The sequence below is a fragment of the Sceloporus occidentalis genome, unplaced genomic scaffold, assembly GCF_023333645.1.
Source record: "Sceloporus occidentalis isolate IW3139 unplaced genomic scaffold, rSceOcc1.0.p SCAF_10, whole genome shotgun sequence".
NCBI lineage: Eukaryota > Metazoa > Chordata > Lepidosauria > Squamata > Phrynosomatidae > Sceloporus > Sceloporus occidentalis.
The window spans coordinates 20,317,391-20,448,833 of record NW_028316990.1 but is presented as its reverse complement, the minus strand read 5'-3'; the positions used below and the strand labels follow the sequence as shown (position 1 = coordinate 20,448,833).

The 131,443-nt window shown below is 44.6% G+C and overlaps 8 protein-coding genes across 16 annotated transcripts in view; 3 read left to right on the top strand and 5 right to left on the bottom strand.

Moving 5' to 3' along the window:
* Positions 1 to 14,854: 14,854 nt before the first annotated feature.
* On the bottom strand, positions 14,855 to 28,789 carry CFDP1 (chromatin remodeling protein CFDP1). The gene is made up of 7 exons (XM_089539604.1): positions 28,683 to 28,789; positions 28,091 to 28,211; positions 27,072 to 27,303; positions 26,105 to 26,211; positions 24,666 to 24,761; positions 16,834 to 16,992; positions 14,855 to 15,581 (listed from the first exon to the last, which is right to left on the bottom strand). The coding sequence occupies exons 1-7, from the start codon at positions 28,735 to 28,737 to the stop codon at positions 15,491 to 15,493; spliced, it is 861 nt and encodes a 286-aa protein (XP_089395730.1). The 5' UTR covers positions 28,738 to 28,789; the 3' UTR covers positions 14,855 to 15,490.
* Positions 28,790 to 29,053: 264 nt separating this feature from the next.
* Positions 29,054 to 34,070, top strand: LOC149306077 (transmembrane protein 170A-like). The gene is made up of 3 exons (XM_089539606.1): positions 29,054 to 29,376; positions 30,166 to 30,336; positions 31,060 to 34,070. Exons 1-3 carry the CDS (start codon positions 29,220 to 29,222, stop codon positions 31,188 to 31,190), a joined length of 459 nt encoding a protein of 152 aa, XP_089395732.1. The 5' UTR covers positions 29,054 to 29,219; the 3' UTR covers positions 31,191 to 34,070.
* A 621-nt stretch (positions 34,071 to 34,691) lies between these two features.
* On the bottom strand, positions 34,692 to 42,572 carry LOC149306076 (uncharacterized). Of its 2 annotated transcripts, XM_089540181.1 has the most exons (7): positions 41,341 to 42,572; positions 40,502 to 40,553; positions 40,270 to 40,350; positions 37,088 to 37,275; positions 36,482 to 36,640; positions 35,716 to 35,826; positions 34,692 to 35,047 (listed from the first exon to the last, which is right to left on the bottom strand). In XM_089540181.1, the coding sequence occupies exons 1-7, from the start codon at positions 41,485 to 41,487 to the stop codon at positions 34,934 to 34,936; spliced, it is 852 nt and encodes a 283-aa protein (XP_089396307.1). In that variant the 5' UTR covers positions 41,488 to 42,572; the 3' UTR covers positions 34,692 to 34,933. The 2 variants fall into 2 exon arrangements, with proteins under 2 accessions (XP_089396307.1, XP_089396308.1); XM_089540182.1 differs by lacking the exon at positions 40,270 to 40,350 and having other exon boundaries at positions 41,341 to 42,569.
* Positions 42,573 to 43,113: 541 nt separating this feature from the next.
* CIAPIN1 (cytokine induced apoptosis inhibitor 1) lies at positions 43,114 to 50,938 on the bottom strand. 2 transcript variants are annotated; one of them, XM_089540179.1, is made up of 9 exons: positions 50,761 to 50,938; positions 48,716 to 48,885; positions 47,658 to 47,810; positions 47,357 to 47,433; positions 46,854 to 47,022; positions 46,234 to 46,307; positions 45,885 to 46,000; positions 45,421 to 45,490; positions 43,114 to 45,016 (listed from the first exon to the last, which is right to left on the bottom strand). In XM_089540179.1, exons 2-9 carry the CDS (start codon positions 48,870 to 48,872, stop codon positions 44,906 to 44,908), a joined length of 927 nt encoding a protein of 308 aa, XP_089396305.1. In that variant the 5' UTR covers positions 48,873 to 48,885; positions 50,761 to 50,938; the 3' UTR covers positions 43,114 to 44,905. The 2 variants fall into 2 exon arrangements, with proteins under 2 accessions (XP_089396305.1, XP_089396306.1); XM_089540180.1 differs by lacking the exon at positions 50,761 to 50,938 and adding an exon at positions 50,584 to 50,679.
* Positions 50,939 to 51,096: 158 nt separating this feature from the next.
* On the top strand, positions 51,097 to 59,487 carry LOC149306074 (ubiquinone biosynthesis protein COQ9, mitochondrial-like). The gene is made up of 9 exons (XM_089540178.1): positions 51,097 to 51,217; positions 52,288 to 52,450; positions 53,120 to 53,255; positions 54,216 to 54,358; positions 54,584 to 54,668; positions 55,064 to 55,168; positions 57,577 to 57,732; positions 58,090 to 58,143; positions 58,740 to 59,487. The coding sequence occupies exons 1-9, from the start codon at positions 51,151 to 51,153 to the stop codon at positions 58,773 to 58,775; spliced, it is 945 nt and encodes a 314-aa protein (XP_089396304.1). The 5' UTR covers positions 51,097 to 51,150; the 3' UTR covers positions 58,776 to 59,487.
* A 688-nt stretch (positions 59,488 to 60,175) lies between these two features.
* Positions 60,176 to 91,074, bottom strand: LOC149306073 (docking protein 4). Of its 6 annotated transcripts, none has more exons than XM_089540174.1 (9): positions 90,963 to 91,074; positions 82,790 to 83,074; positions 70,614 to 70,721; positions 69,595 to 69,709; positions 68,520 to 68,639; positions 67,496 to 67,685; positions 65,790 to 65,931; positions 64,888 to 65,011; positions 60,176 to 64,441 (listed from the first exon to the last, which is right to left on the bottom strand). In XM_089540174.1, exons 2-9 carry the CDS (start codon positions 82,853 to 82,855, stop codon positions 64,314 to 64,316), a joined length of 993 nt encoding a protein of 330 aa, XP_089396300.1. In that variant the 5' UTR covers positions 82,856 to 83,074; positions 90,963 to 91,074; the 3' UTR covers positions 60,176 to 64,313. The 6 variants fall into 6 exon arrangements, with proteins under 6 accessions (XP_089396300.1, XP_089396299.1, XP_089396301.1 ...); XM_089540173.1 differs by having other exon boundaries at positions 90,973 to 91,074; XM_089540175.1 differs by lacking the exon at positions 90,963 to 91,074 and adding an exon at positions 89,019 to 89,032.
* A 6,697-nt stretch (positions 91,075 to 97,771) lies between these two features.
* Positions 97,772 to 119,662, bottom strand: CCDC102A (coiled-coil domain containing 102A). 2 transcript variants are annotated; one of them, XM_089540132.1, is made up of 9 exons: positions 119,553 to 119,662; positions 108,082 to 109,010; positions 107,448 to 107,665; positions 106,903 to 107,011; positions 105,698 to 105,814; positions 105,183 to 105,392; positions 103,607 to 103,777; positions 102,748 to 102,851; positions 97,772 to 98,916 (listed from the first exon to the last, which is right to left on the bottom strand). In XM_089540132.1, the coding sequence occupies exons 2-9, from the start codon at positions 108,679 to 108,681 to the stop codon at positions 98,790 to 98,792; spliced, it is 1,656 nt and encodes a 551-aa protein (XP_089396258.1). In that variant the 5' UTR covers positions 108,682 to 109,010; positions 119,553 to 119,662; the 3' UTR covers positions 97,772 to 98,789. The 2 variants fall into 2 exon arrangements, with proteins under 2 accessions (XP_089396258.1, XP_089396259.1); XM_089540133.1 differs by lacking the exon at positions 102,748 to 102,851.
* Positions 119,663 to 128,132: 8,470 nt separating this feature from the next.
* Positions 128,133 to 131,443, top strand: part of LOC149306071 (adhesion G protein-coupled receptor G1-like) — a 25,906-nt gene continuing 22,595 nt past the window's right edge. Inside the window, exon 1 of the mRNA XM_089540253.1 lies at positions 128,133 to 128,216. The gene's annotated coding sequence lies outside the window, so the exon portion shown is untranslated. The remainder of the gene's footprint in view (positions 128,217 to 131,443) is intronic.

Genomic DNA, 131,443 nt, shown 5'->3' with positions numbered 1-131,443 from the left:
AATAATGCCCTCACTAATTCCCACTCAGGAAGTCAAACCAGCTTGTTCAAACAGCAGCCCTATTGGGCCTCATGCTCCTTTGCATCATTTCTCCTTGTCTTTCTCTCCTGCATGAATAACAGTAGATTAATAAACCCTGTAACCCTGGGCATGTTTGCTCTGGGACATGATGCTTAGGCCACAGAGTCCTATTTGAGCCACCTTCTCCTCCACTACTATCCTGAAACTGTTATAACCCTTGTCGACCCTCTATTTGCTATGTCTTTCTACCTGAACCACTAGCGAGGGCTCACCCAGATAAGGTTGTTATCAGGTAGAGAACAATCAAACCAAGAAAGGGACACCAGTCCTTGCCCAGCTTCTACTCAGGCCTCTGCCCACTGTGGATCCCTTGCATTCATGCGCCTCTTTGCCCTGTGGACATGCAGCAAACTCTCCCACTGCCTTTCAAGCCTTGCTTTCTGAGTGCCTCTTCAAAGAGCACAATGCCTTCTTCTCAGTGGAGCTCAGTCTCCCTCTGTCTCTGGCACACAGAGGCCTCCTGGTTTTCTGGAGCTCCTGCCTTGTGAAGGAGGACAGAAGAAATGCCAGCAAAGACCTAGGCCCTAACAAGGGTCCTTTTGTCGCCCAAACCCATTGCACAGAAAGCTCCCACGCAGAGCAAATCCCGCAGTACCAGGAGCAGGGCTTGGAGACGACAGGAGCTGATGGTCTGGCCAAGCCTAGTTATGGGGAACACACAATCCCCTTGTTGCAACAGCTTCGCTGGCTGATGCTCCCTTTCCAGGCCAAATTTTGATGTACAAAGCCCTATGTGGCTCGGGTTCAGGTTATTTGAAGAGCTGTGTTCTCCCTTACGGACGCCCTTGCTTTGAGATCTCCTTGGAAGACCCTTTTCTCTGTCCCATCACCTTCACAGATACACCTGGTAGGAACAGGTAGGGGCTTTCTCAGTGGTTTCTCCTAGCTCCAGAACTCTCTTCCCAGAGAAGCTAGAAAATAGGTGCCCTTTCTTATTTTCCTTTTGATAGATAAGCAAAGACTTTCCCCACCTTTCCCCCCAAGGTTTTCCCAGCAAGAGGGGGTTTGCCTTTGCCTTCCTCTGAGGCTGAGAGAGTGTGACTAGCCCAAGGTGACCCAGTGAGTTTCCATGACTGAGCAGGGATTTGAAACCTAATTTCCAGTTCCATAATCCAATACTCAGGGCACTACTCTGGCGCTGAATTATTTCGGAACAAATTGTTCAATTCTACCTATTTGGCATGTAGCATCCTGGCACCAGATCTAAGAACCTCGCTAACATATGCTAAATTTCCAAATACTGAAGAAATGAGCAGGTGCAAGACAGTATGTATATAGGACAATTATATATATATATATATATATATATATAGAGAGAGAGAGAGAGAGAGAGAGAGAGAGAGAGTGTTGCATAGTCCCTACTTCCAATAGTGAGACGTAGTGGGGCAATGCAGCTTACCAGATGTGGTTTTCTATGGAAAAAGAGGCCATTGGAGAAATGAGGTGTTTTGCAACATGTATTTTTGCGCAACTTTTTGTGCTTGAGCACCACCAGAACAAAGTGCCTTTTTCTTGGGCCATCAGGAAATTTACCTTTTGAAATGTTAGCAGGGATTCTTTGCAGTTTGCTATTGTTGTGTGCCTTCAAGTTGTTTCCAACTTATGGAGATCCTAAGGCAAACCTATCATGGCAGGATTTGTTCAGAGGGGTTTTGCCATGACCTGGGGCTGAGAGAGTGTGACTTGCCTGAGGTCACCCAGCAGGTTTCATAGTTCAGCGGGGATCTGAATCTTGGTCTCCAAAGTCACTGTTCGACATTCAGATTGCTACACCATGCTGGCTTTGCTTTGTCACAAAAATTAGCCATTTTTTAAGAAACAGAAATGGACTTCCAGCTTCTTTCTTTCTTTCTTTCTTTCTTTCTTTCCTTCCTTCCTTCTTTCCTTCTTTCCTTCTTTCATTTCCTTTTCTTTCTTTCTGTTTTGGAAGTCCACATTGCTACTGGTCTTCTGGACCTCCAGATGTTGGAGCTGCTTCTGGACTCCGGAGCATCCTCTCCCCTGTTTTAATAGCAGCCTGATCAGAAGCAACCAGACCCTGACAAAAGTTTAGCTCCTCCACGCCACAAAAACTTTCCTCAACTTTCTATTGGAGAATGGATCCCCATCCAGCTGGCAAAGCTACACTCGGTGGGCTCTTTCCCCAAATCCCACTCCATGCACTGGGTTCAAAAGTCTCCCTCCTTGAGGAAAACTGTACCCAGAGATGGTCTGCACTGGAGGTGGCGGGTCGAGGATGGGAAAGGCAAAGTGTTCCTCCTTCCCGGCTTCCTTTCCCTCTACAAAATTGGGTGTGGATTCCTCTTTGGGGCCAACCAGACCTTGCCATGCACTCCATTTCTCCTCTGCTGCTCTAATAGAGAACAGCTGTTGGTTGGTCTCTGATTTTTGTTTCCATTTGTAAGGCCCAAAATGGAACAGCCGGACGGCCGAGGCACAAGCACAGCACTGCGGTTTCCTGACAGCTGCAGCTCCTGCTTTTGCAGGGAGTGGAAAGGCAGCTGCTTTGGCCAATTTCCCTTCAACTTGGGTGGGGAAAAGTGTGACCCTTGGGCACCTGGGGGCCCAGGCCATTTCTTCAGCCCCCGACAATCCTCCCCAAACCCTCCAGACACCCCATCCCCCAGATATTCCCATCAACGAAAGCTGTGAACTGGCCCCTGTGTGGAAGGACACAGGGAGAATTATTTTGTGCAATGTGTTATATATGTGTGCATCTACGCTGCAGAAATAATGCAGATTGACACTGCTTTAGCTGCCATGGCGCCATCCTACAAAATCCTGCACTTTGTGGTTCTGTGAGGCACCAGCACTCTTTGGTGAGTGCCTTTTGTGAGACAACAGAACTAAAGTTATCTTGTCCAACCCACTGTATTTACCATCGCTATGTACAGATCACTATGCAGGATTTTGTAGGATGGAGCCATGGCAGTTAAAGCAGTGTCAATCTGCATTATTTCTACAGTATAGCTGCACCCCAAGATGCCCTTTTTTCTGGCCCAGGTTTCTGTTGTTATATGCTATCAAAGGTTCAATTTATGGTGACCCTACAAATGAGAGGCCTCCACAAGACCCTATTGTTAACAGCTCTGCTCAGGTTTGCAAACTCAAGGCAAGCATAGCTTCTTTCATAGACTCTATCAACCTGTAATACCGTTTTCCTCTTTTCCTAAAACCTTCCACTTTACTAAGCATCATTGTCCAGTGAACCATATCATATCATGATATATACAAAGAACGACAACTTGGATAACCTAAGCAGTAATTTGTGTAAGATGTACTTTACACAAAATGCCCCTCTCTGTGCAAAACAAGTGCCTTTCTTCTCTTTCTGAAACCATACACACACTGCAAGCAAGCAAGCAAGAACAGGCTAATGGATGACAAAAATGCAAACCTGTCCATCCATGCATTACCATTACTTGTCTTTAAAAAATTAGCCAGCAATTTTTGCATTTTCCAATACTGCACAATTTGCACAAATGCACAAAAAGCAGCTTGCAGAACCGGATAAATTTCCCTGGAGACCTCCACCGACAACAAAGTCCACCATCTAATGGCAGCTCAGGGTAAGAAGACCCCCCAGTTTTCTTGAGTATTTGACAAAGCTGAACTAATTCAGGATTTACATTTCCATATTCAGATTGCTTCCAAGAGCATGAAAGTTTTGTAATGATGTATTGCTTGAAGTTGCTTTTATTGGAAGCTGCTCTGAGATCTTTGGATAAAGGGCTCTCGCCTTTTATCCGAAGATCTCAAGAGCGGCTTCCAATAAATATTGTACAGTATATAAATTATTTTGTACATATTGTATACAATACATATATTGTATATATTGTATACAGAGTTGTATATATTGTATACGGAGCAGCTTGCAATAAACATTTATATAAAATATAGATATTTACGTCAACGAATAAATAAATGTCGGTGGGTATATTAAAATTAGATTCGTTTCCTTCTGCAACCTGTGCCTCTGCCCCTCTCCATGCAAAGCAAACCTTAAAAGTGTTGCAAAAGCTCAGCAGAACAAGATGGGGAATATATGACTAGGCAGTCGCATTCCTGCGAAGGATTTAAGGCTTACGGAGGATAACAAACAGAACATGAGTCAGAAGCGTGACAATGTGGCACCCACAGCCAAGGCCATTTTAGGCTGTCCTGACCGAAGAGTACATGTCCAGGATTCAGGGAAATCGCATTGCTTTGCCACTAGGCATTTGTCAGACTCATTCCCGTTCTAAAGAACGTCGAAGGGAAATGACTGAGCGGTCAGGAAGCCGGGGTTTTCTAATGAAACGCAGCAGGGATGGGAGAAAGTGTGGCCCTCAAGCCATGTGTGGCCAGAGTCACCGGACTTTCCCTCTTTTCCAGGACAGGTCCCACATTTCGACCTTCTGTCCAGGAGAAATGCCAAAATGTCTTCCATTGTGAGCATGACTAAGAAGCATGAATTTATACTGATATGAATTTATATTGATATGTCTTTAGCTCAAGGTGACCAGGCATCCTTCTTTTCCAGGGCACAACCTTTGTTAGGAATGCCAAAATGTCATCCGTTTTGAGCATGACTAAAAAGCATGAGTTTATATTGATATGAATGTTTTAAGCCCAGAGTGACCAGACATCCTCCTTTTCCAGGACATGACCTACATTTCAACCTTCTGTCCAGGAGGAATTCCAAAATGTCTTCCATTTTGAGCATGACTAAGAAGCGCCGCGAAAGGTAGGACAATCAAGAAAAAGGTAGGGCATTGCCGAATAAAAGCTGGACACGCTCATATACATGTAAATTCATGCTTCTTAGTCAAGCCACAGAATGGCCTCTTGTCCAGACGCAGCCATCTGTTCACTTTTCCTTTTCCTTCCCACTCGTCAAAATGGAAGACATTTTGGAATTCCTCTTGGACAGAAGGATGAAATGTAGGGCATGTCCTGGAAAAGGAGGACGTCTGGTCAGCCGGTGGATGGTTAAATCAGTGGATGACAAATCCGTGGATACAGAGGGCCAACTGTGCTTTGGTTTCAGCAAAGGAATGGGTTGCTCTGCTGGGGGCTGATGCTAGTCCTCCAAGCCGCTTCCTAAAACCACTGATTAAATGCAAAGATTTTAAAAGGTGGGTGGAGAACCAGCGACCTTCATGGCTCTCTGTCCAGCCATCTGCCCCAAGTGAAAAGATTGCTCTGCTTCTTTGAGAGGATGCTATGGAATTGGGAAAGGGGCAGGTCACCGAAAGCCGCAACACTGACGGAATGGCCTCCTGTCCAGACCCAGCCATCTGTTCGCTTTTCCCTTTCCTTCCCACCCATCATGGCAACCACCAGCAATATCTGAGGACAGCCAGGGGATAGTGGCCTGAACCATCTGTTGCCCACAAATCACTGCAAACAGAGGATGCTGTACTATGCCAAGTGGCTTCTTGGAGGGACGCCACATGGGCAGACATTGGGTGCCAAGGCAAAGGATGCTAGCAAATGCCACTGGAGCCAGATTTTGCTTGATCTCAAGGTGCAGCATCTTCATGATGCCGGACTACTGTGTCTGAATGGAGTCTCAACAGATTCCCTGCCCTTGAAATTTTGCAAAAAATATTTACCTATATAGTATGCTAGAGTTGGAGGTGTCCCCCAGAGATCACCAAGTCCCACTCTCTGGTCATCTTCTCTTCACTAGGCTGAACATACCCCCAATTCCCTCAACCTTTCCTTATAGGTTTTGTTCTCCATTATATCTCTTATCATCCCTTTTGCCCTTCGCTGGACTACTCCAACTTGTCCTGTTGTTTCATGCCTTCAAGTCATTTCCAACTTATGGCAACCTTAATGCAAACCTATCATGGTTTTTTTGGGGGGCAGGATTTGTTCAGAGTAGGTTTGCCATTGCCTTCCTCTGAGGCTGAGAGAGTGTGACTTGCCCCAAGGTCCTCCAATAGGTTTCATGGCCAAACTGGGAATCAAATCCTGGTGTCTAGAGTCATACATACAATTACTTGTTGCTCCCATCAAGAATTAAATTAGCAAATAATGTCACTCCTGTTGGCCACCCAAGTTCTGCTTTGGTTTCTGCAATTGCACTGGAACTGCTCAGAAATGTCCCAGGTTGCATCCCTCCACTACAAGGGACATAAACTTGCCTTGGGAGAGGAGGAATGAAACTGACCCTGAATTTATCACCTGATGCTTTTAATGCTATGTTTACACATCACAGACACATGGAATATAAACATCCTGGAATATCTTCTTGTGTTGTATAAGTATTTTTGCAGGCTCTTAAAAGGGTCTGCTAATGTCAAGTCTGAGGTATAGGATTTGTTGTTGTTAACTGCCTTTAGGTAAATCACGGCTCATGGCAACCCTGTGGATGGGACACATCCAAGACCCTCTGTCCTCCACTGTCCTCCACTTAATTCCTGCAACCCCATCAAACCCATAGTGACCTCTTTAAGGACGATGGACTCTATCATCCATCTGACATGTGGCCTTCCTCTCTTTCTACATCCCTCCATCTTTCCTAGCATCACTGTCTTTTCCAAGGAGTCCTTCCTTCTCATGATGTGTCCGAAGTACAACATCCTCAGTTTGGTCATCTTGACTTCTAGGGATAGTTCTGACTTGATCTGCTCCAGGACCCATTTGCTTGTCCTTTTGGCTGCTGTCCATGGCATCCTCAGCACTCTTCTCCAATGAATTGATTTTCTTCCTATCATTTTTCCTAACTGTCCAGCTTTCACATCCATCCATGGCAATAGCTTGTATGATCCTAATCTTTGTGCTCAGTTGTATATCTTTGCATTCTAGAATCTTTCCTAGTTCGTTGCATTTGTACAGAATGCAAACCTACAAAGTTGCCGGTGGTCCTAGTGCTATTCCTTTCTCCATTTTTGCATGGAATCAAATCTATATGGCGGAAATGTGGGCAGCCCCCTTTGCCTCTTTGCTGCATGCTCTCTATAGGTGTGGACAGTTTCGGGGAACGACGCTCTTGCCTATATAGGTTGCCCTGGCAACTGTTGCCATAGAAGGCGTCCCATGGCGAAGTTGACAACCGCAAGGATGAGTCCACCATTGTCTTTGGAGAGGGCCTTTGTCTCCTTCGGGGAGCGGTTTTATGAGGCTGAGTGCGCCTTAGCCGACCCAGAGATGCCAGAGCAAGGCCTGCAATGAGTGCTTTTTTCCATCTTAAAAGGGCTTTTTCTGCAGGAGGCAAATTGGTTGAAAGGCAAATTTTAGCCTAAACATCTTGGAAAAAGCTGCACCTGTTGAAATGTATTTATTTAGTGAAAGTAGGTTTGGACTCAGAAGAAAGATGAGTGAAGATAGGAGGAAGGAACATCAATCTAAGATATGTGGATGACACCATAATGCTAATGGAAAACATCAGAAGGAAAGAGAAAGGAGAAAGTGCAAACAGTGGGCTTACTGTTCTTCAGCATCCTTATATCTTATCTTTACGCTTTAGGATCTCATCCATATAATCTTGTTGCATCGGTGGCTTGGTTCCATTTTGACAATCCTCGAATCTGGTTTGATTGGAGCTTGAGTTGAATCCAGCCTTTAGATTAAGAATTTTAATATATAGCTTTTCCTTCCCAGTCCTAGCCTTCTTCTTGACTGCAGTCTCCATTCTGAACCACGTTGGATCCAAGATATGATAACTCTTTGACTATGTCAATTTTCGCGTCTTCTAGGAGGAATTCTTGCAAATCTTCCAGAGTCATTATTTTTGCTTTCTTAATGTTCAATATATATGCAATACTTCAGTGCTGGTGATGGGATAGCGTCTTCCTCAAGACCTGAGTCAATTTAAGGGACCCCAAGATGAAACTGTACCCACATCGGAAGGAGTGTTTTCCTGATGTGCCTTAAATGACCGAGCCGAAAGAGAGGACCACAACGGGGCATGCAACCTGGAAAGAGAAAAATTTGAGTATCTCCATCAGGAATATTGAAATTGGCCTCTCATTAAGAGGTTGAAAAGATTATGAGCTTAGAAGGAATTTGGAACCAGGCAACCTAACAAAACCCCGTGTGAAATCCAGCACTTGGCAGATATTTTGGATTCTTGGGAACAACAGCCTTCGCTTTTTGTTATCGTTGTTATAGTCGCCATTATTAAATCAAGGTCCTAGCTCTCTTTGTTGAGTGTATATATATTTGGAAGTATGCTGGCTAGCCACATCCAGATTGGTTTGAAACCCAATTTCCGCTGCTTTCCCCTCTGCATTTTCTCTCTGGCTCTGGCACAAGGGATGGACTGCTTCGGGGCTCTGGAGCTGCCCAGATGGGCAAAGGTGTTTCCTCTTTGCAGCCTTGCTGGGATCAGCAGAAAAAGAAGACTAGCCTGGGAAGAAAACACCTGGAGCAGAAAGGCTAGACAAACCAAAGATGGAAGCTGTCCTAAGCTGAAAGATGCCCAGGTGGCAGAGTTCAAGCAACAAGGCACCGCTGTGCCATCCAATGGGCCGCCTGAGCTGTCCTTGCTTTCCTAATGTTATGCCAGCTTCCTGAACACTCTGTGCCCAAGGCCAGGAAAGGAATGCCTCAGATAAAGCAGCCTCCTAGCAGATAGTCTGTGCAAAAACGCAGATCTGGAAACTTTGCCATATGCTCACTTTTCCAAGCAGTTAAAGACTGGAGAAGACAGACAAGATGGGTGGTTTGGCTAGCACCAAGGCCACTTGGGAGCCCCATGAGGGTCCCAATGTTTTTTCCGTTGCCGCTAGGAAACCTCAAGGTCTTTTAGCTGCCAAAATGGGAACGCAAGCGCTCTCTCTGTAGGAAGGCACCCCTTGGAGGAGCAAGAAGGCCTGGTGCTTTCCTCTTTATCAGCAGAATTGCAGAATTGAACCACCTGCTTGTTTAGTTCCAGCAGTGGCACTGATGCCAGCTGCTTTCTTGGAAGAGATTTCCAAACCTAAAAGCACTTCAGAGACGAGCGGCCTGCTTGGGGCAGACCCTCCTCCCCATAAAGATGCTTCTGCAATAAAAAATAAATAAAATAAATAAAAAAGGAACATTTTGGGACCGTACAAACAGCCCATGGATTGCACCTTCTCCACCCCTACCATGTATTTGCTCATATTCCCCCTCTCCAAATTTTAGTTTGAAGCCACAGCACCATGGTGCTCATTGCTATCCCTTCTGTATATTCAGGTACTAACACTCTTGTCCATAGAGAGAACATTGTCTTCCACATAAGTGCATCCTTCCTGACCCCGTTTTCTCTGAAAGGCTCTGTAAGCCAGGCTTAACAAAGGCCTCCAGGTCTAAGCCATAGAAAGGTAAAGGTGTGTGGGGCTGTGCATGCACACATGTGATTTTCTCTCTTCTGTGGGTCTTCATGCACTACATCATGTCCACAAGTCAAACCTTCCCTTTGATGGCTGGCTGAGACCTGCATCTGTTGTCATGGCAACCCTCCTGCCACCAGAGCATCCTCCTCTTTTGGGACTGAGCACTTCCAGAAGAGCCACATTGCTCTTTCCACAATGAGGAGGAAGAGAGTAGAGTAGAAGAAGCCGTTCTGGGACAGCTGGAGGCCAAGAGGCGCCACGTTCATCTGAATCCTCCTTCCAGCCCTTGCTTTGGAATCAATTAGCCAGACAGCTGGAGCCCTCCCTCCCTTCTGCCCCAAGGAGATGCTTTACTGGGTGACTACTCTGCGGTTGATGCATTCATAGCCCGGCGCTGAAGGTGCCTTCCCTTGGCAAGGCGCCTCACCCAACAGGACACAGAAAACGCAACATGGATTTGTCGTTTTACAAGGTCTTTAGCCTTCTCTGACAAAGAGTGCTGGTGCCTCACAAAACTAAAGATCCCAGGATTCTGTAGGATGGAGCCATGGCAGTTAAAGTGGTGCCAAATTGCATTATTTCTACAGTGGAGATGCATTATTTCTGCAGTCTACTCTGACTTGTGTGGATGCATTATTTCTACAATCTGCTCTGATTTGTGGCAACTTTGACCTAATGTTTTCTTGGCAAGATTTATATTCAGAGGAGATTTATCACTGTTTTCTTCTTAAATGCAAAGTCTTGGTCCAGTACTCAGACTGCTACACCAGTTAGTAATAAACGCTTAGGATCGATGGCAACAGTTAGTCTGTGGCTGACATCTTATTCTGCCCTCTTTCACTGAAATGACAGATTCTGGGTGAATGCAAGGCAGTGCCAGGGATGAGTGCATCTTTGTGACCTGATTAATGCTTCCTTGTGTGCGCTATGCGATGTGCCCCCAAAAGCCACACACGGTGCCATGGATGGTACATGCTGTCCTTGGTGTCTGTACTTCTCCCAGACTCTTGGCTACTCGGAGGAGGCAACAGTGATGGCCATTGTGAACGGAAGAAGGACATCTTTATGGCCCCATTTGCTCTGAAAGGCTCTGTTTCTCAAGCTCAGGGCCAAATCTCTTAAAGAGTATACAACAAAGTGTCTCAGAGCCAAGATGGTGGTGATGGTGGGATATCCGTAGAGTGGTGCATCCATTCCAGGCTTTAGTCTAATGTTTATTTTATAAAGCTATTTCTAAAATATGTTCACCGCTTTGGATAGTGGAGTGGATATTTGTTTACTGTCACAGACCAATAAAAGAGGACACCATTTACAAAATTTAAGATTAAAACTGTGTAAAACTATGCACAGTGGTTTCCAATCTCCCAACCCTCAGAATCACCTGTTCTCTCCAAAATCCCTCTCTTTAGGCAACAAACCAGAATGTTTCATCTAGTGTGCTGTGATGCCCTGTTGCAGTATATGAGTAAACCTAAGCCAGACCCATTGAGCAGTTGCCAGCCCCAGATTTATTGCAACAGCTGTCAAAACCCCATTGCTTGCCTGCAGGGAATGGCCAGCTCTGAAGGTATTCAGAAGGACTTTGAAATCCATTCCACGAAGCTACAAAAAGCCGAAAGCTTTCGGGATTGATTTGGGATCAGTCCTTCCAGCCACTTTAGGACACTTTGGGGGTTGGGGGAGACCAGCTTTGCTTTTGAGGATGAGGTTTGAATGCCTCCCAAAACAGCCCCCTTAGCTTTGATTTTCAGACTTCATCTGAAGCCTATAAAAGAAAGTCTAGCAGGTGCAAAATCCAGCAGCATTTTTGCAGACCACACCATTCCAGTTTAATCACCACACCAGAAAAACATTAATGGTGACACATTTCCCTCTGTGCGTCCCATTTCTCAGAGATGACATCATGGACAGGAGCACTTTCTCCTTCAAAATGTACGTGGCAGATAAGGTTTTGAAGCATTTCTGGACCGGACATGCACATTTTGGTAAAATGTGGCTGGCATGCGTCCGTATGCATTTGTAACTGTTTGCTATTCATGTTTACAATCGTGGCACTGCAGCTTGAGTCTCCCTTATCTGAAATGCTTGGGACCAGAAGTGTTTTGGAATCTGGGTTTTGGAAAACCTGTAAATTGCATATAAAGTGGGTCCTTGGTATTCGCTGGCATTTGGTTCCAGGACTGTGGGTAGCAAAATCTGTGGATGCTCAAGTCCCACTAATACAATGACTTAGTAAAATGGTTCTCCTATATAAAATGGAAAAATCAAGGTTTGCTTTTTGAAATTTAAAAATCTGCAGATACACAGTACATAATGCATAATGTGATATCTGTATTACAATTCCCTTTGACTTTTAAGTCTGAACATTTTCGGTCGCATTTGTCTCACAACCTTGTTCTGCGCTCTCCTCTTTTGGCCTTCATTGCTTGGCACTTTGTTATGAGACTTTCACGCTGGAGTCGCTTTAGGGAAGTTTGCTCTTGACACAAGCTGCTTCTCCCTTGTCTAGTGAACCAATTATTTTATCAAAGGAGGAAACTAGGCTGGCCTGGCATGATTAGCTCCTAATAAAAGCACGCTGGCAGCCTTTAATCATTTAATTTCCCTCTGGGCACCCGGCAATTAATTGTTTTCGTGTTCGTCCTACAATCTCCCCGGATAAAGGAGCCCAGTTAACATGACCGTAATTTCCTTGAGCCACATTCTTCTTTCCCTATTTTTTAGAAGGAGAAGAGCTCTGGGTGCTTTTTGAATTCCTCCAGTCTCTGGGATTCAAACTTTTAAGTTATACAAACTAAGTGGCACTTTGGGGACAAGTCCCAAAGTTCTTCCATTCCTGATCCCCATTAAATAGAGGTTAAAATATGTCTCTCTCTGTGTAGCTTCCATGTCAGGGGGATGAAGATCCTGCACTGAGTTTTAAACCAAACTTTAAAGGAGTTTTCCAAGGGGCTGAACACATTTGGGAGACATGTTTTGGCATATTGGGTAGCTTTTTAACATTCTGATGAAAACCCAGGACATGGAAACTTGAGGCACAAGGCTATGAAAATGGAATTTTATTAGGATAAATGTGTCACAAGGCATCATATCCATTCCACTGTTGCACTGTGTTGCGCTCGTTCCTGTTGCGCACCTTTTCATTGACAGGCAAAACCATCAATGCGTTTTTTAATTCTGCAGCTCTTCCATTGCAGCAGCCAGCTTCAGAAGGTGGCAGGTCACTAAGATTGCTCATTCCCCAAAGGTTTGGCAATGTGGATGACTGATAATGTCACTATGGATACTATGGATATGTTGTTAACTGCCTTCAAGTCATCCCCGACTCATGGCAACCCTATGGATGAGACATCTCCAAGATCCCATGTCGTCTACTGCTCTGCAAATTCATTCCTGTGATACACTTTAATAGTTTATCCATCTAGCATGTTTAAATGGCTTTTGCTTGTGTGCCTCCCTGAGGTCCTCTGATACATTCATATATTTTAATTCATAAAAGAAACCAGTCCTTCCCAACTTTCCCATTATGGCTGGGGATAATGGGAGCCCTATAGCAGCACATCTGCAGAGCACCTGGTTGGGATGGCAAAGAGTCTGTGCTAGAGATATCACTATTTGGGAAACTGCATGAAATCTGCCTCTCTGGGAAGGAAACCCAGTGCAATGCGGCCAAGTCCTGCAGTATTTACGTTGCCAACGCGTCAAGCAAATTTTCCAGATTCTGACATTCCTGAAGCAAGCCGAGAAAGAGAGAAAATCAAGACTAAAGTGAAGAAGGGCCTCCCCGCTTACACTGATTTAATTGCTCCAATTAATCAACAACAGCTTTGGTTCTCAATAGTAAAATGTGCCTCCAGATTAATAAAACAGGCACAAAATGGGCACAAAACACTTAAGTGAGGTTGGCCCCCCGTTATGCAAGAAAGGAAATAGAAAGAAAATGGAAAGAAGGGGTTTCATGCCGGGCAGCGGTTCCTTTTTCAGGGTGAAGCTGATACTCTTTGCCTCTGCCAATAAAAAGCCAACAGCAACTGAAGCTGGCATCGCTCAGGTGAAATCAATGGCATGGCTACCTGAATTACTCTTGAGTTCCAGTATAAAAGTGCATCATCAACAACATCATTAGAAAATTCTCTTCCTGTCCCCGACATTAGAAATTAATGCTTTCCATTCGTATTTACCTTTGTAATCCAACACTCAAACCACTACAATACGCTGGCTCCTTACTTTATAGGTCTTTAACAATGAATTTTAAATTAGGTTACATTAATTTATGCTGGATGATTTTAATGTGTCTCTGTTTATGTGTTTTAGCAGTGTTTAAGCCATTTTATGTGTTTTTATTGATGTTGTACCATTTGTTATATGTTGCGCTTGCCAAGGTTCGAGGCGGGCAAGAAATAATAATAATAATAATTATTATTATTATTATTAAGAGATAGTAGAGATCTTTAAACAGAGGTTGAAGGGCTATTACTCAAGAGTACTTTAGCATGATCTTTGCAGTTTTTTCTAACTCCATGGTTCTCTTTCGTGAACTACAGCTGTAATATAACTTAATTATGCTTCTATAATTGCAAAGTTAGTTCACTGATATCTAGCTGTTCATAAAGAGAGACTTTCAAACTGTAGCCTGCCCCATTGCAAGGGCTGCTAATGTACAATGCGCAAGGCAGATGTGACGTGGCAGCTCCTGCCGATTGGAAACATATCCTGGGTTTGCTTGGAAGAGGCTTTGGCAAGTCAAGAAGGCCAGCTCAAACACAATGATGGGGTGGAAGGAGGCCCTGCTCTCACTTTCAGAGCTGGGAGAATTTAACATATCTATTTATAAATTTCCTCAGACGCTTTTCTGCAATGTGTTCACGATGAGGCAAAATGGTCCAAGTCGTAAAAATAAATGAATCCAATAAGGCAAGTGTTAAACAAAGGGCCGGCAGTTACTGAGAATCCTGAACAGACAAGGATCTTTGTAGTTCAGGACTGAGTCTCCAAAAATTTCTCTGTGCAGAAAATCACATTTCTGCATAGAAAAGCCATTCTCTCTACACAAACTGCGCTCCCTGCAAATGGTCCTTGAGGGATGTGCAAGTTTTGAGGATTTTTTGTGCAGGAGAAAAATGCTAAAATATTTCTTTCTTGCCTATGAGATTGATATATATGAAGACTGACATCCCTGCAGCATGCACACAGAGACATATAAATAATTTCCCAGTGAGAACAGCAAGTCTGCTGTATCCTTCCAAGGACCCTGAGTGCATCTCTGTTGGAAATTATATAAAGAAAATGCTCTGAAAGGTACTTTGAGGACTCTGGTAAGACAGATCCAAGCTTTTGAGATGTGTCTTCTTGCCATGTGAGATGAGTCAGGGTTGTGAGGATGTATTCTATCTCAAGGGAGCAGCTACTTTTAGCTTAGGGAAGAGGGACAATCTGGTCTGGGGTCTGCCTATTTTGTGACGACCAACACACCAACAAAATGGATTTCAACACTTTATTAAAAGAGGAGGGAAAGGGTTGGGGGGAGCTGGCCTCCTGCACATGCATGCTCCTGCTTTTCTCGACGGTCCTGCAGAGAGCATGATGCGAGTAACTTAGGACGACTCAGGAAAAGCTCACATTGAGGACTTGAGTGGACTTTAGAGTGAGAAACTTGTGCCAAAAGCAAGCTGGCTGGTTTAACACTTTGCCTACCATTGTCTTGATTGCAATGCAGGGTCCTTAAGAAAATCTTTCCCCTGGAGAAGGAGGTCAGGCGATGAGCCCAAAACTGTTGGGGTCCCAGGACTGATGGCCAATGGAACCAGTGCCCAGTTGGTGGGTGCAAGCAAGCAAGGGCGCTAATTCCACGACGCGCCATCCGACTCATTCATCCTAACTACCGTGGGCACGGAGAACTGGAAAACAGCCCTGTCTGCCCCATCTTGGGCAAGTACCCAGGTGTATATGGGTTGATGTGCACACACTGCTGCCCCTCGGCAGGTAAACCTATCTGCCACCGTGATTCACCTATTGACTTTTATGGTGAAAATGAAAATCCATACAAGTCACAGAGTTACTGTCTTCTGGCGACAGCCAGATGGGAGGTGTGATTAAGGTCAGGCTCCACAGCAGCTTCAGGGTTTCATGTTGCTCAGGCGGATATCCCGTTCGATCTCAAACTGCCGGTGGTCAACCCTTTCCAGAAAAGCTTTCCTCTCCAAGTACCTGCAGGAGAAAGGAGGCAGGACATCACTTGCAAGCAGAGCCAGCTGGGAATCAAAGTTTGGAACCAGTAGGAGAAATCTTAAAAAGGTATGCCATCCACTTTTGCTTTGGGGTCCCTCTGCTTAGCTATCAGGTACCTTTCACTAAGGGACCTTGTTGTCCTAAGGGGCCAGCAAATCCTCACCCACCCACATGCAAATCCTTCTATACAGGTGAAGACTGGGATGGGAAGCAGCATCAGGTGGAGCCCAATCCTCCTCCAGACCTTTTCAACATAACCCAAATTGCTCAGCTAATTATGACCTATAAATAATTTTGAAATAATGAAGCCAGATGCATTTTTAATGGACCCTTGCACTGCCTCTTCATTGTGCCCTTGGTGGGGTGCCATGCAACACCCACAAGGCCTTCAATAACCATCCTGTGCTCCCTTGACCCACTAACATCCCAAGAGCTCTCACAAGGTCTGCCCTACTTGATGCCAGACTCACAGTGCCAAAACCTAAGAGAGCATTTCTCATGGGTCTCATCCTACATATAATGCCACAATGAGATACAGCTATACAACCCATGGGGGTGCAGTTCCATCCTCCGCCAACCTTCATTTGCAAAAGGAGGCCAGGCCAGAACAAAATACAGTCCTGGTCCCAGAAATTAGCTGTCTAACTCACAGTTTGTGCACACAAACTGGTCCCTGGGACTTGCAGTGCCAGAAAGTGGCTGTCTGCTTCACGCCATTAGAAAAGATTGAGAAGCCACAATTTCTGGCCTCTCCTGGACCTTTGAGTACCAACCCTGAAATAAAAATCCCTAAAATGATAAATGGTGCCCTCTCCAAAGTCTCTGTAAAAAGGAATGATTTCCTCTCTAAATATAATGTCATGCACCCAGGCTTTTTTTTTTTGCCAAAAAGTTTCTGTTTTCCCTCAAAATAGGAAGTGATCCTCTGACTGAGAATGTGTGACTTGCCCAAGTCACTTAGTGGGTTTCTATGGCCGAGCTGGGATTTGAATCCTGGTCTCTAGAGAACTGACCATCCACGTTGCTTCTAGAAAAGGATGTTTTAGGTAAAATAAATGGAGAGGGAAGAGGGATGGAGGGCATTGGAGAAGGTCTATGGGACTTGGGAGGGCCACAGTGGGAGTCTGTGACCTGTGGGCCAAACATCCCCATCCGGGTTTTACTGACAAGACTTCAGAAAAGGTGAGAAGCACCAAATGCAAGGTCCCCTGGGAGCGGTCCTGCCTCTTACCCTTCTTTTCCTCGGTTATGGATGGCCAGTTCTTCAGAGATGCCTTCCTGTTCTTTGAAGCTTTCCCAGTCCAGCTTGGATTTCTCCAGCGTGCTCATCTTCTGCTTCTTTGCGCCGATCTTCCCCAGGAGGTTGTTAAGGCCGCTGGGCCGCTTCACCCTGCCAGAAAAGAATGCACATTTCAAGGATGGTAAGTTGACAGGCCTCCCCTGGGAAATAATCCTTCTTCAGATTCTGTCATCTATGAAGGACTCTGTCCACAGCTGAAATTTTCACAGGTTAGGCCAAGCCCTCCTAGTCACAACAACTGCTACAAGATAGCAGTTAAGAGAATGAGCTGCGATCCAACTACCAGCGCAACATGTGAGTTTGCGGAAAGATATTCCGACTGATGCCCCAACATGGTAACGAACGACATGCAAATAATTCTTACAGAACTCTTTTCTTTGCTAAGCTGGAAGCACATTCATGTTACTATATTGTTTGATTGTTAAATACTGCTAGTGGTTTTGATAAAACCTTAATAAAAATAAATTAAGAGAATTAGAGAATGATCTGTGAACCATGAACCTATATGTGTTGTGTAACTTTCCTTTCATCTCTGAAAAATATAGAGTGGGAGGGATATAAATATTTTAATAAAAACAAGCAAATAAATAATAAAAAACAAAATGCAAAGTTTCAATTGCCCCAGTTCTAGCATCATGTTGCTGATGTGCTAGTTTTGAGCTCCAAGGAGGAGAGTCTTAAGAAAAAGATGAAATACTTGGCTTTTGAGAGGTCTGAAAGCCAAGTCTCTCCAGTCACCAAGTGCCGTTCCTTGGCTCTCACCAAAACAGAACTGCCCAGTGCTTGCCAAACGTCGCTGGGCTTTTTCATGCCAATTCCTCTGGCACCAGTGGTCTTACAATGAAGCAGAACCCTGGGAAAGAACCATCAGCGCTGCCATTTGCACAGTGGGAAATCTCGCCCCTTAAGCGATAACAGATGGGAGGCTGAAAATCAATCATGAAAGATGAGGAAATGCAGATGCAAAGTTGCAGGACCCACCAGCAGCAAAGCCTCCGGCTCGGCCATTTATTTGCATTCCTGGAATAACTTCTTCTCTGCCAATCCTGGGCCGTTCTGAGACGCTGGGAAGGAAATGACTTGCATTCTAGGGCAGGTTGGGGAAGGCGGGAGAGAGGCCAGTTTATACCCAAAGTTCAGGATCCTTCAGTGGAAAACAATGACTCACCAAGAGAAACTTTCCAGCCCTTTCCTTTTCCAAGCTTCAGCCCTTAAATCAGGATTTCCAGGTGTTCAAACCCTCTCCCTTTATTCCTTGGCCGTTTGTGAATCTAGTACGAAGCTTGGAAAACAATCCAGAGCCACGTCTTGTGTTCAAATGACCAGATGTCTGACATTTTTAGAAGGTCTCCTTTTAACTCCAAAGCAACCCAGGCTAGTAGTTCTTGGCGCGCTTTCAATTCCCAACTTTTTCTAGCCTATGAAATAAGTCAGGCTAAGAACCAGTCCAAAACTTGTCAAAACATGTGTCTTCGACTATCGCTTCATCAGCGCATTTGAGGAAGCAGACTGATATCAACGAAAGCTCATGATAAAATATAAATCTGCTGGTCTTAAAAAGTCACGTGGCAAAGCATGTGGCAAGATAGGGATGATATTATGCCCTGCCTTTCCCCCAAAACTGGGACTCAAGGTGGCTTACCAACAAAGATGAATACATTAGTTTAAAACACACAAGGCCAGATCTCCCAGAACTGTATCCTATTCTAAATACTCCCCCCAAATGGCATAAAGAACCAGGGCAAAGTCTCAGGAGCAAAGACAGGATGGTTTTTGACAGAATGAGCCCCTTTTCCGTATAAGCAGCAAGGAAACGTCACTGTTGAAGCATTTGCTCTCTTCCATTTATGTTTAATGCACCCACGTATGCTTTCACAATTGTGGAGTCTCTTTCTGAGTACATGAAATAGGAAGTGACCCAGACTCACAGTGTAAACTCTTTTCGTTCTTTCCAATAAGTCACTAAAGTGATTTAAGGCACTAGCCAGGAGACAGCTATGTAAAGCATGCTTCAGTGGTGTGCTTGGCTGTTCTAGACCAGTGGAGAATATCATCAGGGCTTCTTGGAATCAAGAAAGCAACAGAGCACCAGTGGCCAAATGTTCTGAAAATTAGTATTTCAAGGGAGTAAGGGATACCTTCGCCTTGGCACTCTGCTCTCTGTTCCTATCCCAGGGGTTTCTTAGCAAGATCTTTTCAGAGGGGGTTTGCCTTCCTCTGAGGCTGAGAAAGTGTGACCTGTGGGTTTTCATGGTCAAGTGGGGATTCAAACCCTGGTCTCCCACTGTCCTAGCCCAACACTCAAACATGCATAAGATGGCTGTAGCCCTCGACTATGGGAAGCCAGTGGTAAATTTCAGCGATAAGACAGTTCAAAATTAAATATCTGTGTGTGTGTGTGTTTCAGTGCTTGCACACTCTTGCCTGCTGTCTCTCCGACAATCTGGACTTTCCTTCATCAGCCTCCTTCCTGATGATGGACCAGCTTTGCTCACCTCCCAGGGTCCCTCTTCAAAACACCTTGTCTGTCCCCATCCATTAGTTTCAAAGAAGCAGCTGCTCTGCCTTTACCATAAAATAGAAAACTGACAATTCAACAAAAGTGACAGTTTGGCTTGCCCTACTTAGCACAGCGAATAAGAAGACCCAGAAATCTAATATGCAATTCTTGTTACTGCCATGAATTTACTGGCTGGTCTTAGGAAAACTGCACATTTCCCCTCAAGTATGAACCCCACTGTAATGTGGGAATAATACTGACTTACCTTATAAGGTTGTTATAAGGCAGAGGTGGGAATTGTGTGACTTTCTAAAGCTGCTTATTTATATGTATTTAATTACCCCCCCCCCTTAGACCAAATGGGACTCAAGGCGGCTCATGAATTCAAACAAGGTACAGAAATTAAAGACAGTCCATGTGGTATGGTGGTTTGAGTGTAGGGCTATGACTCTGGAGACCAGAGTCTGATTCTCTACTTGTCCATGAAAATATGATGGGTGACCTTAGGCAAGTCATGGTCCCAGAAAACCCAATGATGGATTTGCCTTAAGGTTACCGTAGGCCAGAAGCAACTTGAAGGCACACAACAACTACATGAATTGAAAGTCTAATAATAATAAAAAGTTTAAAAAACAAAGTATTAAGACTCAAGCAGACTTATCAAGGGCAATGTGGTCTTTCAGAGTCTGCTCAACTGCACCTCCCATAGTCCTAGCAACCATAGCCAGTGGTGAGGAACACTGGGAGCTACATTCCAACAACATCCAGAGGACTACACCAGCCACATTCCTGCTATAAGGATTGCTCAACTAGGAATGAGAAGGCAGTAACCCACTGGTAAAAGCCCATCCAAAATGATCAAGGGACAGGAGACAGTCTGCTGTGAGGATGGTTTTAATATCTGGGGCTGTTAAATTCATGAAGAAACCAAGTTAGCATGATACAGAAATAGAAAATTGCCCATGATGTGGAGAAGGTAGACAGGGAGATGCTTGCCCCCGCCGCCCCAAATAATGCTAAAATGAGGTCAGAACAGATAAAAGGGAATGCTGCTTCACATAGCGAACAATTACACTCTGGAATTTACTGCCACAAGGTATCTCAATGTCTGCTGACTTCAGATATCAAGAGATCCAAAATGAGATTGAATACCTTTGTGGCTACCAGTCAGAATGGTTATACAGTTATCCCTCTGTATCCATGGATTTTTTATCCACAGCATCAAGCATCTACATCTTGGGAAATATTTTTAAAATATACGATTTCCAAAAAAGCAAACCTTGATTTGGCCATTTTATATAAGTCCCCAGCCAGGGATGCCTTGATGGGAAAATGGCCTGATCTTCCCACCCATGATTTCAGGATTCTGGGGAAAAAATGCTAAGCCTCGAGTGGGACTTGTGTTGATCCCTTTCCACAGAAACCAAGGGAGTCAGCACAGCATCCCAGAAAGAGCTCCCTAGATTTTGCCAAATGGAAAATGCACCTTATCTGGAAAAATGAGTTTAGTAAATGTCAAGGGGTCCCAAGAAGCCCTTTCTCAGGGATCCATGGTGAGCACAGTGACCATTTCCAGCTTCTCCCTTGCCATCCTCTCCCAGACAGCTGCTGCTTGAGGCACTTGGCTTTTACAATTGGAGTGAGAAACGTAACACTCAATGCTTGGTTTTTTCCCTGAAAGATCTGGGAGGCTGGAGGAGAACGCTGCTTTGTTGTGTCTAGTGAAGCGCTCCAGCTTGGACTTGAACTGGCAGGTTTACTGGCTCCAACTCTTGGCATTGCCAGCGTTGGCCTTTCAAATGCTCTGCTTGGGCACAGCCAGAACCGGCAAATTTCCCAAATATCTTTTTCATGGATCTCTTCACAGCTTCAGGGCAAAGCGCCTGAAGCTGCAGGAGCTGCATTTGGTTCCAAGGCACATTTTTGGAGTTTGCCTTTTGGACAGGGAAGCCCTTTGCAGCTGTGCTCCACAAAATACAGAGCAGCTTAATGAAGGACAGATGCCCCCTGCTTTCTCCCCGAGGCTTGGACAAACCAGACATCTCCTGCAAATTGTGATGCCTTGGCTAGGATTTGGTGAGGCATCAGGGTCACAAAGCAGATTTTGGAATATTTGTATCTACTCAGTGAGATACCTTGGGAGATGGGACCCAAGCCTAAACATGAAATTCATTTATGTTTTGTATACACCCGACACACATAGCCTGAAGGTAGTTTTATACATAATATTATTAATAATTTTGTGCATGAAACAAAGTTTGTGTACAATGAACTATTAGAAAGCAAAGGTGTCACTATCTCAGCCACCTATGTGGATTATTATGGAGTATTTTGGAATTCTGGATAAGGAATACTCAACCTTTATCCTTCCTAAACTGTAGGACCCATTTTAGGTAATGCTTAATCAAAACTGAACAGCGCACCCCACTATTACTCTCCTAAATCTAAACAACTATATACCCGAAATGCACCAATCTAGGTTTCATTTAGCAGCAACTCAGACTGCTGGCAGGCAGTTTTTGAGAAGTGCTGCCTTTTCCATAAGGAAGAGATTTTGACACTAGATGTAGCTTCCTGAGAAATGATACTCGTATCTTGTTAAGAGCCTGAGGGCAACACACTAAATAATTCATTTGAAAACTAATTCTATGCAACCGATCATATAACCTGGCTGCGTTATTGTAGGGCTGATCCAGCGTGCTGTCAGACACGCAGAGCCATGAGCCAGCTCTTGCCTGACAAAAGAGTTTGCAAATGGTTGTTAAATCGGTAAACGGCATGACATCACCTGGGCAGCAATTGCTTCCATGCTTTTGCAGCCTAGAGTGGTCCAGCACCCTCTGGCGTCCAGCATTAGCAACACAAACTATTCACACAACATCCACAGCATCTATGTCTTGACAAAGTAGGGATGCAAAGACTATTTGAAATAAAACATTTGAAAAACATGTTGCATCCCTAAGAAAGAATTGCATCCCTAAGGGAAAAAGATTCCACAGACTGAAGGTCCATCATTCTGACCATATCTACAAAAGACAGCATCTGATGATTGCAAATGAGTGCAAAATCAAATCTGGAGTCAGAGAAAAGCCTGGAAGAGGATACTGTACTGTCACAATCCTGCTGAGGTGACTTGGTTGGCTTATGAATTCTGATTAATTCACATTTTAGCAAGATTCTTGAATGTTCTGGATAGACCACAATGTTTACTGAAGTTAGAAGTCAACAGTGTGATGCGGCAGCTAAAAAGGCCAATGCAATTTTAGGCTGCATCAATAAAAGTATAGTGTCTAGATCAAGAGAAGTAATAGTGCCACTGTATTCTGCTTTGGTCAGGCCCCACCTAGAATATTGTGTCCAGTTCTGGGCGCCACAATTCAGAAAGGACATTGAGAAACTGGAGCGTGTCCAAAGGAGGGCGACAAAAATGGTGAAGGGTCTGGAAACCATGTCCTATGAGGAACGACTTAGGGAGCTGGGGATGTTTAGCCTGGAGAAGAGAAGGTTAAGAGGTGATATGATAGCCCTGTTTAAATATTTGAAGGGATGTCATATTGAGGAGGGAACAAGCTTGTTTTCTTCTGCTCCAGAGAACAGAACCCCGAACAATGGATGCAAGCTACAGGAAAAGAGATGCCACCTCAACATTAGGAGGAACTTCCTGACAGTAAGGGCTGTTCGACAGTGGAATGCACTCCCTCGGAGGGTGATAGAGTCTCTTTCCTTGGAGGTCTTTAAACAGAGGCTGGATGGCCATCTGTCAGGGATGCTTTGATTTGGATTTCCTGCATGGCAGGGGGTTGGACTGGATGGCCCTAGTGGTCTCTTCCAACTCTATGATTCTATGATTCTAGAAGGTTACCCTGAGCAAAAGGCCAATCTGTCTATCCCTCAGTTGCTAGAATAAATGCATTTTGCAATGGATGGTTCTTCCTACTTAATGATTTACCCCACTTAAGGCTGTGACCTGTCCTCCAGTCCATATCTGGACAAAAAAAAAAAAAAAAAGGGGGGGGGAACTATGATGAAACAACCCAAAGCTGAACTTTACTGTTGGCCAATTTATACTAACTTGTGTAGCACCAAGAAGCCAGAGAGGTCATAAACTCAGAGCTGTCATTTTGGAGAACATCAACAGGAGTGGGAAAGAACAAACCACTGTTAGCGGCAAGTGACTCTTTAATAAGCCATAATGAAATTGCTGCTGGAGCTATTTTCTCATAGCTTTCGCAGCAATTAGCCTACTGAATTTAGGTTACAAAGGCTGGGAAATCTACAGTGAAAAATAGAACCTTTGTTCCCAAAGTGGTGCCATTACATGGAGGCTGATGCGGCTTGAAGGGTGGAAACAATCAAGCGTGCTAGGATTATGCAAGGCTCTGGCCTGGCCTGGGGACAGATGGTACTTGCCCAGAAAGGAACTGAATTCTCTCCCCTTAAACCCAGCATCTGACTGCACCTCACCCAAGTATAAGCAAGGAATGCATCACAAATTATAGCAACAAATCCACAATACTAGTGCTATCTCGGTGTGAAATGAAAGCAAAAATCAGGGGCAAAATCTCAACTACAGTACTTATAATAAAATAGTCATATATCTTGTGTGTATGTGTATATATTTGTATGTGTGTATATATATATAGAAGGGCAAGAACATGATTATTCAATCAGTACATTTCAGCCCCCCTATGGAGTCTGCCAAAGGCCTCATTGTAAGGTGATGGTACAATGTAGTAGGCTGTGACGTGTGGCACTGCTCATCCCTTGATACTGATATAATTAGCTTTACATGAGAGAACATGCACACTGCTGCCAAAGAGACTCTGCCGTGGACAACTCTGGCTAAAGTATCTGATCCATGAAGCGAGTAGTACTACCTCACATGGAGATAATTTGCAGAGGTCTCCCTTTGGGAAGGGTAGAGGATGTGTTGTTGAGTTATTGGGACTGTCCTCAGCCAAACTCGAGGGCAACAAGGTCCAGCGCAATATGCTGATGGGAGATGAAGCATGCCACAAGCCTTGCCTTGTGAGCCAAGTACAAGGGCTACCTTTGGATTTTCTCTCCTCTCTGATGGGACTCTGTTACAGATGAAGTGTAGATAGCCACAATAATGGAGGGGGGGAACCCAGAAACTGACTGTGTATAGGCTGGCCATTGCCAGAAATTCTAATTGACCAAGACTGTGGTGGGGAGAGAAGAGAAATTCTCAGGCAGACAACAGATACAAGGGAGGTTCATGCTGAGACTGGCAGGAGCTTACCCAGAAACGGTAGGATGAATTGCTGGGCCAACTGCCTTCTGCTCTCTCAGGAAAAGCTGGGCTTCTTTTGACTCGGCATCAACCTCCTTCGTGACCCTTCCAATACAAGAGGAGAAAAGTGACACATTAAAGCAGGAATGCTCACAGGTTGCAGAAACCAAAAAGGGTGACACTAGAAGTAACCAGGCACTGACTTGTGAGAGCCAGAGTGGTGTGGCAGGTAAATGTGTGGGGCTATGACTGCAGAAGCATGGGTTCGGATTCCTGCTAAGCCATGAATCTCACAGGCGTTGGCCCTGAGTACTTGCTCTAACTCAACAAGGTAGTTGCATTTCTTGCTTAAGTAGGCCACATTAACCTTTCCTTGAAAACAACCAAGGAAGTAGAGTCCACAACATCCCTTTGGGAGGAGGGAAAGGGAATTTCATATATTTTATCCTGTTACTGGTCTTTCATTTAGGAAGTGTGGGTTAATGCTTAACCCAAATCTGCCTTCCTGTTATTTAAGCCAGTTACTTCCTGTAGTATTCTTGGGGGAATCTGGTGAACAATGATTCTTTCCCTTCCAAAACATCTGAATGAAAAGAGTCAACATTCTCCTCCCTGTGGCCTCTCCACCAAGACAAAGAAGCACATTTCCTTCAAGCTTCTCCCTTCTAAAACTTGCTCTCAAGCATGCAAATCTTTCTCTAACCATCCTCCAGTTAGTCAATCTCTTTTTAAAACTGATTATCATTTCAGTAGAACTTATTAAACTTGGAAATGGGGTTCCTGTTAGGAAAACAGAAATGGCTCTTCGTATCATTGCTAAAGGTGACCGGTTGGTGTTGAGCTCTTTGGTAGGAAGATATCGAAGGGTTCCTCTGTGCTACACCATTATAGCCCTCTGATACAACTTGAATTGCCATAGTGCCATCCTATATAGTATTAGGATTCGCCTACTATTTTGAATTCTTTACTGGAATTCAATATTTAATATTGCCTCACCAAACTACAAGTGCCATCATTCCACAGAATGCAGCCATGGTAGTAGTTAAATAAAGTCCCATCAAAGTGATATAATTGTGTAGTGTGAAAAAACCCAAACTTTTGGGATACAGTTCTCTCTGTCCGAAGAGAGTCACTTGGCCTCTCCCTTCTCAGCCTTTTGATACCAAATAGTGCTTGAAGAATGTGTAGCTGCTTGCCCTGTCTTGATGCTATTTTTCTTTTTGTCTTATTAAGACTTAAATCTTACCCACGTGAAAATTGCTAAATCTTCTTAAAAGCCACGAGGCCACTATTATAGGACAGAACAGCAGGACGTAAATGTTTGGCTAAATGAAATTGCCCTTACTTTTCAGGCATGTTTTTGGCAAATAGCTAAATGCAATGGCAAGTGTCTGTACACAGCAAGCGCTCCCCGATCCCTTGCCATAGAAACAACAAGCCAAACTCACCTCACCTCTTCACCTGCAAAGTCAAACACTTTGGTGATGGCCACTTTGCTCTTCTCCGGCTCCTTTGTTATCTCCTGAGCCTCACAGGAGCTCTTCTTCTCTGCCACCTAAAATTAGAACAGGATGAAGAAATAAAAGCATTTTTAAATACCAGAAGCAGCTCTGGCTGTCTTTAGCATTTATTACAATTTAGGCATATCTAATGACAATAGTCTTTGCATATTACCATCCATCTACTTACAGATTTGCTATGTTTGCCTAAATAGCCCTGACCAAAGAGCACCTAACAGTCCTGTTCGGTTCTTGCAAACTCAGGGCAGCTCTGGCTTACTTGACAGAATCAATCCCCTCTAATGCAGTCTTCCTCTTTTCCAACTGCCTTCAATTTCACCAAGCATCATAGGGTGCATCTACACTGTAGAAATAATGCAGTTTGACACCACTTGAATTGCCATGGTTCCATCCTACCAAACCCTGGGCTCATAGTTTGATGAAGTATCAGCGCTCTTTGGCAGAGAAGGCTCAAGACCTTGTAGAATTACAAATTCCAGGATTCCACAGGATGGAGCTATGACACTTAAAGTAGTGTCAAACTGCATTAATTCTATGCACCCATTGCTTTTTCCAGTTGGTTGTGTCATCTCATAGTATGCCCAACCTCCTTACAAATGCCACATTCATAACACTGGATTTCCCTATCCCATCCTCCTTATGCACCGAAAAGTCTAGTCTGGAATGCAAGTGTTACAGCACAAGAAATATCATATCCCCATGTTATGAATTATATTATACTGTTTTCTATCGATGTACATGAAACAGAACCAAATAGAGTAGACCCATTCAATCCATTGTTGAATGGTAAGTCAAGACCTAGGTAAATTTAATATATTAAATCGATCTGCTCCAGTCAGGACTGCCTTTTTGTACACTGTCCCAATGGCAGAATTTGAACCACACTGGTTTGTACCTTGTCTTTCTGTGTGCAAGATGCCTGACCTGTGGAAGCCGCTTTGGGTTTGTGCCCCACATCACTGAGAAAGCTGGCCCACAAATCCTCCTCCTTCTTCCTCTTTTCATGTTCGATCAGCTGTGTATCATGGCTCTCTTCTGCTTCGCCATCCTCACTCTCACTCTTGCCGTCCTTCGAAGACTCTCCTCCGTCTGGTTCTAAGAGGAGGCCACCTCTCTTCTTCCTTTGTCTGACGCCAAAAGAAATGAACACATTAGAAGTCAGGCAGTGGCTACTGCTTACTTCAATATCCAAAGAGACAGCCATGTTAGTTAAAAAGATCAGGGGAATCCAGTAACACCTTGGAGACTGACTGGGAGGAACAAGCGTCTAATACAAGGCTTTGGGGACTCCAGTCCACTTCTTTCAAGTTAGTCTCAAAGGTGCTACTGGAGCCCACCAAATTTTTCCAGCATGGATCTTTTAGCATCTGCAATAATGTACTATACATATTCAACATCATGTATAAGTCGAGGGCAGGGTTTAGGGCCAAAATTATGGATTTCGATGTGACCCATGAATACGTCGAGGGTAAGACTTAGGGGCTTGTCACAAAGGATTTGAAGGATGAAGCAAAGGAAATACACTCATCCCCTCCATGTTTGTGGCTTTGATATTTGCGGCTTTGATTATTCACAGATTTTATTAACATGTTCTCTCTAGGCATCTCTAGGTCCTCCAGTGCAACTCTATGGTCAACTTGAACTAAAAGTTGCTCTGAAAGAGCTAGAGATTCTTAGAGAGAACACTCTAATAGGCCTTCATAGCTCCTCCAGCGCAATTTCTGTGGTCAGTGTATGTTGGATGTTGACCACAGAGTTGCCCTGGAGGACCTAGAGATCCCTAGAGAGGCGTTCTCTCAGGTAAAAACACAGTGCTTTTGTTATTTCCACATTCAGGGGGGCCCTGTGCCCCTAGCCCTGGCAAATACGGAGGGACAAGTGTCCCTTGCTGGACCCAAGGGAACTATCACCTACCGACAGGCGTCCCCCTTGGGACCCTTCTTGCGTTTATCTCCGGACGACAGCTTCTCCTCCTTGGCCTCCTCTTCTTCCTTCACCAATTCGCTCACATCATCCTCGCTGTACTCTTCCTCCCCTGAATCAAGACAGCTTTGGTTTATCAAGAGAAGCCATCTTGTCCCAAAGCAACGCTATTTATAATGACATCACATATTATATATTATCATCATCATCATCATCATCATGAATAATGGCTAGTTTTGGGATTTTATAATACAATATGTCTAGCAATTGTAGTGATATTAGTAATAACAATAATAACAATGGCTACTTCTAATGGAGACTTATTGCTGCAAGCAGAAACCCAGCCCCTCAGGCAACCCTTTCCCTGCCTTGCTAGCTTTCTACCAGCGGGGAGTTGGATTTGCATATTCCCCGCCCACTCAAGGGTCACGTGACGGGCGCCCCGCGTTGCCCGGATGTAGGCGCCGCTCCCGGCCCAAAGAGAGCCGGAGGCCTAGCAGAAAGAGAAGCCTTCCTAGCCGTTCTTTCCTGGCGGCGAAGGAAGAATGGCCCTGTCCGCTCTCCGTAGGGAGAGGCGGCTCACCCGAAGGAAGGTAGTCCTCGTCCTCCTCCGAAGAATATTCCTCCGAGTCCGACATGGCGCTTTACAGAGGAGGCAGCAACCGGAAGTCCCGCCCCCGCAAGCGTCCGGTCTCTCCCTTCCTCGGCGGAAGTCCCGCCCCTGCCATAGGGAAGTTGACCATAGAGGGGGGGTCATATTAGATGCGCCCACTTCTTACGAACTGCGCATGCGCGGCCCATGAGGTGATTTAATTCTTCGCGCCTGGGGCCGTTTCCATTCGTATCCTTGTTCTTTATGTTTTATTCACGTGGCGCTCTGTTTATATATATATATATATATATAGAGAGAGAGAGAGAGAGTACGGTGACATGTTTAAAAACATTTGAGGCAGAGGTTGGCTTCTCTGTGTTTTTAAAACAGGGCCTCGCCATAGAGGTGTCTGAGCCTAGAGCGGCACCGGAAGGGGGTCAGTGGTGACTTCCGGTTGCCGCTCTGGGCGCTCTCTCTGGCTCTGGAGGACCGGGTGTTGCTGCTGCTGTTGCCTATGGCGTCGGAGGCATGGCGGCCGAAGGAGAAGGCGGCGTCTCGTCCTCCTCTTCGTCTTCTCCGGGCGAAGCGGGCGGCCTCTTGCAGCAGATCCTGAGCCTCCGCCTGGTGCCTCCTCCGGGGAACCTCACCGGGGCCGCCTGCCCCACCGCCCTCTGCCACTTCTCAGGTGGGCTCTGCACTCTGCACATGCTCTGCAGCCCTGCTGAGGAGGAACCCTGCGGCTTGTAGCTTCTGGTCCCTGCTGTGGGACTCTGGGAGTTGTAGTTCTGTGAGACGAACTACAAAGAACCACGGACCCCCCGCAGCCTTAGTTCTCCGCCGGCTTTCTGTGCCTCTGTATCGACTCACGCAAACCTCTCGGGATTCTGACTTTAACAGAGGGCTGGATATCCATCATTTTGGCCCCAAAACTTGCCCTCGATTTATAAGCCCAAAACACACTGCGGCGGCAAATAATCCGGAGTGAGACGGCTTTAAGTGCCAGGGAATCCTGGGAACTGTAGTTCTGCGAGACATTGAGCCTTGTCTGTCAGAAGAGAGCTCTCATGCGGCAATAAACTACAATTCCCAGGATCCCCTAGCACTGAGAAGGGGCAGTTAAAGTGGCCGTGTGTTTTGGACCCTGGTCGAGTGTAGACCCATCCCTCCCTGTTCGCTGGGGTCAGGGACACAGGACCCCTGAATGTGGAAAGACCACAGATAACAAGAACACTGTTTTTACCTGAGAAGATACCTCTCTAGGAATCTCCAGGTCTTTAGTTAAAGTTGAGCATAGAGTTGCACTGGAGGACCTAGATATTCCTAGAGAGAACATGTTAATCAAATCCGCATTAGTCAAAAGCACAAACATGGAAGGACAAGTGTACATGGGGGCTGTGGCTGATACGAAGCCTCCCGTCGCTCTTCCTCCCTCTCACCCTTCTCTCTGTCTCACAATCTCTTTCTTTCTTTGCAGAGATGTGGTATGGCGTCTTCCTGTGGGCCCTGGTGTCCTCCCTCTTCTTCCACATCCCTCCGGGGCTCCTGGCCCTCTTCACCCTCCGGAGGCACAGATACGGCAAGTACATGTCGGCCACCATCTTCCTGATGGGCGTCATGGGACCAATTGCTGTCGGGACCTTGACAAGTAAGCCGACTCTTTGACGTCGCCGGGGCACAATGGGGCAGAGTGAGATCTCCATGGGTTTTTGGGCTATGTGGCTGTGTTCTGGAAGACTTTATTCCTGACGTTTCGCCTTCAGAAAAGATGCCTGCCACAGATGCTGGCGAAACATCAGCAATAAACTCTTCTAAAACATGGCCACATAGCCTGAAGAGCCCACAAAAAACTAGGGATGCCGGCCATGAAAGCCTTCCGCTTCACATTGAAATCTCCCTTCTTGTAGGTCGAGTAACAGGGGCTGCTTCCGCACCGCAGAAATAATCCAGTTTGACGCAGCCGTGGCTCAAGGCTACAGAATGCTGGGAATTGTAGTTTGTTGTGGCACCAGAGCTCTCTGGCAGAGAAGGCTCAGCGTCTCACAAAACTACAGTTTCCACAATTCCTTAGCATTGAACCAGGGCAGTTAAACCGGTCCCATACTGGATTATTTCTGCAGTGTGTTTTGGACCTTTGGTGTGTATTAATGTGGATTTGGGGTTTCTTATCTCTTATGCCTCAGCCACATCTACTTTTACTTTTTAAACAGAGGATCACAGAATCTTAAGAGTTGGGAGAAACCACAAGGATTGTTGTTTGTTGTGGAACCAGAGCTCTCTGACAGAGAAGGCCAGGTGTCTCATAAAGCTACCATTTCTAGAGTTTCAGTCTCTGAAGCCCCTGACAGTCCCTCTTTTCTCTCTTGGGCAGGTGCTGCAATTGCTGGCGTTTACAGAGCTGCTGGGAAGGAGATGATCCCCTTTGAAGCCCTGACTTTAGGAGTTGGACAGAGCATCTGTGTGGTCCTAATTTCCTTTCTACGGATTTTAGCCACCCTTTAGCATCACCTTATGGAAGAGCAGTCAAGCAGAAACCAACATGTGCAGAATTCAGAGGACAGGATCGATGGGGAAGACCTGCCTACGAATCCCACTGAAGGAGAATGGAACCAGAGAAGAGCTTTGCCATGCTCTTGGGTGGGTTCTGTTCATTTCACCAGAGTGGCTCAGGAAAAAGTTTTTAGTTCATCAGAACAATGTTTTCTCAAAGTCTGGAGTGACTGTCTCTCATTTACCATCAGACAGCCCAAGATTTTGGGGAAAACAGCCATTCCACATGTGGCATTCTTGCCTAAGCATGGCTGCTTCCCAGATGCAAGAGATCAGGACTGAGTCTCCTCTTGTCAAAAACATGTTGGACATCGGTGAGAGTTTACATCAGAGAGAGATATGAAGGTCTCTCTTTTTCTGGGCCACTGCCGTGTAATCCAGAAGCATCCACATCCCTCCTCTGCTTTTGAACAAGGTATTGGTCTCCTCAGCTGAAGTTGGTTCTGTGTTTTACGTTTTGTAACATTTTTGTAACCTCAAGTGCCAAGCTGGTTGCTCTTTTCTGTGTGTGGATGGGGTGAGGGTTGATCGAATGCACATTTGCATTGGTAAAAAGCACCCCAAAACATCCTTTAAAGAGTCTTTCCTCACATAGTTCCACAGGAAAAAAAAATTTTTGCTATTGAATCATGTTCCTGCAAGAATGAAGTGCTTCAGTGAACTTAAACTCTTTCCTGTTGTTGGTTGTTGGCTGTCAAAAAGATCATGTCAGACTGCTCTTCCTGGCAAAAATAGACACACACACACACATATATATATCTTGGATTTCTGTTAATGCTGTGTTCAGACTGCAGCAATGGCTGAGAGAAACTCCAGTCCTCTGTTCCTACCTCAAATACACAGAATGGATTTGCAGCGCCAGTTCCACCGACTCTTGCAAAAGCGATGCCTATGTCCCTTGTTCGCCAGACAAAGAGAAGTGGAATGAAACCCAGTAAATGCTGCCGCTGTCACTTTCTGACTGCTGGGATACTTTCTGAATGTGAAGGCCCCTTGTTTTGGGGCTGTGCAGATGCCCTGTGAAATGTTTTGGACCTTTGCTTGTCCCGTGAGTATCGTGAGAACCCTTTGTCTTAATCCTGTTTGCTATAAAAAACAAAACAAACAATTAATGATAACAATTAATTGTTCTCCTGGTGAAGCTTTCCTGCAAGGGCTTGGATTGCTTTTAGCTCCCTACCCAAGTGCCTGGGCAACAAGCCCACCTCCAAGGACCAGTTTTGTGACCCTCGCCAGCCCTTTGCCCCTCCTCATGTGCCGCTTCCTGACCCGTTCTGTGGAAATCCAGTAACGCCAGGGGTTTTACCAGTCTGCCATGGAAGACAAAAACCCAGATGCACCACTGGTATCCCTTTGGATGGTTATTGTAGCACATTGAGCAGGCTTCTTTTGGGACTGTACAGTCTTAGAATATGAACAGAGACCTTCTTGTTTTAAAATGTCCTCATTTTAGATAGTTCCTTCCTCGCAGGGTTGTTTCACTGTGCAGGTAATGTGAAGCAAACATCCCCTACTCAGGCATTTTGAGAAGAAACTTTCTTGGATGTTTAAATTGGTTCTAAATCAGGGGTAGGGAAAATGTGCTCCATGGAGCCCTAAGGGTGGTTTTGTTGGCACGCCTCAAAATGCCCACATGGCTCCAGTCTTAGTGGTTGAACAAAAGCCCCTCCTGGCCCTAAAACAGCCCAAGGAGGATCCAGAATTTGCTGAAATTGCCCCTAAGGAGCATATAGGGCCTTTTTAAAGAAAAAAGAAATCAAGGTTTCCACACAGCAACCTCCTTTCCCTGTCTTTGCTCTAAATGTTGTGATGATCCGTAGGCTTTTGGGAAGATGCAATCCGATTTCCTTGCCCCTAAATTTACTTTTTGTTCATTACTCCCTGTGCAGCTACCATTAAAGAACTGGAGTCGGGGAATTGTTTTTTTTCAAACAGTAAATCCCCTGCGCATTTACTGTCTTTTGCCTCGGATTAGTATGTCTGGTTGCAAGCAGAGAAGCAGCAAGTTAGGAAGAGGTTGCCCTTTACTGGGATTAATCCTGGCACAGTCTTTCCAACTCCTTGAGGGTGGCTTTCCACATGTTAAGGTTTGCAGTGCACTTTTATCGCTGTTGTTTTTCACTTTTTAGTTTGCCAAATGTGGAACAAAAATGTTGGTGTAAAGTCTTTTCACCTGCCATTCTGATTTGGGGGATTTACTTTGATTTTGTAACTCTTGGTTGAACCAATACTTGGAGGAAAGTATTCTTCTTTTCCCCTCCAGTCTCTTACACAAGTTTCTTTTGCCCTTAGCTGTTGGGAATTCCAATGTCACAGGGCATGGGTTTGCCATCCTAAGGGGAGAACCAAGTTGCTGGGTCCATAAGAACCATGCGCTTAAGGAAGCTGTGTTCTTAGTAACAATGTGTAGATTCCTGGATACCTGCATTTTTCACCCATCCAGTTGGAAAAAAGGAAGCTGGCACATCCTTGTTACCAAATGTTAACATTTGTAAAAGGTAAACTATACATACCAGTAACTCTTTTTTGGTGATTATTATGGTATTATTTTCCGCTGCTGTGATCTCCACCGAGGTGTAAAACACTTTTAAGGACACCCTTCTCCGCATCCAGATTTTCTTGAAAACTGTGATTCTGAGCCTGTCTTGTGAGCAAAAGCACTCTTGTTCCCATTTCTGAACCTTTGTATCCCACTAAACTTAAAGCGGTAAATGTGAACAAATACGTGTGTCAGGGAGAACGGAAATACTAATACCAGTTTTTATTTTTCTACTGACACTTCTGATTTGAGCATTGGTATTTTAGCTAATAAAATCCCTACTGATCCTTGTGACCAAAGGGCAGTGTATTTTATTTACAACTGCGACTGGCTTTCACCGGGAACGTCTTGATGTACAAGAGACTAGTCCTCTCATAGTAGACCCAAAGATGGCAATGTGGGGATTTATATGTTTATGCCGCTTATGGCTCTTCAGATAATTTGTACAAGCCACTTTGAGTCTGAAAGACAGGTGTAGCATAACCTTTCCAAACCTACTTTCTCTGCAAGCTGTTTCAGGGGACTGTCCTTCACGCTTTAGAGTCATGGATCAGACACTCTCTATTATTATATACAGTTGGTTCCCCACTGACTGGGTGACTTTTGTTTCTTCTGGACACAGCAAGCAAGTGTGGGTAACTTCTGTTACAAAGACTGGAAGCAGAGATTCTATCATCATCACATCTAGTTCACTCTACTTCAAGGCTGCCTGTGATGATCAGTGATTCAGATTTGTTTCCTGGAGTGAGAAAAGGCTGTCTTGAGATACAAAAATGGTTGCTAGAGGTACAGCACTGGCTTTTTGCCCTGAGAGTGGAACTGCCCTGTGTTTATTGGCAGTAACCTGAATTTATGAAATGGAGAGACAAGGCACAAATGGAGAAAGACATCACAAAGACACACAAACAGGAGAATTTGCTTTTATCTTATGTTTATAGCAGTAGCTGATTATTCCCTTCTTAGTGGAGCAGTGAATTCACCCTGGACTTTTATCCTGAACTTAAAAGTGTAGATGAACACAAAGTTTGGACTAAAAACCAGAGGAGAATCACCTGTCCACTGATATGGAAGCCATCAAAGGAAAAAAACCCCACACATTTGTCATGCTATACCAGGCAAGCTTGCTTTAGCTGGTTTGGTGCTAGCCATTGGTTTTTCACCAGGGCACAATTCTTCCCTCCCAATCCACCATGCGACCGTTTTGCTCCTCGGAGAGGCAAGAAAAGACTCTAAGGATCCCATGCACGCTGTCTTCCGTGGTCAGTTCTGCCTGCATTACAAAGAAAGCACGTTTTTGCATTATTACTATTATTATTTAACCAGGACTTACTGCAAGTTGAGGAACTCTGCTAATCAATAGCACTGATAAAGTATATGTGGTGGTTTTGCTTTCTGTTGTTATTACTCCTTTTAATCTTGCTTTCTAATAATGGGACTCTAGAGTAGCTAACAACATGTTAGGGATTTTCTGTGCAAAATTTACAACATAAAACAATCCAAATTTAAATAATACAAAAGTATTAATAAAAGTATAAGATTTAATTGCCCCCAAATGAGGGACCTTTTCACCATGTTTTATGTCGTCCTAGGAATTTTAGGCCTTTTGTCAAAACAGACAGTGCTGATGTACTTCGTTTTTTAAGAAAAGGCCCTTCCTAGGCCTAAAATGGGCCAAGGGCTGTGCCAAAACATGGTGTAAATCCCTCATGTCTCTAGGCAAAGGCTAGAAAAAGACTTCAGGATCTGTACTGGTCTTCTACAAAATGAGCTTTCAATTGTAAGCAAGTTGGCAATTTTAAGAAAGACATTTTCTGAGGTGCACCTTGGCTGGCACATTTAAAATTCAGACTGAAAGTCAGAGTGAATTTCATTGCCACACTTCCATGTGTGCCACCAACCGCTAGTAAGTCTAATGGCAAAAATATTCATGGCCAGTACCTTGTCTGTCCCCAGATCAGTCTTCACCCAGCCTGGATGGAGCGCTACACACAAAATGCCCCTCTTGTTGAACTCCAGTGCCTGGCACCGTGTGAGCATATTTAATGCTACCTGGAGAAAGAAACAAAAGGAAATAGGCATTAATATGGGAGATGGATGCACAAGCTTCATTAGACTCATTAAGCCAGGTTTGTGCAATGTCCAGCTCTCCAGTTTGGTGGACTGTAACTCCAAGCATTCTTTGTGGGAGTTGTAGTACCGCAACATCTGGAGGCCCACAGTTTGCCTATCTCTGCCTTAAGCAAAAGTACAAACTAGGCACAGATGAGATGTATTGCCAATGGATTCTCCAGTTTATTTCTTTATATCCCGCCTTATCCCCACTGTGGGACCCAAAGTGATGTGCAAAACCTTAAGATATGCAATCCAGAAACCCAAAATCGAAAACTGACCACATGATGGCATTTCCTGATGGTTCAGCATACACCGACTTTGTTTCATGCACAAAATTATCTGAAATACTGTGTATACATTGCCTTCTGGCTATGTGTATGTGAAACATAAATGGGGTCTTGAAGGTGTTTCATCCATGGGGTTGCCATGAGTCAAAATTGACTCAAAGGCAGTTAACAACAAGGGTTATCATAAACTGGGATTGCTTTGAAGCCACATAACAGTCTAAGTATTTAGGTGCTTGGCATTTGCCCTAGCATTCTGGTACTCATTATCCTGAAGATGAAAGAGAATTTCTTTCTTGCCAAGTTACCTTGCTGCAGCGGTAAGCAACGACTGGAAACATGTCCATGCTGGGAGCGTTCCCAATGGATCCACCAATGCTGGAAACGTTAATCACAGCAGCCTTGCTGCAGCTCAGTTCCTTCCCACTGCTCTTCTTTGCAGCCAGCGTCAGCAAAGGGAGAAAGGCCTGTGGAGAAATACAAGTGGATATCTCATTTCTTCTGCTTCCCAAAGCATTTGTCCTTAAGGATGCCACGCTCTGTGGAAATCCTTAATTTCCAACTGGAGTACTTTGTTATGTGCTTTCAAATTGTGTGAGACTTGTGACAACCCTCTCTTAGGATTTTCATAGGAAGGTTTACTTTGAGGCTTGCCATTGCTTTCCTCTGAAGGTGAGAGGGTATGACTTGCCTAAGATCAATCCATGGCTGAGCATAAATTCAAATCCTGGTCTCCAGGAATCATAGTGCAACACTCAAACCTTTACACCACATTATCTCCTCCAATAAAGGATTCATTGTATAGCCTTGACTCAATATAAGTCAACATTTAAGTATGTCCCACTGATTCAACTGGTGGACTGTAGCCAGGAATTAATTGGATTTAGGCCATCATATTGCACAAAGAACTTTACCTTGGTTATCATCATTGGCCCAAGAACATTGACACGATACACGCTCAGCATGTCTTCCTGGGTCACGGACTCCAGGGTGCTTGGTGGCATGACTCCAGCGTTGTTGACCAGCAGATTCAGGCCGTTTCCGGCCAAGTGGGCCTCGGCTTCCTTTGCAGCAGCCTTGATGCTTGCTTCATCGGTGGACTCTGGAAAATCACACAAGATTGTCATGACAGTGCTTCATTCCATTTCTTGCACAAGTGACAAAGCTTTGGTAGGGGTTTGCATAGAACAACTTACTTGTTGTATCAGTTCTTTAGGTCTGTTTCCTGTGGTTTAATCCCAACTAAAGTAGAGACACTGAATCAGTAAGACTGACGTATGTGTTGACTTACAAGTCAACAATGGATTCAGTGGGTCCACTGTAGTTGGGCTGAACAGGAGGAATTCAGGCCTTGGGGGTGTATCTACACTATAGAAATTGTTTGACACCACTTTTATCTGCAATGTACCATCATATAAAATCCTGGAATTTGTAGTCTTGTGGCACCAGCACTGTTTGGCCCCAGAAGATAAACCTGTCAGAAAACTATGTTTTTGTGTACCTTCAAGTTGTTTCCAACATATGGCAACCTTAAAGGTGAAGCTATCATGGGTTTTGCTGGCAAGATTTGTTCAGGTTTGCCATTGCCTTCCTCAGATTGAGAGAGTGTGACATGCCCAAGATCACCAGTGGGCTTCCATGTTTGAATGGAGATTTGAGCCCTGGCCTCCCAGAGTCTTCAAACCACTACTCCATGCTGTCTCTCCAGAAATCTATAGGTCGCTGAGAAGGATATAAGAATTTTAAATGTTCAAGTCAAAACAATTTGGGGTGTCGTGAGGGGACCAGAAGCCATAAAAAGCCTCAAAGGGGTGCATTTAAAGATTAAAACCATAACTTTGAGCTGGCCTGGAAAAAGACTGGCAGCCATCAACATCCCTGGTGAGAAAGGGTTTCAGATGGAAGGGCTGCAAAAGAAACGAGCCAGAATGGCCAGCCCTGAATGGGACTAGATGGGTGAGGCTTGTTTGTGAAAGATGGGTGTGTAGAGATTGCAAGCTATAACAAGCAAAACAGAATAATAGAGCTTCACAAATGTGTAGGCTGAGTAGACCAAATGACAAATACGATCTTTTGTAGTTGTCGTTTTTCATGGGAGGGGTGGTGCGAAGGCATGCCTATACAGTTGCACTCTCAGAGGAACAGGGCTCGGACCCTTTTGACCAGCACTTAATCTGGGATTTTCCATCACTTCTACAAATGTTATAATCATCTTCAAGGTACATACATGCCTTGGCTTGGTAGTTGACTTTAATCCCTATCAATCTTTCTTGAAAAACACCAAGATTATGCAACCCAAAGGCTGTTGGCTGCTTTACTCTAATTTAAATCATGTAATTGTAGAGCTGGAAGAGAAGCCAAGGGTATTCTAGTCTAACCCCAGAAACTACTGGTATAGCATCTCTGATAGAAGAGTGAGAGGTAATATGAGGTACACTGTGGCGGGTTATAGACTGCCTATTTGGGGTGGTCTGGACCTGCCCCTTTCCCCGGTGTATCGGGGCCTCAGTGGCTAGAACGGCAGCCGCTGAGGCCCCGATCCGCCAATTTTCAGGCTGCGGGGAAGCGGCAAAACGCCGCTTCCCCGCAGCCTGAAAAGGGGTGTCCCTGGGGCTTCAAGCCCCAAGGACACCCCGCGGCAGCAGGGAGAAGAGAAAGGGGCCGCTTGGCCCCTTTCTCTTTTAGTCCGCTGGGCGCAGCTGTCTGAAGGCTGCGCCCAGCGGACTAAACCAGGAAGAAGCTCCGAAACGGAGCTCCTTCTTGCTCCGTGTTCAGGGCGCACTAAGCGCCCTGGCGCGGAGCAAGGACGTCACGTCCTCGCTGCCCCGTCTAGAGGCGGCACGGCCGTGATGTCCTCACGGCGGCGGCCGTATGGAAGGGCCGCCTCTGTTTAGTGTGTGACAAGCACGCACTAGGGTTAGGGCGGTGCGGAAGCACCGCCCTTTTGTAACCCTAGTGCGTGCTCGTCACGCACTAAAGTGCCGGTCTGTAACCGGCCATAGACCTCTATGGTAGAAATTCTAACACACTTCCTTGAACAACAGCAAAGGATTCTAAGGCCTGTTACAGACTGCCAAAATAAAGCTGCTTCGGGTCTCTTTGGAGGTATGCTATTTAAATGATGCATGGGTCCTAAGAGTCCAGAGGTCGCGCCAAAGCCACACTCCATTCCTAAGCACTGGAGCGCAGCTTTGGTGCAGCTTCCGGATTCTTAGGATGCATGCATCATTTAAATAGCATACCTCCAAAGAGACCCGAAGCAGCTTTATTTTGGCAGTCTGTAACAGGCCTAAGTCTCTCACTGAACTTTAAACCCCAATATTGCTTAGCCTATAAACTGATGGCAGTTAAGGTTGTGTCAAACTGTGCTAACTGTGTAGTGTCAAATGCAGCAGACTTTTCATGCAGCCAAATTGCAGTTACTGCAACATCTAACTGCTTTAACTGCCCTTAGTCCACAATGTCAGGTGCTGGGAGTTGCAGTTTTGTGCAGGACTTAAGACTTTCTGCTGGAGTGCTGTAGTTCAGGGAGAGTAGATCAGAACTCTTTAGGAGAAAATTCCCACAAAATGTTCTTCACAAGCTACAGATCCCAGGATCTCTCAGGATGGTGCCATGGCAATCCAACCAGAATCAAATTGCTGTAATTGCGTAGCGTGGATGCATTCTTGAGTACTGTGAAGGCAATCATGATATTTCTTCTATTATCTTACTTTCACATCCCTGCATTTGGCAAAGTTACTTTTTAAAATACCACTCCCAGAGTGCCCTGGCCAGCGTCACGCTGCATATTCTTAAGATGGCTGCTTACGTCCTTCTTTGGAAGGAAAAAGATGTTGGCACCATGGCATTTTTTCTTGCATTTCACCAGTTTTCTGCCTCTCGCTTCAGTCCATGGCAGTACAAGGGAATCCTTCCTAGCCCCCCATTTCCCTGTTTGTTTCTTTTAAACCAGCCCTGCCTCCCCCTTTGCCCCAGTTTCCCCAGTTCCCTTCCTGAGCTCCCTCTACCAAGAAATAGCCCAAAGGAAGAGCTCGCATTTCAAAAGAGCAGAGCTAATAAGGGCGAGGTTCCTGCCCACAGCAAAGATAATTACTTTTGACAGGAGCACTTAAAGCATCAGTATTCATTTCTCCATCCTCTCCATGGAGCCAGAGGGCAGGCACATTGGGGTTTTCTGGAAACACAGGCAGAAAAGGGGCCAAAAGCAATGGGCCAGCATTGGTGCAATGCAAGACTCACCCAGCACCCAAGCCAAGTAGGTGGACCTGTTTTCTGGGGTGGAGGGAACAGTTGAAATGGAGGAAAAGAAAAGTGTGGACACTTACCAAGCTTTAAAATCACCAGGTTGGGATGTTTGGAAGCCAGCGTTTTCAGTGCCTGGAATCAGAAGAAGGGTCTGCATTACAGGAGGGTGAAACACAAGAGACAAGGAGGGCAGTCTGGGTGCTGCCCTAAAAATACTAAATGCTGCTCCGAGGAAATAAAAGGACAATTCCAAAACATGTGCTGGGTATATTTGAACAATTAGTCTTACTTTCCGTAAAATATTTTGCTTTCAGCCTAGCGGAACAACTGAGCGGAAAGTCAGCCTAACAAATAAGGCAAAAATAAGAACCAGCAAAGTAACCCCACTTATGGTCTCTGTTAAGTCGGAAACGACTTGAAAGCACACAATCGCAACAAGGCCAACTTGAGTCAACAAGAAAGGAAAGTGCAAACAATGATCTCTGCAAACCTGTGAACTATTTTCACATTTGGTAACCAGCTGTCTAAAACTGTTGCATCCCAGGAGCATAGGTGCGAGGAAAGGGGAGGCAAAATGAGGACACAGCCTCTATATCTAAGAATCCTGCTTCCTCCCAATGAAATGTTCCTTCACTCTCCACATTCCCAAAATTTAAAACTTCTGTTGAGTGTTTAGAAACACCGTTCAGGGAACTGAAGAAAAGGAGCAAGCAAAGTGACCAAGGCAACGTAAACACAGCAAATGGAATTAGTTCTGGCTGTGAATGTTTTCAGCATCTCTATTACATTTCAGTACTAGAAATGTGAGGACGGAAGGAAAATATAGTGAAAGGGGGGCAGAATTATTGTTTAGGGTGCCCTCCACCTTATCGAATCCCCAAAGGATGAGTAGTTCTTCTTGGAAATGCCTGGCTCTTACCTGGGCGCTACTTCCCTGGGGGTCCCGGCAAGTGGCAAAGACCTTTTGGGGAGGTTTGGGCAATCCCAGGAACTGCTTCACCATTTCCAGACCGATGCCCCGGTTGGCTCCTGTCACCAGGACGCTGCAGTAATGTCCTCCTGACATCGCAACCTTAGATGTGGCTTCACTCGCTTTGCTGTGCTTTACTCTGCAACTTGAACCTAGGCTGGTGAAGTTCTTTCTTGCTGGTCTCCACCTATTTGCTTACTGCTCCAGCTCAAGAAAAAAAGAAAAGATGAGGGGAGAAAGCCAAATGGGAGCTGGCACGCATTTCAGAAAGTGACTCGTGACTCATGGCGGAAATATGTCCAGAGAAAAACTTAATAAATACACAAATCCATGAATGAAGGGCCTGCAACTAAACACATGCAGCATTCATTCCTCCCGTAAGCCTGTGCCCTTTCCATACTTTGATTTCATTTTAACAGCTATGGCAACATCTAGGGGATCCTGGGAATTGCAGTTCAGGGAGGATTATTTAGGATGCATACAGGGGTGACTTTTTCTTTCTCCCATTTCTATTTTTCTTATGATTTCCAGATTGGTGGATTAACATATAGATACATGTTTGTTTGTTTGTTTTAACATGCTAAGGATAGCTGGAAAAACAGACTTATCTGTTTCCCTCTTTTTCTCTGCCCCCCCAAATGAGGTCATCAGTGGCAATTTTTGCTACACACAAATAGTTTATCTGTTTCTTTAGAAGCCTACGGTACTTTATCCCTCTACTAAATTGCTCCATCCCACATCAAGACATATATTCGAAATGGCTCCTGCTGCTGCAGTGGTCCATGTTGGTGGAGTGGTCAATCTGCCCTGGATTTTAGTCCAAATTCTGAAGGCACTATGTGTCTCTTGCGTGCTTTCATTTCCAACTTATGGCGGCCCTAATGCAAACCTCTCATGCCCCATCCAAGGTGCCAATCCTCTTTTTGGGGATAGGCTTCAGCACTTTGGATAACTCTTGGGGCACTTTCTCTCTCTCTCTCTTTCACACAAACACACACATACACAGTCTCAGCCTGCCTTACTAGATCGTTGTGAGGACAAACTAGAAACATGGAAAGCCACGCACCCCCTCTTGAGTTCATTGGAGGAAAGGCAGAATAACAGTGTAACCAGGCAGAAGAAAATGTAGGGCACACAAAGCCTATCACTAAGTTCTTGAGATCCATTTTTAACCCAGGCAGCTATTTGGCAACAATAGCAAGTGAATATAAGATTTAAAGAAAGAAATTAGGGGATGGGAGACTGCTGGGGATGTAATGGGGGGGGGGGGGGGAGAGAGAAAAATCAGCCAAAACCCTCAAAAACCTTCATGATTAAAGACAGATACTATATTCAGGCTACTTAGCTTGCTAATTGGTTTCTATTTAAAACTCTCATTTGTAATAGTACATAAGCACATAGCTTCTTTATCAATAATGGATTTTTATGCAGCCAGAAGAATTATGTCACCTATAAATATAGGAAGTAAGCTGCTTGGGTACCAAGGGACCAGCCATATTAATAAATGAATTCAGCAGACACCAGCTTGCGCTGCATTGCAAACAAAAGTTCCAGCATCACCGTATCTGTGTAGAAAAGAAGGATGCCACGCATCAGGCCTTTCTTGAAACCATATCACTGCCTCTCCGCATGGAGTAGGTTTCAAGGCAAAGCAAACTGAAAAACAGTGGGTCACTACTGTAACTCCTCCTTGACCGAAGCCCCAAAGAACAAGCAACAATGTTAATTTACACAATGCCTTTATTCTTAGTCACAACAGTTAATTTCCTCATTGGTACCTGTTTATGTATGTCTACATCATTGTAGAATTCCTAAGAAAGTGAAGTCAAAGGAAACTAACACAGCAATGCATCCTGTTCTCCTCTCATACTACTATGTTTGCTGTCCTATTTTAACCCCTATTAGATGAAACAGGTGTATACAATAAATATAGTTTTCAAAACAGAATTACAAGCAGGAAAAAGGAATGGATGATCTGCCACCCTACAGCCTTTCCAACACCAGTTACTGAAATTGCTTTTGAGTATATACAAATGGAGTCAGTAGTCTCAGAAAAACTGTAGCGCTGAGGTAAAATAGTAGTTGGTTCCAGTCTCTCGGAAAACACAGGGACTTAGAAAATACATTACTGACCTTAACTGAGTGGAAACACACACAGTCTATCTCCTCAAGATGAAGATCTGGATAGTTTTTCACAACTCTTAATTCTTAGGGACTTTCGAGTGGCTCTCAGCACAGAGGCATGTTGCAAAGTTACTCATGCAGGCATTTAAGAGAAATGATAGTAATGCGGAACATAAGGAAGAGGAGTACATCATCAATGTCACACAATACTCTGGTGCATAATTCACAAGAACCAAACCATTAAGAAAAATGGTTTCTTTGGACTGAATTGGATTAATGGAAAGCAAGAATCCTCTGTGATCACAGCATAGTAACCTGGTGATAATACTTTCCAAGCTAAAGCTTAGACCTGTATCAATGCAATCAAGGAAACCTAAGCAGATTTGTCAATTCTGAGCAATTAAATGGGCTCAAGTCACATGAAGCTAGTGAGAGGCGAAAGCACATTATTTTAGCATTATGGCACCCTGTTCTCCAGGCTCTATCTAATTCCCAAAGAACTATGTTCATGAATTACTCACAAGTGTAATTTATTCCTCTTTCATACAGCAAACGGAAGGTTTGGAAGGGTTTTAGTCACTTGGGCAAATAAACTGCAGAATGCCTCAGAGGTTCCAGAATGGCTGAGAAGTGGCACATGAATGCTTTAAATGAACAAATTTGTAAAGGAAGCCTTGTTCAAAAGCAAAAAATGACTGCTGAAAAGCAAGCAAAATTGTGTGTTTTACCCAAGTGTAAGCTCTACTCAACAATATTTCCTGGTAAACAAAGGCAGGATTTCACTCTAATTGGGAATAGTAAAAGAAAACAAGATAGCTCATTTTGAGAGTTTAATTTCAGATCCTTATACCATTTCAATGACACCAAATGAAGAAACAAGTACTATGAATCTGTGACCTTGTAACTGACCCTTTACCCTCCTATCTTAGATTTTGTTATGCTTCTCTTGTGCCGAAATTGGCAGCCCCATCCAGTTTTTAAAAATGGACTCGTGTGTTAGCTCAGTAAGACAAATAATAAAAATAAGCTTTAAAAAAATTCCAGAATTTCTAGGATGATATGATTGATGTCAATTGTCAGCAAATCTGTGTTTTCGTCCAGGGCATATTACAATGCCCAGCAACTAGAAGCTAAAAGCCACCATCACCAACGTAGATGTTCACCAATGTGTATTTATGAACAGGACAGCAGTGAATACTGAAAATTACCAGCTACTCAGAAGCTAACTGGGATACTAAGTCCTTCCTTTTAGCATACAGTAGCTTATTTGTTTGTCTTCCGCATGATGTCTCTACTCTCATTTTAAGATAATTTCCCAGTGAGCAAGTGGAGAGCCTAGAAGACAAGGAATGAGCTGCATGCCAAAAGGAGGCTTGGGACCATCTCTGTCTCAGGCATCTTGAAGGCTGTTTTCATTTAGGAGGATCTTCTCCCCAGGTTTGAAGGCTGGCATGCCCCGGTAAGGGCAGCTGGCACAGCGGAAGGCATCCCCCAGGTAACACTGCGGAGAGAAGACAGGCTCGGTTAGTGCTTTGCCAAAGGTAGATCTTCACAATTTCTGTCTGTTTCCAAGTGGGAAGTGGCTTATGTTAAATATTACTTTACTGTCTGCTGATAAGAAATGCCTCATATAAAAGGCTTCAAACAATCTGCAGCCTATATTCATTGTTTCTTTAAAATGGAAAATTAAATCTTATGCCACAGGTCTGGTTAATTTAAAAAGTCCTTTTGAAACGGATTACTCTAAAACTGATCTGATGAAAACACTGCAGCTCAAGGAAAGATGTATCTACTAAAAATTTAGATGTCTGCGTAATGGTGTTATGGCATTAAATTCTAAATGCTGCTGATAAAAGGAGAAGAGAAACAATATGAATGAACAGTTTAATAAATGGATGTCCTTACATTGCCACAGGCAGATTTGGGCTGCAAGTTCTTCTTCTCCTGCTCTAGCTCTTCAGCAAGGCCACAGGTGCTGCAGAAGAAACAGGTGTCATAAGCATTTATCTAACCAAGTTTGACAATGTCTGAGATGTAGTGTTACTATATGGCGATCATACAGCATTTTCGGCTAGTCCCTCCCAATTTATTCTTCTAGTTGTGCTGTAGAGCAGAGAGCGTCTCATATACCTATGTTTCTTACTTGGGTTTCTAACAAAAAACATTTTGTGTTCTAACTGATCTTATGTATCACTGTTTCAAAATATAATTTTCATGTGACTCTTTTCCATTGTAGGATTCAAAGTACAAAACAGGAAAATAAAGAGCATCAAACCCAACTTTTGCTAATTGGGAGCAACAAGTTATCAGGCCTATGTTCTCATTAGCTTGAGAGTCACTGAGCTCAGGAAATTTAGTACAGTACTCACCAATTTTTACAGGCTTTCCGCTTTCCAGCTTCCTTGCAGGAGGGGGCTCTGAGGGAAGCTGGGTCTGGCTTTTTCAAATCCTCAGGATCCAGAAGCTCATCTGAATCCAGCAAATCCTGAAATTAAGTCACAAATAAGTACTCCGAGGCATATGGAACATTTGCTCCTATTTTATTATACTCTTGTTACAGAAGTCTGTAAAATTTTTTACATCAATGTGGTGCTGATTTAGCCATCAGAACAAAGAAAAATATACAAAATACAATGCCTTTCTGGAGGAATCCATAAAACTGACATATATCAAATATGAACATTCCCAAATTGTTTAGTAAATACTTTTTGCACTTACCATGTCATCATCATTCATATCATTGGCAGAAAGAGTCCACAGCTTTGCAGCAGTGGGATCTACAGCTGGCTTTTCTAAACACAAAAGAATAGGAAGGCTCGGTGAAAACAAAATAGTAATGTACATACAGAATACCTCATCATAGTATTTCTGATTTCTATGTATGGGTATGAAAAACTGGATGGTGAAGAAAGGTGAATGACTCTTAAAAGCAAATAGAGCCTGAATTCTAGCTAGAAGCAAAGATGACTAAACTGTACTTGTACTTTGGATGTATCATGAGACAAAATGACTCACTACAAAAGATGATGCTTGGTAGAATGGAAGGCAGTAGGGGGGGAAAAGGAAGACCACGCTTCATAGGGGCTGACTTCATCCAAGAAGCCATGTCTGCCCCGTGTTGTAAGACCTGAGCTTACAAGATCTTGGAGGTCTCTCATTCACAGGGTCACCATAAATAAATGTTGACTTGATGAAAATAACAATTATAATTTCACCATGGTCAAAATCCACTGCAATCATGATAATACCTTCTACCAAAGGGTTTGGTGAACTCAAATTTCTATAGTGTCCATGGACATATACTGAAGAGGGGAGACCTGCATCCACCTCTTTCTTACCAGATGCAGCAGGTTTCTTGGCAAAAGAAAGTTTGAGTTGACTTGAGGATCCCACTTCAAAATTTGGTTTTTTGCCTTCCATCTGAACAGAGAGAAGCTCAATATCCTGGACACCCAGACGCTCCTTGATGGACTGAACTTGTTCTGCTGTTAAAGTCTCCTTCTGCAGCTGGAATACAAGGCAAAGCAAAGCAAAGCGATAGCATATTGTCATCATCAACAACATTATCTCATGTTTTCTCCCAAACCAGGATATATGGGAACTTACAAATTACAAGTGCAACATTTAAAACATAAAAAGATGAGTTTAAATGGAATTAAGCTAGTTGCAAAAGTAAAGACAATTTGAAACATAAAATGCTGATTCACGGTATTATTTTGTATTTAAAATTAGTTGTGATTTGCTTCAAGGCAGCTGAGTTTTTTTTAAAAAACAAGTCTTTTTAAAAACAAATATCCTTTTTTGGCACAATCTATACAATGTTTAAAATCCGCACACATACCTCCTCTACTTCCACTAAACCAGAGAGGGTCAAAGCTGCGGGTAGCTTGGTTATCGTCTTGAGTTTGCTGTTGTTACCTGGAACAAAAAAACCAAAAGCCATAATTAAGTATAGAATAAGATGCTATCTGGATGAATTGCTATCCAGATGTTTTCAGTAGAGATGCTACAGACCAACTGATAGTTAAATCAGATTTAACTCTGCTCTGGCCTTTTGGTATGATGCTCTGCATGTACAAGTCCTCATTCATGGTACTTTATACCCAGTAACACTCCTTTAGACCCACAGAGAAAGGCCTTACCTGCCTCTGTTGTCACCACTTCCTTCAGAAGGACACGTCCCCCTGGCTTGGCTATCCGAGCGATTTCAGCCAGCACTTCTGCACTGTGCACTGTTGAGCTGCCAGGTACCATACCTGAGAGAATCACATCAAAACTGGATTCCTTATGGGATGCTGAAGAGATAAAATGGTGAGGTATACACATAATTATTTTGTAGTCTTTTTACAGGTATGCACAATAGGAGCAAGTTGTGTAATCAGGATGACTTTAGGGAGAATATTGTCCCTCCAGCAAATCTTCAAAGTTTTACAGACGGTACCATTGTACAAATCAGTCGGTGAATAAAATGTCCATGTTCCCAATTCCCGCTCTCCCAACTAAGGTCCCAAACACACTGCAGAAATAATCCAGTTTGAGACTGCTTTAACTGTCCTGGCTCAGTGCTAGGGAACCCTGGGAATTGTAGTTTATTGTGGCCCCAGAGCTCTCCGACAGAGAAGGCTAAATGTCTCACAAAACTAGAAATCAAAGAATTCCCTAGCATTGAGCCAGGGCAGTTAAAGAAGTCTCAAACTGGATTATTTCTGCAATATGTTTTGGACCTAAGCAACCTGAGAGCTCCGTGAGTCCCTGTCCCAGGAGGAAGGTGGATATCAATAAAATAAATAAATAATAAACATGTTTGTATTACATGAGCTGTCTTCCCACATCAGATGCTCCCTCCACACTCAGGTGCAGACCAGAGTCATACAAGGTAGAGGGGTCAGGTACAGAAAAACAATGAAAATATCTATCTCCTGTGCATTTATTACCACAAGTTATCCCATGCTTTATAAATTAACACAATTGATGTATAGCATAGGTAGTGGAAAAAACATGGCAATGAAGTGCAACCTTCTTAAATCTCCCAAATCTCCTGTGCGACTAGAGTTGGAAGGGAAGTTCTCTCAGGTTGGGGTCAATACAAATGAGATGTTTGTCTCCCATCCCCTGGAGGAATGTTCCTTAAAGTCCATTAATTTCCACCCAGCATTATATTTATGCCATGTGCAATAATGGACATTTTTGGTACACTTACACTGGAGCAACTGGTTGACGTTTTCTACAGATACGTGGCCTTCAACTCCAACAGCTGCCTGGATATTCTGCACAAGATGTTGTAGTGCTTCAGGGGACGACTGGCTATCCCAAATTATGGCCACTTGCTGGCCCATGGAGATCCCATATTCTGCCATGTCTATCACTGGACTGAAAAGGAATAGGAAAAGGTTAGGAAGGGAAAGCCATTAACTTGAAACTGAGCATAGAGAAAAGAGGTCTGATAATAAATGAGGTGTCTTCTGTTCATAAAGCGCCATATGGCGCTACATAAATAAACAACAATAATGGAGAAATCCTGAAAAGACAAACTATCCAACAGTTCTCTCCAATATATTAAATAAGATTCCTTACACAACAAAGTTTATACTTAGAGGACATACATTTATAACCTCCCTAATTGGAAACTAAATTTGTTGTCACAGCACTGTAAATTTCGGTATACCGGGAATGATAGAAAACAATACTATTGCATCCCTTATCTCATCCGCTCACATTTAAAACTAGGGATCGCTCCAGGACTCCTCCATTCCCCAAAGTGTAAAGATAAGAATTGTTTTGTATGAGTGCAAACAGTTATGCCTGCTGGAATTTGGCAATTTCTTTGGCATTGTTTTCCTTTCCTTCATCTTTTTGATCCTTTCAAGGGTTTTACCCTCAACCGATCCACGGGTCATATCAATATCCTTAATTTTGGCCGCAAAACTTGCCCTCAACTTATACACATAGTCGAGTATATACTGTATGTTTCCCTTCTCCTGTGCTGTCACTAGATGGCCTTAGACAAATTACTCATCCACCGGCATTGAGGTAGTAATAGTGGCCTATGTTATGGGCTTGTTGCAAAGTTTACAACCTAATTACCACATGGGCAACGTAATGTGATAAAAGGTGTGTTGACCACTGCATGTCCAAGGCATATTTTATTGCCACCTCATAGCCATAAAGCACATCTAACTGAAGCAGGAGAGGAACACCTGAGGCCACAACTTTGGGATTGCACCAAGCGGCTCATAAAGCAAGGATAGTGAAGCGGCTGCTTCAGGGACCATGCTTTGCTCTTAGGACCAACCAGGGCCCACGGAGGACCCAAACGCACTGCAGGAATAAATCCAGTCTGAGACCACTTTAACTGCCTTGGCTCAATGCTAGGGGATTCTGGGAACTGTAGTTTCGAGAGATGTTGAACTTTGTTTCCTGAAATAAAACAAATCTTTGCAAGTTAAATACAACAACAAGAACAAGGCAATGTATGTGCTTTAAGTAAATAAATAAATACGTTAAGTAGCTGAAACCAAAATAATGATGGTGGAGAAAAATGCAATTAAAACCAATTACTCGGGATTATAATTTATATATATATATATATATATATATATAGAGAGAGAGAGAGAGAGAGAGAGAATATATTACATATATATATATATTATATGTATATAAATAACTAAATGGTGAAACGCTCTCCCAAAGGCATCAGATCATGGTGATAATAATAATAATAATAGAAATAATGCCAAAGAAAAAAATTAATGCCAATATAATATATCTGAATACCAAAATACTTTCCTATATAATAATAATAAAAGAAATAATCACAAGAAAAACTGAATGCATGTGTGTATATATATATATATATATATATAAACCTGAATGCCAAAATACTCTCCTAAATAATAGTAATAATAATAATAATAATAATAATAATAAATATGCCAAAATACTCTCCCAAAGGCATCAGATCATGGAGATAATAATAATAATAATAGAAATAATGCCAAAGAAAAAACTGATATCTATAATCCTGAGGAGTTTCCAAGGTAAACAGGGAGTGAATGTTAGAGAAGTTACATTTTCTTAAATGGTAACTTCCAGGATATATTAGCCTGGCTGGTGTATTTGTGAAAGTTGAGGTAAGAAACCAAGCCACCCCCCTCCTCCAAGTTCTGAGGTGAGCCCAGCCTCGGGGTCTTTTCCCTGAGGGCCTTGGGGCCTAGGCCTGGCTACTCCCAGCATTTCCTCACGTACCCAGCCGGCCTTTCCAGCCCCACAAACGAAGAAACGCGTCTCCTCCGTCCTTCCCTCGCCTCGCCGACTCAGGCCAAGCCTTCCCCGCTCCGTCACAACTCCCGCGGCTACGTCTAGAGGCGTTTATTCCGAGAGAGCGCAGTAGGCCGCGCCTCCATTTGCCCTTTTCAAAGATGGCGGCCTGGCCTTCGCGCCTTCCAAAAGATAGGCAAGGTTTGCCCTGACCAAAGATGGCTGCCTAGCCTGATCAAAGATGGCGGCCTGGCCTGATCAAAGATGGCGGCCTGGCCTTCGCGCCTCCCGAAAGAGAGGCGGGGTTTGCCCTTTTCAAAGATGGCGGCCTGGCTTTCGTGTCTCCCAAAGGAGAGGCGGGGTTTGCCCTGATCAAAGATGGCGGCGGCTGTCAGGGCAGCTTCTCTGAGGCGAGCTGGTTGGGGGCTCTTGCGCTGCCCTGAGGGTGAGAGACTCAGGCGGGAAAGAAGGGGAGGCCGCGGGGGAAGTAAATGGGCCGCCCCTCGTTCTTCTCTGGGCTCTAGGGAACCGGGTTCGGGGCACTGAGGGTCCTCTCCCTGCCCTTGGGGCTTGCTTGGAAAGGTGAGGTGAAGGGCGGTGAGGAAGGTCCCTTGGGATGTGGAGTTTGGGTCTCTGAGGTAGAGCCAGGGTTGTTAATGCAGTTTGACACTGCTTCAGCTTCCTGGCTCCATGCTACAGAGGCCTGGGGTTTGTAGTGTAGATGCACCCTCATGACCTTAGGCGAGTCACACTCTCTCAGCCTCAGCAGAAGGCAAGGGAAAACCCAACTCTGGACCAATCTTGCCAAGAAGACCCCAGGATAGCTTCACCTCAGGGTCGCCATGAGTCAGAAACTACTTGAAGGCACAGAACAACAACAACAACAACAACACCTATCATGAAGTTTTCTTGGGCTGAGAGCATGTGACTTGCACAATGGGCTTCTATGGCCAAGCAGGGGGTCAAACCCCTCCATAGTCCCAATGCTCAAACCACCACGCTGCCCACACATATGTATGCGCTCATATTTGCAGCTTTGATGATTTCGGCTTTGATTATTCACAGATTTGATTAATATGTTCTGTCTAGGAATATCTAGGTCCTCCAGTGTAGCTCTATGGTCAACTTGAACTAAAAGTTGCACTGAAAGGCCTAGAGATTCCTAGAGAGAATACTCTACTAGGCCTTTGTAGCTCCTCCAGTGCAGTTCTATGGCCAGTGTCTGTTGGACGTTGACCACAGAGTTGCCCTGGAGGACCTAGAGATTCCTAGAGAGTCGTCCTCTCCAGTTAAAAACATGGGTGTTTTGGTTATTTGCACTTTTTCCATATTCACGGTGGGGGTCTTGTGCCCCTAACCCTAGCAAATATGGAGGGACAAGTGTATATTTATATCGAGTTGTAAGTAGGCTGCCTTTAAAACTGAGTCCCTCCTTGTACTTTGCATGGATTGTGCTTCCGAAGTGGTTTTCGCAAACATCGTAATCTGTTTTACTGAACTGGTTCTTGCTTTCAGTCTTCAGGCAGCAGCAGCTAAATCCAGCCCGGCGCTTCCTCCACGTTGCAGCTGTCCTACAAAGAGCTTCGGATGAGCAGAAACAGCAGCCTACTCAGCAGAACTTGGAATCACAGCCGGTGGATGAGCAACGTGATCAAAAGTATCCCAGCTCACATCCCAGGTATTTTTACACACACAAATTAAAGCTCTGAGATCGAACTTTTTTCCATTGTAAAAGGATGTCACGCTGAGAACGGAGCAAGCTTGTCCTCTGCAGCTCCAGAAACTTGGACATGGAGCAATGGAAGCAAACTACAGAAAAAGAGATTCTACCTAAACATTACGAAGAATATTTGAAGGGATGTCCTATTGAGGATGGAGCGAGCTTGTCCTCTGCAGCTCCAGAGACTTGGACATGGAGCAATGGATGCAAGCTACAGGAAAATTGATTTCCCCTAAACATTAGGAAGACCTTCCTGACAGTAAGAGATGTTCAATAGCAGAACACAGTCTCTAAGAGTATGATGGAGCCTTCTTCTTTGGGGGTTTTTAAACAGAGGTTGGATGGCCATCTGTTGTAGGGAGAGCTTTGATGGTGTCCTGCATGACAGAAGAGAGTTGGACTGGATGACCTTAGGGGGTTCCTCCTAACTCTAGGATTCAGTTACTACTTTATCTATATTTTAGGGAGCTAGGTATGTTTAGCCTGGAGAAGAGAAGGTTAAGGGTTGATAGAATAGCCTTGTTTAAATATTTGAATGGATATCATATTGAGGATGGAGCAAGCGTGTTTTCTGCAGCTCCAGAGAGCAGCACAGACTGTGATGTCTTCTGCTTTTTCTCCTCTTAGCTACACAGATCAGGGTGGTGAAGAGTCAGAAGGCTATGAGAGTGAAGAGCAGCTGCAAAACCGGATCCTGACGGCGGCTCTGGAGTTTGTCCCGACCCATGGCTGGACATCAGATGCCATTGCAGAGGGAGCGAAGGTATATATCGAATGGACTGGTATTCAGAGAGACAGTGCACTTGAAGCTTATCTTAGTTTTCAACTCATAGAATCATAATTGTCAGACTAGTCTAAAATAACACTCGTTTTTAACACTCTGTGAGGTTACCAGTAATTTTACTTGGGTTCTGGTAAAAAGAATAAACAAAGTAGTTTTGATAATGTTATGAACCAGTGGTTTGAGTGTTGAGGTATGACTCTGGAGACCAGGGTTCGATTTCTGTGCTTGGCCATGAAACCCGCTGAGTAACCTTGGGTAAGTCACATGCTCTCAACTTCAGGGGAAGCCAATGGGAAACCTCCTCTGAACAAATCTTACCAAGAACACCGTGTAATAGGTTTAGGCCTTAGGGTTGCCATAAGTCAGAAATAACTTGAAGACACACAACACACACACACACACACACACACATAATATTGAATTATACCTACCCCAGTGAAGAAGGCTGGGTATATCTCCTTTCAAATTCTTGTAGATCTTCAGTGCAAAGCAAAATCATCTAGGCTTTTCCATAACAGCCTGAAAACTAATAAATCAGATAGGGCCACAATGCTGGGATAGTTGACACAAAAGTATCTGCAAAGAGGAACAATTAAAGGTGAATAATAATATTTGACGTATATTAGCACCTTTCCAACTTAGATGGTTAATGTACATTAAATCTGTTATTACATCATTAGCATGCTTCCCATATTACAATGAGAAGCCTGGGAATGTGGCTTGCTCAAGCCACTGTGCAAGTTCCTAGCAAAGGCTAGATTTGAACTGTGGATGTGTTAATTTGCAACTCTGTCAATTGCCCGCTGTGTCAAGGATGAGCAAAATACACCAAGAGTTCCCAGAAATGTATGTTTTTCCCCCCTAAAAATATTTCCCCCCAAATTTCTCCCTCTGTGATGATCATTTACTGACTCAACTTGTCTCCCTTCCTCCTTTTAGTCATTGGGTCTTTCTGTTGCTGTAGCTGGGCTTTTTCACAATGACGGCAGTGAACTGATCCTGCACTTTGTGTCCCAGTGCAACTCCAAACTTTCTGAACTTCTCGAGGAGCAGCACAAGCTGGTGCAGCTGGGCCAGGCTGAGTAAGTGCTGGGCAAGAGCAGCAGTTGTGGGAAATCATCTTCTGCACTGCTGTTTTAGACAGAAATCATGTCTGAAAACTCTGCATTGGCAGAGAAAGCCCTTTCCTCAGATTATGGCCACGAGAGAGGGGTCTGCAACTCATGTTTTCTTGTGCATCATGCCTTTGACTCATAATCATAAAAGGTTAGAGCCACATTGTCGCAAATGTTCTTTTCTTTTTCAAGGAAGAAGAAGACAGACCAGTTTCTAAAGGATGCCTTAGAAGCTAGGCTGAGGATGCTTATTCCTTATATTGAAAAGTGGCCCCAGGTACAAAACAAAAGTTGCTCTTTTAACTTGCATTTTCTTAGATCTCCATCTGTTTTTCATTACTTTGTATATCAGACCTAGGCTGACATCCTGTTACAGCATTCCTAGGCACATGGGAATCCTGTTTTGGATCGGGCTCAGGGGGCTGCTTCCATCCTAAAGCTAACAAATCTCAATTCTTCTTTGGGACCAATTGGGACTAACAATTTGATTGAGGCCTCTGGTTTTTTGTTCATAAGGCTGAGAGACAGGCAGTGAAACTGATGTTCAGTTGCTGAAAGACAGAGTCACAAGCAGTCCAGGCTGTGGAAGATCATGGGCAGAAGAAAGCATCTGTGGGATTGCCAGCAAAGAGTGTTCCTCCTTGCCTCATTAACTGCTCTGATTTTCTCTAGGCTATTAGTGTGTTGTTGCTGCCGCACAATATCCCAGCCAGCCTCAATCTCCTGACAAGTATGGTGGATGACATGTGGCACTATGCGGGAGACCAGTCCACTGATGTAAGTTGGAACGTCACATCACTCAGATGTTGTTTCTAGGGCTTTGGGAAGCCACAGGAAAGCTTGAAGCCCATGGCTTTTCATGATAAATATTTTCAAGGTTGCCCTTGGGCAGAATGACGCAGTCCAAACACTTACTTTGCTTTCAAGGTTCAGGTTTCCAAAGAACTGCAGATATGAAAGATAGCCTTTGTTACTTTTGCCACATTTCCAGCACAATGTATGTACAAACAACAACAGCACATTATCTGTAAAATGGGAGTGTAATGTGCAGAAAGTTAAGAAAAGTCCTGCATATGTGATGTGATGTTGTGTGTGTGTGTACTTTGAAGAGACAGAGGGAGAGGAAGGAGAGAGTGAGGAAATAATAAAACAGAAGTATTCATATATTATGTCAAGATTGTTGGCTTGTGCCTTATTCTGCACTGATAAAAGTAACTTGGATATAACTGCCATTTTGGATATATGTTACTTTTATTCAGAAAAGATGATGGGAGAAGCAATAATATTTAACCTTGCCATAATATTTGAGTATTACTGTTTGTCATTTGTATGAACACTTGTGTGTTTCTATGTCATCTTTTTTGAAGCTTTCCAAGGTGAAGGGCGATAGATGTTACGAAAGACATTAAAGCGAAGGGAAAGTGCCCAACTCAAAGGTGACAAGACTTCTAGAATTTAGGTGTTTGAAACTGGCAGTGAATATGCTGGCTGTATTAGGTTCCTTACTCTTCTTCCTTTTAATAGAGATTAACAAGATGGAGGATGCCAGTTTATGTGCCACATTGAGCTGACTGGTGCATTTGCCAGCCTGAAACTCAGTTTGACTCCATTTCCAGCTGGGTGTCAGAAAGTGACGGATTTCCTTTGAAAACTCTTAACTAGGTCCCTAAAAATACTCTGAGCTTATGATAAGACCCATCATCTTTCTGGCAGGAAATAAAAGCCAAGTAAATTATATCTTAATTAAAGCAATTAATGAATTACTTGACCTGTTGTAAACATAAGTAAGGAGTAGGCAAAGCTTAGTGGGTCTTTCTAATGAATGTCTTTAATAAACGTGTGTGAAAATAAAACAGCAGCCCCTGTGATGACAAATAAATAGCGTGCCGGCAAATTAAAGGAATAAACCAGGAAACCAAGCGAAAGACGGCAAATTCATTAGGAAACTGAAGTTCATTTTGTAGTGTGTAAATTGTAGATGGGTTGTTGTTGTTGTTGTCTTAAAACCTTGGTCCTAGCAGTAGTGTCTAACAGTTATTTTCCCCCTGCTGTCTTCAAAAGTGGAAACATGCTTACATGCCACCTGCAAAACTTCACTGCAGCTGTCTTGGGCCTCACCAGAGTTTAGGGAGTTTCAGATGGATCCCATTTTCCATTACGGCGGGTACATGAATGCTTCTTTTACTAAGAAAGATTGTCTTCAGAAAAACGTGGGCATCCTCCCAAGTTACTTGGAATTCAGCCAGGCTGAATGATAAAGAAATTGTAGTTCTTAGCTATGCTGTGTGTGGCAGAGTTTTGTGGAAATAAAGTTGCAGCCTTTATCTGTAACACCAAAACCAACAGAGCTCAGAATCCTTCTGGGACTACACTAGCACCAGGAGTCCTGCCTTCTCAGAAGCTGCATACACATCTTAATGCAACCTGTCATTCTGCAAGCATACGCACAGATGCCTCTTTTGCTTTTGATGCGGTGGGTGGGGAGCTGGTTGGCTGTTCTGCTGCAGGTGAGGGCAATGCCGTTTGCACGTACTGGGCCTAGGTTGTCTCACTGTGATATTCAGCATACTGCACTGGTATATATTTATGCCATGCCAAAAGTACATATGATCGTATCATAACTTCTCATATGTCCCCAAGCTTTCATAGGGCACATTTATAGGGTCCCATCATAGGACCTTTGGCTGTGAAGCCAGGTGACAGACTGTCAAAAGCTAAGACCATTTTTTCCTTTTTATGGTTTTATGTGGCCACTTTCAACTATATTATTTTATGATTCAACTCCCAATTATTAACTGGTGATGAGTGGTAGAGTAACAGATGTGTCTGTGTCTGGGATACTGTTCTGTTGGCACAATCCTTGCTCTCAGAGAAATCTGCAGCATGTATTGTGTCCTGGAACTGACACAAGAATCACTTTTTCTTGGCTTTGTGACACAATAGACCATTTCATGGCAATATAGACCATTCCTTAACCTTTCATTTACTGTGTTGGGAATTTTAACTTATTTGTATGTTCTGTAACTTCTGTTGATTTGGCTGCTAGGTCAGTACAGTCTTGCTCTGTTGCTAATTTGGTTGCCTTGGTCGTGTCATGGAGAGTTTCCTATCAGTTTTGCTTGCAGAATCTTAATTTCTAACTGTGGAGTTTGTGTAATGATATTTCTTGATTCCTGCCCTTCCAGATAAACTGGTACACTCGCCGAGCAGTGCTGGCTGGCATTTACAACACTACGGAGCTTGTGATGATTCAGGACTCCTCTCCTGATTTTGAGGATACCTGGGCTTTCCTCCAAAACAGAATAGCTGATGCTATGAACATGGGCCACACAGCTAAACAGGTGATGCCTCTGTGTGTGTGTGTGTGTGTAGCACCATCACTGTCCATGGCACTTTACAAGTAAAAAGAACAACAAAACAGTTCTCTGCCCTCAGCTTTACAGTCTATTTAAGACATGACACAAAAGCAAAAGGGGGTGGCAGTGTGGGAGGGAATTAAGCCCGTTGGAAGGCTGCAACTCCCATTGTTCCACACAATTGGTTATCTTGGCTAGAAATGGTTGGCAGTACAGTCCAACAACATCAGGAGGGCTGCCCACAGTTACACAGTTATTCCTGTTTGCTTTATCTAGCAAAAAACCAAGACAACAACCACTATATAGTGGGAGATTTACCATTCCTGTGCATGTGTCTCCTAGGTGCAAGCGACAGGAGAAGCCCTTGTCCAGGGACTTATGGGTGCTGCTGTGACTGTAAGTAATAACAGAGGCTAGGTTTTTCTTTGGTGACAGCTCATGGAATGGCTCCTTTCTGGGAGTACTTAGGGAATTATGGGACTGGAAAAGTACACAGCAAAAGTTTATTTCAGAAGAATTATTTTCAGGGATTTTTAAAAGGAAGGATGCATGATATAACTCGCGTGTGGGATTTTTCTAGACAGATTGTACTGTTGGGTCCCTGACACCAGGCAGATAGGTTTTAGAGCCCTTTTTAGCATCATTTCCAGGCATTAATAGCTGTCCTTCAAAAGCAAATTGAAAACCACTGCTTGATGAAGTTGCCCATCCCATCATAATACGCAGTGGCCTTTTACTATTTGTAATTGTACATTTGATGTTGTTAATGCTATGGTTAGTTTAATTTCATTTTAGCGTTGTAGAATAATATTGTATCTGTTATGATTTATACTCCACCTGGAGTCCTAGTTTTCTGGGGAAAGACCGGCTGAGATCCACATCTGCCTTTTCCTCCCTTTTGGAGATGAGTTATAAAGTTATTGTGGACAACGCTAATATTCCTGTATTGCTTCCCTGCATCATGTAACATCCTCATTGTCTATGCTGTTTAGATAAGGAACCTCACAGGGCTGAACCAACGTCGGTGAAGGGACACAGCTAGGAGTGTATGAACATCTTGCCTGAGACCTGGAAGGAAAAGAGTCGTGACATCCAGGAACCCCATCACAAGTACTCCAGTTTCCTCTCTCCACACATCTTTTTTCTCTTGTCTCTCTCACTCGCTCCGCCCTGCTCTCTGTCATTCATACACACACATCATCCAACTAGCATGAGAATCTTTCATTTTGGGGACTATGTGCAGATGGCAAGACTGTCCTCCCTGGTTGTGCCATTTATGCTTATATTTGACCTGTCCAGTAAAATATAATGAGGTAGGGTCTATGTTGTATTTTAAAATGCTAATTTTGGACCCAAAGGATCGAGTTTTCATTCTCCCACACTGCCTGCACCATTTGTGTCCTTGGCTGTAATCGCCTTATCCATCATTGGTTGAAATGGCAAAATTGTATGATTTTCTTCCAGTTCCCAATGAGGTCTTAAACTCAAGAGAGAGAACATTGCTGGCAGGCTCCTGGTGATGTTCCGTTATCTCTCCTTTCAGTTTTCTTCTGGGACTAGGGATATGAGAGGTCATGACCAGTCTCAGCTCAGAGCCCCAACTCTTGAATGTTTGTTGTTGTTGACAGCATATTCACAGCTCTCTGGTGAATGTCTAATTTCCTCTCTTCCTGGACACTGACATGACTGTAAATTAATAATAAGAATAATAAAATCAGATGGGTTCTCTGTGTGACCATTTACGGTTCCTTCTCTCTGAGCATCCTTTCCGTCTTTACTCCCATGTCAGTTTGAGAAAACTTAGTAGGATGAGAATTGTGTGGGTCTTCAAATATTGTTGGACTACAATTCCCCAAAGCCTTAACCAGCATACGTGTGCATCCATGCAAATGTCGATTGCCCAAAGTCATACAGTGATTTTCCATGACTGAGTGGGGATTCAAGCTCTGGTCTCCAGAATCGTTTTACAGCACTGAAACCACTTCACCACGCTGGCTCTTTATTCTGTTTTCCAGCAGTGGAGTTGTATTAGTCAGCTGTTACATCGACTGAATTGTTCGTGGGTTGCTCCCCTTGTTGACTGTTACCGCAAACTTCATCCTGTCAGAGCATGAAGGGAGAAAAAACCCAGTGTAGGTTTCCCCATCCACTGCTGGAAAGGAACATCTCACAGGTAAGAGCAATGAACTTTTCAAACTGTTGAGAGCCAGGGTAGAGTAGTAGATTCAGTGTTGGACTAGGACTTCAGGATTGCCCTGCTCAGCCATGGGAATCCACTGGTTGCCCTTGATCAAGTTGCACTCTTTAAGCTCTATTGCAGGAAGGCAATGGCAACCCTCCTTGGAATAAGGCTTGCCAAGAAAACCCTAGGATGGGATCAGCACTAAGTCGGAGTCGATGAGAACACATAACAAGAAAAACTGTTCAGATTCGTTTTATTATAAACTGCCCTGCGATTCTTGGATATAGGGCAGAGGTATAAATATTTTATTAAACTGTAAGTACAACTTAAATGCCAACATACTGTCTGAGTTGGGATGTGAATCATTCTAGTAAGATGTGAACCATTGTAGATTTTGATAAGATTTTAACTCTCATCATCCCTTCTCGCTGGCTCTGCTGACAAGGGCTGTTGTGAGCTCCTGTCCCAAAAGCATTGGGAGAGCTGCACAATTCCCACACATGGTGTCCATAACCACAAAAATAAGCAGATTGCAATAGTGAATAATGTTTATTGACTGAGCAGTTCCATTTTTTAAAAAAAAGAAAAAGAAAAATCCAATCATTCAACTAAAATATTTTTGGCAAACCCTGTCTGTGCATCCGATAATCCTGGGCCAGTCTTAACCAACCGTCATCCAAGCATTTGCCTCTCCCAGTCTTCGCGGCATCAGGGTCCTGTTATCATACTTAATATTTGCTCAATGGCATTAGCTCATTGGGAAGCCCCATCCCTCCTTTCTGTAATACAGAGGTAGTGCAGATCCTAAAGAGACTGCTGGAGAAACCTATTTTTAGTTTAGCCATGGAAACCCATTGGATGACCCAGGGGAAGGCACACTCTCTCTGCCTCAGAGGAAGGCAAACCCCCTCTGAACCCATCTTGCCCCTAAAAAAGCCCATGATTAATTTGTCTTAGAGTTGCCATAAGTCGGAAATGACTCCAAGACACACAACAAGAAGGTTAATAGATGTGAAATTTGCAATTCTTACATTTTTGCTGTGTCTTATCACCTCCAGCAAACTGCCTTGAAAATGTTTTATATTTCCACAGTTCCGAGATGCTCTCAGAATGGAAAGTGGCATATAAATAATAGTCATGATTATTATGAATTAAAAACGGGGAAGGGGTAAGTCCCATTTAAACACCATCCCATTTAAACCTTGGCAAAAAATGCCTTCTCAATAGAGAAAGTAGTGATGAGTTCAGAGCCCTAGAAAGCCTTGAAGAAAAATAGTATGATGCAGAAACAGAAAAATGGCTTTGCAATCAATTAAATATAATGCATGGATGACAGTATTGCAAATGGGTTCTTTGGGACGGCTTTGGGAGCACTAATATGACATCAGAAGTTGCATTTAGCAACAAAAGCTGGGCACTGGGGATGTTTCACCCACAGGACAAATTTCCCCAGAATTGGTGGTTATATGGATCGCTTCTCCCTTCCCTTCCTATACTTTGGTCTTAAAATAGGCTTGAACTGGAATTGGAGCAAGGCATCTTGGGCGGCGCTGGTCTCTTTTAAGAGATACCTTGTGTCTTCCCTCTTGCCACCCACCCATCGGCAGATCTGCTTGGAAATTTCTTCTTTCCTTCAGGTATACACAGGATCCAAACACACAGTTATTTACACACACAGAGCACAAGATAGTATAAGTACCTCCAGCATTATTTTGAAAACAAGGAGAGAGAGAGAGAGAAACAACACAAAACAACACAATACCAAGGTTTGTACTACAATAAAAAGATAGCCCTTCTAAAAGTTATTCAATAAATAGTAAAATTAGAAAATCAATTGCTTCTTTTAAAAAATTTCAGCATGGGGAATGGGGGGGAGGGAAACTCAGCCGCTCAGTGTCAAGTGTTTCACCTCATCCCTCTTTTAAATTGCTAAATGGGTGAGAAATGCAAATGGCAAAAGAGACTTTGTAAAAAGAAGGAAATGTCTGAACTCTGCATTGGAGCAGGCACTGGCCTCTTGCATGGCAGGACTAGAAGTGGACAGGAAAGTGGATTGTCGGATAATCCTTTGCCACTTGCGATGGTTTGATCTGGGTCTATCAGATGGCAATAAAAGGTTTGAAGGTGAAGCATTTTCTACAGCCATATCTGCATCCTATGGCATCCTGGGATTTGCAGTTGAGCAAAGGGTTCTTACCTCTGGCAGAGAGTTCTAGTGCCTCAGCAAACTACCAACCCCAGGATTAGGTAAGATGTTGCCATGGCAGTTAAAGTGGAATTGTAGTGCTGTAAGTGTGTAGTGTGCATGGGCCCCTGCTATTGGGTGCATAGGAGCAAGGGCTAGTCAAGAAGCTGGTAACCGTGTGGTTGCCACATTCAGCATTGCTGCTGTCTCCAGAGCAAGGAAAAGTGTCAGTGAGTGAGCCATGGGACAACCTGTGCTTTGTTACCAGTTGACTATCTCTGGCCATTCAAAAGGAGGGTTAAACTGACCGTTTGGCTTCGAGGATCTCAAGGAGGTGGCGAGTTCAAGTGGCTGGCTGGCTCAGCTCCGCTTTGCCTTGTTGGTGGCTCACTGGCCAAGGTGGAGGCCAGAGGGAGGGATTGTGTGCATCAGGGACGTTTGCTTTGTGGAACGGAGTGAAGAACTTTTTGGCAAGCTACTGCTAAACATGGCAGTCTCCAATATTTTCTAACAGCCGCTCCTTCCCACCTCATCACCGTTAATCCATTTGTAAAAGGCCTTGTTTTGGGGGGCTTGCTAGAATATATAGCTGGGGTGCTGCACCCACATTTCAAAAGGTGGGTCAGACCCAACCCTCCTGGGCCCTGAATGATCCCTGTCTCAAGGGAGCAGTGCGTCCACACTGGACTTAAAAAGCAGTTAAGCGAAGTGGCTAGATAACTCCTTTTAAAATTCAGATTCAAACCCACAACAGATATGCCACCCTCCTCCCCACAAAGAAACAACCCACCATCATTGCCTATGCCTCCTTTTGCAGTAATTTGGGTGTGGGTGGGTGTTAGGAACCTTAAAGGCATTCTCCAACCTGCATCTTTTAAACTTCTGAATCAAACCAAAAAGCAGACTCACTGTCCCATTGACAGAAGAGTCACCAGCTTCCACTATTTGCAGCTAATGTTCTGTAAACAAGACAAATGTGATGCACAAAATGGCGGTAGAGTAAATAATAATTAGGGTTTTTAAAAAATAAAAATCCAATGAAACACTTTCCTGCCTGCCCTGCTGGCCCTGGTCTGGCTGCCCATGTTGGGAGAGTTGTGTGTTTGTGTCTCTATCTCCCCCATAGAAAGGCTTGAAGGAATGACGCTAGTGCCGAAGTCAAACATGGCTTCTCCTGAGATGTCTCAAGGACCTGCAGCAACCTCTTCTAAACTTGGCACCTTCCTTCTCCAGACACTTTGGACTGCAGCTCCCATCAACCCCAGTCAGGGGGTGATGGGAGCTGCAGCCCAAAGAATCTGGAGGGAGAGGATGCCAAGTTTAGTAACGGTTGGTGCACTTTGTGTCTCTGGTTCAGAGAACTGAGAACCCGACTGTTTTTCTGAAATCGCAAACGTTTCAAACCATTTTGGGCTTTTGTCTTCTTCAGACTCAAACACTACTCTTCCTTTCTCACCAACAGGATCATTGTGTTGAGGGTAGGTTTTATTTTTGGCCTCTGAAAGGCCTGGTTTCTGTCTGCAGCAAATGCTCTGCTGAGGACTGAGACAATTCCCGGTTCTGCAGAAAAACCAACTCTGCAGGAGGCTTCTGTCAGCAGCCAAATCTTCCAGTGTGTTTTAATCCAAAACAGTACGGTTTTGTCCTCTAGAGAATTCAATTCCAACTGCTCCCAGCTACAGATTTGGGAAGACTTTGTTCCATCATGTCAATTTTCTCTCTGCCATCGAGGGCCCTACGAGAAAGAAACCACGGAAAACCACACTGTCCTGTTCCACCGATGGTTAAAAAATTTCACCTCGATGGCTAAGAAATGTGCATTCATGTGGGGGGAAAAAGAAGATTCTCTTGATATACAGAATATGCATACGCAATATTATATATTTAAAATAGTGGTCACAATATATAGCTAGTCCTCCGTCCTTGCAATCCCTGGGCCTCGTCCTAGGCATGAAGATTCAGGCTGGCAGGGTCCAAAACCTTCTCTTCGGAGCTACTTCTGTGCAAACAATGCTCCGTTCCCACTCACCCTCCGTTGTAGTTCAAAAGCTGTCCCCAAATCCTTGTGGGAAAGACAGGCGCAGGGACTGGAACAACAACAAAAGAAAATCTTCTGGTGTGGCTGAGTGACCGACTGACCGCTCTCTTTGGACTTGTGCCGGCTCTCGGACGGGGCCTCTCCCTCCGTTCAGGGCTATGTCACTGTGATGCCGATTTGGGATCTTTGCTTTCGTTCTTTCCATTTTGGGGAGCATTTGGCTTCAGTAAGATGAAGCGGTTTAGGAGGTCAGTCTCTGAGCTGGCCTGGGGCCCCGAGTACGAATCACCTGCGGACAGAAAGGGAAAGAGAGCATGATACATGATCAACCAAGGACACAAATGGTGGAGGCAGAGAATCAAAGCAAAAGGCAGAGACTTATTTTGGCCAAGGACATCTATAGAAACGTTTCAAATAAATGGACCCACTGAATGTGATCCAGCCAAGGTTAACCACCTTTTTAAAAAAGTCTTCCTGATTTAAAAGGAAGACACTTAATGACAGGCTTAGGTCTCCCATGGACAATCAATAAAGCTTAAAAGGGCTTAGCTCTTGTTTGGAATGGGCCTATTACGTATTAATGTGTCAACAGGATATATGGCATGATCCACTGCATCAGAGCATCGTGTTCATTTAAGGAGGAGCAGTTGGGTTGCTTGCATTGGCCTCGGTCTGGAAAAGGTACTACAGTGGACGCAGAAAGACTGTCCGGGAAAAGCCCCAAAAGAAACTCACCGGTGTAGTTAGAGGATTCTGCGATGTTCTGAGAACCGGTGATATGGTGCCAGTAGGCACTGCGTGGCAGCATGGTGGTGGGTGTGCAGGGGTAGGAGTAGTGCTCTGTGCCCTTGTTCAGCAGCTGGAAAAGAGGAGGAGAAGAAGGGATGGGTTTTAAGACTCAGAAACTGTATGTTGATACCTCCAGGTAAAGATAAAAGGGAAGAAGCTGGGTGCAAACTGCAGTACCCCCAAATGAAACCAATGATTCTGCACCAATGTAGAGACACTCATGAGGAAAAATAACTTTTCGAAACTCCCCTCAAGGGCTAGCGTAATGGCCACTCATCCCCTCAGGAAAATAATAAATTAACACTGGAAGTTAGACTAATAAAATTTAACGTGAAGCTGAAGGTTTTCATGGCCGGCATCCATAGATTTTTGTGGGTTTTCCAGGTTCAACATTGCACCTTTTCCAGACCGAGGACAATGCATGCGTGTTGACAGCACCTCCTAAAAATGAACACGATGGCCATGTCCTAGAAGAGTTTATTCCCAACGTTTCGCCAGCATCTGTGTCTGGCATCTTCAGAGAAAAGCCCTCAACATGAGAAGATGCCAGCCAGAGATGCTGGCGAAATGTCAGGAATAAACTCTTCTAGAACATGGCCACAGAGCCCGAAAAACCCACAGAAACCTATAATAAAATTTAGTTCTAAAGGTGTCCCAACACTGAGATGTACCTTCAGGGGTCCCATGCACAAAAGCCACCCGCTTCACCCTTTTGGTCTAATTCTCTCTGTGTTGCACAGTCCCATTCTTGCAAGGGTCAACGATTCTTTTGCACTCCTCCTTCCCAAATTTCCAAAGCCTAGAGAAAGTTGGAATATGATAAATGCATCACAGGCCATAGCGCTCACCCGCACGTTCTTCTCCATCTCCATCAGGACGCGTTTGTGCTGTTCGGCAATGGCCAAGGTGGCACTGTGGACCCTCTGGTAGATCTGTTCCCCTTCCTGGGTTTGGAAAGTGTAGAGCCCTTCGCCAGCATCGCACATCCTGCTAAGCATGGGGGGCATGGGGAGGAAACAGAGGACAATGGAGTCAGAAGGGAGTTGTAGTGGAGGTAGCCTCCAGGCAGATGGGTTCTAGAATCCTTTTCAGCATCATCTCCAAACAACATCTGCCCAGTGGCTTAAACAGGGTCATTTTGTGTTCAGATCTTGCTAGATAGTTTTGCATTAGCCTTGGTGGGTTTGAACAAACCACAGGAATAACAACAAGAACAACAGAATTCAAAGATATAACCATGTTAGTCTGTGGAATTAGTATATAGAGAGATCTTGCAGCACCTTTGAGACTAACTGGAAGAAAGAAGTTGGCAGCATGAGCTTTCCTAGACTTCAGACTACTTCCTCAGCATCTGAACAAGTAGACTGAAGTCTGAAGATGCCAGCCACAGATGCTAGTGAAACGTCAGGAATAAATTCTTCTAGAACATGGCCACAAAGCCCGAAAAACCCACAGAAACCTATAGTTGGCTAAGTGTTGCACCTGGAGCATTCTTTCCCCCATTGCAATCCTCCCACTCTGGGAGAAAGAAGAAGAAAAAAAGAAGTGAATGGAAGTGCTGATCTTCACTGAAATGGAGGGGGTTATTATCCCTCTCTTTTTCTTTCTTCGCTGCCAACAAAACAAACAGTGTTATTGTCAGAACAGGCAGCTCCGCGGCCTCAGAGAAGAGTGGAAGAATTCCTCTAATCTCCCCATGAAAGCCTCCGCATCATGAGTCAGTGAAAGTCTGGGATAAAAGGGAAAGATCGCATTTCTCCCCTTTGTAGAGGGCAATTAGCCGAAGCCGCTAATAGGCGCAGGGCGGGATGCTCTAAAGCCGTTTGCAAAGTTCACCAACGTGGGCCTGCAAAAGGGAAAAGTCGGAGAGCTCCTGGGAACCGAAGGGGGGCATTTGGCCTCATGGAGCCGAGAATTAAAACTCTGCTACAGCAAACAGCTCAGCTTTATCCTGTGAGGGAGAACTAGCACTTGCACCCCTCAAAGCAAAGATCCATCTAGCTGTTGGCGGCTGGTGTCTTCCTTGTTGGTGGGATGGTTAACCAGGTTGGCATTGTAGCCTGAACTTTAAACAGAGTTATCCAAGGTGCTTCACCTATATAGCAGGATATGCCCCATCCAAATGAGTATTTGAATGTCTCCCATCCAAGTACTAACCAAGGCTGACCCTGCTTAGCTTCTAAGCTCAGGTTGGGATCTGGTGGCTTTAGGGGTTTTGATATCCTTGTTACAGTTATGTCTAGCGCATTCTTATGTTAATATTATTACTCCTACTTTTATATCCCACCTTTTTCTCCCTGAAACTGAAAGACGGAACACGTAATTTCCATCCTACCTTGCAACCTTGTGTGTGCTGTCTTTGGGTTTTTGGCGATAAGAAGTGGAATATAAAAGTAACTGTGAAAGTAGGATGAGGAATGATGACAACGATGATGATAGGGATGCTGATGATGTGTATCTTTGTCACTCTTTTTCTCAGCTGCACCCACCTTGCAACCCTGATCAAGGAGTGGTTCCACAGCCCAAAGACAAGCACACATGCCTATATGCATACCTGCCAGCCTCAAAGGTGAACCGCGTGGCGTCTCGCCCGTAGCGGCGCAACGAACACAAGGGCCAGGACACCAGCTTGACGCGTGGGTTGTGCATGTCCCAGAGGTAAATGTTTTCATGGGTGATCTGCAGCTTACATTCGCCATAAATGTCCAGGTTGGGACAGGGCAGGAGGAAGACGTTGAAGCGATCTGCAGGGATGATGCCAGAGATCAGTATCAATGGAGGGAATTCTTTTAAAAAGCAGGTATTCCAAATAAACACACTGCCCCACACTGAAAATGGGAGAAAAAGCCAAATGAGCAAGGTTTGCTCCTTGCTTACATCTTGCCTCTGATGCAGTTTCTGCATGAGAGGTAGTAACTCTTATCTACTACAGGCTGAGTCTCTCTTATCCAAAGAGATCAGGAGTGTTTTGGATTTTGGAATTTTTCAGATTTTGGGATATGTGCATATTCATAATGAGATTATCTTGGAGATGGGCCCTAAGTCTAAACATGAAATTCATATATGTTTTGTCTACCTCTTATGCACATAGCCTGAAGGTGATTTTATGCACAATATTTGAAATAACTAAAAATTTGTGTACATTGAACCATCAGAAAGGTGTCACTATCTCAGCCACTCATGTGGACAATTTTGGCTTTTGGAGTATTCTTCATTTTGGAATTCGGGATAAGACTCAACTTGTATAGAGGAATTATTACTTTACAAATCTACCTTCGCTGCTGCTGCACTGCAAAAATAAAGCACCATGTTAAGTACCATGGTTCAATGCTTTGAAATTCTGGGATTTGTAGTTTGTTTTGGCACCACAACTCTCCAACAGGGAAGGCCAAATATCTCCCAAAATTGCAACCACTGCTTGGTTTCCAGGACTCTTCCAAACACTGCCACTCTTTCCTTAGTAAGTGCCAACATTCATTGCAAAGTGTGCCTTGTCCTTCCATAAGGTTTTCTTCCCTTTCTCAGCCTGTATTTCTCTATTCCTGCTGGGAAAGCTAAGGCTCCCGAGGGCTCCTTACCTGTTTGTTCGCACTGAACCCCAGGGGCCAGCAAATCCGGCTCTCCGAGGCTGATGTCGTTGAGCCGGGCGCCCAGGCACTCGATGGACAGCGTCTTGTACCACTCCTCGGCCTCCAGCTCTGCAAGATTTGAATCATCAGCATTTCAATCAGCATCTCAATCACTTAGGGAAGGGAATGGGCTAGCTGTGGACCCCAAAGACCCTTCCTTTGGGAAGTTAGAAAGAGTGAGCTGCCTTTCCCTGAATCATTTACGAAGGGGTCAGGCAAATCCAGATTGCATGTGGCTCCTGGAAGACACTTTTGCAGCTCCTAAAGACTCTGTCAGTCCCTCAAAGCCTCCCCCCAAACCCTTTAATTTTTGTAAAAATTCAGCCTAATATTTAGGAGGGATTTTTTTCTCAAACAATATAAAAAGCCCCCCCCCAAAGCATGCAAAACATCCTCAATTTTTATTTCTATTTTTGCAGCCCTCAAGTCAACCCCAACTCATGGTGGCCTGTGGATGAGACATCTCCAAGCCTCCCTGTCCTCCAGTGCTCCTGCAAATTCAGTCCCATGATTTCCCTGATTGAGTCTTATCCATCTGGCATATGGTCTTCCTCTCTTTCTGCTTCCCTCCACCTTTCCTAGCATTATTGTCTTTTCCAAAGAGTCATGCCTTCTCACGATGTGGCCATCATTGTCTAGTTTGAATTTATCTAGATCCTCCATGGTCACTGTTTTCGTTTTCTTCATATTCAGCAATACAATCTGCCTGGTATTTTTCCTCCTTCAGGAGACTTCCAGGGGAAGGAAACTGCTGTCCTTGGATGTATCTGTACTATAGAAATAATGCAGTTTGAGACCACTTTAGGTGCTGCAGCTCCATCCTATGGAACCTGGGATTTGCAGTTTTACAAGGCCTTTAGCCTGCCTCAACAAACAGCAAATCCCAGGATTCTGCAAGACGGAGCCATGGTAGTTAAAGAGGTGTCAAACTGCATTATTTTTGCAATATATATGCACCATTAGTAGTCAGTGCCAGTCAACACGCCGAACATATGTAGATCCAGAACGCCGATCGCACACCTACCGGACTCGCAGGTGAACGTCCGGGCCGAGTCGTCGGTGAAAACAATGGCCACAGCCTGCCGTTTGGTCTCCTTGGGCAGCCTTGTGATGCATTTCACATTGCTGATCTCCGTGACCTGCCGGGGGTCAGAGAAAGGGACAGAGAATGGATATGGTTTTAGTGTTTTAGCTGTTTTTAATCATTTAAAAAAATATTATTCATTAAAAGTTACATACAAATCCGAAGATTGTGTAGGATGGAGCCATGGCAGTTAAAGGGGTGTCAAAGTGCATTATTTCTACAGTGCGGATCAGTGCTTCCCAGACTTTAGTTCTTCAAATGTTTTGTACTTCGGTTCCCAGAATTCCTGACTGTTGGTCAAGCTGGGTGAGGCTGCTGGGAGTTGAAGTCCAAAACCCCTGGAGGCCCATAGTTTGGGAACCACTGGTGCAGATGCACCCCAGGATGTGGGACCAGGCTGTTGTGTGAAGTTACAGGGTTTATGGATAGCCCCTAAATACAGATCCGAAGGCAGAAGAGACAGGGAACAAGAGGCGAAGGCAGAAGGACTGCTCCTTCGCAGTCGTAAACAGGGTTATTTTTTCAACAATGACTCCCCTGGGCCAAAATGTTGTTTTTCTTTCCAGTGTGTTGTGTCACGCAGACCATGATGGAACCCTTGGGAAACATTGAATGATAATGGGAACACTTGCCCGAGTTAGGAAATGTTGCTGAACGTTGCTGGAGCAGACGACTGGCAAGTTGGCTTTGTCTGGGAGGTTATCCTCTCCCTAAATTTTCCAGATGGAGTTTTCTTGCAAGGAACACATGCATTTGTTTTTTGGGGGTTCTGGAAAAGCTCCCCACAACACACACTGTCCACTATATCTAGCATCTTGGAAGAAGTGAACTTTTTTTGGGGGGAGTGCAATGTCCAGAATCCCCAATGCATTCTGAGTGTTGTAGTCTTAACAAAACAAAATCTCTTACTTCTTCCAAGCTCTGATCCATCATTGTTGCAACAGGGAAGGGATTCTCACCTTTGGGCAACCCCGTAAACACACCGACTTCTCATCCGGGTACTTTTCCAGCCGCTGGGGTCCTTTGCTGGATGATTTCCGGAATACCAGCCAACAACGTCGGTAGATCTGACCGCAGAGGGGAAGCAAGAAAGAGATGGTTGATTTTAGCTACAACATTCTGAAAATGCTAAGAGGCTTCTAGACTCCTCTGGAGACTGTCAACCCAACCTAGAAGAGATAATAAATTTATTATCACCTGGCAGAGATAATAATCTCCGCATAAAATGAGACCGGATGACTTGGGTACCTCTGATCTTGCTGCCTCATCCTTTTCTGGTCTGCATATAAATCAGCGGTTGATAGGGCTTCATGATTGCTTTTCTTACAGTAGTGGGGGGAAATATGTGGCCTTCCAGATTCTGCTGGATTGCAACTCCCAAGAGCCCTAGCCATCATAGCCACAGGTGAGGAATGCTGGGAGTTGCAGTCCATCCGTGTTATGCTGAACATTTTGGGTAGAATTCTGCTGGTGACACACACAATTGTAAAATGCACTGTGCATGCAAATTTAAACTTGTAGAAAATGTTCAATGATTTTATATGAGGAACCAGCTGTGTGTTAGTGCGCTGAAATACACATAGCATACAAATTCTGCACTATCTCTGTGCAATGTACACTGCATTTTAACAATGGGCTGTCAGCCATACTCATTGATCACACAGAATGGGTCTGAGAACAAAATCAAGCTTGAGCTGATCCTGGAAGCAAAAAGTACTAAGCTGGGGATATCATATTTTGGACGTACAGTGTAAAGACTGGAAACTTTTCATTAGAAAAATGGTTAAGCAGAGGCAGGATGTCCATCTGTCGGGAGTGCTTGGATTGTGTCTTCCTGAATGGCAGAATGGGGTTGGATTGGATGCCCCTTGGGGATGCCATCCAACTTCTATACATGACGAATGCAAATTAATTAATCTGGGACTGAGAAACCATGGGCAAGAATAAAGGGAAATGCCAGCCCCTATACAATGACAAGGAGCTGCTGAAGTCAGCAAAGAGAGCCTTGGCACATAGCTCTGGAGAGCTGCCCCACTGAAAACGCACATGTCAGCAAGGTCACCAAGGCTGGAGTTATACCCAGACAGAGGCTGCAGACTGTCTTCCTGGCATTTCATACACTCCTTTTCTATAAATATATATATGCATGTATAATCATGCTGGCCTTCCAAACATATTTTGTTGTTGTTGTTGTTGTGTGCCTTCAAGTCATTTCCGACTTATGGCAACCCTAAGGTGAACCTATCACGGGGTTTTCTTGGCAGGTTTCTTCAGAGAGGGTTTGCCGTTGACCTCCTCTGAGGCTGAGAGAGTGTGACTTGCCTAAAATCACCCAATGGGTTTACATGGTTGAGCCGTGATTCAAATCAGAATCGTACCTCAACATCCAAACCAAGCAGGTGGACCATATATACAGTCATCCCTCCATATGTGCGGATGTGGAGTCTACGGTCTTGCTCTTCGCGGGAGGGACAAGCTGCTATCTTTAAAATGCTTGCACCTGCACATGTGCACCATGGGTGCACATGCCATTATTCTCTATGAGACTTGCATATGTGCGAGTCACCATTTTCACAGAAGGGTCCTGAATGGATCCGCTGCGAGTTGGGAGGGGCGACTGTACACATAATAAGCTGGCCTACTATATATACACATAAGAGATATATAATGAAAGAGTAAAATAAAATAATCAAAACAAGCCAAAAGCAGAAAACAAGCAACCATTAAAATCAGCTTTAACCACTGAGAAGTTCCTGGCCATGGTGGGGATCTGGAAAAAGGACCATAAACTGACCACTGCGCTAAGGCAGGGTGACAAGTTGTCATAACTGCAAAGGAGGACAAGGCACTGTATGGCTTTTAACACCTTGCCTGATGAAGAAACCAGCGGAGCTCCGAAAGCTTGCAACAGGTATTTTGTGCATTATGGTTAGTCCCACAAAGATATCACTATTTGGTGGATTTTGGATGTTATTGGATTAGCTATATGGTCAACACAGCTACCTTTGGATGTTTGTTTCTGATGTTTGTTTCTGGATTTCAATATAACCCATCATGTTGTTTAGGTGGGACAGGCTCTGTATGATTGGTCCTCAAAAGAGAAAGGTCGTTGCTTATCTGCGGAGGGTGCCAATCTACCCTCTTTGGGAAGGGAATTTCGGAGCTCAGGGGAAGCCATTGAGAAGCCTCCCCTGCAGATCCCAAAACAAAGAAGAATACCTTGCACCCTTCTCAGCGCTCCCCTAATGGTCTCCAGAAAAAGAAAACCGACACTGCGTTTTGCTACAGAAATTTGGCAGCAAAACCTTCAATGCACTCTAGTCAATGGGGAAAGGAGCTAAATGCACTTCAGTCAATAGGCCACTCAACAGCAGAGTCACTATCATAGTCCGTCTCATGGTCAATTTAATTCCTTTTAGTTTCAACGTCAATACCGTTGCTAAATACAGCGAAAGAAAGCCAATTTAAGTGCAGTTAAGTTTCACGTGGATTTATTGCTATGTGCCTCCAAAGTCATTTCCGACTTAAGGCAACCCTAAAGTGAACCTATAATGTGATTTTCTTGGCAAGATTTGTTCAGAGGGGGCTTGTTTTTAACCTTCTTCCAATGCTGAGAGAGTGTGACCTGCCCAATGTCACCCAATGGGTTTCTATAACTGAGCAGGGATTCAAACCCTAGTCATTGTCCAACGCTCAAACCACAACATCACACTGTCTCCCACACGTATATTAATATAAATTTAGCAACTATCCAAAAACAAACGGGGAGATTTTATTTGCGAATGATGTCTGGAAGGAATTTTAATGACTATAATAATATTTAGTGAAGAATGGTTTTTCATTAATAGTTTACTTTATTGCACGGAAGCTGGTTTTTAATTTATTTCACAGTAAAAATAAAACTTTAAAAATAAAACTTTTTTATCAGAAATGCTTGAGACTAGAAGTGGTTTGGATTTTGGATTTCTGTCTCTCCAGACTATTTGCCTAAACTTAATGAGATATCTTGATTCATGTGTTGTTGTTTTTAGCATGACAATGCGAATCATCTCACTCACATATGCCAGGTTTATTATCCACACTATGGAACCGCATTGATCCACATCAGTCTGCATCTATTTGGTTGTTCACATGTGCAAGCATTCAAATAAAAATGGAGTCAATGGCGCAAATGCCTTTTTTTGGTATGCAGTGTTTTATCCCGGGTCTACTTGTGTCTGTTCATATTGGTTATTCACACTGCCAAAAAACCCACACTATACTGAGTGGGTTTTTTGGCAGCCCCCACAACTTAATCGGGTGCGTTTGGGATGCATGTGAACAACGGAGATTTAACCTGGATTCATCCTGGATTACCTTCACAGTGTGAATAACCCTTTCGCTGATTCACATCTTCGTGCTAAAAAAAGAATGATGTCTGAATGACTCCTAAGAGATCTCTAGCAGAGCAGATTTCCTACACAATCCCCTCTCTGCATTTTCAACAGATGCTAGAAAATCAGGCATGGAAAAGGAAAATGCCATGGTTTTGTGCCGCGGCGCACCTGCCCATTGAGGAAAATGCCCACGTGGGGGTGATGAATCCTATTTATCCTCTCCGAATTAGCATTGCAAGGGATTGACTCATTTATGGACTGTAGGCAGGCCCTTCCCGGAGCAGCAGGGGACCCAGCCGCCTGCCTCTTCTGACAGCTCTCCTCCTGCCTTGGTCCCTCTCTTGGGACTCCCTACCTGTCACAATGCCAGCATTAATTACAACGGCGCCACTTAATTACCAGCCAAAGGAGGAGAAGCGGCTGCTGGGCTTCTCAGCAGAGATGGCATCCAATGGCCCCCTCTTCCTTTGGAAGGACTCTGGTCCCTTTGCTGCACACACCTTTTGTATACCTCTTTATACACGCAGCCTGAAGGTAATTTTCTGCACAATATTTTAAATAACTCTGTGCATGAAGCAAAGCTTGTGTACACTGAACCATCAGAAAGCAAAGGTGCCACTCTCTTAGCCACTCATGCGGAGCATTTTGGATTTTGGAGTATTATGGGTTTTGGAATTTGGAATAAGAGAGACTCAACTTGTATATAGGAATTATTACTTTACGAATTTGCCTTTGCTGCATCCACACTGCAGGAATAATCCAGTTTGACACCGCTTTCACTGCCACGGCTCAGTGCTATGGCATTCTGGGAACTGCAGTTTGTCGTAGCACCAGAGCTCTCTGACAAAGAAGGCTAAGCATCCCACAAAACTACAAACCCTATGCAAAGAATTCCACAGTATTTTTTTCAGAGGTAGAGAAATTGTGTTATTTCAAATGAACCGCAAACGGAAATTCCCTGAATTCCACAGCATTGAGCCATGGTTTTATTGATGGTTGTTTTAATAATTGATAATCTAATTGTATTTTATTATTACTGATGGGAGGGGTAGGGTTATGATGTTATTATATGACCTTGTATTGATAAGGTGTTTTATTGGTTTATTTGAATGTAAGCCACTTCAATCGTTTGGAGGAGTGGGATATATATATATATTTATTTATTTTACTTATTATTATTATTAGTGTCAAACCAGATTATTCCTGCAGTGTGGATACAGCCTCTCTCTCTTCCCTCCCGTACAAAGAATTTGCAAAGGGAAAAACCTTTTCCCCATCTTGCCCCCCTTCCTCTCCCTGCTTTCCTTTTCGTCTCAACTTTTTTTTTATAGCATGCCATTAGCATAGATTTATACAGTACAGTTTCAGCCTCTCTTGCAGCTGGAGGGGGGCTAATAAAGGAGCCAGATCTTCCAGCAGTTGCAGCACCAAGCAGCGAAAGAGACGGAGAGAGAAAGAGAAGACCATTGGTCTGACTAGCATAGCGCCAGAGCTTGCAAAAATTAACTCTTTTTGGGATTGCAATTTTTTTCCAGCAGCAGAAAGTGTCTGATTCAGCCCTATCCAAAGATGCTGGAGATATAACAGGAGGCTTTCTGTGTGCAAAGCACCTCTTTCCCCCCTGATCCATATCCTCAGAGCATTCCTTGCCTAAGAAAACCCGATGAAATCCATGGGCTTGTTATAAGTCAACAGGTGATTTGAAGGAACACATATGTTCCTTATAAAAGCTGATAGGAAGCCTAAGAATCTGCCTTATATTGTGGTTCCCAAACTCTGGTCCTCCTGGCGTTTCGGACTTCGACTCCCAGAAGCCTCAGCCAGTTTGGCCGATGGTCAGGAATTCTGGGATCTGAAATCCCAAACATCTGGAGAACCAAAGTTTGGGAACCTCTAAGACTAAGTAATACGTTTTTTCCATTGCCGTATATAAACTATAAGTTGACCTCATGCCTAAGTCAAGGGCAGGTTTGGGGCCCAAAATGATGGATTTTGATATGACCCATGATAAGGCGAGGGTAAAATTTAGGGGCGTGCAACAAAGGATCTAAATGATGAAGTGAAAGAAAATGATGCCAAAGAACCTACTAAATTCTGGCAGGTATAACTATTTGGGCTCAACCTAAAGGCTGGATGGATGGGAGAGTAGAGGTGGGTCAGTGCTTCCAAAACATATTATGCTTTTCCTTTCATCAGGGAATGGTTTCCTTTGTTATATGTAAAGTTCAGTATTTTCATTGATCCATGGATAAGTTGACCCAGGTTTTTGCGGTCATTTTTTTTGACTAAAATTTCTAGACTTAAACATGAGTATATAGAGCCAGTGTGGTGTAGTGGTTTGAGCACTTTGGAGACTAGGGTTCAATTGCAAGCTTGGCGATGGGAACCCACTGGGTAACCCTGGGCAAACCACACTCTCTAAGCCTCAGAGGAAGGCAATGGCAAACCGCTCTAAAGAAACCTTCCAAGAAAATCCCATGATAAGGTCCGCCTTAGGGTTGCCATAAGTCATAAACGACTTGAAGGCACACAACATCAACCAACATATACAGTATCTACAGGACAGATGGACAAGGGGTTATTTTTGCATCTCTCAACCCATCCCTCTGGAATCTCATGGCAGTTAAAGGGGTGTCAAACTACATTATTTCTACAGTGTAAATGCACCCCAAGATGCTGAACGCTATCCACCAAACTAGCATGACACCTGCCATGCCTTCAAAATTTGGAGCAAGGCCTAAAATTGGAACAACAACCACTTGCCCAGGCTGATAGCATGCGCAGACCGACCTACACCAAGCACCACATCATTGCACACAGTCTCCATGGAAGCATCTCCTACAGTTGTATTATTACTACTTTCTAGCACAGCTCACATGGGAAACTTAAAATGTCTGCATCAGCCTTCAGCTAGAAGCTTTCACCCCATCTTGAGGCAATGCACTCCCTCCATTAATTACGCAAACGCATTGCCTGGATCCCACAGCAGAGATTTCCAACTTCTCCTGCCTTCAAAGGGAGCAAGGCTCCAGAGGTTCTGACTCAGCCACAGCCCACAAGGAGTGTGTCGCCTCCAAACATTAAAACCAACACACAGCCATGGAGCAGGGCTGGGAAAACAGTTTGCTTCTGTAGGAGGGAACATGGCACGCGAAATGGCTGCCTGCGCTAAAGTTTCGTGTCGGAAACCAATGCTCTCTGCGCGTCTCAGGCACATAACGGGACCCCTGGGAATGCAAGCTCTCTTTGGCATAGACTGTGGCTTCCTATTAGCACCTGTGTGCTACAAACAAACACACCTGGACTACCTTCTGGGTGCAGGGTGACCAGAGGTCCTCTTTTGCTTGGACTTGTCCTCCATTTCAACCTTTTGTCCAGGAGGAATTCCAAAATGTCTTCCATTTAGAACATGACTGAGGAGAATGAATTTAGCACATTGGAGGAAGCTAGTTCTGAATGTGGCGGCTGTCCATGTGCAGAGTGTGTGTGCTATGGCCACATTCCCTTACAGAAGAACATCATAAGAGTGTCATGATAGCAAAGATGTGAGAGAAGTAAGATGGCTCTGGAGCATTTTTTCTCTCTCTCTGAGATCAAAATGCAAAAAGTTCATGCCTTGCCAGAGGGGAAGTTAAAGTTTAAGACAGCGTTTGCTTTGCTATGGCATCCGGGCATCCAGCCATTGCAATCCTCCTGCTAAGAAGAGGATGAACTGTGAAGATCCAGATTTAATGTGTGAATTCTGCTGGTAATCCCAGCTAGAGTAAGCCCACCAAATGTATGATTGCATGGTGAGCCAATACTGCGGTAAACCCTATTGATTCAATGGGTCTACTCCAGCTGAGACTGCAGATAAGATTCAGGCCTTGAGGTGCATCTGAACGAATCTTGCCAAGAAAGCCCCATGGTGGGGTCTCCTTCTCTGGACGTCTTCAAAAAGGGGCTGGATAGCTACCTCCTGAGGATGATGTAGCTGGAAATCTTGCATCGAGCACAGGGTTGTACTGGACTCAACGGCCCTCGAGGCCCCTTCCAACTCTACATTTCTATGAATAATGAATCAGAATAATGCCAATAAATTGAATGGGGAGAAGCAATAATACATCATGGGGACTGCAGTGGGATCTCCACATTCACTGGGGTTATGGGCACGGGACCCCCATAAAAGTGGAAAAACTGAAAATTAAAAACAATCACTATCTCTAGGAATCACTAGATCCTCCAGTGCAACTCTACGATCAACATCTGCCATATGCTGACCCCAGAATTGTGCTGGAGTACCTACAAATACCTAAAGACGTGTTCTTGCTAAGAATCTGTAGGACCCCCAGAACAACTTCAGGTGGGTGCTGACCACAGAGTTGCACTGGAGGATGCAGAGATTCCTAGAAAGAACATTTTAGTCAAATTTGCTAAAGTCAATGCCACAAATGTGGAGGGCTGACTGTAATGTGCAGGGAAGTGTGTGTGTGTGTCTGTGTGTGTGTGTATCTCCTGTGTATGGGGAGGTTGTCCCAAAGAGGCATGTCCCCTACCAGGCCCTAATAGAAACTCCTGGAACAGCACCAGTCTCAGCAAGCTTCTGTGTTAACAACAAATGCAGCAGATGGACCTGCAAAGCCTTCCAAACTGGGACTCAGTGGCCAGCCTTCCCTCTCCAAAACCATCCCCAAATAACTTGACCCTTGAGAGGCAGACAGCCTACAAAGCCAGCCAGCCAAATCATGTGCCAACTGTCATACGGATCTGGAGGTTTATGTAAATGGATCTGGCTTTCCTTTCTCATAAGTGAGGAAAAAAGCAATATGCTTTGGTTAAGTCAACAGATTTATAGATAATTATTTCTGTTATCTGTAAATAAATGTGACAGGCAAGACTTAACGGCAAGAATGGAACTGAGAATTGTATGTACTAAAATACATAGAATAAGGGAAGTGCACATAATAATGCATGCACCTTTTCCAGCAGGCTCAACTTTTTAAAGTTAATTTTACCCTTTTTGCAAATGGCTATGAATGGGGACCAAAACAAATGTGCAGCCAGGGAAATGAAAAATCCCATAGACTCCCCAAATTTGCAGATTCAACTAATGCTAGCAATGTGAAGCAGAGGAAAAGACGCTGCACTCTGCCATCAACCAATATCAAGGACCTCCACATCTAAATATCTTTGATTTTTTTAGGGCAAAGCCCTGGAGGGAGTAGAGACGGCTGAAGCAGAGCAAGACTCTGAGAAGTCATGCAGAAGTCATGGATTTGTTTGTTTCTTCTTTTTTCCGCATTGGCAATGGAAATCAGGGCCATGCCACTGCTCTCAGGGGGTTCCCTGGAAAGGGAAAATTGGCTCAGATGGAAAACACAGCTCAGATGCCAAGCCTATCCAGCCGCCAGCTCAAGCTGGTAAGCAAACATGAATCCGGGTCATATTCGTTTGTTTAGGTCTCAAGGTGGGCGGCTGGAGCAGGTGCAGGGGCCAGCTTTTGCCCTAAAATGCGATGCATTGCACTTTTTTTTGCCCCAGAACTGCAGCTGGAAGTTACTTCATTGCAACTGTCATCACTGAAGGCTTTCACAAATCGCGCACATGTGTGTGTTATGTGCCTTCTAGTCGTTTCCGACTTATGGTGACCCTAAGGGGAACCTATGATGGGTTTTTCAATGGCATGTTTGCCATTACCATCCTCTGAGGCTGAGAAAGTGTGACTTGCCCAACATCGCCCAGAGAGTTTACGTGGCCGAGCCGGGATTCAAACCCTGGTGTCATAGTCTGCACCTGAGTGCATTTTAGGGTACAAGAACCTCTGAATTTCTTTTAAATGAAAGGGTCTGTGAGGATGGGGAGGGAAGATTAAGGAGAGATGAGGGTCACAAAAAGTGCTCAGGGCCCTTTTTAGACCAGGTTTAGAATCAAGAAGAGGGAATGGACAGCTGTCCAAAATATATTCTGCAAACTAGGGAGCCTCATTAGAGTAGTTTCCCCCCCCCCCAAATTGCCTCACAATGAGCCTTGTCACATCAACATACACATATGTATGTGTATATGCCCAGAAGGCCCAAAGTCTGGCATTTTAATGCCAACATGATGTCCAAGAAGAAGGGCATTATGGTAACTTGCTCCCAAGCTTGGCACTGAGAAACATTTGGCATTTGAACTTCATGGGTGCACCTTGCTGACTAGTAGCCATTGATGGACTTTTCCTCCTCCAAGCACTGACCAATTCTCATTTATTAATGGCATCTGCACTAGTGTCCATTGCCACATCTTGTCATTGCCACATCAGCGGTGGGCAAAGTTTGGGAGCAGCCAGACTGAACCAACAAAATGCAGCCATAACCCCAATGGCAATGAGGATAATGGCAGAAGTGAATAGTAGTACAGCAGCAACAACAGTGGAATCAAACACAAACAATGAGAAATGCTGAAGTTTATCTTCCTTCCAGTTCTGTCTCTTCCACGCTTTGGACTCACTTTTTAAAATGGGTTCACACGTTCTGGTTCTCCATATGAATGGATGCCAGGATTGGTCGGGTATAAGGTGTGTGTGTGTATGTGTGTAAAGAGTATAGTCTTCTACAAATTGCAGTTACAAACGGTTATGGTCCGGAAGCAGCCCTCCTTCCTTTTCAAGATATTTTAGTTTCTTCACTCCCTTCCTTCCTCTGAGCCCAGACATAATTGTCGTAGGGATAATAGTCTCAACAAATCCATCCTCTAGGATAGTCGGCCCCTTGGGGACCATGGGCAACACACTGTGCCCACCCTGATGTAGTCACTGGACTGTAAGCAGAAATATACCCATAAGAATAGACCCATAAATGGACCCTTCTTTCCCAAGGCCTTCAATAGGGAACAAGGACTGTTCATCAAATCATAACCTGAAATGTTAGGCTGTTGATGTAATTAACAGTAGGGAGACCTGAAAGACCTGGGACCAGGACCCAGAAATTATGTTAGAGATCATATATAAAGAGGGGGTTGGGGAGAGATGATATGATTTCAAAGCAGACCAATAGCTCTTCTTATAAGTTTGTGCTGGATCCCAGTAAGATACAGTTAATCAATAATATATATGCACATTGGAGGGATAAACAAATGAAACTTAATAGTTAAATCCTGTCTGTCTGTCATGAACTGCATCTGACCGGAGATGCTTATCAAGTGACTCTGAGTCCCAATATTGGGGGGGGGGGGGAAGCAGGATATAAATAAATATGCTAAATACCATTTTGTGTTTGTTAATCACTCTATCTATCTATCTATCTATCTATCTATCTATCTATCTATCTATCTATCGTGATGAACTGCACCCTACAAGGGATGTTTATTAACTGAAATCTGAATCCCAATTTTTTTGGAAAAGCGAGATATCAATAAATATGGTAAATATACTAAAAACTATTTTCTGTTAATCATGCTATCTATCTATCTATCTATCTATCTATCTATCTATCTATCTATCTGAAGTGATGGACTGTATCCTACCAGGAATTCTTATTAATTGAACTATTTTCTGTTTGTTAATCACTCTTATTACCTATCTATTTATCTCTATTATCTATCTATCTATCTAAGTAGAAAATGTTAATTTCTATTGGACACAACATGCTACAGAGCTCAGTTGCCAGGTAGAAATGAGAAAGAAGAATAATAATGCTTGCTTTTCTCGCTGGAGATGCTCTTCTTGCAAACAAGGACCACTGAGAAACTCAGAGCCAAGACCCACCCTACAAGCCAAGCCCCAAGAGGTATCCAATTCTGGAATCTGTGGCAAGATCCCTCAACAGATCGACAGAGAGATCTTGCTGGGGTCTGGTGGCATCATCTGAGTCGGTCCTGTCCATGTGGGCCGGAGGCGCCCAGCAAAAACGCAACCACAACATGACGTCTCTTCTCTCGACAGAATGAGAGAAAACAAGAGAAATCTTGATTTCCCAAACATTTTCCAGCCACTACGACAAAATCCTAGCCCATTTTTTTTTGCTAAAGACATGGAACAGCAATAGTTAAATCATTAAAAAACCTGTGTGGGAGAGATACCTTTGAAATCCACCCATTAAGAAGAGCCAGACAATTATAACCAAGGCAATGCAATAAAATGCAGCAGAATGCAATAAAATGCAGCCCGCTCCCAATTTTTATCCCAGTGGTGATAAAACAGCAGAGATTACAAAATAAAACCTTACTACACTTGCATAAGCTTTCCAAGCTCAAGTGCTTGGAGTCCCCAGAGGAAGGGTGTGCCACAAAAGCATACAAAATCAGGTTTCCACAAAACATCTTCATAGCCAGGGAGGGTTCATTCTTGCAATACAGATCCATAAAATACACATACATACACAGAGCTTTTCTCCCCAGCACCAAAAACATTTCAAAATCTGCAACCAACGCGCTTCCTGGAAGGAAATCTTCCTGGCTGAACATACAAAGCTGCCTTAGATGTTTCCATCATGAAATCTACATTTACCGTATCGACCACAGCAAATGTTAGGAAATGACCAGCCTCTGGCACCTTCGCCAGTCCCAGATTCACATCATTGGGACAGAACCGAAGGGGAATTAAGGTCTGTTAAAGGAAGCCCAGATGGGGAAAAGGAGAGAAAAGGAGATGGAGAGATGCTCCAGCAAAGAATTCTTCCAGACAAAAGCAAAGACTCAGACTACATTTCTCATCCGCCACACCTGCCCACATCTCCACAAAGATGCAAAACGGATTAAATCCACCTATGAAGAAACATTTGCAATTGTGTCTGCACACTTACCCCCAGCTTTCGGCTCTTCATTTTCACGTATCCCTGTTTGACAATGTCGTTGAAATTCGTAGCCATGGCTCGGCCACAGCGGCGCAGCCAGAATCCGTCTCTGCCGAGCCAAAGAGGCTCTCCGTGGCACCTCTTCTACAGCTTAGCGTTAATCTCTTTCCTCTCCTCCCTCTCTGCTCCTTCTCCATTCACCTGTTTTCAGACTTTCGCCAGCAGGCTGGTCCATTCCCCTCCCTTCTTCCTCAGCATTGTTCCCATCGGAAGCTCGATGCTTCCTCTCCTTTGCTGGAAAATAAAAATGACACAGAGATTAGAGACTGTGACATCTTTCTCTTGCTCCTTTATTTTTGTTGCTCCTCCACCCTTTCCTCCTTCCTTCCCATCCTTTTCCCCCCACCATCACCATCACCACCTCCCTTTCGACTAAACCATTTAGAAGAATAAAAGGTGGATTTTATAGCCGGCAGGCAAGGGAATGGAACAGCCCAGCCTTTAACCCACCAGGCATTTGAGAGCTCAAATTAAGGAAAGGTTTCCGACAGGCCCAACAAGCAAGGGAATATATATATAAATATATATTTTAAAGTGTGATGGATTGCAAAAAAGAACATTTTCCAATTCTGCACCTAGAAATACTTGGGATTTTCTTGCAGACCTTGGAAGGCAAGGACAGGGTTTCGTAAATTATGAACACATCTGAATCTGAGTGCATTTTCTGTACCCAGCCACCAAATGGACACTTCAGAAGAGCACATCTTGCAAACAGTTTTAAATACTTCTCTTCTCATTTCCCGGACCCTCAGTTTTGCAATCATCAAGTTGTCCTGATGTCAAAAACATACATGTTCTTCCCTTCTCATCAGATGGATAGCTCTTGGGTCCTAGAATAGGGGAATGGGGGTCCCCCAAGACTAAGCTAAGAGGGAGAATGAGCCCACCCAAAAAATGATCTGGCAAAATTGGTCCACCAAGACAGTAATGTAATTGGAGCCTCCTCAGACAATATCAATCAGACGTGCATTAAATGATCCAGAAAGAAGAAATATTAACCCAGAGACTATAGCTATGTTAGTCTGAAATATCAGAATATATGTTATGTGAGGGTCCCATGCCAGCCTCTTCTCCTCCCTCATTACTCTGACAGACTTAATTACTAAAGCCGAGGCTTTGGATCCCTAATGAGGAACAGATGAGCACAACCAGCTTGGCACACAGCTGAGGAGTAAGAACAAAGGCCCAAAGCTAGCTTCCAGCAGCCCCTTCCCTCCCTGTTCACCCATTCAGGTTCCTACACCCAGGATGCCAATCCCTTAACTATTTCCTCTTCACATGCAAGAATGAATAATAATCACAGGAATTTTCTCCCTGCTTCAGAGAAAATATGAATATTTCCCCCTGGTTTGCTGCTGTTGTTAAATGCCACCAAACCAATGAGAGACTTTCACTAAGTCACTCTAACATCAACAGCCCTGCTCAAGTCTTGCAATGATGCCTAATGTATTAGTAGTGGACTTTTGTTGGGAATAACGAATGGATGCATAGGAACCAAGTGTTTAAAAAGTGACGGTCAAGTTGGGCAGGTGTAAGATGGGACGTGGAAATAGATAAAAAGATGGTTAAAATGTGGGGGGGGGGGGACAGGGCAAGGAGAATGGGGTGTCCTTTCATCACTCTGGCTTCAGTTTGGGGATAATTCTCACCAACTCCATTCTCTCCAGCTCCATAAAGAGATTTCTGGACTGCAGCATGCAAATACATGCATAGAGACGTTGCATCACCATATTACACTGCATGTGACATTGGTGCTTTCTAAGCAATTGTCTGTATGATCGCATGAGCAGGAAATGAGACTTCTGGAGGGAGCATGCTCAGCAGAAAGGTGGATTCCTCCAAAAGACAACCGTCAGCACCTGTCAGAATTAGTCCTCGGTGCATCCATCAACCCATCCATTATGAACTCTCTCTCAGCTCTTTCCACTCTTGTCTCCAAATGCAAGCTGTTTGGGACGGTTGGTAAATAAAGTAAGCACTGAGACTACATCTGTAAAGAAATAATCCAATTTGACACCGCTTTAACTGCCATGGCACAATGCTATGGAAGTCAGGGAATTGCAGTTTGTTATGGCATCAATGTTGAGCTGATAAGGTTTTTTGGGTCAGTCTCTAGACTTGTATACAGTAATGCTAGGAATTGTCCCTCAGTCTCAGCTTCTGCTTTTGAAGCCTGGAATGATCCTGAACTGGAAACCCAACATGGACTTGAGGCCACTGCTGGCTCCTAATGCAAATAAACTGGTATCAGTCCAGACCGAGGCAGGAAAACCAGAGACAGGGCTAAAAGGCCCAGCTGCCATTGTTCTGCTTCAGAGGAGAAGGGAAAACTGGAAAGCATCTTTTGCAAGAGCAGTAGGCAGCCTTCCAAAACAGCAGTGTCTCCTGCTCTGAGGCCAAGGCCCCACACAGCGTTTGGGAAACTAAGGACGCTTGTGGTTGGAAACTTGCCCTTGCAAGACAAAAAAAGAAAAAGGGGATTTTTCTGTGCCAGATGGAATGCTCTTGAAGGAGAGCCAAATTGTCAGGCCCAGAAATGAAAGCTCTGTCCAAGAGATGGAGGAGGAGAAGAAAAGGGAAGAGCATGGAATGGAGATTTATTCCAGGACAGGGCTACTCAGGGCTTGTCCTTGTTGTCGTGTGCCTTTGAGTCATTTCTGATTTATGACAACCCTAAGGTGAACCTAGCATTGGGTTTTCTTGGCCGAGCGGGGAACTGAACCTTGGTCTCCAGAGTAACAGTCCAACGTGCAAACCAGTACGCCATGCTTACTCGGTTGCGCTCAAAATGTATGTGAATCCCAGATTGTACCGGGATTATTTTCATCATCTGAATAACCCTGCGGTGGAATATTTGGCTCAGCTTCCACTTGTTCCCTTGTGTCTCTTGCGGAGGTCAAGTTCTGACCCCTTGAGGTCCCAAGGTCATCACTGTCAATCCCAAAGTCCCCGACCAAGGGTCCTGTTTCATTGGAGAAACCCACCACCTCTCCATTTCACCGGATGACCTTGACTCCATGTATTTTGAAAATAAATCCCCCCTTAGCACCATCACCCCCATTGCCCTTTCACCCTCCGCATGCTGCTCTCACATCCTCTGCAAACCAAAGGCTCTTTTAAAGAGTCGGAGAGCTATCCCACACCCAGCCTGAAAGCAAACACCTCTCCGCCTCTGCTCCCGTCCCTGTGATTTTTGATGCCGCCTCCATCAACACACCAAAGGCGTCCGCCCAGCTGGAGCCGTTCTCCACACAATGAGTTGCCGAGCCTTTGCTTTAAATAATTCATGCAGAGATAATAGTACAAAAACCAACAGATTCACTCCAAAGTCAAATACCGGTCTCTGTGCTTGCAGACTCCAGGGCTAAATACACACAAACACACTTTTTTGCATGCATGCATCTAGGGACGCCTGACCTGTGGTGACTTCAGGACCAGAACTGTAGACTTTTAGGCTTTATCTGCATCCTCATAAGGGATTAGGGCTATACAGGAATACAGTTCATGCCCTGGTTTTGTGCATCGCTATGACATCTTATCAATGGGGACAGTGAAATTTACTGGGAACATCTACAGTGCACAAACCTTTGCAAAATTAACAGGAGCTTTTTGAGGATGGGTCCGACTTCTGTGGGTCCCTTCCCCCCTAGACTAGACTATCACTTTCACATAATGCTCAATAGTGTAAGAAAAGAAGTGGAGACCTGCACTGTGACAGGACCTATGGCAACATCCTCAAACAAAGTGCAAAAACTGCAGGTTTAGAACAGAAAACATTATTTTAGCAGACTCCAGTCCTGCCAGGAGCAGATCTTTTGTACAGCCAATGGATCCTGCTTACTCATGAGAGATGGCTTTCAACAGAAATATTATTTATACCCCTCTCCTTCAGCAACAGCTGAAGTTTCTGACTTTTGGCAACCCTAAGTCTAACCTGTCATAGGATTTCTTGGCACAGTTTGTCCAGAGGGAGCTTGCCTTTGCCTTCCTCTGAAGCTGAAAGAGTGTGACTTGCCCAAGGTGACTTGCCTGAGACTGAGCAAGGATTCGACACCTGGTCTTCAGAGTCCTCTAACTACCAAAAGGATCTGGTGTGTATGTGTGTGTCTACACATTCTTGCTGATCAAGACCTCCTGCAAAGATGCCTTGCAGAATGAACAAATAACCCTGTAAATCAAAGCAAAGAAGGATGAGGCCATCTTATCTCCCAACAGCTCTGCTATCTCTCCTGGAGGAAAAGGGAGGCCTTAGATATTTCTCCTCCTCCATCCTGCAATGATCTATCAGTGTCACCTTCTTCTTTCTGACCATAAAACCCATCCAACTGTGGTCTGTCTTCTTAACCTGGCTTTGTCTAACTTTATTCGGGGATCTGTACAAATCCCAAATTCCCTTCCAGCCCCTTCCTGTCTCTGAGTTGCAATCCAACCCTGCTGTGCCAATGGGATCTTATCAGTGTTTTTTTCCCCATAAAGTTCAGAAAGGGGCCGCAAGCCTGAAGAAGTGGCACCTGGCTCCATCTCTCCCAAAGGATTCATTCGCCAGGCTCCCAAATTGGAAAGGAATTTAAAACCGCTGTCTTTGTATGGCTTGCATGGAAACAAGGGTCTTCACACACACACACACACACACACACACACACACACACACTTTCTTTCCTCTGCCTGTCTCTTATACACACCACACACCCCTACCTCTTTTCTAAGCATTAACAGTACACAATTTGTGTCTCGTAATCCTTCCAGAGTCAACCCCCTTCTTATCAATGGATCAGATGTTATCAATCGGCCTCCTTTTATTTGCAGACTCAAACACTCGCAGGCTCCAAGGAAGCCACACAGTCTTTATCTTCATATCTGCCTGTAAAAATAGTTGCTGTTACTTTGCATTATTTCTCTTTTTAATTACAACAGGGATATAACATTATAATACAAGTTTTGGCTAACTTTGTCTTCCAGAAGAAAAAGGGGGAAACTCAAGGCTGGAAAAATATATCTTAAAGAGCCAATGGTTTTGATACTGACACTAAAGAACTATGGCAAGTTGAAGGCTTTCATGGCTGGCATCCATAGTTTTTTGTGGGTTTTCTGGGTTAGGTGTCCATGTTCTAGAACAGTTTATTCCTGATGTTTTGGCAGCATCTATGGCTGGCATCTTCTCTGAATAAACTCTTCTAGAACATGGCCACATAGCCTGAGAAACGCACAAAAAACGGTGGATGCCGGCCATGAAAGCCTTCGACTTCACATTGGAAATCTGTATACTTTTAAAGTATTTTCTAGCCGTGGATGCTTGAAAATCCATGGATAAGGAGGACTGACTGCACATACTGTAATTAAAAGAGAAATGATGAAAAGTAACAGCAACTACTTAAAAAAGAAAGGCCAGTCCTTCCAGGCAGATGTGAAGATGAACACTGGGGCTCCCTTGAGACCCAGGAATATCTGAGTGTGCAAATAAGAGGAGGACCAATTGATAAAATCTGACAGGTCCCAGCTAATCTATCTCTTCCTCCCTTTCACCATTTTGCATGCTCTCTTTGGCACAACTGAGCCCTGGCTTCTCACATGCACATGCAAGGAGCTTTGCACTCCTGGCAAACCTGCAAATACGCCTACTGAAGAAAGAATGGCGCTGACGCTTCCCCTCTCCCCACCCCAACCCTAAAGCAGTTGTTTTCTGCATCTCTCTCTGTGTTATTAACCACTCTGGCTCCAGAGGTATTATTGCAACCTATACATAGCAATATAGTTGGGTTTTTTCCCCTCCCCAAGACAACCAGCCGTAATTAACTCCTGGCTGGGTAAACACAACTGGCACCAGGCACTGACCACCAGCCCTGGGGAGTTATTCTGCAGAAGGGTGGGCCAGGTTCAGGGACTGGGAGGGAAGCAGAGGCATCTGAAATGGATAGTAAGGGATACACAGCAAGTGGGGGCTTAGTGTGTGGGGAGAGGCAAAGGCACCCCTGACAGGAGCCAAAGCAACCTAGGCAAACAAACTAAAGCTTCCCTGTTGACTCACCAAGTCCTGCATCTCATAGTTTGTAATGGCATGATTCTGTTTAGCCTGCTGCCCTTACCAAGCCTCTGAGCAACTTGCTAGCTAGCTTTGCACCAGATGTTGTTCTTGTTAACAGTGGCATCACTTTGGTGGCATGAGAGATGCGAAACGTACCAGGTGACACCCTCAAAGGCGGTGAAACCGCTGCTCCTCAAACGCCTACCTTTGGGAAGAAACAGGCTGTGGTGTTTATTTATTTATTTTTTTATTTATTTACAGTGCGCCCTTGCCTTACGTGGGGATCCATTCCAGACCCACCGCATAAGGCAAATCCTGTGTATGATGAAGCCCCATTCATTTTAATGGGATGCGTCCCTATGGCGTGCAGCACGGCGCATGTCATGGGTGCATGCCCCATTCACCATATCAGGGCTTGCCATCTGCGTAACCCTAAATCTGCGTATGGTGAGCTCACGTATGGCACAGTCATGCTGTATTTATTTACACTTGTCCCTCCATATTCGCTAGGGTTAGGGGCACAAGACCCCCATGAATATAGAAAAAACACAAATAACGAAAACACTGTGTTTTTACCTGAGAGGACACCTCTCTAGGAGTCTCTAGTTCCTCCAGTGCAACTCTGTGGTCAACATCTGCCAGACATTGACCAAAGAATTGTGATGGAGGAGCTACAAAGGCCTAGTGGAGTGCTCTCTCTAGGTCCTTCAGTGCAACCTTTGGTTAAAGTTGACCATAGAGTTTCACTGGAGGACCTAGAGATTCCTAATATTAATCAAATCTGTGAATAATCAAATCCACAAATATCAAAGTCGCAAATATGGAGGGATGAGTGTATCTATGGCGTGTGTGTGTGTGTGTATATGAATTCCAATCAACAAATCTTGATTTTGCCATTTGATATAAGGGACACCATTTCACTACTCCATTGTATTTAATGGGAATTGAGCATCCATGGGTTTTGGTATCCATGGAGGGTCCTGGAACCAAACCCCAGCGGATAACAAGGGCCCACTGTACTCCAACCTCAATCTTATCATCTTGGCTTCCAGGGAGATTTTGGCTTGTCCTGTTCAAGGACCCCTTTCTTTGCCTTTATGACTTATGGCAGTGATGGTGAACCTTTTAGAGGCCGAGTGCCCAAACTGCAACTCAAAACCCACTTATTTATTGCAAAGTGCCATGTCCCTCTGGCTTTCCAGTAACAAACTCTGTGCTGGGACGATGGCACATGTGCCCACAGAGAGGGCTCTGAGTGCCACCTCTGGCACGCGTGCCATAGGTTCGCCATCACTGACTTATGGCAACTGACAGGTGAACCTATCATGGGGTCTTCTTGGCAAGGTTTGTTCACTAGGGAGGTGTAGGTCGTGTTGGGTGACACTATCTGCTAAAATGCCTTTGGAAAGCATACACTTCCAGCGCTAGGATTCCACTTTAATTTCCTGGGCAACATCCCCATGGGATGCTGGCAGCTGCAGCATGGTCCTGGTGTGCCTTCAAGTCATCCCCGACTTATCAAGGCAATTTCCTCCCTCCCATGGGCCCCAGGGTTCTTCTTGGCCAGCTTTACTCCAGAGGAGGGTTTACCCTGGCCCTCCTCTGAGGCTGAGAGAGTGTGCCTGGCCCAGGGTCCCCCAATGGGTCCTATAGCAGAGCCAGGACTGGAACCTTAATCTCCAGAAGCTAGGGCTGAAACCTCTCAGCCGGGATGAAGGAGACCCCCAGGGACCCCCTTCTGCCCTTCTTCCCTCCCTCAGGTGAGGCTTACCTGGGCACTTCCTGGGAGGGAAGGAAGGAAGGAAGGAAGGAAGGAAGGAAGGAAGGAGAGGAGGGAAGAAGGGAAGGAAGGAAGGAAGGAAGGAAGGAAGGAAGGAAGGAAGGAAGGAAGGGAAAGAGAGAAGGGAAGGAGAGGAGGGAAGAAGGGAAGGAAGGAAGGAAGGAAGGAAGGAAGGAAGGAAGGGAAGGAGAGGAGGGAAGGAGAGGAGGGAAGGAAGGGAAAGAGAGAAGGGAGGGAGGAAAAGAGAGAAGGGAAGAAGGGAAGGAAGGAAAAGAGAGAAGGAAGGGAGGGAGGGAAGAAGGGAGGCAGGGCGTCCTCACCTGAGCTCACCTGAGAGGCCAATGGAGGCGGAGGGCTTCTCCTTCTCCTTCTGCTGGGTCTTTCTCTCTTGTGTCCTCCTGTGTCTGGGAAGGCAGGAGGGAAGCCCCAGGATCCAGGATGGCTCCAGCAGCAGCAGCCAGGAAGGAGGAGGAGGAGGAGGAGGAGGAGCGAGGCCAGGGAGGCGCCTTGGCCTGGGCTCCTCTCCGGAGGAATGGTCCCAGGACTGGAGCAGCAGCGCCTCCGAACCAAGGCCGACCCTGAGCCCTCCCTCTCTCCCTCCCTCTCTCCTGGCCAGAGAGAAGGAGGAGGAGGAAGAGGGAAGAAGGGAGGGAGGGAGAAAGAAGGAAAGAGAGCAGGAAGAAAGAAGGGAGGGAGGGAGAGAGAGAGAGAGAGAGGAGGGGGAGGAAGGAAGAACAAAGGAAGGGAGAGAAAGAGAAAGGCAGAGGAGGACAAGAGGGGGGTGTCTCCCCCAAGACCCCTTTCCCCTTTCTCTTTGCTGACAAACAGGCCAGAAGGATTAGTTACTCCAGGGTAAGAAAGCGTGGCAGATGATACACACACAAATTGTGTGGAACCAGGACTGGAGACATGAGTCATTGGGAGAAAAGTTGTCTTTTCCCCTCAAGGAAGCCAACCCTGAGAGGAGAGGAGCAGATAAAATCGTCTGGGAAACAGGGGAGGCGCCTCTCTCTCAAAAGTGCATTGGGGCCTGTAGAGACTCCAAGGGAGAGGAGAAATACACACACACACTTACAGTATGATTGTGTGTGTATGAGACCCAATGTGACCATGTAGTTTGAGGGTTAAAACTATTCCTCTGGTGACCAGGGTTCGAATCCACCACATTCAGCCATGGAAACCCTTTGCCAAGTCACATTCTCTCAATCTCAAGAGGAAGGCAATGGAAACCCTTCTCTGACAAAACCTGCTAAGAAAACCTCAGCATAGTTTCGTCTTAAGAGTTGCTATAAGTTGGACACAACTTGAAGGCACACAACAATAGCAACAACAAAGATATACACTTATCACTCCATATTCACTGGGGTTAGGGGCACAAGACCCCCACCGAAAATGTGGAAAAACCACAAATAACACAAAAACACCATGTTTTGACCTGAGAGGACACCTTTCTAGGAAACTCTAGGTCCTCCAATGCAACTCTATGGTCAATGTCCAACAGACACTGACCATAGAGTTGCACTGGAGGAGCTACAAAGGCCTAGTAGAGTGGTCTCTCTAGGAAACTCTAGGTCCTCCAATGCAACTCTGTGGTCAACGTCCGACAGACACTCACCATAAAACTGCGCCGGAGGAGCTACAAAGGCCTAGTAGAGTGGTCTCTCTAGGAAGCTCTAGGTCCTCCAGGGCAACTCTGTGGTCAACGTCCGACAGACACTGACCATAGAACTGCGCCGGAGGAGCTACAAAGGCCTAGTACAGTGTCCTCTCTAGGAATCTCTAGGTCCTCCAGGGCAACTCTGGCCAACATCCAACAGACACTGACTATAGAACTGCGCTGGAGGAGCTACAAAGGCCTAGCAGAGTGTCCTCTCTAGGAATAATCTCTAGGACACTAACCAGGGTGACCCTGCCGAGCTTCCAAGATTAAATAGGATCTGGTGCTTTTAGGCTATTTAGGCAGGCTTTAGAGAAGGTAAGGCACAGAGTCAAGGGCAGGAGCAGCAAGCATGGCTCTGTTTTAAGTCTGACTGACCCACATCCCAACTCATCTGGGAGAGGAAATATCCAACTCCTGCAGACTCTGGCTTGAAGCTGGCTGTCACTTTAACGCAGACGGATGGAGCTGCAGGAGGAAAAGAAGCAGACCCTGGGCAGGAAGAATGACAGGCGGACTGTGCTCAGCATTCCTCGGCTTAACCCCCAGGTTGCCACTGCCGCGTTGCCTCTCAAGCTGCAAGAAAGCCATGCCTTCCATGGGATAAAACATGCCCAAACATGCCATGGCGTGTTTAACCTCAACACCACTGAAAGTTTCCCTGATGCAAAAGCATGCAGGCTTCTTGAGAAATCCAGTGTTCTCTGTTTAACAAAGGGGCCTGTGGCCTTGCAAAGGATGGAGACGTATTGGGTTGCAAAGGAAGTACAGTCAGCCCTCTCCATTTGCAGCTTTGGCTTTTGCAGATTTGATTATTTGTGGTTCTGATTAATATGTTATCGCTAGGAAATCCTCCAATGCAATTCTGCTGGGAAATGACCATAGAGTTGTGTTGGAGAACCTAGAAGATCCTAGAGAAAACGCTTCTCTAGGTCCTCCAGAATGATTCTGTGACCAACTTCTGGCCGATGTTGAGCATAGAGTTGCACAGGAGGACCTGCAGGTTTCTAGAGAGGTGTTCTCTTAGGTAAAAAAAAGAACAGTCTTGTTTTGTTTGCAGTTTTTCCGCATTCACAGCCATTTGTATATTTCAGGGAACGGTATTTTAAAAGTAGGATCATAGAATCATAGAGTTGGAAGAGACCCTAAAGGGTAGCCCTTTTCTTCCATCCAGGAAGACACTGTAGGCTATATTCCAGAGAAAGGGGCTGGCAAAACAACCTCTGAGGATTCATTGCCTTAAAAAACCCTATAAAATTCATAGGGTCATCATCGACAGGCGACTTGAAAACACCCACATTTATCTCAGTTTGTGATTTTAAAAACTTCCTTTTAAAAAGTCAAGTCTGATCGAACGCTGGTTGGTCTCTTGGCCGCTGCTTCCCAGCCGTCCCAATTATTCCTCAATTGTCGCTGTATCTTCACAGGAAGCTATCAATGAACCTACGCTTTACATCATTTATATTGCTTTCTAGACTGGGATCAGGAATGAAAGGTTGCCCTCTTGTCTAGCCTCACTGGATTTGAATGGCTGGGAACTAGCTCCTGTTTGCACAGCCCCACAAAACAAACAAAACATAACTTTCTGAAACAGCCTTCCATCTTACTTCGCTCAACCCAGGCCTCCCACAATGTGTTGGATTGCAACTCCCATCGTCGTTGGACCGCAGTTCCTAGTATTCTTCACTATTGGCAATGCTGACCTGAGTTGTGGAGAGTTGCAGTTCAGCAACATCTGGAGGGCCACACAATCCCCATCCCTGCAAATGTGTTGCTTTCATCGTCTTGAGATGATGATCGCTCACCTCTGCAAACATGGATGTTGCATCCCTGTAAATAACAGGGACAGAATGAACCTCAAAGGGTGGGGAAATAATGGCTTGCAAATGATGGGAAGAACTTTTTTATCCTTTTATTGCCTTTGTTTCCTAGATATTTCACTCCCCTTTTGACGGGAAGGGATGCCTGAACTTTCTGTCGGCTTAGATTTCCTCTCTGCAACATCTCAAGCAAGCAAGATACCAACCTGGGACTCTTAACCTTTCTACCTCTGCGAGATTGTTTTTGCTGTCTTTGCCTGACAAAGAAGCCAATGAGCCTTGAAAGCTAGCACAGAAAACTTGGTTTCTTTGGATAAACCTTAAAAAGGTGACCTTATCATGCATTCTTTGGATGTTGAACGTTGGATGTTTGAACTGAAAAGCTAAGGACACGTTATGATGCAAGCTTGCTTGCTGTCCATTTGTGCATGATGTGTCCTTAGTTTTTCTGTTCAAGCAAAACAGGAATCCACCTGTTTTGCCGAATCCTTCCCAACCCAATGCTATAATTTATAGCAATTTTATAAACTACCAAAAATCCTCTGCCCTTTTCTGAGCTTCCATGTCAACCATGCAAGGGTTTCTTGACAGACATGCCAATATGCAAAGAATTCGCTTAAGCTAGAAAAGGTGAAAGCCACCGGTTTTGGCCACATGCCTCTCTGCTTAATGCTGTTGAGTATTATGGTCATGTGCTATAGCATGCATGGCAGCAGAGTTTATTCTGGAGCCTGTCCCCAAAAGCAAATGGACAAGAAACTGCCATACTCAACTTTCCAAAAACCAGTTTGGCTTGCTTATCTACCTACCTACCTACCTACCTATCTATCTATCTATCTATCTATCTATCTATCTATCTATCTATCTATCTGTTGAACTATTCTGCAGACCTTGCTGCGTACAGCTGTCTAGGCTGGCATGCATGATTTGTAGGGACACCTTTGCTATTCTGGACTTGATTTACTTGGCTATAAAAATTATGAATGCTTGCCACAAATTAAGAAAAAGCCTATCAACAACCTAAGAAGAGAACTTCTCTTTCTGGCAATCAATTAAAAGCCAGAGCAAGCAGAATTATCTCATTGAAATATCAATATTTAATACACTTGCATCTCCTGGTTCTTTTCAGCGCACGGCTCCCATGCGCCACTGCTCTTCCTCTCTGTAATGTTCATGTGGCAACACACACACGCACACATTTAATGCCAGGCAAAGAGGTTGGAGCTCAGCCTGCCAGGGGTTGTGTTGCCGTTCCTGGTGGGATAACTTGAACCTCCAGCTTCCAATATAGAGCGGGCACTTTATATACCACTAAAAAAAGAGGGGAAAATACAACATCGGTTTGTATAAAACTGCTCTTACCAATTTCTTTGTACAGATGGAAAATGAGAAATGGTTATAATTCATGCAGAGATAGAGTGCATCTCACCTGAGTGGGTCACCTGTCTGCTTGCTGAGACAGCTGTCAAACAGGGATGAGCCATTTTGAGTCCTTCTTAGGCTACTGGTGTGTATCCACACATGGTACAAAATGTTGGTTATTATGGCTTATAAAGCTCTATATGGTTTGTTGTTGTGTGCTTTCAAGTCATTTCTGTCTTACAGCATCCCTAAGGCAAATCTATAATGGGGTTTTCTTGGCAAAGTTTGTTCACAGGTGGTTTACCATGGCCTTCCTCTGAGGGTGAGAGAGGGTGACTTGCGCAAGGTTGGCTAAATGGGAATTGAACTCTGGTCTCCAAAGCTGTAGCCTGATGCTCAAACCACTAGGCCATGCTGGCTCCTAAATGGTTTAGGTCTGGGCTACGTCATAGATGGTATCCTAATGCGATCCAAGCAATTGCAGATTCTCTCCAAACTACCTTTTCTGGTCAAGTCTCCCTAAAATTATAGAATCTAGCCTTCTCTTCTCTTAGCCTTCTCTTCTCCAGGGTGAAAATACCCACCTCTCAAAGTCATTCTCCTTCATGTGAGCAAAAGTAATCCCTCTTTGCAACTCTGGTGTTGGGATGGAGAAAACTCTCTGAATCTCCTTAGACATCCTATAACAGTTCTTGGGGGCCCATGTAGCGCTCTTTTTCTCCTATGCACAGAGGAAGTGATCTCACTACAATTACATCACTCTGCGATGATGGAAACATAAACCCTGGGTTTGCTATAAAACGACGATCATGGGCTGTTACAGCTTAATTTTCAACCGTTGTTTTAGGCTCGCCTCCAACAACCGTATTAGCCGTCAAGCTGAATAAGCCTCGGCGAGCTAGTAATTGCAAGCTGGCGATGTTTTATTCATGGACCGGCAAGCGCATGGAGAGTATCCTTTGTATAGGCATGCACATCTATGTGCATACACACACATTTAAAAAGAAGAAGGAAAGGAGGGGAAGACAGGAGGGATTTTGATGTTGTCAGCGTACTGATCAAAGGGCTGCCAAGTGAAATCCCTTCGCCAGAAGAGCGCCAGGGTTTGCCTGCCCTCCCCAATGATCTGCACCTGCTGAGATCACAAAGGACACTGATGGATAATGTCAGCAGACTCGGTCACCCCAGTGTGCTCTCTTCACTAGAAAGCTCAGAAATCTCTCCATCAAATAATTGTGGGAGCTTATTTCTGACTGGAGGAAGAAGTATGTTTTGTTGTTGTGTGCCTTCAAGACATTTCTAGCTTATGGTGACCTGAAGTCAAATCTATTACAAGGTTTTCTTGGCAAGGTTTGTTCAGAGGGGGTTTGCCTTTGCATTTGCCATAGACTGAGAGATGGCAGCTTGTCCAAAGTCACCCAGTGGGTTTCCATGGATGAGCCAGGATAATATATGATATATCCATTGGGCCTTTGGTATACACTGGGGTTTGGTTCTAGGACCTTCTCATGGATACCAAAGTCTATGGGTGCTCAAGTCCCGTTGTATACAATAGCATGGTAGGTATGCTGCTCCCCCCAATCCAAATTAGAATAAAACCAGGGATGCACTGCTGGCCTGCTCCGTGATGTAGTTTCTATGGCTTCAACACGCTTGGCCCAATGGGACTCTTGTGAACCCACACATGCTCCTAGGAGAATTAATACGGTATGCCAGACCTCAGCTGGAGCACCACAATGAGATTTCAGCCAATGATAATTAGAGGTACTAGTTGTGGAAATGAAAGTTAGAAAATACAATAAGACCTTATCTATGGGCTCACTTTCTGCAGTTTCACTTAAGTGTCGTGTGAAAATATAGTCAAAATGCAAGGTTTGCTGGCAAGAAAATGGAAGCGTTTGTAGGCATCTCTTGGTGCTCCCATGCAATTCTATGGTTTGCTTGGTCCATAAGTTGACCCCCTGCCTTTCCCTTGTTGTGAGGAAGCAACAACAGAGCATTGGGAGAATGGGGTGAGGGACTATGCCTGGTTACATGAAGCATTGTTTCTAAGGGCAGTCCAAAAATATAGCCAAAATATCGTGTTCAGTACTATCTATGGTGTCAAGCATCCATGACTTGTGTACAACTTCATACAGAATTTGTGGCAGAAGTGGCAGGATTTGAACCCAAAACTCTATGAATAGCTGCTGAGTTTCTTAGTGAACAACAAAGTCAGGCATTTGCAGGAGAAAGAGACACAGAGTACCAGCATGTAAGCCACAAACCACAAACACTATGGTGAGCTCAGTGTTTATAATACAAAACATACAATATAGAGAAATATAGATAAATGAGGAGGCTGAAGTAATGGGATGCTTCTTCATCACATTTTTGATCCCTTTCCTCACCTGCCTCTCTGGTGTTTTGAGTACCTGTTCAACTCAGGAGACACGGTGGAGCCAATCTGGAGGATCGGTTGAGTAGAAAATTGACGCAAGAAAGTACTGAAGGGAAGCGTAGGCCACAGTGGTCTCCATGGGAAGAGACCCACACCATCTCATTCCTTTCTTCTCCATCCCACACTTTGCTTCTCCCTTCCTTCTCAAGAGAGTTCATTTCCCAGTTCTTGGATTTGTTTGAACTGAGCTCAGAGTCTTGTGCTTGACCTCCAAGAGAGAAAATGGAGACTGGGAGTGTGCCTGCCAATAGCGAGGAATGAAATGGATTAGGTTTACCCTTGAAACTCAGGGATTTCCATGTCCGCAGGTGATGAATCCACCCTGCCTTTCTGCTGGAACCTTAACAGGTGCCAAACCCCAAACAAGTTTTGTTTTGGGCAGCTCCTTTAAAGTTCACAGTAAAATCAGAGTGGACTGGTCAACCCACTGACATGGAAACCACCAGCCACCGCATCTTCAAATACTGAAGATGCTTGAGCATTAGGTGAAGTTGGTATACAAATAATCCCAATGGAGGCAGATGGTTCCCTGGAATATGTCAAGTTTTTAGTTCTTGGTTTTGCTTTGAGCACCAGCGATGATTTGTAGGATGGGAATGGCGAGGGGGACAAGTAAGCGGGGCATTGCATGACAACACCCTCTTTGAAATCTTTCCAGGACCAATTTCTTCAAACGGCCATTCCTGGTCAGCAAGTCTTATTTCCTCCCCAGCCTTTCTCACAGCTCTGTGTCTCTTTTCCCTTTGAGTTGTTAAAAGAAAAGGCCATATATTGCTCTGGTTGAAGAGCAATTGTCCTGACCCAAGCACCATGCTCAGTGCAGCAAGCATCTAGGCTTCTGTGTCACTATCACTAGTGACAGTGGTTGCTAAGGAACTTGGATTTGCAAGTCTTCGTCTTCATCGAGGTCGCTGGTGCCATCGCCAGGGTCATCGGGGCCAAAGCGTGAACCACGGATCTTCCCAAAAAGAGGGATGTTCTGCTGGCGGCGGAGTCTGTCCCAGGAAAAAACAGAACAAGAGAGATAGAAGAAAGAAGAGAGACAGAAGAAGAAGCCAAAAATCAATCATTGGATTCCTCTAGATGGGTGTGTAGTTCATGCGATTTTTCTAACATATCCAAATGATGTTTCTGGTGAGAAGGACTGTGCAATTCAAAAGTTTGCTTTAAGAATATTCAATAACTATTCCAACAGATAGGGTTTGCTTTTTTTAAGTCCAAGGAAATAATGCTTGGTTTCTACTACAAAACAGCAGAGTTTGGGTAAGAGAGAATGAAACAGTTGACATCTTTTATTAAAAAAAAACACCCTGTTCCTCTATATTTAAAAAGCAAAGCTAAACAAAGCCTCTCCGCAAATAGAAACAGCAGCTTAGCAGACAAAGAGACAAAACAGAACCTCCTTCCTCTGCTGTGTTCATTTCCTCCTGCGTTGTGTTAAGAGTGTTGTTTGTTTTTAATGGGAAGAATCGGTGAAAAATCATCTCTACATGTCTACAACCGGAAGTGATACAACCTATGCAGCAGTCTCATTCATTCTTCTGCATGTATAGATCCAAGGGCCAGAATTATGTTTATATTAGTAGAAATACTATTACACGCAATGGGTTATCCTTTAGGAGGCTGTGTGCAGGCCAAGGTTGCACAAGTAGCATTCCTCTGGTGTAAGGGATGCACCAGCACCACATTTTCTAATGTCGGTATAACACTACACTGTTATAGTGCTATCATTCCACTTTAACTGGTATGGCTGCTTCCTGTGAAATTGCTGAATCTGTGGGTAAAGAATCTGTAGATATGGAAAGCCAACTGTAACTCACCCCATAAGTTATTTTATTTTGGTTGTAGCTAATATTATTCTGGCAGTGACTATTTTGCAGATATCAGTATATCATCATCATCATCATCATCATCATCATCATCATCATCATCATCATCATCATCATGCTCCCTTTTTGTTTCACTCTAGAGCCACAGCAAGAACCTTACTCTTTCCCATTAAAGTCTTCCGAGAGATAAAAATGAACTTGCCCCAGAACACACCAGAGCTATTACTTCATGTTTAAACTTCATCCAGTAAAGTGGGTGTTATACGCAGATAAAAGTCAGACTTGGACAGGGAGCCCCTCCATGGCTCCAAGCAGCACTTAGCAGACTTTTGATGAAAGCCAGCAAAGCTGACCAGAAACCCTTTTCAGATCCAAGGTACTTAGCAACAGCTAGTATTATCTTCTGTAACCTTTTATCGAGGCGTGGGATGGCGGAGATAGGGGGCAGGAAGTTGGCAGGATGAACTTAACGCAGCCAATGCTCAACTTTCTTAATGGTATGCTTCAAAATGTGGGGGTTTTTGGCTGCATCTGCACGGCAGAAATAACGCAATTTGATACCGCTTTAACTGCCATGGCTCAATGTGATGGAATCATAGTTTGTTGTGACAGCAGAGTTCTCTCACAGAGAAGGCTAAATGTCTCACAAAACTACAAATCCTAGAAATCCATAGCATTGAGCCATGGAGGTAAAGCAGTGTCAAACTCCAATGCTCAAGCCACTATGCCATCAAACACCAAATCTCAGGATTCTTTTATGCTTAAGACATGGCAGTTACAACGGCATCGAAGTGCTATAAAGGAGTCACATTGATACACTTCTTGTCTGTTGCAGAAGCAGAGGAAATCTAAAGCAAATGCATGCAGCTGATGTATTGACAGATACACTTGGTGTAGAACAGTGCTTTCCAAATGCTGGTCTTTCACATAGTTTGGACTTCAGCTCCTCAAACCCCCAAACATTGGTCAATCGCCAGAGGAGACCACTGTGGGTGACAAGAAGGCAAAGCAGCTGCCCAACCTTGGCCGGTAGACTGGCTATCTCCCATTGTGAATGGGGCTCATTCTCAGCACTGTTAGCTCCATGATCTTCCCAGCATTAAACTTCACCCACTGGAAATTTATGGGGCCAATTTCCAGTCCAAAAGCTCTCCAATGGAGGCTGTTTCTTCTATAAGTCTCTAGGTGCAAGAGCCCAACTACAGCTGCTTTTTACTGGAAAAAGCATGAATTATTTAAGGAGAGCGAGGGCAGTGGGTTCTGCTAGCAAGGGGGGAAGAAGGCTCCATTATTCTCCCTTGATTTAATGGCAACATCCCTAATAAATAAGGAGATAAAAATCATCTCTTCTCTCTCTCTCTCTCTCCCCCCTCTACAAAAAGGAAAAAAAGCCCAGCTGCCTCTCCTCAAAGGGCTCTTTGGATAGAGCAGAATCGATTGGAGCTGGCGGTCATCTTAGTGTTTTATTGCTAGAAAAGCACACATGCAAATTGAAAACAAAAACCCTTTTAAAGGCAATAAAATGGAAGCATCTTTTAAAGGCACTTTGGCTTAGCATGTCATGGGCCCTCTAACCTCACCCCAATCCCTTGATCTTTCCATCCCCAAAACATCCAGATCTCCTTTAGGATGGAAACATATCTCTCTAGAGGCCTGAATCTTTTCCCCCAGGTTCCCATCTACACAAAGCCTTCCTCTGGTTACAGGGGCTGGTTACAGGGAACTTCCATTGAAACAGCTTCACTTACTACTGTTTTGGTTCCTGGCCACGATTCAAAGTGCTGATTATGACCTATAGAGCCCTATAGGGGTTGCATCCAGACTATATGTAAAAACTATGGCTGTAGCTGCACTGCAGGAATAATGCAGTTTGGCACCACTTCAACTGCCGTGCTTCAGTGCTATCGAATCCTGTGATTTGTAGTTTGTTGCGGCACCAGACACTCTCTGTCAAAGAAGGCTAAATGTCCAACAAAACAACAAATCCTATGCAGAATTATGCAGAATTTTTGTGATAGGTAGAGAAATTACATTATTTCAAATCAATGAATATTCAGGGTCTCAGTAATTTGCCACATTTGGGTATGGAAGTAAATTTCCCAATTACACTTGGAGACAGGAGTGACGTACACAAATACACATGCACGCAACACATATCTTCCAACATATACATTCTCCCCATACATGTTCTCACAATAAGATTTGGCCATTAGCCTTTGCACTCGGTGTGTGTGTATGCGCTGTGTGCCTTTGAGTTGTTCCTGACTTACAGCAACCCATGAATGGGAGACAGCAGCCTCTCTTGCTCTCCTGTCTGCTTTTTCCCCCTCTAAGATGGATGGGGCCAGACCATACTAGGAGGAGGAAGGAACCCAGAAAGTCCTACCTTCTCTCCTACACTTCTTCCATTGCGTGTTTGAAGCTTAGCAGGCCTTCTCTTCCACTGAGCTCCTTGTGTCTTAAATGGATGTGAATGCTACACCCCATTTCTTCCAAAAGGTAGACATTTGGGAAGCATCACTAGGATGGTGGTCATGGCGTCACCCAGTGGGGTCCTCATTCCTTGCACACCCCTAGTGATGTCCCTGCATTTCTTAACCATGCCCAATCCATCATTCATAGGTTTCTGTACTACTTCATAGAATCATAGAATAATAGAGTTGGAAGAGACCACAAGGGCCATCCAGTCCAACCCCTCTGCTATACAGTAACTCTCAGTCAAAGCATCCCCAACAGATGGCCATCCAGCCTCTGCTTAAAGACCTCCAAGGAAGTAGACTCCACTACACTCTGAGGGAGTTTGTTCCACTGTCGGACAGCCCTTACTGTCAGGAAGTTCTTCCTAATGTTGAGGTGGAATCTCTTTTGCTGTAGCTTGCATCCATTGTTCTGGGTCCTAGTCTCTGGAGCAGCTGAAAACAAGCTTGCTCCATCCTCATTATGACATCCCTTCTACATTCTGCTGGCCTCCCTAGACTTATCAGGGCTTCTCCCTACCTGGATTGCAGGTGCTCCAGCTGCACTTGGAGGTTCTCGCTTTGCTCTGTCTGCTCATCAAGCGACCTCTGCAATTTCCGCGCCTGGTTATGGGCCTCATCAAGCTGCAGAGCGGACAGAAACATACACATCAGAGGGGATCAAACCCCAGTGAATAAGGAGTGAGGCAGAATCCTCAGCACCACCAAGTCTCCCTATTCCGCACATACATCCAGACACCCGTAGATGGTTTGGACTCCAGTGCTTGAGTGAGAGGCATAATCCATATAGTCATTTCTGCACACTTTTGAAGTTTATCTACACTATGCAATCATAGCAGCTTGATACAACTTGTACTGCCATAACTCCATCCTCTTGAACCTTGGGATTTGCAGTCTGATGAAGTCTTTAAAATTCTTTGCTATAGGGTAAGGGAGCAGACTAGAGTTCTCTAATAGAGAACCCCAAGTCTTTCAGCAAACTACAAACACCAATATGCAAAGGGAGTTTTCAGCACCTTTGACTAACTGAAAGATAGAAGTTGGTAGCCTAAGCTTTTGTAAAATTGATCCTACTTTCTCAGATATCTCCACCAAATGGATCTGAGGAAGTAGACTAAAGTCTGCATTGGATTGGCAGCCATGAAGGATGACCTCTCAGGTCTCTGAACTCCCTCTTCCCCCCATTCTTGCAGTCCTAAATGCCAACAAAAATGGGGGATTACCAAACTGTTGGGCATTTGTTCATGCATACAACACAGATGTAAACTTTCAGTCTAGGCACCTAAATCCCAGAGTAAAATCTGCAGAGATGGGAGAGGAGGAGGAGGAGGAGGAGGAGGAGGAGGAGGAGAAGACACTGGTAGGACCTAGAGCCTTACCTCATCCTCAGCCTGGGCCAGTTCCTTCTTGAGCTCTTCTACACGCAGGCGTAACTTCTTCACTTCAGCCTCATGCTGCTCAACCCGCCGGTTGGCATGGGCCAGCTCAGCCATCTTCTCCTGGCATTGCTTCTTCAGCTTGGCATGCACATGCTTCAGGTCAGCCAGTTCCTAAGGAAGGCAAATCCAGCTAGGCAAGTAAGCAGGACTGCATCAGACCTTTTGTAGACAAAGACACAACTGTGCCCTAATCTAGGTGTAAATGCTATGTCCCATTGGGACTGGAAGGAAGCAACCTCAAGATGCAACTTTAGGGTGACGTGCTAAAAGCTTCCATTCTGATACAGCTGCTATTCTTCTGTTGTTGTTGTCGTTATTTTTAAAGTAACATATTTGTTGGCTTTTTTTTGCAATACAAAACAATATGTGTATATTCTGAATAGCTGCTAAATAAATAATAACATTGCCGCCATATTCTGATTTTCTGTTTCCTCGTGCATTCCTGTTTACCTCTGAGGCTTGGAGCTGTTCCCTTAAAAATTGCAATCTCTCCAAACTGAAGCATGAAACAAGAGGAACAAATAGCTCTGCAGACTGTTGGTGTTGGAGGAAGAGGCAAGGAAAACCAAATTTCCAAGAAATGATCTTGTCTGTTTGTCTCTCACCATCTCAGGCAAGATTCAAAGACATGGCTCTGTTAGTCTGGAAAATCAGCATGCAAAGGGATCTTGTAGAACCTTTGAGACGTAACTGAAAGAAAGATGTTATTAGCATGAGCGTTCGTAGACTCCAAGTCTATGAATGTTCATGCTACCAACTGAACTCATGCTACCAACCTTCCCTGCCACCTGTATTATTTTAAACACCTTTTGCCTGATGAAGAAGCCAGTGGCGCTTCATGTACATTGTGCATTTTGGTTGGCCCAACAAAGGCAGCATTGCTTTGTGGATTTTGGATGTTACACTTTGCTATATGACCAACACAGCTACCCAAGCATATGTTTTCCCATAGAAAGGTTTGCCTGCCACCTGGTGTTGGCTCTCAGGAAACCACTTCTGAAATAAGAAACATTGAGGGTGTTTGTTTGCTTCTTTTTTTATTCCTTGCTTCAAACATAGCAACACCTTTTGCTCTACTTTAATTGCATTATTCAGCTGGAAGAGAGGGGGGACCTTCTTTATTGGCAGCAACAGTTTGCAAGAAAAAGCTGGGCATCAGCTTCTGGGCACCAAACTTCAAGAGGGATATTGACAAGCTGGACTGTGTCCAGAAGAGGATGACCAAAATTATCAAAATGGTGAAAGGTTTGGAAACCATCAAACCCTCTGAGGAGCAGCTAGGGGAGCTGGTTATGTTCAGCCCGGGGAAGAGAAGGTTAAGGGGTGACATGATAGCCCTGTTTAAATATTTGAAGGGATGCCATGTTGAAGATGGAGCAAGCTTGTTTTCTGCTGCTCCAGAAAATAGGAGCAATGGATTCAAGCAACAGGAAAAGAGATTCTACCTCAACATTAGGAGGAATGTCCTGACAGTAAGAAAGCCCACCTGTCATCCCAAATGGAAACTCAGTGTCACCTTATTTTTCTCAAAGAGCTCTGCTTGGATGGTTTTGAAGTCAGTGTCAAGGGCACTGACTGTTTGCCTCCTCTTTCGTGCCAAGACTTCCTCCAGGTCCTCAATTTGTGCCCGCAGCTTCTTGTTCTCCCGTTCAAGGTTCAGCTTCTCCGTCTCCAGGCGCTCCCGCTTTCCCCATTCTGCTGCGTTCTCAGCCTGGAGGCGCTCCATCTTCAGAAGGAGGAGGAAAATGGGGAATGAGAGTGGGGCATCACGACTACTCCAACATCAGAACCCACCAACCTTCACTGCATTTACTACTGACTGCTTTCTCCTGCTAAATCTTAAATCAGAAGCAAAATACACGATCCCACGGATCAATCCCCACAAGCACATATAATGTACTAGCTGATTTAAACAAGATAAATTAGGATTTTAAGGGCCAGATTGTTTCAATGGACTCAGCAGGTGAGCCATGGGAAGGCTCCAAGGATGCTCTGGATGGTCCACCAAGTCAACTGTTCCCACATTCTCACCTCCGAGCGCAACTCTGCCAACTTCTTGTCCATACTCGACCGTGCCCCAAGCTCATCTTCCAGATCCTCAGAGATGCGTCCCAGTTCATCTTGGTGGATCTCCTTGAGGATATTCAGCTGCAGAGAGAAAAGAGAAGCTGGAAAATAACGTATCTTTATCTCCCACCCCCCCTTTGCTAGAAAGAAAAGAAAATATAGTAGATTGTGGCAGACCCCTACTACCTTTAGAACAAAGAAAGGCAAAAAGTTGTGTTATTCTGAAACACCTCCTATAGTTAAGTTCTTCTCCTATAGTTAAGAAACCCTGTGCTCCCTTTTGGGGTACTATAGCTCAGGGTGGGCAACTCCAGCAAGTCTGGAGGCCAATTTTATGTTTCCTGGGACTCTCCAAGGAACAGTCTACCAAAAACCTCCCTTTCCACCAAAAACCTTGTGGTTTTAAGTAACTATGTAATCCAATGAAAGGGATCTCAATAGCCTACAGGTTGAGTCTCCCATATCAAGAAGTCTGAAATACAAAATACTCCAAAAACCAAAACATTTTTCATGGGCGGCTGAGATAGTGGCACTTTTGCTTTCTGATGGACAGCAGTTATTTTAATAATTATTTTAAGGGGCATTTAGAGACATTTTGAGAAACATTTAAACAATTCTCAGTGTTTGAAATATGAGTGAACAGTGTGCATGCTGCTAGGATGGTGAGTAGTGAAAAAAAGACAAGAGATGCAGAGATTAATAGTAATATGTAAATGGCACGTGTCGTTAAACACCATTACTGAAAAACAAGCTTTTCCAACCAGGCACTTTCCAGATAAGTTGACTTTGCCAAGTTTCCACCATTCTGCAATCAGACTATGTGATTTCTATGCATCGGGAAAGCACCAGGTTAAGCAAACCAATGTATACTCCTTCAAGAGTACTTCTGTGCCAGTTGCAGTGTCCACCAAAGTATCCTATGCCTTTTTCTCTAACAACATTGTGACTTCTACCGTTAATGTTAAACCATTAGCACAATGGCAACTCACCACATCAACTCCCCATCCAACTTTAACCCAAATGGACTAGAGTGTTCTGAGCTTGCTAACAAGGTCGCTAAACACGTTATGCCTTTTCTACAAAGGTTCCAATCTCTGGCTTAGAGGCATGAGAGATTGGCTGACCTGCTCCAGCAATTCCTGTTTTGCGCTTGCTCAAGATTGGCTGACCTGCTTCAGCACTTCTTGCTTGTTCTTGTTCAGCTCTTCGTACTTGATCTTCCACTGGCTCAGCTCCCCTTCCAGCTTCTCAATGTTCTTGCTGAGGGACAGTTTGTCCCTGAAAGAGACAACAACACAAATTGGCAGGGCTGAGGGTGGCTATGCTTTTATGGGGGGAAGAGTTTTGTGCTCTGACCATCCCAAGGGGACCCTATATACAACAAGGCCATCACATTTGCTGGGGATCCCCAAGAAGTGGAAAAACTGCAAATAAAACAATACTGCTTTCCTAACCCGAGACAAAACCCCTCTAAAAATCTTAGAACTCTGTGGTCAACATCTGCCAGAACTTGACCACAGAATCATGTTGGAGGACCTACAAATGCCTAGAGAAGCATTTTCTCTAGGAATCTCTAGGTCCTCCAGTACAACTCCACAGTCAACTTCCAGCAGAATTTCTCTGGAGGACATAGTGATTCCTAGAGAGAACTTACTAATCAAATCCTCTTGGACAACTGTATTTGACCAAGATATCATAGGAGTTCCACACTCACTCTCGCTCCTTGAGTAGGACTTTCTGGGACTCATCTAGCCGCAGCTTGAGTGCGGTGATCTTGGTGGCATCTTCTTCAATGACGGAGACATCTTCCCAAAGCAGACGGTTCCTCTCTTGGCGGGTGAAAGACGAACGGACACTGATCGAACTTCTCTGGTCCCAGCACTCAGGTCCTTCCTGCTTGCTCTTCAAGAGGTTCTCCATCAGTTCAAACTCCTGCAAGGATTGTGGATTTTATGGGGTAGGTGGTGAGGAGGAGAAGTGATGAATTGCAAAATTGCATTTTTTTGTTTGACAAAATATTCCACCTGATATCCTGGGATCTCAGGGCAGTGCACAATTTAGAACAACTTGAACTGTTTCAAGCAACTTAAAATTCAATACCATAAAAATAAACCATGGTCTAAATTCTCCTGATAGTAGATCCAACCACTACGCCATACTAGCTCTCCTTTTAAAAATGTTTATATCTTACCCTTTATGATAGAATCTCAGGGCAGCTGACAAATCAAACAATATCAACATCTCCAAATAGGGCACCCAAACTGAAAACTGGGGAGGGCTCCTGTAACTTTAATGGTTGTGCAGAAGACAATCCCTTACTCTCCTCCACAATCCCTCTCCCTCCTTACCTTATTTTTTGACATCTTCTCAGAGCCGACGTCCCGTACCGGCTCCTGCTCCGGGGCGGCATCACTCTCCTTCTCAGAGGTGATGCGGTTGTCCGTCTCCTTCTCCTTCTCTCCCTCGCCATCTCCTTTGAGCCGGGCCACCTCTTTGCCCAGTTGCTCATTCTCGTTCAGGACCTCTTGTCTCTCCCGCTTCAGGCTGGTCAGTTCCTTCGTCAGGGTCTCCAGCTTCTGGCGCAGTTGGCGCACTTCCTCCCGGGCCTTGTTCCGCTCAGCACGCACCTTGCTCCACTTTTCTCGCCAGTTGGCGGTGCAGTCCGACCACCAGCGCATCGTCTTCTCCATCTGTGCAGCTCTGGCTCGGGCCTCTTCCAGTTCGCGGAGCCGCAGCTCTTCCCGGCTCTCCCAGTCCCCTTCGAGGCAACTGGCGCTCAGCAGGGAGAGCTGGGGTGGCCCGGGCGATGGGGTGCCGCTCTTTGGAGTAGGGGGCATGGAATCAGACAGGCTCATCCTCTCCGGCTGAGGGCTGCCCAAAATGTTTAGGAGGCTGCTCTTGGAGAGCTGAGGCGAATCAGCCAAGCGGGAACTGGCACTCTGACTCATTTCGCCTCGGGGTCAAGTCTCCAAATGATGGCAAATAAGTCAATGGGAATGTGGCATGGGAGCTCAAAGTGCCATTTTCTCCTCAGTGAGAGAAAGTTTAATTATTATTTCTGTCACAAGGAATCTTTTGCCAGGCACTAGGCTCCCATAGTTTGTCACTTCAGATGAAAACAAATTGGGAGAGGGATGCCAAAGAAGAAGCCAAAATGGCACAAAGTTGGTGGTAATCCTGGTGCCTCAATGAAGAAAGGGACCTATTACTCCTTGGTTTTTAGGATTCCCATCTTAGGGAGTCAAGTGCTGCTGTAGAAACCAGAGGATGCAGAGGCCTAAGTAAAAAAGAGAAGAAAAACTTAATCATACACGGTGGCCTTGAATGCTGGCCACTTGCGGCCATTCATCATGGTGGTTTCTGGAGTTTTCCTCTACCTTCTGTTTGCATGAGGAAAATATTACAAAACTAATCCCTATGGCAGAAAGAGCTCTTCCCCACATCCCAATGAAAACAACACAATATGCACATCAGAGTAGCAGAGCACTAAAGTCAGAATCATACAAGCCATTATACTCCCCATTACTATGTAAGGATTTGAGAGCTGGACAGTGAAGAAAGCTGAAAGAAAGAAAACCAACTCATTTGCAATGTGATGCTGGAGAAGAGTGTTGGATACCATGGACAGCCAGAAAGACAAACAAACAGGTCCTTGATTAGATCAACCCTGAACTCTCCCTGGAAGCCAAGATGACGAAACTGAGGCTGTCGTACTTTGGCCGTATCATGAGAAGACATGGATCAATGGAAAAGAAAACAATGCTAGGAAAGATTGATGGTAGTAGGAAGAGAGTAAGACCATGCGCCAGTTGGCTGGACTCTGAATTTGCAAGACCTAAACAGAGCAGCGGAGGATAGGGGGTCTTAGAGATGTCTCATCCATAGGATCGCCATGATTGAGTGCAGTTTAGAACAACAACAAGCATAGCTGCCATGTTAACGTTCTTCACTTTTGTTTCTGCCATTCCCTTCCTTATTGATGGTTGGGACTAAGGTTGTCAGAGTGAAGACTCGAGAAGGTCCTTATACCTTTAATGGTTGTGTAGGAGAGGGCATTTCTGCAGGTGTTGCTTGATGTGCACCCAGGTAACAAACAACCCCTCTTGAAAAGTCCAATTTCTACATACCCATTGGAAGCATAGGAGCCTTCTCCAACTTTCACACTGGGAAACTCAGCTGAGACCAGGGGTGGGTAAGGTAAGGGTGTGGGGTATCATGCAACCGCTGTTTTTGTGGCTCACATATCCCCAGTTGCCCTTCATCTGGCAAAAAAAGGTGAACTGCCTCTCCAAGAGTGTCCTTGGGGCCATACGGGGCTCATGGGTTGCATTCCTGCCCAGATTCGTACAAGGTTTCGTTTCCATAAAATCAATGCCAGCAGCTCAGCCTTGGCTTTGGCAAGAGATTTGCCCATTTCTCTAAGGAGACAGCAACCAGACATAAGGCGACGTCATTGCATTTTCCACTCCTCTTGAAACTTGGCTTGGAAATGGTAGGAAGGAGATGAACCAAATGAGGGGGGAAAAGGGAGGGAAGGAGGAATAAATTTTTAGCATGGAAAGAAGGAACAAACAAAAGGAAAGAGGATAATTGCATCCAGGCAGAGACAAACAAGAGAGGAAGAACAAAAATACATGTGCAGAAGAAATGAGAAACCATAAAGCAGAGAGTAAGGCCAATGAGCCAGCCAAGAAGCTGTCATTTGGGAGACCCACGCAGTTTCTCCACTGGCCAAAGGTAAAATGGATCATTCACTCCTGGTTCGGGTTTGAAAATGAGGCAGGAAGCAGCTGGTCAGAAGAGAGGGCCAGCTTCGCCCCTTCCCAAAGACAAAGAAACAACAGCCCTGTAAAAAGTATTGCTGTCTATGAAACAAGTCTGAACCACTAACTTAGGTTATTGCAACAGACACGCTCTAGGTATCAGTCATGGAGTATGGATGGGTAAACATTACAAGAGAGCCATCATGATGCAGTGGTTTGAGCACAATAGGACTAGGACTCTGGAGATTGGGAATTGATTCCCTGCTTGGTCACAGAAACCCACTGGGTGGCCCTTGGGCACATCACACTCTCTCAGCCCCAGAAATCCCCACCCTTGGCAATGCCATAGGTCAGAAATGACTTGAAGGCACACAACAACAAACTTTGCAACTCCAGTTAAGGAAGTGATTGTTTGGCTTTACCCTAAGCCAGTCTTCTCCAACTTCCATGTATCATACCCTCCAACTGTCCCAAATTGGTAGGGAGAGTCCCAATTAATCCTCTGCAATCCCACTTTTTCACCTGCTTTTAAAATGCCCGTTTCGGTCTCCTTTTCCAACTTTCCTCCTTTGCCCTTGTACTTCAATTGTTGCAAAAGGAGTTCAAAACATGAAAGTAGATTGCAAAACTCAGTAGTAGTTCTGCAGGCGAGGAAGAGAAAGGTTTCCATGACTGAGTGGTCTCTGGTCTTAGTTGAGCTTAGCTGAGTAAGGATCCAGATCCTGCTTTCCCAGAGTCTTAGTCCAACATTCAAACCACTGGCTCTCTCATGCATAGCGCATGGCACAAAGCTTTGCTTTCTCAGCTTCCCCTCCGGCTGCCCTTCACCCCAGCGACCACTTATCTAATTCCACCACTTTCCCACACTCTGCAATTCTTTTGCTCCACTTTCTAGGTTGCCTAAAGATGACAGGGGCCCCTTTTTTCTCATGCATGCAGGAAGCCTGTCTTTCATTTACGTCCCACATAGAGGCCAAAAGAAGAATGGAGGGAGCCTCTTGCAGACACATCTTTCCCAACCCAAATTCTTTGGCTGCCTCTCTTTCTCTCTCTCCTTCCCTCCACAGCCTCCAACAACTCAAAAATGTCTGCTTTTCTCCTTTGTACTTATTACACAAGAAGTGAGAGAGGCGAACCCTACAAGTAGAAAGGCGATAGTCGCCAAAGGAATGGGATGGTCAAGCATTTCAAATCCATAGGAAGCTGACTGACCTGTGGATTTTTCTCATCCAAACTTGGCTTTGTTCAGAAATAGTGTGAGAATGAGCCCATTTGGACATGAGTGTTTGGAGCAAAATCCCAGCGTTTTCAATCCCGGCTCAAAAGGCACTCACGGTGAAGCTGTTACATGAGCTGCCCGGCACAACGACAACCAGACAATCTCACATCGGGCTGTAAGCCTCTGTAATGTGGAGCGAACCAAGGTGTGCCAAAGTGTGAACTGCGCACCCGTTCTACTTCCTGCAAAATGATATTTTTAGCCCTTGTGGAAAAACAATCACTTTCCCTACAAGTTTTGTTCCATATACATAAATAGGTCAGACTTTTTTGGCACCTGAAAGTCGAACTCAGCTCAGGACCATGTGTGTTTTGCAATGCTGCCCAAGCAGAGGATTTCATACTGAGCCCCAAGGACCTCAGCTTCGCTGTTTTGAAAATTATTTTTCTCCTGCTGTCGTTCTAGGTCTGAAAGTCTGGCAAAATCTCAAAGACAGAAAAAGGTTTTTGACCCCCCCCCCCAAAAAAAAAAAGTCCTTTATGGGGCATGAGGGCATTTTTGCCACATTTTGGAGGACCACAAAAACAGACCAGAGTCAAACATGACCCACAGATGGCATTTTGCCTACCGATGCCTTCCCTGATGGTTGCAGCAAGTGAAAACAAAAATGGGTTCAGGGTTGTAAAACGTTTTACACACAGAGAGAGGCTTCCAAAAATGCTTAAGGGTGAGATAATGAAGATGTGTCAGATGTTTGTGAAATCCCAGTGTGTGTACTTTGGCGTCTGGGAGGCAATTGCTTAAAAGACGTGGGATGGCAAGTTTGGGACGGGAGGGGGTTAGGAGGTCAAAGGTCAAGTGATTTAACTAGGCCTGCCCTTGGGACAATTGCAAAGTCCCCTGGCAGCTATTTGCCAACTTGGGACAAGGAAGATTTAATGAACTGATTAGTCTCATTTCTCCCAACTGCTAGAACTGCAAGGATTTCACCCTGATTGAAGGGCAGAACTTAAGTTACTTATTTTCCAACATCAGTTCCAATATGAGTTGCTGTCCCCAAGAAAGTAACTTTTCTGGAAGAGAGTCATCATCGCTGGGGCACTTTAGGCCCAGAAAGGCCTTTAAAAAAACTGGAAGTGAAAATTGGAGGAAGGGACATCAACAATGTAAGATATATGCAGATGATGCCATATTGCTAGTGGGGAAACCAAAGCAAAAACCTGGAACAATTACTGAAGAAAGTCAAGGAGGAAATGACTAAGGCAGGTTTAGTGCTGAACATTAAAAAACAAAACCCAAAATAAAGACCACAGATGGTTTAGATTATGCAGACAATGAAACAATTGAAATAAAGGTACACATGCATGCACACACTTGCACCAAAAACCCAAACAATCTAGAGTGAACCTGGAAGCTTTAGACACAGGAATTCACTCTCCAGTGAGCTCCATTTTCATCAATCTGTATAGACCCTCCCTAGTATAGCTCAGGATCAGAAATATGCCTCTCAGACACACTGATCCATCCCTGCTTTACAATAAAGGGAAGGCTTCTTCTTAACCATCATGAGAACGCTCTGAAGAGCATCAAAGACCAAAGCACCTAAATCTAATCCAGAGTCCAGAAAAGGTACCTGGTTTGGATGACGGCTCTCAGAGTCCTCCAAACCAGCATAGACTGTGGGAGCTATAGTTTCCCCCCCTCCAGAAACATTTCCAAGCATTCGCAGTACAGACTACGGTTGTGCCAAATCCACTTACCTCACCCTCAAAAGGAGAACTCCTTGCTCTTACTCAGATGTGGCTTCTTTAGTTGCCAAAGGCAAGCTACTATCCAAATCCAGTTTGTACCCCAATAACTACGGAAATGGGGCAGACACAGTTTCCCTTCCATTTTGGAAAGGAGGAAAGAAAACAGCAGGGCAAGCACACCCGAAGAAGTCCCAAGAAGGACTCTGCAAGCGCTTAGAGGCACATTTTCTGTCTTAAGGAGGAATTTGCTTCCCCCAGTGAGGCTCCAGGTGAGAACACCTGTCTGCAAGAATGGCAATTTTAAGCTGGATTAAATAAATCAAACAGGACAGCAGCCACTGGCAGGTTTGATCTGGAGGTGTGACACTGAGCTCCTTAAGCTTTCAAGGGCTTCCTAGAAAAACAAAGGCATGGGTTGGAGAGGAGGGAAGAGGAAAAGGAAGCATTTTAAGGCACTTTGGAGGGGAGAACTACCCTGGTCTACATGTGAGGGACTTTGAAAGAGTTGGAAAACCAGGTCTCAGGTCAGAAAGAAAAGCCAAGAGATTGCATTCTCTACCCCACCTGAGTCGCCAATGAGTCTAGGTTTAATCCAGAGCAAGGCGTGGCGTGGTTTTCCATTAGAAACAGGGTTGCAATCCTTAACAGAGCAGTTAATTGTTTAACAGAACTTTTAATAACAAAGCGAGTGCCCTATGCTTGGACATTAAAATAAGCCTGGGCAGCAGTGTGTTTTGGACCAATGGATTTCTATGGTTCCTGAAGTCCTAATCTACTACTGCATCATGCTGGCTCATTCCAATATATATTGTTCTTGTCGTGTGTCTTCAAGGCGTTTCTGACTTGTGGCAACCCTAAGTCGAACCTATCTTGGGATTTTCTCGGCAAGGTTTGTCCGGAGGATGTTTGCCATTGCTCTCCCTAAGGCTGAGAGTGTGTGACTAGCCCAAGCTCAACCAGTGGGCTTCCATGGTCTCCAGAGTCATAATCCAATGCTCAAATCATTATGCCACACTGGCACACTTTTTCGTATTACCTACCCTGCATTTCTCTATTTGGGAATGAAAGAGAGAAAGGGAGATGCTCATGCCTATCTGTCCTCCTCTCAAGTAAAGGACCCACCAAACATGAACTCCACATCCCAGAACCCACAGGAATCATGCAGGGGAAGCAAACCACCCGCAAGTTGCACTAATTGTTTGCAGGCGCCTTCGCTCCTGGAAGGCCTTTGCCCACATGAAAGGATCCTGGTGCTAGCAACCAGACGCTGAGCAGACGATGCAGCCGGACAGTGGGAGTCGCTTGATTTTCCACCAAGTCCTTCAGAGACACTTACACTTTGGCTACTCAGCATCCCAACCCCAACATCTCCTCATTCAATGGAGACTAAATTGGGAAGAGGCATTGTGAATCTTCCACAAGGATCCAGGCATGCAGGGCCAGTGAGAAAGACATGGAAACTGAACCACTAGGATACAGGCACAAAGGATCTGTGTACAAATAACAGCAGCAGCAGCCGAAAACAACAAAGACTTGGACTGCTGACACACTCCAAAATTAATCCAGTTTGACACCACTTTAACTGCCACATCTCCTTGCTATCAATTTGTAGTTTGTTGTGGTACCAGAGCTCTCCGACAGGGAAGGCAAAACAGCTCATGAAACTACAAGTACCAGAATTCCATAGCATGTATCCATGGCATTTTAAGGCAGTATTTTTTTGTGAGTTTTTCAGACTATGTGGCCATGTTCTAGAAGAGTTTATTCCTGACGTTTCGCCAGCATCTTCAGAGAAGATGCCAGCCACAGATGCCGGCGAAACGTCTGGAACAAACTCTTCTATAGCATGGTCATAGAGGCTGAAAAACCCACAAAAAAACTATGGATGCCGGCTGTGAAAGCCTTCGACTTCACATTTAAGGCAGTGTCAAACTGCATTACTTCTGCAGTGTATCTCAGAAAACATCAAATCCCAGGATTCCATAGCACTGAACCATGGCAGTGGAAGTGGTGTCAAATTGCATCAGTTCTGCAGCACAGATGCAGCCGGCGTTTGGTATCAAAGGAAGTCTTGCGAAGGCCTAGAATTGCAACCAATTCCCTTTCAGAACACTGTGGCTTGACTTTATTTTTAATCTGAAGAAGTGGATTATAATCAATGAAAGCTCGTGATAAAGTAAATCAAAGGTGCTAGAAGATTCCTTCTCTTCCCTTGCATATCTTTGCATACTGAAACGGACTAACAGCCAGGCCTATCTCTCTGAAAACTGCAGCCAAAGTGGGACTCTGCTTTGGCATGCACCCAAGTGAGAGTGCGCCCAGCTAGCATAATGGCGAATCCAGCTGTGCAAACAAAGCATCCCTCCTCCCCACAACTGAGAAGGGAGCGCTTCCCTTTCCCCTTTTGTCTTTTGCAGCAATCGAGAAAAACAGGGTGGAGATAAGGGAAATTTCTGTCATCCTGACACTATCAGATATGAGGCTGATGCACCCCGCAAAAGAGAGAAAGAAAGATAGAAAGAAAGACAAAGTTCTGCTGGAACTAGGTGCCTGGAGGTGGAACTTAACTACATACTCTATGTATTTTGTATCACTATACATAAACGTTTCTACATTTTTTCTCACTTTGTGCAGGTGTGAGAAAAGCTACAATTACTGAAATATACAACTACACCAAAGGCAACTTCCAGCAGAAGGAAAACCAAGACAAAGCCAATATAGATGTCCAAAACACACTGCAGAAATAATCTGGTTTGACACTGCTTCAACTGCCCTGGCTGAGTGCTAGGGAATTCTAGGAACTGTAGTTATGTGAGACATTTAGCCTTCTCTGTCGGAATGTTCTGGTGCCACAATAAACTACAATTCCCAGGATCCCTTAGCACTGAGCCAGGGCAGTTAAAGCAGTCTCAAACTGGACTATTTCTGCAGTGCATTTTGTAGCATAGCCTCCCTACGAATGGGATCCGGAGTGCGAGTGGTACTGAACCCGTCCAAGATACCTTTCAGCCCTGCGTCCACACAACCGCTTCTGCGATCTGAAATTAAGATCCCCAAAGGATGTATTAACTAGAATGCAGGACAAAAGGCCAAATGGCTGGCATCGCTGCCAAGCTAGGAATGTGCTCCAGGAAACCTTAATGGCCGGGTGCTGGAGAGTCATAATTGGTTAAGTATAGGGCTTTGGGAGATGGTCAACCCACTGCCACCAAGAGAGCCCAGTTTTGGATACCCAGCCTAAGTGCAATGACAAGCGGGAAAGAGGACATGACCCACCGCAGTGCAGGTGCTGCTGGACTTATACCCCTTGGGTCAATGTATTTTGGGTCTTACCTTCGAATGTCAAGAAAACAAAAATGACCACAGAAGTTACTAAAAGACTAGTGCAAAGACTACCATACCCTCTGAGTGTGACTCAGGGAGCTGGGTATGTTCAGCCTGGAGAAGAGAGGGTTAAAAGGTGACATGATAGCCCTGTTTAAATACTTGAAGGGGTGTCATATTGAGGAGGGAGCAAGCTTGTTTTCTGCTACTCCAGAGAATAGGATATGGAGCAATGGATTCAAACTATAGGGAAAGAGGAAAAGAGATTCCACTTTTAAAAGGTCTGGAAACCATAAAGCCCTATGAGGAGAGAGTGAGGGAGCTGGAGATGTTTAGCCTGGAGAAGAGAAGGTTAAGGGGTGATATGAGAGCCTTGTTTAAATATTTGAAGGGGTGTCACATTGAGGATTGAACAAGCTTGATTTCTGCTGCTCCAGAGATCAGGACAAGGTGCAATGGATTCAAACTGCAGGAAAAGAGATTCCACCTAAACATTAGGAAGAACGTCCTGATGGTAAGAGCTGTTCGACAGTGGAATACACTGCCTTGGAGTGTGTTGGAGTCTCCTTCTTTGGAGGCTTTTAAATAGAGGCTGGATGGGGATGCTTTGATTGAGAGTTCCTGCATGGCAGGGATTGGACTTGGTGTCCTTTGAGGTCTCTTCTATTCAATGACTAATGCAAAGTTGGCAAACTTGCTTGAGCTTGAGGGTTGAATTCCTTTTCGGAGACGTTCTCCCTGGGACCCTCATTCCAGTGAAGGGTGGAGACAAAGGCAAAGGATTTTGACCCAAAACAACTGGAATGTTTTATCTTAAGGCTTTCCCTTCCACTAACCGTGCCTCAGGCCAGGCATTTCATCACACTATATGTCTTGATAGCAGTTTGGCATTACTTAAGCAGCCATGACTCAATACTAAGCAATCTGACTAAGGAATTGGTGACAGATTAGAGAGGAACAGGTTGAGTCTCCCTCATCCAGAATCCTGAAATCCAAAATACATTTGTGGCTTTGGCTAACATGTTCTCTCTAGGAATGTGTAGGTCCTCCAGTGTGACTCTGCTAGACGTTGATCACTGAGTCACACTGGAGGACTGAGAAACACTTCTCTAGGCATTTGGGGGTCCTCCAACATGCTTCTATGGCCAGATGTTAACAACAGAGTTGCATCGCAGGACTTAGAAATTCCTAAAGAAAAGTAAAAATTACAAAACTAGTTGTTTCTTATTTGTGGGTTTCCCACTTTCCCAGGGGTCTTGTGCCCATAAGCCCAGAGAAAGTGGAAGGCCCACTGTGCTCCAAAACCCCAAACTTATGGTTTAGTGTACATAAACTTTGTTTCACGCACAACATTATTAAAAGTATTATGTTGAAAATTACCTTCAGGCGATGTGCATAAGGTGCCTATGGAACGTAAATGATTTTTGTGTTTTAGACTTGGGCCCCATCTGCAAAATATCTCATTATTTAATGTGTAAGCAAACACCGGTTATTACAAATCCCCCAACCAGACAACGCTGCTCCTTCTCGTCCCAAGCATGCTCAGATAAGAGACTAGCTTGTAGTTTGGACTCCTGGAAATCTTAGCAAGCATGGCCAATGCTCAGGGAGCTGAAGTCCCCAATATCTCAAGAACCAAAACTGTGGATTATAAGAGCTCTTGGGTGGCCAATTCTAAATGTGCTTTAACTTATTTCCACTTCATGAATTCATGTGAAGTTGACCTATGAGAGAGGACCATAGTGGTTTGAGTGCTGGGCTACAACTCTAAGGACCAGGGTTTGAGTCCTGGCTTGGCCATGAAACCCACTTCCCAGTCTCCCACTCCCCATCTTTGGAAGCCAACTTCTCCTCTCAGGAAAGGGGCCTTGGAGGGGGACCCCAAATTGTAGGCCCCTCTCTTTCTGAGGCTCCCTGGGGGTCTCTTTTATGGGGGTCATGCCTTGAGCCCCTCTTTCCTTGGGGGGCCAGGCTCTCCCCTCCCTGAAGTTGCAGCCCCCCAGAAGCATGAGGGAGAGGACTGAAAGGAGAAATGGGGGTCTTCCTCCTTCTCTTCCTTTCCCTCCAAGTCTCCCACTCCCAAGCCAAACTTACAGAAGGGGTTTTGGGCTTGGACCCCTGAGGGTCTCTTTCTTGGGGAGGGGTCCTGCCTTGAACCCCATTTTCTTGGGGGGCTCAAACTCCCCCCTCTTTGAAACTTCACCCTCCCAAGGGTCCTGAGAATGAGGAGACAGAAGACACCTGAAAGGCCAATTACTATTACTGCTACTACTACCACTATTACTATTACTGCTACTACTACCACTATTACTACTACTACCACTACCACTATTACTGCTACTGCTACCACTATTACTACTACCACTATTACTATTACTGCTACTACTACCACTATTACTACTACTACCACTACCACTATTACTGCTACTGCTACCACTATTACTACTACCACTATTACTATTACTGCTACTACTACCACTATTACTACTACTACCACTACCACTATTACTGCTACCACTATTACTACTACCACTATTACTATTACTGCTACTACTACCACTATTACTGCTACTACTACCACTATTACTACTACTGCTACTACTACCACTACTTCTCCTTCTCCTGCTGCTTCCTCTTCCTCTTCTTCTCCTCCTTCTCTTCCTCCTCTGAGGGGTCTTTCTGGACCACCCCCCCTTGAACCCCCTCAAAGGAAGGGGACCTTGGAAAGAGGACCCCCCTCCATTTCCACCCGGGTTACTCACCTCGCTTGCAAATCAAGGCTGAGAGTTTAACTCGCGTCCGTTCCGCTTGGGTTTCCGTCCGCACTGCTGTTGCTGCTGCTGCTGCTGCTGTTGCTGCTGCTTTGGGCCTGGGAGTCTGGGAAGTGTGGAGGAGAGGTTTGGAGTAGTAGTCTCCTCCCCTTCGGAGTTGGAGAGGAAAGGGGGGCTTCCTGGGGAAGGGGGCTGCTTGGCTCAACCCAGAGGAGAAGGCAAAGGCTTGCATTCAGACGTGACACGGGAGTTGGCACTCATTCCAAAGGAGGCCATGCGAGTCAAGGCTGCTGTGCAACTTTATTGCCCAGCCAACTCCAATTTGCAAGTAACCCAAGTCCCACTTGAGTCTTGTTGGAAGTGCTTTGCATATTTCTCTTTCCCTTCTCCTTGGATGGATAGAGAAGGCTAAATGCATCACAAAAACTACAGCTCCCAGGATTCCCTGGCCCTAAGCCAGGGCAGCTAAAGGGGTCTCAAGATGGATTACTATTCCCGCAGTGTGTTTTGGACCTGGGTCAATGGACTCTAGTCGACATCATTGGCATGCCTTTCGGATTATGTTATTTTGAATGTGAATTATTTTCCTGCAATTCTGGAGCTCTGCTGATGCTGCGATGTAAGTTGAAAAAGAAGAAGGAGAAAATAAACAGAACAAACAAACAAACAAACAAGGCAATTGGGCTCCTTGGGAATATAGTAGAGGGAAGGGAGAGTCATACTACCTGGCTGCCAATATCACAACTTGTCTGCAGCAACATTGTACACCTGTGGATTTGCATTATGGAGAGGCCATTGATAGGTTTCCACCGTCAATGAAAAGGGATGCCAGAACCATGTTTTCGGCGACAAAGCGACTATGAGTCAGAGGCATCATCATGCCATAATTTATGGCCAAAGCAATCTTTTTGGGGTCTGTTCCCAGTTTAAAAGCCATGCATAGTAATCTTAAGTACCAAACCTAAGGAGTTTATCACATAGTTGGTAAAATCCCATGCGGAAATGTGATTTTAAAATCCGGGTGTTGATTGTTAGATGCATTGGCATGAAATTATTATTATTATTATTAAGCTTTATTTATAAATATGAAAATAATCCGAACCACTAGATGTCACCAAAAGCCAGGCCACCAATAAGAACAACTTGGAGGAAATGTTTTAAGGGTCCTTTAACTGTGAATAGCCTTTGCAAGTCTTCCAGGAAAGCAATGACCCTCAAGGCAAAGTTTTCTGCGCCACTGAACAGAACTGTAGCTGGATCCAGTTGAGGATGGATTTCCTATTGTAAAAGAACCCAGGTTGAACCAAATAGGAGCTCCTGATGTCTGGAAGTTCACAGGGATAAAAGTTCATCTGTTTTGGGGCAGAGTGACCAGATGTCCTCACTGCAAAGGAGGACAAGTCACCCCAAAATGGAGGAGATTCAAGAAAAATGTAGGGCATGCCCAACTAAAAGCTCAAAACACTCATAGAAACATAAAACCATGCTCTAAAATGGAAGACGTTTTGGAATTCCTCCTGAACAGAAGGTGGAAATGTAGGACATGTCCTGGAAAAGGAGGACCTCTGCATGGGTACTGTCTCCTCTTGATAAGAATCTGCTCAGCACGAGTGGTCATCTTGTTGTTCAGTCCCAACTAAAGTAGACCCATTCAATCACTTGTTGACTAGTAAGTAAACTTATCAGTTGGTCCCATTGATTCTGTGGCTCTACTCCAGGACTTACAACAGGACTTAGGCCAAGATCTGTCAGTGAGACCGAAATGTTCCATTTTGTGTGGATACTACCATTGGCTTGCTCCAGAGTCATGGTCTTTTTGGTTGCACCCCCGAAACAAAAGGAAATCTCTCCTTTGAAAAGCAATATGGGTTGGAAAAAAAGCAAGGTGAATTTGAGAATATAGTAGGCCAGAATAACAAATCTGCTGGCATTAGTATTGTGCAAAAATGTAGCCAAGTTACTGTGGCTCCCAAATAAGATTGGTTCCGCAACCACTTTTCTCCTTTCCTGGAAGTAAAAGAAATACAACAGGAAGTTCACTAATGGACATTTCCCTGCCTTTTGGTGCCTTTTTGGCTGGGCCCAAGATGTCTCCTCAGATCGCCATAAAACAATAGGCAAAACATCATGACAAGAGGATGAGGCGTTTTCCGCATCCTGTTTGGTCCACAATGCGCAGGGACCAAGTCATGTTCGAGCGCTCCTGGGAGAGGATGACACACCTCCGTTTTAACAAAAGTTCATTTCAGTTTTGAAATTTGGCACCATTGTTCCTTGAAAGGGTGCCTGAGGATATGGTTCTGGGAAACACCAAAAGGAAACTGGAATCCTATGACCGAAGATATTTTGTGCACCGTTGTTAGGAAACATTTGAGTCGCATGAGTAGCTTGATCAAGATTGCACCGGGAAATATTAAATTAGGCAGAAGCTGTAGTCCAGCTACAAACCTTGCATTAGAAAGCATCAGACACAGAAAGAGATGGCCAGCAAAGGAATCAAAAATTCACCTGTGGTCTCTTTGGGCGAGTGATGCATGGTTTCAGAACCTTGTTGCATTAAAGACAAATCCTGGCTTGCAAACCCCTGAGCATGGCAGGGTCCACTTACTTGATCCTGAAGATGTCAGTTGGATGGAAGACAACTTTTGGGGAGAAATGTACAACCGCTAGATGGCACTGAGTCAGATCACAGAGCATTGGAGAAATTCAAGTGTGTGTGTGTTGTGTGCTTTCAAATTTCCTGTTGACTTATAGCAACCCTATGCCAGGAATACTCAGAGGTGGTTTTGCCAGCTCCTTCCTCCGAAATAAAGCCATTCATTGGTGGTCTCCTATCCAAGTACTAACCAGGCCAGACCCTGCTTAGCTTTCGATTTCAGAAGGAATCTGGGGCCTTTAGGGTATCTAAACATGTTTGTGTGTGTATATGCGCCTTCATGTTTTGCTTCCCTATAAAGATCCTGCAACAGTTTTAATAATCCATTCTGGGACCTTCTCTCGGTTTTCCTGCAAAGCGGAGAACATCAACATACAACTTTGGATTATTAAAATTGTTGCAGGATCTTTATAGGGAAGCAAAACATGAAGGCGCATATACACACATAAACATGTTTAGATACCCTAAAGGCCCCAGATTCCTTCTGAAATCGAAAGCTAAGCAGGGTCTAGCTTTGATGTTCTTCAAAGTTGTTGTTGTTTATTGTTGTTATTATTATTATTATTATTATTATTATTATTATTATTATTATGTCTTTCAGTATCGTCCAGCCAGAAGCCTGGATAGCTACAGCGACAGAGGCCCAGCTCATGGTTGCTAAGAATCCTGCACAAAGGCAGGGATACAAGGCATCTTTGTTGCTTGCCTTTTATTCTTGGGTTAGACTCACGGAGCTTGTTCAGAGCCCAGTTCAAAACATCCAGACGTCAGAGACTTCCAGAGAAACCTCAGAACATAATGCAAAAGAGCATGCAAACGCCACTGATAGGGAAGGGGAGGATGGACAATGCCCACGTTGCAGAGAAAAACCAAGTCACGCTGTTTGGGTTTGTCATCTGAAGTCCCATGAGAAATTGCTAAACAGAAAAGCAACAGGGTGTAGTTGTTTGATCATAACATATCTGTTATTTTGCATGATCAAGGAATCTGCAAATCATTTTGCTAGGTAAGCAAAAATGACAGGATCCTGACTGATCCTGGTGATGCTTTTCACCTTTTTACATCTAGGGACTTTAATAATGTGCCACATTGCATGGATTCATTGTTTTGCTTTCTAATAATATACTTTTAATTGCTTATATTTCTTTGTTGTTGTTATGTGCCTTCATTTCCATGACCTTAAGGCTACAAATTCGGTGCACATTTCCCCAAAGAATAGATGCTCTTGAATCCAGTGGAGTTTACCTCTGAGTACACAGGTATAGGATTGTACTTTAAATCAACCCATGATGATAAAACCACAGGACGATCCATTTGTCTGTATGCATTTCATGGGAAACTGAGACAATAAGCACTATCATGAAATCTTAAATTGATGTGATGTGGTTTTTCTTCTTATCTGCCAAAGTGGCGTGTTTTGGGACCGAGATTATTTCTACTAAACGTGCATGTTTCTGACTAGCGTGTGGTATGTTATCTTGCACAATCTGAAAATGTCTGCAGACGATGTGATCGTGTCGATATGCTTTTCAGATTGCTAGAGAGAGAACAATTTGAGTATCAGACGCATGGTTTGGGCAGCAGTTATAATAGGAGACTTTAGCAAATTTCCATGGATTCAAAGCGCAAAGGAAACTGCCCATATTCCTACTGGACATCACTAATCTACCCACAGATTATGAGAAAATGCTGACATCTCATTTCATATAAGGTACGAATCCATGCTGCAGAATCTTGAGCATTATTTTGCTTGCGTGAGAAATTAGTGCAATGGTTCTGCAATTGCTGCAATCTCCTGTTTCTCCTTTTTAGTGTGGATACGAATGTATATTGATGATCGCTTCCAGTCTGTGGTCCACTGTTTTGTTTTCTACATTTGTTGGCATACTTTAGTTAGAACTGAACTTGATTCTGTTGCTGTGGGTTTTAGCAATTCGATTGGCATGTCATCTGTTCCTTGTGATTCATACATACATAATGAGAGATCGTGGAGATGGGAGTCAAGTGGTGTCAAACTGCATTATTTTCACAATGTAGATGCACCCAAAATGTCCTGCGACACTCCTGTAATGCTGCCCAGTGTTTGCAGATCAAGGTTGCAGGTGTGTGTAGAGTAAAGTTATGATACATTCATTTAGGGCCCTTTTACACTGCGTAGTTATGGCACTATGGTTCCACCTTCACTGCTATGGTTTCCATCATATGGGATTCTGGGGTGTGCATTTACTCCAACATTTCACAGATGGAAACAGAGAAATGTGTGGCCAAGCAGCATCAGAATGTGGTCAAGACGGCAAATGTTACTAATGAAGAAGAATAGATAAACTAGGAGAGGCTGCAGCAGTTTGTTTTTGCCTGAGACAACAGGAAAAGGAAAGCTTCCCTTAGGTACAACTCCTCTTTTAACTCAGTTTACAGCAAAGGACAAAGGAGGAAAGTCAGAAGAGGGGACATTTTAAATGCAGATGAAAAAGTAGGATGGCAGAAGATTTTGTTGGTTCGTTTGTTAGATCTCTGCTGCCCCAGAGCATCGGATTAGGTACAGTGGTTTTCAATTGTTGTTGTTATGTACCTTCATAGTGTTTCTGACCTATGGCAACCCTATGGTGAATCTATCACAGGGCTTTCTTGGGAAGACTTGTTGTGGTTGTGGTTTTGAGCGTCGGACTACAACCCCAGAGATGAAGGTTCAAATCCCCACTCGGCCTGGAAACCTACAGAGTGACTTTGGGTAAATCACGCTCTCTCGGCCTCAGAGGAGGACAAGGAAGACATTCTGAATAAATTCTTCCATGAAAACCCTGTAATAGGTGCACCTTAAGGTTGCCATAACTCAGAACTGTGTATTTGGAGACAATGAAAATGCTATTTAGCTTCCAGTTTGTCTTCTAGTGTCTGAAACCTGGGGACTTTTTATACATACATACATAAATACATATATATCTTTGCATGTAGTTGTAATGTGCTCTTAATAGCATAGCAAAGTTCTGCAGAAACCCCAAAAGTACAGGGCACCTGGGGGAAGTGGTTTGCCCTAGTTACTTTTCATCTAGTGACAAGCCGCTTTTGGAATCCCTGAACTTTGGTTCCCCTGAGAACATGACTCTTGAGGGTTTCTTTTGCCCTCTGTGCTCATATATTTCCTTCCTCCATACAATAAGGTCACATTTCCCCCTTTATTATGTCTGTTCAGGTGCTCACATATTTCTATGACTTATTCTCCATACCAACTAAGAGTTCCTAAATGAGAGCCAGGATGCTTGCAGCCAAGCAACATTAGTGAGGACAGAAGAAGTTGCTTATGGGGAAGAACCTATAGGCTAGCAGAGGATGAAACAGCTTGCTTTTGCCTAAGTCTACTGGGAAGAGCAAGATTAGTCGTTCTCCCCTTCCATCCCAACCTATGCTGCCTTAACTGAATACAAACTACTTTTGCAATCGCTGAGAGTGAAGGACGAAAGTGGGAACAACATGAGAGTATTCCTGTCTTATTGTCTGCCTCTTCCAGATTAGGAACCTAGGAATCAGCTCTTATCCTTGGTCCATCTAGCTTAGTATTGTCAATACTGACATCAGCCATGTTCTTGGTGAAGAGAAGATTAAGGGGTGGCATGGTGGTACTCTTTAAATACGTGAGGAGATACCACAGAGAGGATGGGACAGTCCTGGATACACTGAGAGCACTGTGGTGCCAAGCTTAAGCAAGCTCTGTTTGAGTTCCCACCTCAGCCTTGGATGCCAGCCATGGCAGATATGGCATCCTTGGCCACTCTTTCCCTAGGCTCCCTGGCACAATGGCTCTCTTTCATCATCTTTCATGTGAACTTGACCCTTGGGTGTTATAATCCCAGGGGAACAAAGGCCTCATTATATGCGCAGGGAGACATGAAAAGCCGGCATGTTGCGTTCGTCAGCCTGTTTTCACATGAGGCCATCTGTTCAAAGGAAGATGCATTATCCATGGTCAAGCCTCATCTCTGTGTGTGTGTGTTTCTCATGTTCTGCCAGCCTCTGCAGCACAGCCATGAGTGGGCCACCATGCCTTCCACATCTTGCCTTCAGGAATGGTAGAAATTGACCGGTTCCATTTCCCATGGGAACCAAAACCTTCACAGAACTGGCGGAAAGCAAGCCTTGACTGAAGATGTATTCTCAAGTTATAGCTAACTTTCTTGGCCAGTGTTCAAGAGCATGGCATTCTTTTTACGCATTATGGAGCAGAGGCATGGGCTTAGATTCAGAAGGCCAAGAGTCCAAATTCTTGCATGGCCACAAAGCGTACTAGATTATTCTTATTTAACTTACCTATACCCTGCCTTTCTCCCAAATGGAGACTCAAGGCAGCAAACAGCACATTTCAAAAATGACCCAGCTGTTGCTCTTTGGGCCAAATGAAGGTTCTGAGCATGTTCCAAAGGCAGCCCCACATTGAGTGCATTACAGCAATCCAAACGGGATGCAACTAAGATCTGACTTCTCCTTGATAGACTCAAGGATAGACTCAATCCCTATACTATAGCTTGGCCTAACCTGCTTCTCCACTTCGTTGGAGGGCTAACTGTCACCTTGGCCTTAGAGGGAGCGATCAGGCAGACCCAGCAACATCAGGGACTGCCTGAAGGACGAGACTTCTCCCTCCTTTAACTGTCACCTTGTATTTTGTATTGTATTACAATTTTTACTGTACACCGCTATGATCATTGCGGAATAGCGGTCTATAAATAAAACATATTATTATTATTATTATTATTATTATTATTATTATTATTGAATGGGTAGGCAACTGAGCTAGAAGGGCCAAATGTCAACCCTACTCTGGTAGGCCACATTGAACCGTAGCAAACCAGAAATCACTACTGGTTTTGCTTTACTTATGGTTGCTTTCTTTCCACTAACAGCCTCCCACTTTTGGATGGATGAGTTCACAGGGGAATAAGTTAGGCCACAACTTCTTCAACCATGAGTTTCTAGGAAAGAAAAGCAGGGGCCGAGGGGCTTAGAAGACCTCCCAAAAGGACTGTTGGGCAACATGTTGCCAATCCTTTGCCCACCCTTGGGTTCAGCTAAAGTGTAGCCCTTTTCACATCTGGGACCTGGAGTGTGAGAAGGTGGTCACCACCTTTTCAGGTATTTTCGGAGGGTGTGAGAGAACAGATGTTCCCATAGAAAGTCTGTGGGTGTGCTCTTCACACTTTGCTCTTGCATTTCCTCAAGAGAGCCGTGCCCATAGAAAACTGGCAGGAAGCCTGTGACAGCATGGCACCTGTGGCTAACACCTGAGCTGGCCTATGGTCTCAGTGGCGATGGTGGCCCACCCTAAAATAGTTGGACGATCCTTCCCCCTGCTTTGAACATGAGCTTCCCATGTAGAATGTTATCTAGCTGCTGCATTTGCCCATAGAAAATCATTGGGGTATACTTGCCCATAGGGATACATTGCAAAATACTTGTCTATTGGGAAACATTGGGGAATACTTGCCCAAAGGGAAATATTGGGAGTTACTCGCCCATAGAGATACATTGAAGAATATTTGCCTATAAGGAATCATTGAGGAATCCTTGCCCATAGAGAATCATTGGGGTATACTTGCCCATAGGGATACATTACAAAATACTTGCCTATAGGGAAACATTGGGATTTACTTGTTCGTAAGAGAATATTTGCCCATAGGGAAGCATGAGAGAATACTTGCCTATAGAGAATCATTTGAGAATACTTGCTTATAGAGAAACATTACAGACTCCTTGCCCATAGAGATGCATAGGGGAATCCTTGTCCACAGGGAATCCTTGGGGAGTGCTTGCCCATAGGGAAGGAGAGGCAGCATCTGCCAGGCTTCCTTGTGGGCAAGAGGGCTGGTGGGAGGGGAAGGGCCGGGCCAGGGGAGGCGGGGGAGGACGCAGGAGGAGGAGAGGCTCAGGGCAGAGCAGGGGCTGCTGCCGGGGAGTTCCCCCATTCCGACGAGCGCAGCGGGAGCCTTGGACACGCGTCTTCTCAGGTGAGTGGCATCCGCGCCCAAACCGGGACTGGGAGCAGAAGGAACTGCGGGACTTTGGGGGGACTGGGGCTCCCAGGATCCCCTTAGGAGAGTTTTGGGGAGAAAGCACTAATCGGGATGCTGGGGGTTAGCATTGTTCTGGGGGGGAGAAGGAGCAACCTCTTGGACTATGGCTCCCAGCATCCCCATGCTGCCTTGGCTTCTTAGACCTTGGAAAGCAACCTGGTGGACTATGGCTCCCAGCATCCCCATGCTGCCTTGGCTTCTTAGACCTTGGAAAGCAACCTGGTGGACTATGGCTCCCAGCATCCCCATGCTGCCTTGGCTTCTTAGACCTTGGAAAGCAACCTGGTGGACTATGGCTCCCAGCATTCCCGTGCTGCCTTCGCAGAGTTGTGTGTGACTGGGACTTTTTGGACTGTGTCTCCCAGCATCCCCTGCTGGGTTGGGATCCTGTGTTGGAATTGTGTGCTCCCAGTCTGTTTCCAGGGGACTCTGTGCCTCCAGAGCTGCATCCAGCATGCTCTGAGCATTGGACTGTGACTCTGGAGACCAAGGGTCACAGTCTCTCAGCCTCAGGGCAAGGCCAGGGCCAAGCCCTTCTGGACAAACCTTGCCAAGAAAACCCCAGGATGGATTCCCCTTAGGGGTGCCATAAATCGGAAACAATGGCAGAATCCTATATCACCATTTATTTAACCATATCTTTAGGTATACTGTACTTAGTTATGGAGCGGAAGCACTAAGAAGCCCTGTTAGTGAATGGTGAAGAGATGGATCAGGGCCCTGGCAAGAGGGCACTTTGCCATCTCTGCTACTTAGTAAGCCCCTTTGAGTCTCTATGTTAGGAGAAAGGTGGAAAACAAGAAACTAATAATAGTCATTAATAATAAATAAATAGCTAAATAAGGTTACAGCAGCCTCACAAAACTGACCCATTCTAATTCCTGCATACATAAGTCCTCTAAAAGTGTGCAAAACCTTATGATTAAACTTAAATTCTCTGTAGCATTAAATACTGTAATTCCAGACACAGATGGTTGACCCAGCCTTCAAAGCCAAAGAGGGTTTTGGCTAGGAAAGCAAGAACAATGTGTGGCAGACGGAGGGTGAGGAGTTTATTAGGGCAGAATGAAATCGGAGAGGCAAAACTCGATTCATTCACTTCTGCTTGGAATTATGGCTTGCAAAACCCGGGTGTGGAAACCCCAAGTCCCTGGGGTTTCTGAGACAATGCAAAGGCAGGATTCCCCCTCCTACTTGCAGGCCCTATTCCTCCACCCCCAGATTTCTTTTCATAGCACTTAGAATACCCCCTTGGCTCATCAAAATGCATGGCGCAGCTGGGGTTCCTTGCAAAATGTTCTGCCAAAGCGGCTACTATTGTCCCAACAGGGCTGAGAAGCAAAGGCAGAGCTAAAGAGACCCTCGTCTGGAGGCCGACTCTGGAAGGAATTATCCGATGCATAGAAGGAAAAGATGACAGATATGTGCATTAATTTAATTCATATCCCACCTTTCTGCTGGCGCAAGGTGGCTTACGGCAAGTTAAATGCAGGTAATGGGTTTGTCTCAGTCAGTAGTAAGAATGGAGACTGCTGCCAAGAAGTAGGAAGAAGGTGAGGACTTGGAAGGGCAGCGATGCTGAAGGAAATAGGTAATACCCTGCAATGTAAAAATACCAGTATGCCAACTGCAGTTTCGCTCTCACTCTTGTGTGCGTCTTGGGAACAGTGCCTTGTGCAGAATAAGTAGTTGTTGGCCATATAGCAAATCCAATAACATCCAGTGCACTGTTGGGACTTTGCCATCTGAGGCTTCATCCTCCAACAAAGGTAAAGCAATTTTTCTCAGTATTGGCATGGATTGGCACACTTTACCTCTGGACCACCTAAAGTTTTCCTGATGCAAAATGTGAAGACTTCTTGAGAAATTCAGTGCTCTCTACCTACATAGGAGCCTGTGGCTTCACAGAGGAAGAAAACATGCTGGATTGCAAAGAGACATCTCCTTCGAATTGCAAATGGACATTAAATTTCCTCGATTTTGAAAATGTACCAGTGACCACCAGCCTGCAGATAGCCCTCCCTCTCATCTGAACTAAAACCAGAAACAGCAAAATGCAGGCCTAGGACTAACCTCTTCCATTTCTTTCTCCTGTTTCCCTGATGAAGAAGAAGCCAGGGTGACTTTGAAACCTTGCAACACATAATTGTGCATTTGGGCTGGCCCAATAAAGGTCTCATTGTTTGGATGTTATTGGGTTTGCCCGCTTAAATCTTTCAGTTGCTTTTCACTTTGTCCAATGTGACCATTGCATTTAGCTACAGCATGAGACGTGATGTCAGCCTTGTTTTCTCATACCACACAAGAGAGCATTTCTGGTACTTCTGGTTAGACAACTGCAGCAGTGAACTTGGCGCAGGAGAAACTTCCATAGTAATTGCTTCCTAAGGCACTGGAATGGGAGCGGAGAACCCAAAGTGCGCCTGTTTTTCTCTCTCCAACATGTCCTCAGTTTGCAAAGGGATAAGAAGTATGTATTCTCTCATATATAGGAAGATAGATAGATAGATAGATCTCTCTCTCTCTCTCTCTCTCTCTCTTCCTCCTTTTCTCCAGTTATGGAACACTGCACCTGGTTTTTCTTGTTTGGACTTGGACTTGGAATTTTAATTCTGTTTTGTTTTAAATGCCTCTCCTCTGAAGTTTCAGTCTTTGGTTCCTGCCCTTGTTCTTGGTGAGAGAACCGACCTTTCTTTTCCTAACTCTGCTGTTCAGCAGCTGTGGACCAACTTGATGCAAACTCCAGAGAGTCCAGCACTTTCTTAGACAAGGAAACCAAGTGGCACTTTCTGTTCATGTCATGGCTAAGCCTCACAGAGAGAAAAGTCTCAAATACTTCCCTCCTTCAATGCATGCTAGGATGATGTATCTGAGAAAGTGACTCTCTGTCTGCAGCATTTGACCAGGATACCAATGGAAAGTGCCACACAGTTTCCTAGTAGAGCTGGCCAGAGGACAAATGTGTCACTCCTCAAACAAAGCATTAATTCATGCGCAAGACAGGGCAGGCAAAATACAGAAAGCTCAGAATGATGCTTCCCAAGTGGGAGAACAATACTCTGGGAGAACAAGTAGAATGAAATGTAACTATGTCAGATCCCATCTGACCTTGCAAGTTAAGTTGGGTTAGCTCCAGTTAGTACCTGGATGGGAGACCAGGT

Coding starts and splice junctions, on each gene's coding strand:
- CCDC102A (XM_089540132.1), bottom strand. CDS start 108,681: ATGAGTCAGAGTGCCAGTTCCCGCTTGGCTGATTCGCCTCAGCTCTCC. Junction 107,012..107,447: donor GTCCTACTCAAGGAGCGAGA/GTGAGTGTGGAA, acceptor TGTCTCTTTCAG/GGACAAACTGTCCCTCAGCA. Junction 105,815..106,902: donor AGCAAGAAGTGCTGAAGCAG/GTCAGCCAATCT, acceptor TTCTCTCTGCAG/CTGAATATCCTCAAGGAGAT.
- LOC149306076 (XM_089540181.1), bottom strand. CDS start 41,487: ATGTCAGGAGGACATTACTGCAGCGTCCTGGTGACAGGAGCCAACCGG. Junction 36,641..37,087: donor GGCCAATGATGATAACCAAG/GTAAAGTTCTTT, acceptor ATTTCTCCACAG/GCCTTTCTCCCTTTGCTGAC. Junction 35,827..36,481: donor TTGCTTACCGCTGCAGCAAG/GTAACTTGGCAA, acceptor TTCTTTCTCCAG/GTAGCATTAAATATGCTCAC.
- CIAPIN1 (XM_089540179.1), bottom strand. CDS start 48,872: ATGGCAGAATATGGGATCTCCATGGGCCAGCAAGTGGCCATAATTTGG. Junction 47,023..47,356: donor GTTTAGTGGAAGTAGAGGAG/GTATGTGTGCGG, acceptor CTTGTATTCCAG/CTGCAGAAGGAGACTTTAAC. Junction 46,308..46,853: donor CAAGAAACCTGCTGCATCTG/GTAAGAAAGAGG, acceptor TTTTGTGTTTAG/AAAAGCCAGCTGTAGATCCC.
- LOC149306074 (XM_089540178.1), top strand. CDS start 51,151: ATGGCGGCGGCTGTCAGGGCAGCTTCTCTGAGGCGAGCTGGTTGGGGG. Junction 51,218..52,287: donor GCTCTTGCGCTGCCCTGAGG/GTGAGAGACTCA, acceptor TCTTGCTTTCAG/TCTTCAGGCAGCAGCAGCTA. Junction 58,144..58,739: donor TTATGGGTGCTGCTGTGACT/GTAAGTAATAAC, acceptor TATGCTGTTTAG/ATAAGGAACCTCACAGGGCT.
- LOC149306073 (XM_089540174.1), bottom strand. CDS start 82,855: ATGGCTACGAATTTCAACGACATTGTCAAACAGGGATACGTGAAAATG. Junction 69,710..70,613: donor GTTTACGGGGTTGCCCAAAG/GTGAGAATCCCT, acceptor GACCCCCGGCAG/GTCACGGAGATCAGCAATGT. Junction 64,442..64,887: donor AGAATCCTCTAACTACACCG/GTGAGTTTCTTT, acceptor TTCTGTCCGCAG/GTGATTCGTACTCGGGGCCC.
- LOC149306077 (XM_089539606.1), top strand. CDS start 29,220: ATGGCGGCCGAAGGAGAAGGCGGCGTCTCGTCCTCCTCTTCGTCTTCT. Junction 29,377..30,165: donor CGCCCTCTGCCACTTCTCAG/GTGGGCTCTGCA, acceptor CTTTCTTTGCAG/AGATGTGGTATGGCGTCTTC. Junction 30,337..31,059: donor TGCTGTCGGGACCTTGACAA/GTAAGCCGACTC, acceptor TCTCTTGGGCAG/GTGCTGCAATTGCTGGCGTT.
- CFDP1 (XM_089539604.1), bottom strand. CDS start 28,737: ATGTCGGACTCGGAGGAATATTCTTCGGAGGAGGACGAGGACTACCTT. Junction 28,212..28,682: donor CGAGGACTACCTTCCTTCGG/GTGAGCCGCCTC, acceptor GTCTTGATTCAG/GGGAGGAAGAGTACAGCGAG. Junction 26,212..27,071: donor CTTGCACACAGAAAGACAAG/GTACAAACCAGT, acceptor TTCTAATTTTAG/GTGGCAGAGAAGAAGAGCTC.